Here is a 143,120-nt window from a genome sequence, read left to right on the forward strand (position 1 = left end):
TTCTTGAAGTGTGGGGCCCATCACTGGACACAGTACTCCAGGTAAGGCATCATCATTGCCAAACAGAGTGCAAGAATCACTTCCTTCCATTTGCAAGTGACACTCCCAGTATGCTGTTGGCTGTTTCTGCAACAAGAGCATACTGTTGGCTCATATTCAGCTTCTGGTCTACTGTAACCTCCAGGTCTTTCTCTGCAGTACTTCAGGGTACTGCAGCATAGCCAATCATTTTCTAATCTGTTGCTGTGGAATAACTGGTGTAAATCTCTTCCATCTTAAATTTCTGTCTGAGCTGCAAATCAGGGCATTTTTACATGTGCTCTGGTGCATGGCAGCACTGGGCCTTTAATTAGTGAGCCATGCTAATTAAAAGCACCCCTGTCACGTGTATCAGCATTCCCACACTGAAAAAATGGTGGCAGGGCACTTTGACTTAAAGCTCATCAAACGTGTTTTATTTCAGTGTGCCCTGCCACCATTTTTTCAGCATGGGGACACTGATGCATATGATGTAGAAGGCTGCTAGAGTGCATCAATTTCTGTCCTTGAGTTTCTGTGCTTGATTAATCGAGTCTGCTCCAATGTGCTGATTTCCATCACATTAGAGCAGGCTCCCCACATGTCTGTAGGAGTCCATAGTGAGCATATAAAGAAGTAAATCTTGAAAAGTAGCTGAGGACTCTACTTCCTGCTAGCTGGGAAATTTTAGCTTCTCACATAAGGCTGCCTTCTGTCCAATCGAAGCTATGGGTTTAGGCAAATGAAATTAAGTATCTGGACCTTTCTAAAATCAGTCTTGATAATGTGAGCATTGACCTAGACACAAAGTTGTTAACCACATGGCTGGGCACCTGGAACAGCTTGCCATGCAAAGGGGCAGCAGCAACTTCTGGTTGCTGCTGCCACTAGTACAATTGCAGGGCTGCAGCAGCTGGTGTTTCTTTTCTGTCCCCACTCCCACCTCCCACCTGAAGTTGTTTTCCACCTGAATTTGAAATATTTTTTAAAAGAGGGGCCTATTCAATTTGTACCCATTTCTAGATCCTGTACAGCCACCCCAAGCAGAGGTTTCATCGCTGACCTGCAGTGTGGAAAAGAGAACAGCTTGCCTTATACTGGAAGAAGAATTTCTCAGTGTACTTTCTGCAGGTTTTGCTGCGAGTGAGGTGAGAACACAGCTGTGAGGTTAAACTATCCTCAGTTGCCTATTTGTCATTCTAGAGCAAATGATAACAGTGGAGTTATCAATGTGAACAGGGAATAACTGAGAGCAACATGTGACTCATGGCATAGACATCAAAGGCCTACAAGATGTGTCCAAAGCAAATTTATCAGAAAGGAACTTATTATCTATTTGTTCCATGTAACTTGTGATAGGCCTGGCATGCGGCAAGTGAGCACCAGCAAGAGAAGAACTGAAGATTCCTTTAAAAAACTCTCTACTATTTTGGTAGGAGTTTGATAGTGGAATATTATTATTTTTATTCTTTGTTTTGTTAAGAACATAAGCATGTCAGAAGTGCCATATTGGGTCAGATCAATGGTCCATCTAGCCCAGTATTCTGTATCCAACAGTGAAAGAAATGAATGCTATAGTGGGAGAGCATTAAACCAGGTATCTCTAGAGGTGGTCTATCCCCTATTCAGTATCTTCCCTGGCATTCCCCTTTATTAGTTTAGAGATGCCATATGAACCATCTCCAACTGTTATGTTCAATTGCCATTAATAGATCTATCATCCACAAATTCATCCAGTTGCTTTTTGAACCTGGCTATGCTGTCTGCCTCCACCACCTCCTGTGTCAATCAGTTTCAGAAGTTAACTACATGTTGCTTGCTTTATTTTGTTTGTTTTAAACCTGTCACCTACTAATTTCAGCGGGTGTCCCTTATTTCTAGTATTCTGGGACTTGGTGAACAACACTTCTCTGTTCACTTGGTCCACATCCTTCATGATTTTATTAGACCTTTATCATAGCCCCCTCAGGTTTCTCCTTTTCAAACAGAAGAGTCCTAGCCTTTTTAGTCTCTTTGTATGGCACCACTATCTTCTGGGAAGGGGGGCAGTGAAGACAGATGCAGGGAGGGGATAGCTGCCAATGTCAGAGGGAGGGAAGAAGTAGAGGAGAGAAGAGGAGGTTATTTTATCTCTGGTAAACAGCCTCTGACATAAGGGGGGAGGGGGAAGGGAGAGAGATTATCTCAGGTAAGCAGCACCTGCTTAGGGACAGGGGAAGGAGAAAGAAAGAGTAAGCAGCACTTGGTGTAGGGTCAGGGAGAAGAGAGGGAGAGAGGAAGGAGGGCAGCGGAGGGGACCAACAGCATGGCACTGGGCAGAAAAAGAAGTACGCTAGGCTGAGCTGCTCACCGCTGATCTGTGCTGTGGGCCATATCCAGTCATTTCAAGGATCAGACCTGGTCTGCGGTCCATAGCTTAAGCACTACTGTAATAGAAGATGCATCCACATCTTCTAGCTTGTTTTGAAAATCTGGGTATTCATGATCTCACTGCCTATGAAGGTACCTCACTTCAGAGGCTCCCGTACGAGAGAAGAGGAGACCAGGAAAAGGGAAAGCAGCAAGAGGAGAAGGTGGGATGTGGCATTGAGGGAAGAAGGATGGATTGGATAGGGTAGAGCAGAAACCTTGGCAAGAGTAAAAGATGTCTTAAGCAGGGGAAGCTGTAGAGCAGTGGTTCTCAACCTTTTTGGACTAAAGGTACCCCTTGACAGACTCAAGCTACCCTTTTATAGACTCAGGGCACATCTTGGAAAATGCCAGGGCTTTGTTTTCTCTCATTTTTGACTACAGAAAAATGATAGTGCAATTCTTCTGTCCAGAAGTACTCAGAAAGATCACAGCAGGTCAGAATGTTTTTGACAGTATGGATTCCTATTTGAAAACTCTGGGTTTATCTTGTGAGTCCTATGTGCATGCCTAACAGGGCTAACATTGTGTGGCATCCCAGGGCACTCTTGAAAGGATCTCAAGGCATCCCAGAGTGCTGTGGCATGATGGTTGAGAATCACTGCTGTAGAGAGACAGGACATGTAGACCCATGGGGTACCCGAGGGGCAGGAGGAGACCAGTGTAGAAGAAAAGGAGGTTTGTGAATGTCTCAGGAAGGAGAGTATAATGAATCTACCTCCACTGGAGAAGACTTAAACCCAGGTCCCAGTTGGAAATAGTCAAGGAGTAGGCTGAGTCATCCTTCAGAGCTACGGAAAGAGGGCCCTGCTTGTACAAGACCTTATAAGCTCAAAGCAGATAACAGTATGTTACCCAGACAGCAGTCTGCCTTGCTCTGCCTTTAGCTTACTTGGATCTTTTTTGTGATTCTGCCTTTTAGCTTCTGATCTTAGCTTCTGACTTCAGCTCTCCACACCTGGCATTGGTTCCTGACCTGGCTTGCCCCTGGACTCCACTTGCCTTATGACTTGGTTCCTGACCTCAGCTTCTGGACCTTGTCCTTGCTACACACATGACCTACCCTGACTGCCCACATCCCAGTCACTTAAAAAGAAAGGAAGAACTTTGAGGAAGGAATTCAAGGTGAGTCACTGTCAGAAAGTGCAAGCCAGGGAGAAGGTGTTGGAACAAGCTGGCAAAGCAAAGAGCAACAAGCCTTATGTCTGGCTAGGGCACAGCGAGAAGTCCTATGGCTTTGGAGAATTAAGTGATCTGGCTGCCAACAATTATAACATGTAGTGCACATGTAATTGAGGACTAAATTGAGAAGAGCTTGTCCTGTAGTAATTGCTGTTCCATGGAGCAGTTGATTAGGTTTGTATTTTTGTCAAAAATTAATGATATTTTAATTCTTAATACTCATTTTTAAAGAAAACACTGAAGTGTTAAATTATTTCTACCTGCTGCTATGGCACTTCATAGTTGTTATGGTCAGAAGGGACCTCAGTAGATCACTGAGTCCGACCCCCTGCCCTGGGCAGTTAAGAGTGCTGGGTTCATATGACCCCAGCCAGGTGTTTGTCCAGTCTCCTCGTAGAGTTCCCCAAGGTATGAGAGAGCACCATCTCCCTTGGAAGCCCATTCCAGATTCTGGCAACCCTTACCATAAAGAAGTTCTTCCTGATGTGTAACCTAAATCTGGTCTCTGTCAGTTTGTGGCCATTGCTCCTGGTTATTCCAGTGGGATGCCCTGGTAAACAGAGCATCTCTTATTTCTTACTCCCCTCCTCTCCTTCCCCTGCGCCCCCCCCCCCCGATTTGAATTTGTAAACAGCCCCAAGATCCCCTCTCAGCCTTCTCTTGTGAAGGCTGAAGAGATCCAGGTCCCTCAGTCTCTCCTCATAGGGGCTTACCTGCAGGCCCCTAACCATGCGAGTGGCCCTCCTCTGGACCCTCTCAAGGTTATCCACAACCCTCTTAAAGTGCGGCACCCAGAACTGGATGCAGTCCTTCAACTGTGGCTTGACTAATGCCACATAGAGAGGAAATATCACCTCCCTGGACCTGTTCGTGATGCACCTGCTAATGCATGATAGAGTGTAGTTAGCTTTACTGATTTTTTTTGTCACATTGATGGCTCAGATTCATCTTGGAGTCAACTATTACTCCAAGATCGCTTTCTGCTGCTGTGCTGCTGAGAAGGTCATCCCCCAGCCTATAGATGTGTTGGTGATTCCTTCTCCCTAGATGCAGCACTTTGCACTTGCTTTGTTGAACTGTATCCTATTCTTTTGAAAATACCATAAAATTGTGCTTCTTTTAATCCCTTCCAAGTGAAAATTACTTCAACATTTTTCAGAAAAATACTTCTGATGCTCAGTTGAGCAGTTCCCATTTCAACCAGTAGAGACAGTGAGCATGACTCCATTACTACGCAGTCATTACTGTGCACTCATTTTAGTACTTGTATTAGCAAGTACTAAACAAATGCGCAGTAACCAGAATTACTACAGAGTAGTGCCAATTTGGATAACACCAGTGAACATTTTTTAGGTGATGCTACTGTGCAGTAGCCTAATACTGCACAGTAGCATGTTAGCACTGTCCTTGGTGTGATGCACTACTATGCAGTATTTTTTGGCTACTGCAGAGTCAGCATCTGGTGTACATGCACCCAGTGATACAAAAATGAAATAAATGGCTATGTGGATGCGTGGAAACCAGTAGACGTAATATACCTTGTCTTTAGCAAGGCTTTTGATACGGTCTCCCACAGGATTCTTGCAAGCAAGCTGAGGAAGTATGGGTTGGATGAATGGACTGTAAGGTGGATAGAAAGCTGGCTGGATTGTCAGCCTCAATGGGTAGTAATAAATGCCTCAGTGTCTAGTTGGTGGCCAGTATCAAATGGAGTGCCCCAGGGGTCAGTCCTGGAGCCAGTTTTGTTCAACGTCTTTATTAATGTTCTGGAAGGTGGGATGGATTGCATCCTCAGCAAGGTTGTAGATGATGCCAAGCTGGCTGGTATAGTAGATACATTGGCAGGTAGGACTAGGATGCAGAGTGACCTAGACAAATTGGAGGATTGGGCCAAAAGGAATCTCCTGAGGTTCAACAAGGATGAGTGCAAAGTCCTGCACTTAGGAGGGAACAATCCCATGCACCAGTACAGGCTGGGAGCTGTCTGGCTGGGCAGCAGCTCTGCAGAAAAGGATCTGGGGATTACAGTGGACAATAAGATGGATATGGGTCAGCAGCATGCCCTTCACCAAGACCATTCTGAGAAGGATTCTGCTGCTGCACTGGGAGAAAAAGAGAAAAGTAAAATGATCATTTACTGTAAATATTTCCCAGTGCCAGCAAACCAGGTATACCTGGCTGATCCAGTTTGCCTCTCATTGGCCTTTGGAGTTAAAGGAAAGATGCATTGAGGGTAAGCTTACCAATGAACTGAGGCTGGGCCTTTGTTTTTGCATCTTCATTTTTATACCCACCAGATTAATTGGTGTATAATAAATGTGCCGTTCTCTCAACCTGATTGTGGATGCAGCTAAGAAATGCCAGAATCCAGGTTTACACCTTGAACTTCATTTACTGAAGCAATTTGTTCCTGCAGGAAAGAAGCATCTCTCTTGCAAATTTGGCCTGTAACAGATATCTAGAATGTATTTGAGAGTGCGGTGTTAATATATTAACATATATTATCTGCTGTTAATATATTAACATCTGAAAGTGGGGAAATAACAACTAAAGTAAAAAAAAACTGCAGTGACAAAGACTGTTGAGATCTTCAGGGAGATCTAATCAAGTCCAGTGAATTGGCAACTGCTTGAATTTCATTTGCCAATGCTGATAATCGGCATTACTTTGCATTTAAAGGAAAACATTAAAGTACTTATATTGGCGCAGGTTTTAAACATAGGAAAAGGACCTGTGTTCTGTCATTGGCCACTAAGTTAAAATCTAAATTCAGTGTATTAACTTCAACAGACACTGTTCTTCCTTTTACACTACTGCCTTGATGCTGGTGGGGCATTTCATGGCAGCCAGGGGCTCTTTGATCTCACATACTGTCATGCACAGTAGCAAAGCCAACACATAATGTGGCCCACCCATCTCTTTCTGTCCCTTCCCTCTTTTGTTACTTTCAGCAACCTGAAAGGAAATCTTACCATTGAGGATCTTGGGGACATAAGATGAAAAGTCAAAATCTGAGCTCCTTGGCACTGGAATGCAACCGGCACTTCATCCTCATGTACTCAAGCTTCCATATTGGCACTCACTACCATAGTTTCCAAGTGCCTCTTTCCTTGAGGGTGAAGTACATCCTGCCCTGCCCCTGCTGAAGTGCCCAAACAAAGAAGAATGCTGGCTCCTTCTGTCTTCCTCCAAAACCATGTAACAGACACATTTCTATTTTTTTAACCAGTGAAAGCTGAGATTCTTTTGTAATAAGCCTCCTGGAGGTGTGGGTTATAAGCAGGATGCCAAATGTTGTGATTCTCTTAATAAAATAATATGAGATGAATACCACTGATTCCTGCTGCTGTCAGAATGATCTATAAGTGCTCGGCTTCTCTGCACATCAGAACTTGCTTACGTAAATGTTTAGCTTTCAGCCTCCAGAACTTGAGCACTTTCTAAACGTCTGTATATGGCACATATGTGACACAAGTTGGCAAATGCCATAGTTTGTTTCAGAGCTGATAAATCTCTGTAGAATTTGTTCCTCTCTGTTGTAATGGAAGCCCTTATTTCTTAGCTAATTTGTAAGTATGTTTTATTAAGCAGTGGCACAGCAGAAAAGCTTATGTCAGACAAAGAAAAGCAGTAGTCTTAAAGAAACAAGAAAGAGGTGGAGAAGGAGGCCCAGAGAGAGGGTGAGGGGAGGGGAGTGGGCTGGGATTGCATTGAAAATTGCATTAATTGAATTTCATCCTGTAGTGGTGATTCACTCACTCTGAGATGAAGAAAAATAGCTTGTAACAAACTGGACTGGCTCTCCCACGCTGCACGGTGAGCTTATCATACATAATATTTTACTTGGTTTAGTGCATTTTAAATTTGGGTTTTTATATCTAATAGGCAATCAAGTTTGTTGAAAAAACAGGGCCATGGTAGGGGGCCGTGCCAGCTGTCTGAGTTCTCTGGTTCCTTCAGGAGCAGAGCTGATGCGATTCCAGGATTGTCCTTCTCTACTTCGTATATACATACGTGGTAGGGTGCGTGTGAAGTGGGCTCTATTCGATTTGGATCTGGAGTCAGCCTGAATTAGGAACAGTAATTCAATTTGTTGATTCAGTTTACTGTCCCTGATTTGATTCAGCTGAATCCGAATCTGAAGATTCGATGCTGATTTGGAGAATCAGTAATTCGGACATAGCCGCAGCTTTAGAAGTTTTTTCTACATACCATGTAGTAGCAGACACAGCTTGTGAATGCTGTGATGCTGGGGCATGTGGGTTGCCCACAGGAATGCGGAGGTGGGGGGGGCCCTCCATGTGCTTGGCAGCGAACCTGGAAGTGTACCAGAAGTACTTCTGAGTCCACCAGGGAACACGCAAAGCCCACCTCCTCATGCTCCCCCGGCTTGGTGATGAGCCGCAAGGGGACCCCAGGTGCCCCCCACCCACCCAGGAGGCACCAGTCGCTGAGCTGGAGAGGTGCAGAGGGGCCCCCCAGCGCGCTCCCCAGCAGACCCAGAAATGGACTGGAACTGCTTCTGGCCCACTTCTGGGTCTGCTGCCAAGCATGCTGGGGGGGACCCCCTGTGCTTCTGTGGGACACTCCATGCACCCCAGCATTGCAGCCTTCACAAGCCACCTGCTACCTAGAGGTATGTAGAAAAAACATTTAAGCTGTGTCTCTGTCCAAATCTTTCTGAATCTCTCCAAATCAATTTAGAAGGTTCCGATTTGATTCGGAGAGATTAAAGGGTCCTCTGATTCAATTCGGATTCAGAGATTCAGCCACTGAATTGGGGCAGATCTCTACCGAACTGAATCAAGGACTGAAGCTTCACACTGCATCTCTCCGCTCATCCACCATTTCCCATCCCGACTTCTTCAAGAGCGTAGTAGTGATGTGGAGGCCAGGTGTGAGTGGCTGCATTTCCAATCTACTCTCTGCCCATCAGTACTGTGAGGGAGAGGAAATGTTATTTCTGGGAGGTGAGGGCAAAGAAAGTTGTTCCTAACACTACTTAGAAAAGATGGCTGGAGGAAAAGTGTGTGCGACTGCAAACTAATTAAGTCATAAATCATGTTGGCCACTTTGCTGTGGGGCTGTTCTCCTTTCCTGAAGCCTCAGTCTGAACAAAAGCTTCTTTACCAGAAAATTCACTCTGCTTTCATAAAAAAGCAGGAGACTAATAGTTAAATGGAGTATACAACACTGATCTCATGCAATGGAATTTTTACAGGAGATACACATTTTAAAAGTTAGTAACAAGGTCTGTATGAAATGATTTAGCAGTTTGTACTATGTATCTTTAGTTCTGGTTTTTGGTTGGACAGTAACCTATTCAAACAAGATAAGACAGGATATAAAAAAAATGCCATTGATACTCAAATGTGTTAGGGCAGAGCTCATGCTTTAGTGTATATGGTTGAGATGCCAAGCTGGTCCTGGGAGCTAAATGAACTGATGATGATGTTATAGCAGGAGTCACAGCACTAGTGGAGTGGAGTGTGTGCATGAAACAGAGACCGGGACAGTGTGGAATTTTGCTCTGGGAGGCTCATGCCATGATGCCCACTTTCATTCTGAAGGATTTTGTGACCAGGGCACTGTGTCAGCCACACTGTGCTTGCTGTCTGCCTCTGGCTCTGATTAGAGTCAATGTTACAAGATAAGAGTTGCTCCCTAGGCAATGAGCATTGGTATTTGGCAGAGATTCAAGGGAGACAGGATTGCCCAGCCTGGTGCTTGACCCATTTATTCCAGCACGGGTATAAAAATAAAGCAAGTTAGACTTTGAATGTGCCCAAGGCTCCACAGACTGAGGTCTGGTCAAGACCCAAGTCGTTTCTCAATAGGGTCACTCCCAAAGCAGAGTAAGAAACAACTGTTATATAGTAGCTCCTGCAAAACCAGGTATAAAGGCCTCTGCACCCTTTTATATGTAGTCATTCAGCCATGAATTTCTCATGGGTGTTATTGGTCCCTGGGGAGGTGAAGTAAACTTGTGGGCATGATACAAAATGAATTGAAATGAAACCTTAAGGATTTCATAGACATTAGGGCTGGGAAGGGACCTTGGGAGATCATTGAGTCCAGCCCCCTGCCCAAAGGGCAGGAAGTCAGCTGGGGTCATAGGAACCCAGCAAGATAAGCATCCAATTTACTCTTGAAGGTGTTTAATGTAGGTGTTTGAACCACCTCCGCTGGCAGACTGTTCCAGACCTTGGGGGCTCGGACAGTAAAGAAATTCTTCCTTATGTCCAGCCTGAAACGGTCTCGCAGGAGTTTGTGACCATTCGACCTCATCATCCCTTGGGGCGCTCTGGTGAACAGACGTTCCCCCAGATCCTGGTGGTCACCCCTGATAAACTTCTAGGTGGCCACCAGCTGACCCCTGAGCCTGTGCTTTTCCAGGCTAAAGAGTCCCATGTCTCTCAGCCTATCATCGTAAGATCTGTTCTCCTGACCTCTGATCATGCGCGTGGCTCTCCTCTGGACTCTCTCAAGCTTCTCCACATCCTTTTTGAATTGTGGAGCCCAAAACTGGACTCGGTACTCCAGCTGCGGCCTCACCAAGGCCAAGTACAAGGGGCGAATGACGTCCTGGGATTTGCTCGAGAAGCATCTATGGATGCAAGCCAGCGTTTTGGTCGCTTTATTAGCCGCAGCATCGCATTGCAGGCTCATGTTCATCTTGTGGTCAATGATGACCCCCAAGTCTCTTTCTTCTGTAGTGCTATCCAACGTAGCACTGCCGAGCCTATAAGGATGCTGCAGGTTTTTCCTCCCAAGGTGGAGAACCTTGCATTTTTCCGTGTTAAACACCATCAGGTTCTCATCTGCCCATTTGCTGAGCTTGTCCAGGTCAGCCTGGATCACCCGCCTATCTTCTGGCGTGGATGCTTTGCCCCAAAGTTTGGTGTCATCGGCGAACTTGGCCAGTCCACTCCTGACTCCAATGTCCACATCATTAATGAAGATGTTGAACGGGATGGATCCCAGGTCAGAGCCTTGAGGGACCCCACTGGTCACAGGGCACCATGATGAGTGACTGCCATCAATCACAACCCTCTGGGTTTGACCACAAAGCCAATTTCCCAGCCAGCGGATCGTGGTGGAGCCAAGGCCACAACTGGGCAGTTTGGCCAAGAGGTGATCATGGGATACCAGATCAAAAGCTTTTTTGAAGTCAAGATATATGACATCAATCTCTTCTCCCTTGTCCAGGTGATAGGTCACCTGGTCATAGAAGGAAATGAGATTGGTCAAACAAGACCTATCTGCAACAAACCCGTGCTGGCTATCCCTTAGGATGTTAGCCTGGGCCAGTCCATCAAGGATGGCCTCCTTAATAAACTTTTCTAAGATCTTCCCCAGGATAGAAGTCAGGCTAATGGGCCTGTAGTTAGCCGGATCCACTCTCCTCCCTTTCTTGAAGATCGGCACCACATTGGCCTTCTTCCAGTCTTCTGGCACTACACCAGAGCACCAGGAGTTTTCAAAGATCCACGCCAGGGGCTGGGCTATGACGCTCGCCAGCTCCTTGAGTACCCTGGGGTGCAGATTGTCAGGGCCGGCTGAGTTGAAGGTATCCAGCTTCTCAAGGTGTTCCTTCACGAAATCAGCATTTATGGAGGGTAGGGGACCCCATCACCCGGATCTCCCTGTCCCATAGCAGGCATGGGCGTCCCATGGGACTGATGAAAGACGGACGCAAAGTACCTATTTAATAGGTTGGCTTTTTCCTGGGTGTCAGTTGCCAGTTGCCCCATCTGGTTTAGCAGGGGTCCAATGTTGCCCTTGCTTTTCCTCTGGCTCCCCACATATCTGAAAAAGGGCTTTTTGTTGTCCTTGATGCTTGAAGCTAGTTGGAGTTCAGTGGCAGCCTTGGCTTTCCTGGTTTGCTCCCTGCAGGACCGGACCAGCACAGAATAATCCTCCTTGGAGGTGAATCCCGTCCTCCATCCTTTGTAGGCTTTCCTTTTTAGCCGCAGGAGGTCCGCTAGGTCCCTGGAGAGCCAGGAGGGCTGCTGTGCCTTCTTGCTGCCTTTCCTCCATGTTGGAATAGATTTAGCTTGTGCATTGAGGATCGCTTCCTTGAGAAGCAACCACTCTTCTTGAACTCCCATCTCCCTGGGGTCATGGTCCCTAAAGGCCTGACCGATAAGCCTCTTGAGCTTGTCAAAGTCGGCTTTTCTGAAGTCAAGGGCTTCTGTGTTGCTGACTGACTTGCCAGCTTTAGGGCGGATGGTGAAGGTGATCAGCTCATGGTCGCTGTCACTCAGCTTCCCATCGATCACTAGGTTGCCGATTAGGTCGTTCCCCGTAGCCAGTACCAGGTCGAGCAGCGCTTTGCCTCTCATTGGCCCATAGACTTCTTGAGTCAGGTAGAGGTCATCCACGCACGAGAGAAAGCTTTGCGACCGCTCGGATTTTGCTGAGTGATCTTCCCACGAGATGTCCGGGTAATTGAAGTCACCCATGACAACCAAGGTCCTGGAGCAAGCGGCCTCAGTCAGTTCCCGGGTGAACTCCTGGTCAAGCTCAGGACTTTGGGTGGGAGGTCTGTAGTAGATTCCCACCGTTGTGTCCCCTGTGCTGTATTCCCCACAAATTTTTACCCAGAGGGTCTCTAGCTGTCCATGCTGGTCACCAACATCAGCTTGCAGGGACATGTAGCTTTCCTTCACAGAGAGAGCTACACCCCCGCCCCTTTTGTCAACACAATCCCTCCTGTACAGGGTATAGCCCTCTATACCCGTGGTCCAGTCATGGGTGGAGTCCCACCAGGTCTCCGTTATCCCAATGACGTCATAATTCTTTGCACTGAGCAGGAGGACAAGCTCCTCCTGCTTGTTGCCCAGGCTCCTGGCATTAGTGTACAGGCAGGCAAGTGTGCCCTTGGGGGCTCTTGCCTTGCCCACAGATTGTGCCAGGGCTGGGGCAGGGGTGGGCTCCCTTAAGTGCCTTGGTCTGCTGGCTTTGCAAGGGTTGCTCAGCGGGCCAGCAGTGGCAGTAGTCCTCCCATCCCCCAGTGGGCTTAGTTTAAAGCCCGGTGGAGCAGGTCAGCCAGTCTGGCTGAGAAGAGCCTCCTCCCCAGGGGAGAGAGGTGGAGGCCATCTCTTCCCAGCAGGTCGCTGCCTCTCTCACCAAAGAGCGGGCTGTGGTCATGGAAGCCAAAGCCTTCCCGATGACACCAGCTCTGCAGTCTTTGGTTCACTGTGTGGATCCTCCTCTCCCTCTTCAGCCCATAGCCTGAGACTGGGAGGATCAACGAAAACACCACCTGAGCTCCCAGACTCCTAAGCCCCGCTCCCAAATCCCTGTAGCACCTCATGACCTGGCTGGGGGTGCTCCGAGCCGTGTCATTGGTGCCCACGTGAATAAGGAGCATGGGGTAGTGGTCTGTGGGCCGGAGGAGCCGCGGGATCCTCTCCGCAATGTCTTGGATGCGGGCCCCCCGGAAGCAGCAGACTTCCCGGGCTAAGGGTCGGGGTGGCAGATTGCCCCCTCAGTGCCCCGCAGGATGGAGTCTCCCATAACAAACACCTTTTGCTTTGACTTGGGGAGAGCGGGGCCAGTAGCTGCGGTCGAGCCTGGGTTGCCTGCGGGAGCTGGCAACTGAGCAGGCTCTGCTGGGGCTGCAAGAGGTGCGAACCTGTTGCTAAGCTCTGGCGAGAGAGGGGCCTTGGTGCGGCGGGCCTTAGGGCCCTTGACCACCTTGGTCCATGCCCCTGACTGGGCAGAGCGGGAGGTCCCAGAGTCCTCCTTAGTCATGGAGGGAGATGGTGCTCTACCCTGCGGCTCCCGGGGGAGAAGGGCCTGGCAGTAGGAGTCTATCTCCTGCTCGCAGTCCCTGATGGCACGCAGTCTCTGGACTGTGGCCTGGAGCTCCTCCAGCTGGCGCGCCAGAGACCCCAGTAGGGAGCAGACCCTGCAAGGGGAGGTGGCCATGCTCCCGGGCCCCAGAGCCTGAAAAAGGGACAGGCAGCCCCCGCAGCCAAGAGCCAGGGGCTCCGTCTGCGTGGAGCCCAGAACCATGGGCTCCGTCTGGGCGGCCGTCTCTGAGGTGCCCAGTGGGGGGGGCCGCAGAGCCCGAGGGGACCCTCGGGGTGCGGTGCGTGCCCATCCGTGTCATGCCTCTGGTAGGCTGGCTACGGCTGGGGCTGACTACTCTGCGGGGGTCGCAGGCAGGGTCTCGTGCCCTCCCGCGCCCTCTCCTGCGCGAACTCCGCGCTAACTCGAGCGCCTGTTTACGCAGCCTGTTTGCGCGGCTCCGGTCGCGGGGGTCCCTGGGGGGCTGGGCCAAGTAGGGGCCTGGGCAGGGGCTTGACCCAGCCCGGCTCCAGGCAGCCGCCTCCTCCCAGGGAGCAAGGAGTTAACCTCTTCCCTCCACGAGCCCGCTTACCTCCGGCTGTGCTGGGAGTCGGCAGGGGGCTCTGCGGCTGCTGAGGGGGTGTCTGGGGTGCTTCGGGGGAGCGGGGGCACAGCAGGCTTCACCCACGCATCTCTCACTGCTCCAGAGCCTAAGATTTGTGCTGATCTTTCACATCTGGAGCTCATCAGCACTGGACTGTGGCCTGTTTGCTGTTCAGTTTGATAGCACTGGAGGGGACAAAGGCTATAGGCAGTTGTTACCTCTGAAATGAATACAGCCTGTTCCCCTCACCCCACCCCACCGTTGTTACTGATGCTTGATTGAATGTGTCAGCATGCTGCATTTCCAGCAGCATGGACATCAATGGGAACACGGCTGAGGGAAGGGTCCTTACATAACAAATAGGTGATATTAAAAGCTGTTCATGGAGCTACTTTTAGGTGTCATATTTCAGAAATAATTCACTAACATGGAAAGCTCCAGAGATGGCCACACACAACTCTTTTTAAAAATCTAGATTAAATTTGTTTTATGATTTTTACCTATTGCTTAAGATGACTAATTTCCATTTGTGGAGTAGTAGCAACCCTGGATGACAAGTTATTTACTGCCTGTCAGGCTGTAAAACCAGTATGAAACACCCAGGGCTGGAAAATCATTTGTCCTAAACCTTCAGTGAAAATCCACAGAGCTGGATCTGTCTATAAGAATCAGGGAAGGGTCAGAACAATTTACTGCCCAAACAGGGCCTTTCACGTTATGGGACATTGTGGGTTCTGAATCACTGGAATCTACTCTGAAGTTTATTAATTAGTGTATTTATGGCAAAGACATGGCTCATATCCTGCTTGCTTTACCCTCATAAATAGCTTCCTGGGCTGTAATAAGATCACTTGTTTAAACAAACCAAGTAGAGGATTGGTAGACTAGACTGACTCCTGTACAAGTCCTGTACAAGTGCCTGCTGCAGCTTGGGAAAGCCAGCTCTTTTGTGAGGTCAGCATTGTAGAAAAACTTGCTGTCATTCTTGTTGACCCCTTTGGAGCTGCTTTTTTCCACTTCAGCCTGCAGGGATTTGTCCTTCTGAACCCACCTCATGGAAACAGCTGGGCATTAATATTAGTTTAAATGCTGTAGGGTCTCTGGTCTTTTCAAAGTTGAAGCACTTCATCTGAGATCTTATGAGTGGAGACGATATTGTGCACATGCACTTAAATGAGAAGTTCTGTTGGCCTTATTAATTTACTTTAGCAGTGGTTTCGAGAATGAGTTTTAAAAAGGCTGGACCAAGAGTAGGAATTTGGAGAAGGCTAAACCCTCGACTATTGCTCTAAGTTATGACCCATTTTTAGTCCCAGTGAAATTGCAATGGTTGTAGTAGACTCTTCTCCCTGGAGCATGTTCTACATTACATCTCTAGGCAGGTGCCACCTCTATTAGGAATGGTTCTGGTTTTATATGCAGAGCAAAACAAACACCTGTCCTCCCAATCCTTTTTCAGGGTGCTCCTTCCTAGCATTCCCTTCTGTAAATTCTATGTGCTTGATTCTCCATCATGTCTATAACTGAAAAAGAGCCCCTGCTGTACAGTACACCTTGGTCAGACCCTCAGTTGATAGAAATCATCATAGCTCCATTTAAAAACTAGTGGGACCATGATGATTTACACTGGTATCTGGTCCTCTATCTATATCTCTTCATTTATAAATACTTTTCTATTAATTTTGCTTTTTCCAAACTGATGCTTCTTCCCTTTGCTGTAAGATATGGCTTTATTATGCCCTCTTCTTGCCCACACCCTCTCCACCTGTCATTATTCTAAGAAAGCCAAGTCCCTGAATAGTGCATTCCCTTGGTATTCAGTGCTCACAAAGCAGGGAGGCCTCTCTCCTACTCCTGAATTGCTCCAGCTTGACCCCATGTGCTGAGCAACAAAAGCCTATGATCCTGGGTAACATCCTCCAAGCTTCTGGGACTAGTCTGCTTTGCATTGTTAGCTTGTGTTCAACTCTGAGTTGTGTGTCTAACACCCAACTGCCACCTACATACAAACCTCTCTAGCTCAGATAAAGTGGAAGTTTGAGGCTTAGGTCCCCAACATGTTGGGATAAAAGGGTGTGAGCATGCCAGTACTGCTTAAACCTGAGCTTGTAAATTGTCAATCTAGTCACTTTGTATAACTGCCATGTGGTCACTCTTGCTTAAAATAGCCAAACTAGAGTGTAGTAGCACATGGCACTAACTCAACCTTGTCTACCTGTTACTATGAAGACAAATCCTTGAAGACCACAACACAATTCAGTGGACGATAAATACCTGTCACCACTTTTTTCCATTCACTAGAAAGAGGCATTCAGGTGGCCTTCTGAAAGCAACGAAAGACTTGGAATCCTTCCAGTTTGCACTGCAGAGCTGAAAATACCAGTAGTCCTCTACCTCTTACTGTATCTTGGGTGCCTGGAATTTGTATACATAGTGCATTTATTTATAATAAAGTCTCACCATTAACTTGGATAGAAAATTATGTTTTGGGAGATGACTCATAACTTTTGAATAGCTGTGGTTCAATAGTACTGCATGTAGCCCTGGGGCCAGAAGTGAGAGTGGAGCATGGCTGAAAAGTGCCATTAGCAACTTAGGACACTTGTGCATGCCACACCATCTAATCCTCGTTAACTTAATGAACATTTAAACATTTTAAACTTGTTTTTTTTGGTGTATTGTGTTTGCGTTTTCACCACTAGGCTTTCAAATGAATTGAGCCCAGTGTGCAATTCCCCTAAATTCCAGCAGGGGGGAGGCAAATGCCAATCTGGCTCCCCCTGCTCCCACCAGCTCAGTAAAGCAAAATCCCTGACATTTGGTCAGGGCAGGAGGGGCAGCAGGGGCAGAGGCTGCAACAGGGCAGCAGGGTTGGGGCTGCCTTGAGAGCAGTGGGAAACTGGCCAGCTGGACAGCACAGGGGCTGGTGGCCATGTTTGCAGGGACTGAGTGGCCAGGAGATGCTGCCCAGGGGTAAGGAGGGGGAAAGGGGGCCATGGCCAGGTTGCCTGGCATGGCTCAGTGCAGCAGTCCCATCCCAGTGTGGGGGGTGCCACAAGCATCCCCTCCTCTTCCCTCCAGCCTGTGCTGGGGTTGGACACACTCTGCCACCACCTGCATGAGACAGAGCCACTGCGCTCTGGGCCAGTCAGGATGGGAACAGCTGGGGCCCCCTCAGCAGGTGAATCTCCGAATCAGCCAGGCCAGGCCCATCCCCTGCCCCTCTCCCAGCCTGGCAATGGCTGCCCCAGCTGCCGGCACTTGTAAAAAAACCAAACAAAAAAAAACCTGGCTTACCAGGTGCCCCCAGCCCTCCCATGGGTGCCCTGCCTGGGCCAGCTCTAGCTTTTTAAGAAGAAAAAAACCCCCCACCCCCTGGAATCACTGCTTTTGCCAGCAGGAGGCGATCCCTGTTGTCTCTCATTGCCCAACACCACGTGGGGAGCTCTACACAAGCCACTGCAGTGAGTCCCAGGGCTTTTCTTGGGGTTTTTTTTTCTTAAAGGGCTGGAGCTGGCCTGGCCAGGGCACCTGTGGGGGGGCCAGGGGAGCAGGGGGTGTTGGGGGGCCTGGCAGGGGTCCCCCCATTGATCCCTCCCCCAGCCCCCCTTCCCTGCCCCTAGTACTTACTAGCTTGGAGTCAGGTGCAGCTCCCTGCTGCAGCCACCAGGGACTGCCTGAATCATCAAAGCGCTCTGATACTTTTCCAAAGATTTGGAGAGCTTTGAATCTATTCAGACCTTTTAAAGTGGTCCCCTGATTCAATTCAGAGATTCGGCCAGCAAATCTGCCCGAATTGCCTCCAAATCGAATCACCATCTGAAGCTTCACACAACCCTGTGGGAGTGCAGGGCACTGGCAGGACCAGGGGGCTGTGGGTCAGGAGTGATGGGCACCATCATGGCCCAGTGGGGCAGAGCACTGTGGTTTGGGAGTGGGGGGCACTGGCAGGGCTGGGGTCAGTGGGTAAGGAGTTAGGAGCAGTAGCAGGGCCAAGGGTGGGGGCTATGGCTTGGCATTGAGGGGCAACAGCATGTCGCTGCCCTTCCCCCCATCACCCTCTCCCTGAATCACAGGAATACAGTCCCAGCATCCCCCGGCTCTCCGGGCTTGGTACAGTTTCTGTGGGGACCCCTGACAGATCCACGGATCACTGTCTTGTCTCGGGGACTCCAGCTGCATAGTGTCCTTCCTCCATCAAGCCAGGCAGGGGAGAGTTTCTTAGCACTTGTGTGTGTACTTCTTACAAATCTCTCAGGTGCAATACAGCTGCAGGTCCCCTGTCTGCCTGCCTTCTTTGTTGGGAAGAAGCAAAAATGCCTGCCTCTGGGTGGGATGGGGGGATGAAAACCCCTCAGCTTCTTTTGCTCCCTGGAGAACAAAAAGAGGGAGTTTGCCCCAGAAGGTGCTAATTGCCCTCTTTGAAATGTAAAAACTTTCCACAAAAAGGAAAACAACCCCATGGGCACTGTATTCAGTCAGGGGGAGGGGAAGAGTAGGGAGTGAAGGTGCTGCTTTCACCCTGGCCAGGGAAAGACTGGGGTGGGGAGGGGAGGGGGTGAGGATGTGGGTCTGGCTGTGACCTGAGACTGTGCAATCATGAGTGGCGGCAGCACAAGGGCCCGTTGAATGGGGGGAGAGGGGGGGACACAGAGTTGGCTGGTGTTGGTCTCTGTTGCCTGCCTGCCGCTTCTGCTCTCTGCCCCATGGGCCAGGGGTTGCCCTCCCTGCTTTTCTTAGCTTTTTCACTGCTCTCTGGCCACAAAAGTGAGTGGCTCCTGATTTCTTATGAGGAATCAGGAGTGGTTGGCTCACCCCTGATTGTGTCTGTAGAAAAGTAAAAGCTAAGTGGGGGTTCCTGTAAGAATCTGGAAATGCCCATGTTGGATCAGTTCAGACTCTCTCCCTTGAGGAGACAGAGTGGGGAGAGGTCATAGCATATTTTCAAGAGATGTAATTTTCACTGAAAATGTAGTTCTGCTTAATAAAATCCAACTGTCTATGGTCAGAAGTTTAATTACAGACATACCAAAAAAGAATCTTCCTAACAACATTTCTAGTTTGACAGATAGGGGTAAGAGCAAGAATATGTACAAATAGCACAAGAACTTTTGGGAGAAACTTGTTCCCAGAAGATTTCCATTCTGTGTTTCCTGACCATCCAAACTTTTGCTTGTGTGGACCAAACCCCTCTCCTGTCATTAGGGTATAACTAGTATCATATTACAATTCACTTAACTAGGAGCAATGTTACCTCAAAGTAGTACCACATTTTCATCTTCCTCTTTTCCAAGGTAGGTGCAACTGCAGAGACCTGGAAAAACATATCAGGCCGACTGGACCAGCTGAGCTCACCATCTTTTTTCCCCCTCACTCCCCTTAGGAAGATAAAAATCACATTTGTCTTGCAATGAACTAATACTATAGCAGAGCATTACAGACTCAAAACAACGTAACTTTTCTATGGAAGAGCTAAAACTTGTAACAGTTGTAAAATGTTTGGGCAGATTTGGATACCATATGTAGCATTCAATCCTTTTGCAAGGATGGATTCCATGTAGTCACAACTATTTGTTAGGCATGGTATACAACAGATTTCTTTGCTGCATTCAGCCACAAAGCAGGGCCACTGCTGTATGATTCAGTCAGCATTGACATTAAAGACTGAAGAATTATTTCTCCAAGACAGGAAGGGACTGTCTGGCCATCAAATCCAGTCTGTTCCTAAAGTAAGAAACAATATCAGATGTTTCCTATTATAAATGGATTAAACTGTACCCTAAAAGAACTTGCATTTTTTGCCCTTTCTACTGGAGTCTACTCCCCAAGAGGTTGCCTGAAATATATACTTGCTTTATAAATAACTGGAACACATCCTTTGGGGAGCTCAGAATGAGCAGAAGTTAAAAAGATTTTGTAGAAAAACTCAGATTCTGTATAAAAGACTGTGTTAGGATTACCAAATACCTGGCTCGTCACAACCTGTTCATGATAAGAGGAAATATTTTTTAATGAAATCTTCTAAGTATGGGCCTTGCAGATGTGGAAGGAACATAACATGAAGGTGTTTTCAGTTCGGACTTGGCTATAAGAACTCCCCTAGCAAACATGCAACATTAGGGAGCTCTCGCTATTTATTTTAATTTAGTTACATGCAGTGTTTTGGGGGCGGGTTTTTAGTGTGGGATGGAGTTATTTATGAGAGAGATAAGGAGAACAAATATATTATGCCAGTGTTTGGCATAATGCCAATCCACGGTCCCCTCAGCTCTGCTGCTGCCCCTCACTCCTGACCTATTGACCCCAGCCCTGCCAGTGCCCCTCACCCCAAACTGAAGTGTCCTGCCCCCTGGGCCATGATGGTGCCCCTCCCTCCTGACCCACAGCCCTGTGGTGCTGCCAGTGCCCTGCACTCCCAACCCATAGCCCCCTCATCCCGCCTGGTGCCCCTCACTCCTGACCCACAGCCCCCTGCTCCCCAGAGGGGCCCCAGCTGTCCCCGTCCTGATTGAGCCAGAGCATGGTGGCTTCATCTCATGCAGGCGGCGGTATGCGTCTGGCTCCAGTGCAGGCTGGAGGGAATAGGAGGGGAGGTTTGTGGCACCCCCGACCGTGGGATGGGGCTGCTGAATTGCACCAGTTTGAAGCGACGTTGGGTGGATACAGTGAACTACAAAAAGTTAAGGGCAAATCTTGTGGCATGTACATATGACCTTACTGGGCATCTAGCGGTTTTGAATCCCCCTGGGTTGATGGTTGTCAGCCAGTGGTCCATAGAGCTGCCTGAGTGCCAGAGGTGGGCCAGAAGGGTGGAGAGAAGAGGCTGGAGTTATAAGCCTCAGTGGCTGATTGTCACTGGTAGACTATGCATCTTCCCTTTATGTGTAAAATTCTGCCACTCTACCATATTGATTATAAACAATGAGCCTTTGCAGTATGCTTTAGTTTTGTTTCCTGATGGCTAAGGATGGAAGATCGAAGTAGCAAAATCAGCGACCTGCTTTTACGTGCCCTTGATGACATTTCTCAGGAAGACTTGAAAAGATTTAAAGACAAATTAGCACATTCCAATCTGAAGGGGAGAGGCAGCATTCCCCGAGGGCGGCTGGAGAACGCCGGCAGGATAGATACCAAGAACCTCCTGCTGGAATTCTGTGGCAGACACGCTGCAGCAGATGTGACCAGAGACATCTTTACTCAGATCAATCTCAGAGATGGTGCTGCCAAACTCATAGAAGAGAGAGAGAGAAGTAAGAAAATATTATTGTAAAATCATACGTTTCATCCCCCAACAATCTGCTCCAGGACAGTGTCAATAGGAATGAGAGGGGGAACAATAGGACGATGGCATAAAACCATTTTAAATCCCATCTAGGAGCCAGGGGGACTCTGGGCAAAGATGTTCACAGTGGATGCATTCTTTGACCTGATGCTTTCTCTTTTTACCACTCGCTTAGAAGAAAAGGAAAAGAGGTGGCTTGTAGGATTCCCCCCCCAGTGGGGGGAATCCTTAAAGGGGTGCAAAGCCAAAATAGCAGGGCACCTGCTCAAGAAGGGGTATACCTGGAGTGCATCCCCAGCTGGTAGACCCCTCGTCAGGGACCACTAGCAGTTTGCACAATTTACAAGAGGCTCTAGGCTGCTGTAACCTGTGCTGGAGCCGAGATGCGGAATCAATGACCTGTAATTAGGAGCTGATTGCAACAGAGAACCTGGCCCGGTTTCTTATCTTTCTTCAGCACTTAGCAGCTGAATGTCTAAAAGAGACCTTTTGAGGGTTTCAGGACAAACTTTACCTTCAAATCTGTATTTTTCAATTTGGACAACCCTAAAAAAATATAAATTGAGCCAACTAGCCAGCAAGCTTCGAAAACTGCAGACCTGAGTCCCAGGTTCTTTCTCTGAGTCCCACAAAAGTGTAAGACCTAGTATTTGGACCTGAGAAATCTCTCTCGTCATAACTAATGCATATAGTCCTTTGGAAAGTACCATTTAAATAAATATTTTTTTTCCAGTGAAGGTATTTCATCAGAGATTCTTAATGAGCTCTCTTTAGCAATTACTTCTTTAAACCCAAGATACGGTTACCAGTCAGCTACAGTTATATCCGTGGCTTTTTATGCAATATCAATTCACTGTAAATTCTTACAGCTGTCTAAATTTCCCTTTCAGTTTTGAACTCAAATCCAAGTACTTCAGAGGTGTTGGCAAAAGGTATGTAATACTTAGTACTGTGGTGTTTGGCTTATTCAGATGCTTCTCTGAAGCTTAAAAAGCAGAAACAGTTACGTTAACAAAAGTTTTGCAAAAGCCTTTCCAAATACCAGTATAAAACCCTAGGCTGTTGTAAAACACAGCTACCACCATAACATTATTTGCTGTGAAAGGCAGCATTGTTAAGAGGAATACTGTAACTGCACTTAAAGTGAAGGATGTTTTGATGGGCAGCAAATGGAATTAATTCCCAGGAGCTGTCCTTATGTTGCTCCTCATGGTATTGTTACTACAGTCCAATTCTGTTTCCTTTAAGACAAGACAAGATGAACAACATGAACTGCCTGAAATGATGAGAAAAATGAAGCAAAGAGAGACAATCCAGTCTCTGTCATCTGGTGCTCTTGTAGACTCACTGTTAGGCTAGGTACAAACATTTGGGGAGGTTAGGGGAAGGTTAGATTATGTCAAAAATGGCCACCTGATCTAATTTAGTTTGCCCAGGTTTAGACCTTATGCTTAGATTGACCTAACATCCTTTTGAGTCAGAACTGAACCAATGTGCTGCCCTGGTGCTGGAGGTCTCCCTTCTCTCAGTGGTACCATCTCATGAATGAGGATGGTAACTGGAGTTACTCAACTGTCATCAGCAAAGTTCCTATGACACTGTTGTCCAAACCCATGTGTTCAGACCAAGTTCTGGCATTTCAAGTTACACTTTCCACCTTAGTCGTTACATCAGTTTCAACTGAACATGGTATTCCCCTCCACTCCAGGTTGTAACGTGTTGTAAAGTGTTGTGATGCATGGCCAAATACTTTCTAGGTGATACCCAAGAGGTGGCTAGGGGAATCAAGTGATCTTTACCCACATAACTAATTTCAGTGTAACTACTTATTTGAGCAAGGGTGACAGTAGCAAACATACAGTAAAATGATTTCAGGATTCTTTCTAAAGAAAGGTGCAGGACATGTTTCAGGTGCTATTACTGTTGTTAAAAAGGTTTTATTGTAAAATATTAGGCTGCTTGCAAATGTGAAAAAAGGGCTTTACTGGAGAAAGCAGCACTTTACTTTGACCCAGCTCTGCAGCATCTGTACAGATTGGGCACTTCAGTCAGTACTGCAGCAAGGAGGGTGGTGAGCGGGGCAACTACCCCGGGCACTGAAGTGAAGTGGGTGCTGCCCAGCCAGGTCAGGGTGCAGGACAGAGCTGTGAGTGACTCATTTGGGAGGCATGGAGGTAGAGGAAGGGCAGGTCCCACTGCTGCGTGCACTCCCAGCAAGCATGGGATGGAGGTGTGTGCCCCCCCCAGACCTGTGCATGGAGCAAGGGCAGGCTGCCGCTGCAGGCTTTGCCCCGGGCACCAAACTTCGAAGCTTCGGCACTGACGTCAGCGGGACTTTTTGGCATTTCTAGCTAAAGCTGGTTCAAACAGACAAAAAAGCCTCACTAAAGTGCTTGGTCTTGATAGATGTTGGGCAAGCCAGGTCAAATTAAGGTGTTGCCTCTTCTGGGTACGCACTGGCCTCAGCGCAGGAGCATGCCAAGTTTAAAGTAAAGCACCACTTTTTTTCACATCAGCAAGAAGCCTTAGTCTTTCTGAGCTTCTAGTTCAAAATTCTGTCTGGTGCCAATGATTCAGAATCCTAGGAAAGTTAAAGAGGATTTTAATTAAATTGTAGAGCAATGAGACATCAACAATCACATTGGCAAAAATCTGATTCTAAAAACAAGATATGCAAAGTTGATTATTGCAAACAGTCATGAAAAGGAAAGAAAATGTGAAATGTCAAGTGGAACTCTGTACCCCTATCACACAGGCATTCTTTCCTAGCCATGGCTTCATTTATTATATAATGGAGTTGTTCAGCATTATAATTGACCCATTGCACCCTACAGAGGGCTATATTTCAGCTGTAGGTAAAGCAATTCCTAGTCTTTACACACAAATGAGTAATTTCAGGAAGAGATGCAGAACTAAGGTCACAGTTAAATCAGTAATATTATCCCTTTAAAATGAAGAGGATCATATATATTTAAGGTATTATTATTTTATAGTTTTATTTTAAAATGTTAATGAGAAAAATAGCCTTCATTCTGAACTTTTAATGGTGCAGCATTTCTAACGTTTCATGTCATTGTTTTAGATTACAGAGTGAGGTATAGACAACATATACAGAGACAGTACCAGATAATAAGAGATAGGAACACACATCTTGGTTAAAGTGTGCCTCTAAACAACAGATACACACAGCTGGTAATTGTAAATGAACATCATCATGAAAAGGAAAGAGAACATGAAATAATGGCCATGGGACGGAGATACACAGAAATCATGAGCGAACAAGCTGTTTCTTGAGTTACCATAGACACACTTTTTAAACTTGATAAAGATGGAAAAACACCAGAAATACTTATGCTGGTGGGAGCTGCAGGAATTGGAAAAACAATGACATCAAGAAAGAACATGTTGGATTGGGCAGCTGGAAAGCTTTATGAGGAACAGTTTGATTTTGCTTACTACATCAGTTGTAGAGAAATGAACCTTCTTACTCAGGAGACAAGTGTGGTTAACGTGATTTTGAAATGTTGTCCTAATAATAAGGCACCAACCGAGCACATTCTGTTACATCCAGAAAAGCTCCTCTTCATAATTGATGGTTTTGATGAACTGAGATTTTCCTTCGATCAGCCAGAAAGTGATCTCTGCTTTGACCCCTGGGAAAAGAAGCCATTAGAAGTCCTGCTGAGTAGTTTATTTAGAAGAACAGTTCTCCCTGAATGCTACTTGATAATCACCACCAGACCAACTGGCTTGGGGAAACTCAGGCAGTATTTGGCATGTTCATGTTGTGCAGAAATGCTGGGATTCTCTGATGGGGACAGAGAGGACTATTTCCACAATTCTTTAGGGATGAAAGGCAAGCTTCAAAAGCCTTCAACTTTGTCAGCGAAAATGAAATTCTCTTCACCATGTGCTTCATCCCTATCGTGAGTTAGATCATTTGCGCGGTTCTGAAACAACAGATGGAAAGGGGTGAAGATGCTGTACAAACTTCGAAGACAGTCACTGGAGTATATATGTTATATCTTTTCAGTTTAATAAAATCTCCTGGCAGAAATTCAGTGATACAGAGGCAAGCCCACCTGAGGAGACTTTGCTCCCTGGCTGCAGATGGCATCTGAGACTCTTTGGGGAAAAAGAAGTCAAGAAGTATGGCTTAGACCAAACAGACTCTCTCCCCCTCTTTCTCAATGAGAACATTTTTCAGAAGGACCTTGATTGTGCAAAGGCCTATAGCTTTATTCACTTAAGTTTCCAAGAGTTTTTTGCTGCTTTATCCTATATATTGGAGAAGGATGGGGAGGAGGGACATAATGAAAGATTCAGTGACTCCTAAAAGAGAAATGAAAACTTTGCTGGACTAGTATGGGAAATTCAGAAATTATTTAATGTTAACAATGAGATTCTTGTTTGGTTTGCTAAATGAAAACAAATTGAAAGACATAGAGGAAAAACTTGGCTGTCAAATATCATCTAAAATTAAGTCAAACTTAGTGATGAGGTTTACATCATCTTTTCCCACAACAAATGGATAAATCGAAACTCTTGAGGCATTTTACTGTTTGTATGAGATCCAGGAAGAGCAATTTGTGAAAAATGCACTGAAACATTTCACTAAATTAGAGATACGGAGGAAAAAACTTACATGGATCAAATAGTTGTTTCATTCTGTGTAAAAAATTGCCTGCATTTAGAGTCTCTTCTTCTACGTAGCTGTGAATTTGTATTTTGAAACCCTTTGGTGGGTGGAGGAGGAAGTGGAAGAAGAAGAAGAAAAAGAAGAATTGCAAATCCACCAAAGTGATTATGTCAGTAAGTATTATCTGAGCTCTGAAATCTGCAACTTTTCTTTTCTTTTTTCTTTGCTCAGAGTATAAAATTATGTACTTTTCTTCAGTAAAGATAGAGGCAAAAAAGGTCTTCACTTTTTATAGGTTCAGACAACACAAAATTCCCCTGTGAGTGCTAAAAAAAAAAAATCCACATCTGTGATGTCAAAGGCTGTCACCTACTTGTAAAGCTTTATGTAGCCAAGTTACATAAAGAAAGAAAGCCCCATGGGTGAGGACAGGTTATACCTAACAAAACAAAAATACTAAGGCTATCCTTGGCATTGGGTATGGGAGAAGAGGGTTTTTTTATGCTTAAATGTCATGTACTGATGAAAAGGAGGGTGAAACAAGTTACTTATTTTGTTTGTGTTATCTGGTATTGGTTTCACTTTGGGTTCAGTTTGACTGGATTTCCACAGCAGAGAGATTGAATTTTCTTGCCAGAAAGGGCCTTAACTAGAATGGTCTCGGCTAAGACATGACCATTTTCACCCAACCTACCAAGAACAACTTCTGTTATCTAAACAGTGTCTGTGGGAAAGAAAAGAGGTAGATCTGATTGGAATGAAGTACAAGGCTTCTGAAAGTGAGAGAGAGACAGCAAATGAAAGAGAAGGAACAAAAGGATGGATCTGGGTGTATGAGACTGAAAACAGGATAGTGTAGCAGTTGGCCAAGTTCAAGAGAGCTAAAAAAGACTGTTTGGAAGAAAAGCCAAAGATAGAATCTAAAGGTTTCCCTAAAGGACCTTGTTCAGCTGAAGCCCCACACTGCTGTTAGGGGAAATCCTGCTTCCCCTTATCTCAGAGAAAGGGATCTCTGTACTTCAGTTGAGGGTTTCCATCAACTTCTGTCAGTCAAAGACCAAACCCAGAACACAGTATTGTGTGTCTATTACCCAGGGCCAGTTGTGTGGAGGTAAAACAAATCAAGCCAGACTTGAGACTAAAGACCTTGCTCTGTCTTACCAGGTGTGGATACAGCTGGGGAATGATGCAGCATTGCCCCATCCTAGCTAGAGTAACAGTAGACTTCTCACCTTAATGTCTAGCTGAGGTGCACAGATTTCAGATCATCCCTTTTACTGCTACAATCTGAATAGCGGGGAAAACAGTTCCTAAATAATGTTAAGGTTTTAAAGTCTTGTTTGAGTAATGCATTAAATGCTTTTTCCCCTAAATTGAATCTGTTGTTGAAATGTGAAATACTCTACTACCTAAATATTGGTTGTTTTGATAATGCCAGGTGTGAAATATAGACCTGCATAGTGTCATGATGTGACCTCCATTTTATAGGTGACAACAGAATTGGAGTTTGCCATGTGCCTTGTCTTGGGCTATATTGAATTAGATGTTCACTGTGGGAAGTCAGCTTTCTGATAGAACTCTTTAAAAGTTTGAGATTGTGTTTAAGTTGGGTACCCAATGATACAGGAGACATTCACAAAGGGAAGGACCTAGGCAAAATAACACTGAATGTTCCTGTGCTTAAAAGTTAGGCTTTCAAGAGTCAAATTCACAATATCAAGTCTTTATCTTTGTGGGCAAATTAATGTCAACACTCTTGGTTAAAGGAGCATTGTAAAATTTACTGTCTTCAGAAATGATAAAGTTATTGACCAAGACTAAAGGAGATAAGCACTGAAGGCATTAACACTAGCGTTGGGCTTAGATGTGCACTTGAACACTCAAGGCACTGTGGTGCTACACGTTTTAACAGTGAATAGATTCTGTTTAGATCAACCTCTTATTTCATTTTATGTATCTTTTAGCACTAGATAGATTTTTGTTTCAGAGTACTTATACTGGATTGTAGTGTATATACGTGTGTACAAGTATATTGTACCAGATAGTATGGAAATGCTTGTAGAAGTAGAATGAAAATGTCTCTGGGGAATATAATCAAATATGTCTATGCTGTTTTTTCAGTGAACAGTGGAAGCATTCATCTATTTACCTGCTCTGTCAAGCACTGAAGGACCCAAACTATAAATTAAAGGAGCTCCAGTAAGAACTTTTTCCCCTTTAAAATCACTGAACTATAGCTTTTTTCCTAGAAATTGTACAGTTGTGTAGTTATATTTACTGTGGCTGGTTCTAACAGTTACATGAAATGGTCTTACCTCTTAGGGGCATTTGTAGGGGTCTACCTAAATTTTGGGGGGACTTACCAATTTTCACAGGTTGATTGTGGTGTAAAGTTCTAATTCTGTGGCTATTTCATGGTGGCCCCACCCCCGAGGGCTGATTGGTGGAGAGGCCTGGGGTTGTGGGGGGAGGAAAGAGGAATGAAGGACTGGCTGCCATTTTGATTGCTGGCTGCCTTTCTTGCAACCCCATCCCTCAGCACTGATTGACTGAGAGGGGGGCAGAGGGGGACAGATGCCATATTGTCTGCTTCCCTTTGTGCTACCCTGCCTGCTGGTGCCGCCTTTTCCTGACAGCAAGGACCCAAGGTTAAGTTGTTTTGTTGCTGTTGATTTTGAAGATTTTCTGGATTTCATGGACAATCCTAGATTTTGCTATTTCTGCAAAATCCACAAAACTGCAAATGAAGTGGGTCCCTAGGCTTGTATTAATTTTCAGTCAAGCTTGGGGGAGGGATGTAGGAGTACAGTTGCTATGTGAGGGATTGCAATATCCAAATTGCAAATTACAGAAACTGGGGTCAGTATCATTTTGTCCTTTTGCATACTTATCAGGGTCCTCTGTGCAAATCAGTGAGCAAGATGTGCAGCTGGTACCTGAGGTGCACCTAAATCTCTTGCCACCTATAATTCCTTACTGGTTAATGGTGGAGGTTTAAGGTTTAAAATGTCTAGGCAAGTCTCTCTGTTCTTGAGGGCATCAAGCATAAGTTGGAAGTGGCACCCAATGTTGTTTCTCATTGGCATTGGCTTGGACTTAGAACATAGTGCAAGGCAAGACTTCTCAATGCTGAATCCTCGGGCAGAGGGGCTGGCAGTGAAGTGGGGAGGGCTGCATATCAGAACAGCTGCCATGAACTCTGTGCATACTATGATAATTCTTCTTGGCAGGTTGTGGGGTTGCCATCTCACTGACACCTGTTGTGGGCATCTTGCTGCTGCTCTTAGAACCAGTCAGAGCCTGACAGAGCTGCGACTGCATGATAATGACCTGGGAGATACTGGAGAACAGCAGCTGTGTTCGGCACTGAATCACCCAAACTGCAAGTTACAGAAACTGTGGTAGGAAATAGTTGGCTTCCTCTGTGTAGTCACCCTAATCCTATCTGGAAAGCACTGGACAGGGTTATGTGCCTGGTACCCAATGTCTGCTTCCCCTACAACATGGAGAATCTAAGAGTCAGTTTCTTACAACATGTACGCAGCTTGGGGCCTTTGGAAAATGAGTAAAAGAGGTCCCAACCAAGAGTACTGGCTCCTCATTAATGAGTACTTGATGGGGCCAAGTTCAGGCTGGACAAGGTGCGGGGAAAGGGGAGAAGCAGTGTGGTCTAGTGGCTAGGATGCTGGTATGTCATTCAGGGGATTTAGTCCAGTGACCCTGGACTGGTCACTCATTTTCAAGGGGGCTTTTGATGCTGCATAACAGCATGCCACATTCCTGGAGGGGCAAGCTTAGTCACTGAGATAATGTGCCCAAATATACTGCTGTAAAAAGGGCCCTTTTCTGGGATTCATTGGGAATCCCTTTATGGTCCAAGCATTTTAAATCCCATCTCCAGCCTTTGTTAGTGTGTCTGGGCCTTATTACACTGAGGTGCCTAAATGTTGATTGGTGTTAGTGCTACCTTGGGTTTGGAGCAGTTGCACATTCAGGCCAACAGGGCCCTGAAAGGTAAGAATCCTCCCCACTCCCATTCTGGGCTTCCCCCTGCTTGCAGGGGCTCATCCCTAGTGCCAGACCACTGCTCTTCTCTGGCCCAAATCTAGCCCAGAGAGCAGCAGCAGTAGCAGTGGGAGCTAGGCAGGTTGGTCAACCCTTCCTTGTGTAACCCGGGTGGTACTCCAAGAGGTACCCCCTTTCCAACTGAAGGGATCAAAACAGGTGCACAGGCACTGTGGGAGGTGTATGGACTCTCCTCCCCCTGTAGAGCAGAGCCAGACCACCAATGGGGACTTAACCATATGCCTTTTAATGAGGTAACAATACTGGGAACTTAACAGGCATAAGTCAGAGGGTATAGTGGACACTACAGTGCCCCAAGGGGGCAGGATTCAACAAAGGTTCTAACACTTACAATCATGGACAAAAAAACAGGGTTAACAAGCTATAAAACACAAACAGCAGAACAAACAATATGGGTTGGTGAAATATAAAAAGGCACAAAATATCAAGGGAAATATAGGGCCTTAGTACCTGGAGGGGGAGAAAGACACAGTGGGCCCTTTCTACTGCAAGAAGATTTGCTTTTTGTTAGCCCACTCACCCCATGTCACCTCAGGTAGGGCTTGAACTCACATCTTCCACATGGTGGGCAGGAATGTTGCCACACAGCCACCACTGCTCTAGCTTGCCAGGGGTCTTGACCTTCCCAGAGCTACAACCTCACATCAAGCTGCCTGGCCTTTGATTGGAGGAGCTGGAAGCAGAGCTGGGAACCTCTCAGGTTGCTGCTCAGATCCTTGCTGGAGCTGGGGAGCCTCTCCTGCTGGCTGCAGCCTCTCCTCAGGGATCCTGGAGCCCAGTGGAGAGCCTCTCCTGCCAGCCACATGCCTGCATGCTAAGGGTCCCACTCCTTCAGTCTGCTGCTGCTGGCTCAGCTCTATGAAATTCCTTCCTTGCTGTCCCCCACTGGTCTCTCCTGAGCCAACCTGCACTGCCCCTTTTATCCCCCTCCAGGTGACCCAAGGGGCCAATCAGGGGACACAGGGGAGGGGAGGGGTGAGTCTCTGGGGCCTGATTGGTGCAGAAAGGGAATCCCAAGTCCTCCAATCATCTTTTACCCCTTTGAAACCCCTGGGCTAGGTCACTGCCAGTTAGCCAATCACACCTGCTTGCTCTCCCAAGGCAGACAGGGCAAGCAGCCACAAGTCAGCAGGGGAGAGAGGAAGGGCAGGAGGGCAGTGAGCAGAGACCTGGGGTGCTGGGGAGGGCTGGGGGGTATAGGTCCAACCTGGGCTAGTAAATGGGGGCAGGTAGGGTGTTTACACTAAGGTAGCTTAAAGTGGCTACATCTAAGTGTAACATGAGCTGGGTAACAGATTAGAGATAACCCTGCCATGGAGTGGCATAGCTTTGAGCCACCTAATGAATACTTAAAATTAGTTTCAGGCAGACAATTAGTTGATGTGCAGACAATACAGGGGTTAAGAGCTCCAGGAGCTCTTAAATCACAGCCCAAAATTACTGTGTAATAGGTCCTTTGAAACATGGAAGAGAGGAAATCCTCTCTCACACAGCCAGGAAATCTCTGCTGAGGGCAGAGCCCCTAGTTGTATTAAGCTTCCAGGCTCTGGAGATGGCATCCTGTCATCAGCATTGTATGTAGCTACGCATTCAACTGTAAGAAAAATCCCACAGTTTTTCGTACTGTTTGGAAGGGGTTAGATTGCCACATGCCTGGTCATGGTTGTAGGCACTGGGGAATACCAGGGGAATGAAGTTGTGCCGAATCATTAGTTTTTATTTGCTGATTCAAAGAAGAATAAGATTGCCAACAATGGAAGAGGCTTTATAGGTTTTCTTATCATGTATTGCTGTGATTGTCTAGCCTGTTCCACCCTCCCAACACTCTGCTTCCCTCTATTCAGCCCCTCTGACCATTACCATAAGAAACATGCAGAGTTTGATATGATGGAGTGCTTGGAAAGGAATCAACACAGGGATTATAGTCCATAGCCTCCTTTCTGAACAAACAAGCTCTTCCTAAACAGATTCCTTCATCAGTGAGGATCACAGCAGACAGGTAGGAAGCAAACAGTCATTTTTCTATCTTTCTGTGTCTTATCTCTACTAGGTTGGAGCATTGTAGTCTCACAGCTGGTTGCTGCAGGGAGCTCTTCTCTGTGATCAGAACCAGCCAGACCCTGACAGAGCTGGGGTTGGGGAGGAATGATTTTCATGATTCAGGAGTGCAGCTGCTGTGTGAGGGGCTGAAACATCCCAGCTGAAAATTGCAGAAAATACAGTAAGTAACAGCTGGTTCCCTTTAGTCTGTTCCTGTTAACTGTGGACTATTGTAATTGTTCTTTCAACTGGTATCACAGCAGTACTACAAATTAATCTGTACTACTTGAAATTTGTCTACTGTCTTCAGAAGGAGTGGGAGAGAATCCTACTGTTGTATATACTTGTCCAATTTTACAAAATAAAAGTGGGATCCCTCAGTGACCCTTCATACACTGTAAATGTCATCCACTTTCATACTAGTATGTGGGCTGTTATTTCCTCTCATTGTGAATGAGAGCATAGTTGCAGGAGTTTTTCACAGTTTGACTGGAATAACTTGCCTTTGCTCAAATTTTCTGCCACTATCACAAGGACTAATCCCTGGTAATGCCTAACATTTTGACATGGGAATAGGAAAAGGAAAAAAATGTTAAGGGGAAAAGCCAAAGAAAAAGGAAAAAAGAAGAAATCGAGCAGCAATAACTGTAAGGTGATCCATTGGCAGCAGAAACGGGGCACTAACCTGGCTCAGCCCCCACAAATGGAGGAAGCAGGTAGGGCCCTAGGGCAACCCAGCCACAAGCTGCTGCAGCAGGTGGGGAGGGACACACACACACACACATACCCTGTGCACCCAGGACCATAGCCGGCTGAGCAGGCAGGTTAGTTTCTTTCCGGTTTTTTTTACCTGGGCTTGTGGGGGGGGACACAGATCGAGACCCTCAGAGAGCAGGAATCAGTGGGGTAGGGTCAGGGGCTCCCTGCTGCACTGTGGGGATTGCCCATGACCTGGGCTTTGCCCCATAACCCATTCACGGGTCTAGGCTGGGTTGTGAGGCAATCAGAGCCTGGTGGCTGGTCCAGAGGTGCAGGCAGGTGGTTCCCCCCGCTGCGTGCACTGTGAGGGAGCTGGGGGAGGGGGGCCACAGTCCCCCCCCGCTGGCTTCCCCACACTGTGGACCTGGATGACCTGCCAGGCTCTGATTGCCCCATGACCTGGCCCAGCCAGGGCCTCATTCACGGTGAATCAGAGCCCAGTGGCAGCGCTGGGTAGCCAAGGGTGGGGGGCACACGGCCCCCTGATCTTTACATGGGGCATGGACAGGCTGCAGCTGCATGCTTCGCTCTGCCTGCTCCATGCCTTGCTGCTGCATTTGAAAGCAGTGTGGTGCCATGTGAGTCCCACTGCTAGGCAGGCCTTGCAGCTAGGCACATGGCACCGCACTGCGCCGCTTTCAGAGGCGGCAGGGAGCAGACAGAGCGCACCTTGCAGCTGCAGCCCACCTATGCCCTGTGCAAAGATCAGGGGGCCACGTGCCCTCTCCTTGGCTGCTCGGTGCTGCGCCTCTGTAGGAGCTGCCGGGCTGTGCTGGGCTCTTCCTGGGGACGACATGGAGCGGGCGTGCACTCAGCCCCTCCACCCCCAATTATTTTTTCACCTTTTGCCTATGAAGTGGACACTCTTTTTGGGCAGCCAAGTTTCTCTGTCCTCCTCAGCCTGCCCATCTCTTCAGGCTTCATTGTTGAAAAGACTAGCAGGCCCAGTTATCTTGGTACATCCAGTTTGCTGTTTGGCAACAATCCCAGGTGGCTGTGAATGATTGCAAAGCTCTTTGTTTGACCAAACTCCCAAAGTGTTAGGTGAAATGCTATTTCAGACCAGCATAGATAGTGAACTAAGAGGTCAGAGAAGTCTCTTAGAGCTACCCCTGGATTTTTTGGACCACTGAGTATCCCCATAGAGTGGGGCTGTCTGTATAAGTGCTGACCCCATGGGTAAGGGCTGCACAATCCCACTCTTCAGATGGAGGAAAGAATTTCTCTCCCCTTCAGTGCTTACTGAATGTAGAGGGAACAGAAAAGGTTCTGGGTTAGCCCAATTATTCTCCTCAGTTTTCTCACATGAAAAGCGCCTGCTGGAAGTGAGATTTGCCAGGCAGGGAGTGAAGGTGACAAAGATACTGAGGGCTTTGGCACCAGGGCAACATCACTATGGTGTGTTATGTGTTGTACTTCATCGGGACAGAGCTTTCAGGGGTGATACCTGTAGAGAAAGCTGACTTTTCCCTTTACTTCTCTTATTTTCCCAACAGGCTAAACATTTTTGATGTAAGTAAAGGTAAACAGCAAGAGATGGAGTCTGTGAAAGAGCTAAAACCTGACTTGGTCATAGAATAGACCTGAATTGGATCTTTTTCACCTGCATGCTTCAAGGCTGGGTGCTCACTTAGAAGATGACTTAGTAACAAGGGGTACAGAAGAGAGACAACTCCCGTCCTCTTTAAGGAGAATTCTGTCCACTCACAGGAACTCCAGCAACATATTTCAGCTCCTGTGGTAAAGAACTGGTTGCATATTATAGGGCCAACCCTCCTGCTTGGGGATCAGAGGAGTTGATTTGCCCCATGTTTGGTCTAAGTCTATGGACAGCCACCTCCAAAAGAGTCATTATGATGCAACTATTATATCTGCAGACTCCTGCAATGATACAAGTGAGCTAAATTGCAGCAAATTTATCCTGTGCATGAAACGGTGTGAAGACTGCAATGACTCTGCTACAGTTGTATTGTTAGTAGTTACAGGGCCCATCTACACATTCATTAATGCACCTTAGATATTGCGCATTTAGTGTAGTACTTCCTTAATAAAGTACTAAGTAAAAGTGCAGTAGTGAAAGCTCATGGTTATGTAGTGATGTTGGCTGTGCATTTGCCTAATAACACTATGCAGTAAGCTATTACCATGGTTTTTGCCATGACATGCTACTATGCAGTGTTATTAGGCTAATGCGCAGTAAACATCTCATGTAGATGCGCTCACACTGACCTATTATTTAATATCCAATATAACTGTTATATCTGCCTTTCCTTGGAGATATAGTAGCTCAGTGGGGCCAACTTTTTTGCCAGGCATATCATAAGGTAAGCCCTGCACACTCCCTGAGTGCCATCCCAATTTCCACTGTTTTCTGCTCCCTGTTCCTTGCTTCCTAATTCCTGCCCTCATGTTCCCTGCTCTCTCTCAGATCTGCTGCATGTCACATGCAGATAATCACAGTAATAGAGAATTCAGGCTGGAAGGGGCCTCCATAGTCCATTTAGTTCAACCCTCTGCCTGAGGCAGGGTCATCCCTATCCAAACCATCCCATGCAACCATAATCTAAACTCTACATAAGACTATCCTCAGCCCTGACACAACATAGACCTAACGCCGTAAGCTGCCACAGGTAAAGCAGGGGAACCACAGCAGCTAGTGTCCTGCTTCTGTAAAATGTTGTCTGTGGACTCATGGACCATCTCAAGCCAGCTGGCAGTGTCTGTTCTTTTAGCTGTTCAACTGGTGGCCCAAGAGGAATTATGTTGTGGACCCTGGGCTCCTATGTGACTGCTGTTCCCCCCCATCACTCCAGAGTCTCCAGCCCTCCCTCCTTCAGTGTTGCTTCCTTCCATCACCTCAGCGGGCAGGGCACTGCACAGGAAGTTGAGGGTGAATCCAGGACTTTATGTGGATCGGGGCAGCATCGTGCCTACACGATATAGTAGTAGGTAGGTGCCTGTACAGGCATGAAGTGCAGTGGGTGTGAGGGGAAGAGGGGTGGGGCATTGTGCAGCAGGGCTTGGGGGAGAGGGTTGGAAGAAGTATCCATATGGCATGCACCTTGGTGGCCCATGCCTTGCATGCAATCCTTGGGGCATGTGGCTCCCAGCGCATAAACACCTGCCATGTGTCTTTTACAATATGCTACATTGGTGATGCGTACGGGGTGCATGTGGGTGCACATGCACCCCCTGAAATTGGTGGTGCACCTCCCAAAAGAAGTGCTGCTGACACTGCCAACGGTGCCTGTGGTTAGTCACTGCTCACCACCCCCACCTTTCTTGCCACCACTGACACTGCTGGTGGCATTTGCAGTCGGTTGGTGATCACTGGTCAGCACTAGCCACCCCCCCAACACCTCAGTAGCCACCTGCGGGAGCTCCCCACTCACCACTGCCATGCCCCCGGTGCTGTCACCACTGCTTGTAGGTGCTTGCTGTGCCGCCCAGCCTCCCAGGGCACGTGTCATTCATGATATGCTATGTGGTTTCATACATGCATGGGGATTTTGTTTGGTTGGGGTTTTTTGTTTTGTTTTCCATAGTTGCTTAATTGGTGAAAACAGTTTGCCATTTCTAACAACTGCTTATCCCAGTTGTATATTTCTGTTTTGCTGGTGTTCAGTAAAAATCCTGGAACAAGAAACATTGTCTCATCACTTTGTGGCAGCACAGTAGTGGGTGTTACTACATAGAGCTACCTGCCTCACTGTGCCAGGTCCAAAAACCTTGCTTTGAGTCTCTCACAGGGTGCCTACAGCTGGCTGTCCCGCTTCCTGGGGAACACCCACAAGCTTGTGGTAATGCTGCCACCACCGGGGCACTGGTCTCCACTAGGGCTCCATGCAGCCTAGGGCGCACAGACTCTGTGAGCCTTGGGTATGCTTTGCCCACAGTAGTATTTGCTAAATGCCTGCCTGAACAGGAAGGTCTTAAAGTGTTTCCAAAACACATCTGGGCTTGGGCTCTGGCAGGCCTCAAGAGTGGTTAAAGCTGGAGCTTCTAAGGTTTATATTCAGCTTGATGGTGAGGCCTAGGGTCTAAGCACTGTGTGGGGATAGAGGAAGTACCATCTGGACAGTTCAAGAGCAGAAACTGACCTCTGGAAGGTTCATTCCTGGCCATAAGGTAAATAGTGCTGGTCTCTTATTCCTGATAAAATAGCAAGGACCCTGTGCCACAGGGTGGCATTTGTTGAGCTCTGAGAAACAGCTTTCCTGTACTTACACTCTGTAAGGGGTCCAGAGGATCTGTTGACAGGCCAAACCCTAGACGTTCCTGGAGTACCTTGTGTGTGTAGGCCTCTAGGCTGGGCAACACACTGAACCAGTTACATTCTAGGCTGTAGTCTGCATTCTGTTATTTAAATAAGCCACAGGTACCCGTTTTACCCTGGGCATAGCAGCAGGTCCTTGTGCTTATTTTCTGATTGGCTGTTCATTATATTTTATTTTATCGAATAGGTTATAGACCTTAGGTCCAGCATTATGTAACTAATGCTGATCATTTCCTTCCTCATGTCCTTTTGACAAGGTATTTAGCAGAATTCACAGATTCATTGGAACCTAACAGGCTGTGCCATTGAGTGCTTCTGCTATGGCCTTGACTTTGTAGCCTCTGGGTTGTCAACCATGCACCTCAGTGCTCACATCACTTGAGCCATCATGTTGAGCCCTAAGCTCATATCACTGATAAGCATGGGGACTTTGTGGGAGATTAGGCCCTGAGAAGAGATCTCAGACTGCAGTGGATCTCAGATTCTCAGCAGAAGGTGAAGCCCCCTCAATTACTCTGCTGCAGCCTGATGGTTTACTGATATCAGGCCATTGCTGTATTGGTCAAATAAAGGTTTTGTTAAGCCTGATCCTCAAAAACTCTTCTTTGTTTTCCTGTTCTTCTCATTCCCTTTCTGGGAGGGCAAAAAGGTTGCGGGGAGGGTCATAACAACCCCTGGCAAATTAGATCTGTAGATGCATGAGACACTTACTGTGGAATCCAGGGAGGCACTTTTACAGCTCACATCAGCATGAAACTCCACTCTTGCTGCTGTCCTGCTGACTTAGGACTGGATTGGAGGTGCACCCTGCTGCAGGTTCAGCACAAAAGGCACAGCAGAAGGAAGGAAACACTGTATAAAGACAGCTTTCATTAATCTCAAATGCTCAGATCGTTTGCTGGTTTTTAGATCACCAGGCATACCAGCAGGGTTTGGGACTTGAGACTCAGATACCCGGCCACTTAAGGTTTGGGGTTTGCACTCAGATACCAGGCCACTTCAAGGAAAATAAGATGAGGGCACTATCCTGGTCTCTCTAGTCCAAGATTCTGGGCACCTGGGTTTGTCCACCACTGTCAATATGAATCATTTCTGGTCTCTCTTCAGGGAGCTAGAACCTAGGGAAGACCTGGAGAAGACCAGGAAAAAGAGGGCCAGGAGGCAGTCCAGGACTTCTTCCAGGAGCTGAGCATGCATTTGCCAGCAATCTCAGCCTTGCAGTCCTCCTCGCTTCTACCACCTGAAGACACAGAAGCCTCTGGTCCTGCCCCTGTCTGTTTCCCAGGAGACCTGCAGCAACCACCATCTACCATACCCACTGCCCAGGAGCCTTAAAACACCAAAACATCTGCCCTGCCTGTCTCCTGGGAGCTTTCCTGCTGGAACCCCTTCCCAAGAGCTCTACAGGACTGCAACACCCAGCTGCCAGGTGCCCTGCCTGCATCCTGGGAACTCCTCCGGTCAGTGGGCACCATCCTGACAAGGGTTGAGGCACACCATGACTCTGTACCACCTGCCACATGACCCTCTGTCAAGTTTGGCAGGGTTTGAGATCTTTCTTTCCTGCCTCCCAAAAAGCTTCCTATGCCTGAGGCACTTCTGCTCCTCTGACTGCCACCAAATCCTGCAGAGTGGCACTGCCTGTCCCACCAGTCTCCCCAGGGTTTTGTACCTATGTGACCTCCACCATGCCAGCAGGGATGGACCCCTGTAACTTCACATCCCTATCAACCCTGGCATCCCTGGGGTGATGGCTTGGTGCTGCAGGAAGGGAGTGAAGAAGCAGAAGAGACAGTGAGTGTGGATGAGAGGGAACAGAGCCCACAAGAGTAACAGGCAGGCACCAAGCACTGAGTGACATCTCCCCACCTTGGTACACCAGTTTGGCAGATCATGCTCCAATAGGAAGAGAGAAAGTGTGCAATCAGGAAGCAGTGCAGATCAAATGCTAGAAGACAAAATTGAGCATGATGTGAGCTGCCCCAGGCAGATGGGGCTTGGCCCCACGCATAATGTTGCAGGGGCAGCCATGGGCCAGATGGGGGGCAGGAGCAGAACGTACCTGTACCACACTGTTTGGGCAAGCTCTGCTGCACATGCCTCTAATGCCCGCCTCTCCCCTCTTCTCCCTTGCACCTCCCTTCATCCCCAGCTGGCTCCTGGACCTAGTGTGCAGGCAGCCTTCCCCATACACAACTGCACACTAACCCTGCCACAGCCGCAGGGCTGAGGTGAGCCAGGAGCTGGCCCTGGCCCTACCCGAGCAGGTGGCAGCAGTGGGGGAGCCGGCTCCATGCTGCTTCTGCTGCAGCTGCTTGCTGTTGGGGACAGGGAGCTGCAGACTTGGGTCCCTGGCCCCATAGCCCTGGGAGCTGGCGACCCCCTCCAGCAGGGCTGTGGGTGTGGGGGGGAAGAGGTACGAGTAAGGCTGGGGGGCTGTTGTGGGGGCAGTGAGGGGCACCAGCAATACTGGGGGGGCTTTGGGGGCAGTGAGAGGCAGCAGCAGGGCTGGGGAAGGCATGGGGGTTGTGGTGTGAGGGACACCAGCAGGGTTGTAGGGTGCTGCAGGGGGCTTTTAATTTTAATAACAGATTTTGGGGGTTTTGTCAGAGAATTTGTGATTTTTTATCAGGGAAAACCAGGATCCCTGCTCATCACCCTCCTTTGATACCTCTGGCTCTGCAATGTCCTTTGGGAGGACACCCTGTATAGCTTCCCAGAGGTGCTTGCTCTCTTCATTTCTGGACCACCATCAAAATATTGCCTGCATCATTCTTCACTCCAGTTCCTTCATGTCCTCATATTTCAGGGTTTTTTGGGGTTTTTTTGAGTACATCTGCGTGTGGAGCAGAAGTTTTCTCTGAGCCATTCACCATAGTTCAGGAGGACAAGGTACGCTAGCTTCAGAGACAGTAAGATGGGGCTATTGGCTGCTGTCACCCTGTGATGTGTAGACAAGGAAGACCAGGGTCACTGGAGAGTCTGGGAGGACCAGGTGCTCTCAGTGGCCTGTGCCTTGCTCAGTCTCTTTAAGTCCCATTTGCTGCTGTGTGGGTTTTTTATGAATCAGCAATTTTGGCTGGCGAGAGCAGGATGAGTGCAAAACCACCCTGCTAAGACTCTTTTTGATTTCACTGGGCTTTGAATCAAGCCCGCTATACCCCTTCCTGTCCTCACTGAGATCAATGGTAATTTTACTGTTGACTCCAGTAGCAGCAATTTTAGGGACAAACTGGTGAAATTCCCTACTCAAATATCATACCCTCTTCAACCAGGATGGTACAGAAACAGCTGTCCAGCCAGAGGTTCTTGGAGTAGAGAATCAGGCCCAGGATGCTTTAAGTCACATTTCACGCAGTTTTATTCTCTGCATCCCCTTAGGTATCTGCAGGAAAAATCTTCCCCTGGCACAATGATCCTAGTTCTGACCATGACTAACTGCCATGAGGCAGCAGAAATACATGGATGTAACTGAGGACAGGGATCAGCCCTTGTGTTGTAGCAGTCTGTTGGCTTCATCCAAACTGCATAAGGCAAGACTTGTCCTGGAGAATAATCCAGAGTGAGCAGGATAAAGCACGGCATGTTCTGCTCCCATCTCTACATAGTAACACTGAAAAATACACTTTGTGGCCCTCAAGTGAAACTGCACTCAGTGTACAAGAAGAAAGCTGTGAATCCTCAGAGCAGAACCATTCCTCTATCAGCAGTAATGGGTGCATCTACACAAGATACTGTACTGCACATCAATGTAATGTGCAGTAAACTGTCACTATCTACACATGTGCAGCAATTACTGTACAGCATATTAGTCTAATGCACCATTTTCTAGTACCTGTAGAAACAGCACCCCCACCTTGTGTTCCCATCCCTTCCCCCACAACTTGGGGCCAGCCTGATCACCCCCCTGGCTGAGATGGAGTTGCCTACTGAGCCAGGACAGCTCCTCCTGCCTTCTGGAGTTTGGGGATAAGCCCCATGCCTCCTCCCAGCCCAGAGCTGGTGCACAGGGGAGCCTGGAGCTCCTCCTGGCTGTTGCAGGGGAGCAGAACAGGGCAGAGGCAGGCCTGAATTCAGCTGCTCCTGTTGGGTTCAGTTTGCTCCCCACGCAGGCACACATGTAAATGTGCACTCAGAAGGGCTTTGATAAGCCTGAATTTTCTGGCAGGCATATCCAATATCTTTACTCCCTACCTTATGATTTCTCTGCCAGCAGGGGTTTGTCAGGTGAGAGACGGGGCAGAGAAGGGCTAATCCAGTCTATGTACCCTTTTTGCAGCTGCACAACCTGCTCACCCAAGGGGCTTAGGTCAAGACTTGTGAATTTGCTTTTTTCAGATGGGACTGGACTGTGCAGCCCTTACTCTGTAGGTGAACAGTTACCCATACAGATAGTCCCACTGATCTTTTTGAAGTTTTTCAGTGATCAGAGGGGACCAGGGTGGCATAATCCAGCTGGAGGAATCCCTGCTCAATACTACACCACCTCACCTCTTGCTGCTGCATGTGCTCCTTACGCCATCTCCCCTCAGGACTTTCAGGTAACCAGTCCCTGATAAGGCGGCGTTCCTGGCAGCTGCGGGAATGGAAACAAGGCTCTATGCCAGCTGTGGGACAAACACCACCATTACACTCCTTGCATTTATTTCCTCACCCTATTCAGGAGAATGGGGCTTTGAATCAGACCCACAACACCCATTCCTGTCCTCACTGAGGTCAATAGTATCTAACCTTAACAAGGAGAAGCCACTGCTTGAATTCAGAGCCTCAGGTGGTCCTGGCTGACCTGCTGTACATCTCTGTTGCCCCTTAGTTGCTGAACCATGGAAACATTTATGAATCTGCTACAGCTTTGAACAAGCAAGCATGTGCCCTAAACTCATGCAGTCATGGTTCTAGATAAAAAGGACCCTGGCTCAAGTCTCCCTTGCTCTTCCTGATTTGGACCAGAAACATGGACCAGGGGTCCCAGCTGAAAGCCCTGGACTGGTGCCTGTTTTGGGCGGCAGGACTTGCTGGTTCTAATACTGGCCATTCTAAATATTCTAAAATTCTACCACGCACCTGAGAACCCCTTCCTGACAAAAGTTTTTCTGAAACCCAGCAAGCAGTTTTGACTTCAACAAACAAGCCTTTTCTAAAAAAAACATTTCACCAAAACATGACTGTTGAGCTAGTGACAGGTCCCAACCCAATGTCCACTGACCAACCTGGAAGTATTGTGTGACATCAGCCCTAGCCAGTTTAGATCAGCACAGATGGAATAAACTTTGGGGAGGTTGTTTGTTCCCGAGTTGTTATGATTAGTTTAAAAGGTGTAACTTTTAAAATCTGGATCATTCTTGGAAGGTACACACTGGATGCTAAAGGATATTGTTCAGTAGAACTTGAAACAAAGACTTCGGGGGTGTAAGTAGGATACTGTATAAAACTAGACACTTTTCAAGCACATTTTGCTGTCCTTACGTTGTACCAAACTCACTTCCATTCGTCCATCCTTGCTTCTATTTCCCCCCTATCCTGTTGTCGATACACCCATTATTTACTTAGTTCGGTGACCTTTAACTTGCCTTCCCAGGACCATACAACTCTATTTTTATCTGCATCCTGCACTGGGGATCTGCAATATATACAATATATCTCCAAACCCATAGTGAAGATGAATATGCAAAGTTTAGTGAAATAATATACCATCTACTTCTCCTTCACTCATGTCATACATTTCAACCCTACCTCAAACAGTGGTAAAAGTCCATATCTACCAATTCTAAAATAGTGATAAGGGAAAAACAAAACAAAACAAAAAAACCTGGAGCAGATATTTCTGATCCTTGTTTCTTTGGAACATGACAGGATAGCAGGCACTTGGACAGTTGCCTACAAAAGTGCTCATTCAAATGTATCTTCTCCAGCGTCTTGGTTCTCAAATACAGGGCTACCTTTTTGGGGCTGCAGTTTCCTGTAACACAGGATCTTAAGGAAGCAATGGAGACCAAGCCTTCAACACAGACATTCCAAACTAAATGGGCTCCATCAAGAGTTTTCAAAGTAAGAGCCTAAGATATGAGTTTCAAAGCCTATTGAGATATGTCACCGAAACCTGTGATTTTCAAAACGGCCAAAACCCAGCAGCTGAGGTTGAGAGGGAGCATCAGGATGGGTGCTCAGGACTTCTGATATCCAGGCCACATATAGGTAAGTTGACCTTCACCCTCCTCACCTTGAACATCTTGTTCTGAGTTAACATGTCTTATGTGATTCCTTTCATGCTCTGGGAACAGCTGCCAGGTGTTACCTTTTGTGGCGGGCCAGTAGGGGGCGCTCCTGCATTGAGCCACCCACCTCACTGCACCCGACCACCTTCCAGGCTCCGAGTGCCTCTCTAGGGGTGCCTCGAGTCTGGCTGACCCCTTCCTGGAGCGCACCTGCTAGCCTGGCGGTAACGTGTGCTGCCAGCACCCCGAGAAGGGACTCTCTCGGCCCTGTGTCCTCAGGGAAACACAGGCATTATAGTCCATTGGGTACTCAACCCAGTACAAGCACTTGGGGCACTTCCCCAAGTCAGGGGTCATAAAGGAAAGGCCCTCTTAGCCTGCAGACCTAAGGGGCCTCTTAGGCGTAATTTAGACCCCCCCTCAATAAGTCTCCTACACTGGTCACAAAGGAGTACTTTATTGATTACAGGGGTAGGGTGAAAATAGGATACAAGATAGAGCAATATCATAGAAATCCCATAGAGCAAAACAGAACCCCCTAGAACTCCCCTGCATTGATCTCCTCGACAGCTGGCAGGCTTCGTGGCCACAGCAGGGGCTACCACCCCTGCAGTTTTGACCCCCCTGTGGTGTAACACATAGATGTGACATAAGTTTGGCTTTCAAGACTTTGGGATACCATTCCCCCCAAACCCCTGCATTGATCTTCTTTAAACTTGGCAGGCTTCATGTTCTCAGCAGAGGCTACCATCCCTGCAAGGTTCATCCCAATCAGACAAAAAACAACAAAGTTATAGATATTTCACTGATTCCCCATTATACCCTATGGCCGGATCTCTGAAGCGGCTCCGAAGCTTTGGCTGCATCAAGGCAGAAACCCGGTCCAGAGCTCCAGATTGGATCGCGGCCATCCAAAGCAGCCGAATCCAAAGCTGGACTGGATCGCTGCCGACTTGCACAGCCCTATCAGGTATGTGTATAAATGCTCACAAATTGTACACGTAATGTGCAGTAACTACGGCACATAAACGAATATGTAGATGTACCCACTACGATTCCTATCTCTGTAGTGTGAGGCACGGCCCTCTTCTCTGCATCTCTTGAGTTTATTTCAACAGTCCTTGCAGTAGTTGGGCCCTGGAACCACCTGTTCCCTAGCATCACATGTGGCAGCTGGTGGCGCTTTTGTTGTTTTTGAGCAATATGCCTGGCAGTTATGTGACAGGGTTAGAATCATAGCATCAAGTTACAGCACGGGTGGGCAATTATTTTGGGCAGAGGGCCGCTTACTGAGTTTTGGCCAGGTGTCAAGGGCTGCATGGATAGACCCATGCCTTGACAGGTGCCCCGCCCCCTGGTCACCATCTTGTGACTAGAAGTCCCAGCCCCTAAACCCTGACCTTTGCCACCAGAAGACCCTCCCCTTGCCCCCAGAAATATGCCTTTCAGCAGGGGGTTTTGCCATCTCAGAAAAATACCAAATTATATTCTAAAAAGTGATCATCTACAATTGTCATTAATTTTATTTAAAAAAATACTTTTGTCCTGATTTACATGTGTTTGTGTAATGTATGCAGAGGTGACTGCACAATAACTTAAAATGAAGTCTTATTCTTGTATATTGTGGTGGGTGGGTATAGGTTTGTGGCGGCTGTTGGTGTGTGGGTATGGGGTGCAGGTGGGTATGAGGAAGTGTTTGGGGTTTGTGTATGGCAGTGCAAAGGGAGGCATAGGTGCATGTGTATGGAGGGGTATGCATGTGGGGCTCACCTCCTTTGATCACCCCTGACCTTTGCTACCCCCTTCCTGGAACACACCCGCTAGCCTGGGGTACAACTGCCACCACCCAGGGATGGGCTTGTTTCTGGCTCTGCACCCCCTGGGAAACACAGGTCTAGTAGCCCTCGAGGGTACTTGATTCACTTCAAGAACTTGGGATGCTTCCCTCAGTTGGAAGCACAAATAGTGGTCTCCCTTAGTCAGCCAAACCAAGGGGACCCCAAGGCATAATCTAGACCTGCTCCAAATAAGTCTCCCACACTAGATACAAAGGAGAACTTTATTGGTTACAAGGGGTAGGGCTGGAATAGGGTACAGGGTAGAGCAATATCATGGAAATCCCATAGAGCAAAACAGTCTGGCTGAGGTAGCCTTTTGATCACGCATCTGAGTTACTGCCAGCTATATATCTAACCAGATCTCGAATAGCTTACTCACAGGCATCATCCTGAGGCTGTTGGAGATTTCCTCTGGAGGCAGGCCGTTCCTAGCTCATGAGTTATGGGGGAGAGAGCCAGTTTCAGATGATAAAGCTCCTCTCTGAGTCCCCCGCATGGCTGCCATTTGTTTTGATACCTTTATTCCCTATGTGGTTTTATGCTAGCTAGGAATCCCAGAGAGAGGACTTCTCAGTTGCCACAAGCCCCATCTCATGGTACTAGCACACTCTAGCCATGTGCCTTCCTTCTACCTTATTCTTAGGTAGGCTACAGTACTGCCAACCCCCAATATTCAAGATTTGGGGATCAGCCCTGAATCGTTGTCTTCATTTCAATGATTACATTGTTTCTATGTATTATAAGATACATGCTGACATTACACTTAGATTAGTTTAAACCCTTAGGAGTACAGATGTTTTCAATGCATACATGAGGCTAAAAATGGTGCAAGCAACCCAGATACAGGTTGCATCTGAGGTGCCCTAATTTGAGGTCAGTTCAGGGTAGATCTGTCTACTGAATGTGTGTCCTGTTGCAGAAGTGCTTCCTGTTTCAGAACATCTGTTATCTGATTCCTTGCACTGTCATCTGAAATGTTGAAAAGCATTAAATACATTCAATATGAGAATGTTCAAAGTAACAAACAAAACAGCTTATTTAACCTAAAATTGTTTTCAAACCTATCAGGCCCTGCTTCCCCATCCATGTGCAGCTTATGTGTCACCTTAATGTAGGTGACTGCTAAACTGCCCCAGGGTTGATGGGATGCATGTCCAGAGTGGCTGGGCAGGAGGTATGCTGGGGCTTGTACAGAATGCTGTATACCTGGCATACTGCTGATGTCAGACCAATGAACTGTAAAGTGCCTTCTGGGGCCTCCATTTCTCTGCTAGTTCAGATTCCACCCAGAAGCTCTTTCTTCATCTCCTGGGAGGCAGATGCTACACCATTATTAACACTCATTTGTCCTCATGAAACTGTAAACATTGTTGTTCTCTTGGGGTAACTTGTTACCCCACAATTCAATATTGTTGTTTTCATGGGGTAACTTGCATCTCACTCAAACCTCTGTTTTTCTGCTGTGTTTAAGGATATTTTAATAGCTTTCTCCCAGGTCTGCAGGTGTGATGCATCCATGCAAGCATGCCACTGTAATGTAAGAGTGTTCCTGTGTATTGCTGATGTGCTTGTGCATTGGACACATGGGACTCATCTTGGGGATTGGAAATGCCAGGCAGCCAGCTCTGCCCACAACATTATTTGTAATGTTCTTGTTTACCAGACTCCCAACCTTAATTTCACAGTGTCCTTGTGTATAACACACTTCAGCATGCCATTTCCCAACACTCCTGTGAGTATGGAAGGGCTTTTATTCCCCGTTTACAGGTGGGGAAGTGACACGCGTAGAAGCGGGGAAATTGGCCGAAGGGATCACACGGCATGTGCATGACACAGCAGTGACTTGAACCCTTGGACAATCTGGCCACCCCATGACCTGGACCTCTGCTCTGTATCTCCCACTGGGTAGTCAGGGCCCTTCATGGCCTCTTTTGTTATTTGTTTAGAAACTCCCAGAATATCTAAAGATGGAAAAACAAGCCCCCTTGTAGCTGGCTGATCTGTGACTTTCCCTACATTGCATTGGCTCTAATGGCTATGAGACTGGAACCATGAAAAAATGGGGAACGGTCCTGGGGGATCCCATGGTTATGAACAAGGGGAGCAAGAAATGAAAATTACAAAGCTCAAGACAGCTTCTGGATTCATAGTCTTTATTTGATTCCAGAAAAAACTGACAAAAGCCTACAGTAACCATATGAAAGGTTGGGGATGGATTTGGAGCAGAACAGCTGGGAGCTATGGAATCCTGTGGTGCTGCAAACACCCTCATAGATAGAGAGACAACTGTGAGTGAGCTGTGGTGGCAGTACAGAAATTCCCCCCTAGTCTGGGGATGGGATCTTGAGTCTCTCTGCTGCCCTAACAGGGACAGAAGAAGCACAGTTCCCAGACCCCTCCATCTTGTGGTCCCCTCCTTCCCCTGTATGCGGATCCCATGTCTCCTTCCTGCTCCTTTCAACAAAACAACTGTCCTTTTCTGTGTTCAGATCACATAAGACGTAAAACCAGCTGCTCCTGTAGAAAGAGTCGTCTCAAAAGCCTACCCCCAACCCCCATCGCACATGCTGGAATATGCTTCTGAAGGGCCTGGTAGTGAGAGGGTCCTCTCTTCAATGTGCAGCCCCTACTGCTCTCCAAGGAAGTGGCAGGTCAGGTGGGCCAAGGCATGTTGAAGCACGGGCTCCTGCTTACTAGTTCGACTCTATGACCAGATTGGCCTTTATCTCTTTCACAGCACCCAGCTCTCTCCTCGTTTCTTCTTTAAAATTGTAACAGCTCAGCCTTTGCAGGAACATAAGAAACAAGTGTTACTTGTACCAGTAGATCACCACTGAGACCCTGACTCCCTTAAGTATGTAGCATGAACTAAACTCATGTAGCTGATGTTAACATAGAGTGTAATAATAGTGAAATATAACCATGTTAGTCTTGTCCTGTAAGCAACTTGAAAGCTCCATTTTGTATCCTTCTGCTTGACATAAGTGAATAAACTCTGCATAGCCTTTATGTATGAGTGTGTGTAAAAGGGTGAATGGTGAAAGAATGGCACAGAGACAGAAAAAGATTTAACTGTTTATGTAAGCAGCAAGTCACCAAATGTAAGTTACCAGTCAGTAAACTAATTAATGAACGGCTGAAGAATCCCTTTGAAGCTCGAGGGCACAAAGGAGATAACAGAAGAAGAAACTCTGCCAGATGGGTGACAAGAATACTCCAAGGCTAAGATAAGCTGAAAACAAAAGAAGGACAACTGCAAAAACAGAAGCTAGGTATGGAAAAACCCCAAAAGCACTGAAACAAAGGATGCCAGTCCCTATAAGAACACTTTGAAAATGCCAAGTTGGGTGAGTCTCTTTCTCTACTGCTGTTTCATCAGGGCACAGATGCACCTGTTCACCCCACTCCAGCTGTTATCTTTAAATCTGCTATCTTCAAATCATCATCATCTACTTAATAAGCCCGGGTTGGCCACCCTGGGCTGATATTGAGCAACTATTGCTGGTAACTATATCTGGTGTATGTGTGGATGAAATGGTCGTTGTGTGTATGTGTATGCCTATGTGTAATGATGTGTATGATGATTTGTGTGTGTTTGTATGAATGATGTGCCTGAACCTCTATGTCTAACTCATGTAATCAATAAACATGGCACCTTGCCTTATCCCCATTGATAAAGTCTTGCCCGTGATTTAAGCAATTGGCAATTTGTGTAACAAGTACCATGGTGTTTTCTATTGTGGGCCAGGGACCCTGTGTACTGGGTGCTGTACAGGGAGAGGACAACAGTACAGTATCTGCACCTATCCTCTTTCCCCCATACCAGCTGCTGCCAGGGTCCCAGACATATCTATCACCTTCACCCCTTCCCTGCCAGTCTCACTGCCAACAGGAGTTTGTAACTTGCATAGGAGGGGATAAGGGCTGGTCTAAGCTATGGCTTTTCTGCTCCCTCCTCAACCCACCCACCCAGGGAGCTCTCGCCACGTCTTATTAGTATCCTGTCTTCACAAACAGAGCCACACTGTGCAGCCCTCACTCATGAAGGTGAGCACTTACACAAACACCCCACTGATTTCCATGGAGCTACTCAGTGCTTAGAGAGGGCTGGGATGGCACCATCCAGCAGGACCTAAACTCTCACTGCTGCACATATTTTTGCAGGTCAGTGGGGAATTTCTGTATTGGCACAGCAGCTTACTACCAGCTGCCTGTGTATCTATGAGGTTTCTTTGCAGTGTCACAGGATTCTAGAGCTGCCCGGCTGTTCTGCTCAATGTCCATCTCCAACCTTTGTCCTTAAAGCCCTGGGGGCAGGTGGGGCACAAGGGATTCTGGGGTGTAGGCACACCCCAACAGGCACTGCAGACCACAATAATGCAAGCTCACACTCATGGAGCTCTTGGGTGCCAGAAGTGGGTCCAGGTTGGCAGCAGCTTAAAGAACTGGTCTTGAAAATGAACTGACTGCAGACTGAGTGGAAAGTTCCTTACTACAATATTCATCCTCTCAATGAGAAAAATGCTACCTACTAGCAAGGTAGTGCAAGAGAAAAGAGTGAAAATCTTTCCGCTTCACTGCCTATAGGACTGTTTCTAATAAAAGGAAATGCATCATGACATTAGAGTTGCTGACTGATGCAATTAGTGCATTAAAATCAAATAATAACTATATATAAGCTATTACAGTGTAACTGTTATGTCTACATGCTCCAGCAGGGTTACACACATAGCAAAAACATTGCAATTTTACAACATTTCCTCTAGGGGTGTGTGAAACGGGCTATATTTGATTCGGATTTGTCCTTAATCAGGGACAGTGATTCAATTCATTGAGTCAGATCACTGTCCCAAATTTGATTTGGCTGAATCTGAAGATTTGGTGATGATTCAGAGAATCAGCAATTTGGCCATGGACACAGCTTTAAATGTTTTTTCTACTTACCTCAAGGTACTAGGCATGGCTTGTGAATGCTGCAATACTGGGGCACATGGAGTGTTCCACGGAGCACGGGGGTGGATGTCCACATGCTCGGCAGCAAACCTGGAAGTGGACCAGAAGTACCCCCCGGCTCAGTGATAAAGAGGCACCAGTTGCTGAGCTGGGAAGGCGCAGGGGGGCGGAGGATCATGCTCCCCGGCGGACCCAGAAGTAGACTGGAAGTGCTTCTGGTCCACTTCTGGGTCTGCTGTCAAGCGCACTGGGGAACCCCTGTGCAGTGCTCCATTTGCCCCGCCATCACAGTGTTCATGAGCTGCCTGCTACATTGAGGTATGTAGAAAAAACATTTAAACCGTGTCTATGTCCAAAATGCCGAATCTCTTTGAACCAATTCAGAGGGTTCTTATTCAATTTGGAGAGATTAAAGGGTCTCCTGATTCAATTTGGGGATTCGGCGACTGAATCATGCCAAATTGAATCAGTGACTGAAGCTTCGCACAGCCCTAATTTCCTCTGAAGTGATATAGGTCGCTTGCATTGCTCCAGGAGTGTGAAGATACCAGTTGCAATGTAGCAGGTGATGCACATTCCCTAGTGGCACCTCCTCTGCCTTTACAGTGATTAAACATCATGCTTCCCCCAGAGCCTATGTTAAAGAGACAGTAAAGGGACACAGTTTTCACTCACCGCAACCTCTGCAATTTGCAGTTAGGATGTTTCAGCCCTTCACACAACAGCTGCACTCCTGAATGTCCCAGCTGGTTGTCCCACAGGTTCAGCTCTGTCAGGGTCTGGCTGGTGCTGAGAACAGAGGAGAGCTCCCTGCAGCAACCAGCTGTGAGGTCACAACCACTTAGTCTGTAGACACATACACAGAGGAAGTGATGCTTATGTCATTCAATTAGTCTACATCGGTCATGTCCAAAAGAGACACTATTTTCTGGGCTTTCTGGACCACTGCTCTTAAACAAACCTTGGAAGAAGTAACAGCACACTAGACATTTTTAAAAGCATTTTTAACAAGTAAAATGTGATGCCCAGAGTAATTACAGACCAAACAGTCCCCTATTAAACCTGGGGAAAATACTGGATCCTTTTTTGCACCTCTATTGGCTGGAATGAGCCAAAGACTGATAGAGAGAGGGGAATTAGGGCAGGCTCCCAAAGCTCCCTGTCTCCTCCCCAGGCCAGAGCAGGGGGCTCCCCTTTGTGGCAGAGCTTCTAGGATATATTTTAATGGGATTCCATAGAGGACTCCCAGATACAGGCAAAGTATGTTAAATGGGAGAGAAGGAGACCACCATGGGGTTCCCTGGAGTCCAGTGTTTTCCTTAGGCAAGGCTGGCCTCAGAGCTCTTCACAAAGAAAAGTCACTGCTGAGCCACCCTTCTTTCCTGCTTTGTGCTCCCCCTTTTCTGGTTATGGCTGTGAAGAATAAGCTGGGTGTATGTTGTGAGCAATCGGCATGGGGGCTTGACAGACACATCACCCTCAGCTTCTCCATTTCACTTCAGGGAGCAGGCATCTAGTAGTGGCCACACACCCCTGATGAATACTTTATACAGAAGCCTCTGGAAAATCCACCGAGGAAGGAAACCTTACTGACCCCAGTTTCTGCAGCTTGCAGTTTGGATGTTTCAGGCCCTCACACAGCTGCTGCACTCCAGCGTCTCCCAGATGTTCATTACCACCCAGCTCCAGCTCTGCCAGGCTTTGGTTGCCCCTGAAAACAGCTGCCAGATCCCCACAGCAAGATACTGTGAGTTGGCCCCACCACAACCTGCAAAAGAAAGGTGGGGATTAGCAACCACATGATTAACAAATACCCTGAGGGAAAGCCCAGATGCCCTGCCCATCTGCCTCTCCCATTTATGTTGGGAACAGCCAGAAGGCCTGCCATAGGCGCTGTGCCAACTCCTATCCATTGGCCAGTGAGAAACCACTCCTTAGACTGATTTCCTGCTTATGCCCAAATGTACTTTGAAATTTGTTCCTAACCAGTCCTCACTGAGAATGGGCCATGCCTGTTCCTCAACCTTCTGCCCCAGCCAGTGAGGAATAAGGGGTGAGCCAAGACTTCCCCCCAAGCGTCATTCATGGCCCTTTTGTGGACCCACCACAATTTGGCATAGGCAGAAGGCCTGTCCATAGTTAAATCCTGCCCAGTCTAGTTACTGATTGGTTGAGGAAGAGAAGGCTCCATTTCTATAAAGGCGAGTGCAGCTCTAGATGTAGGTGGGACACTGGGGAGAAGAGCCACACATGGACGAGATTCTATGGTTGTAGGAAAAAACCCAACTCTCAGACCCTCCCTTGCACTTTAGGGAGCACGTGTCAGGCGCTGGCAATACACAGCACTAAGCACGCCACACAGAAGACCCAGATTAATGCCCAAAGGCGGCCAAACGGCACTTGCCGCAGTCTGTGTAACTTGCAGTTCGGATGTTTCAGCCCCTCGCAGAGCCACCGCACTCCAGAGTCCCCCACGTCATTGTGACCCAGCTCCAGCTCTATCAGGCTCTGCTTGGTGCTGAGCAGAGCAGAGAGATCCTTGCAGCAAGCCCCTGTGAGACGGCACCTCCACAAGCTGCAGGGGAGTGAAAGGCAGACAGGAACCATCGTGGGTGAGCAGGGCTTGTCACAGCTGCCCTGACAATGAGTCCCACCCACCAGCTCTTCTCTGCAACCCGGGATGATTCATAATGGGCCACAAATCCTGTGGTAGACCCTCTCCCCAGTATCATCCTGTGGCCAATGAAACACCAAACTTTCTCTAGTGGGAATTCCTTCAGACACAGAGAGATCTTCCTAGCTTATAAAGAGGGCTGCTCTTGCCTTTCCCTCTATTAGAAAACATAATGTTACAGTGCTAATTATGACGGAGAAAGTATGGCATGGAAGATGGCAGACCCTCAGAAAAGAGCAGCGATGTTGGGACGAGCAGGAAGGATGAAGCTGGAAAAGCCATGGGGCTGCTTGGGGGCTCAGCTCAAGCTAGCATTTCTGGTTTCCAAACAGAGCCGGTTGGTGCATGTAGTGAGCTCTCGATACTGGAACTGGAGAAACGCTCAGCTCTCAGTGCCTCCAGTTTGTTGCAGTATACAGACATCAAGCACTAGATACACAACCTGTCAAGAGTTTAATGAAGAGGATCATGGGGAATCTACAGATGAAGCCAAATGCTCCCTACCCCAATCTTTCTACTTTGGAATAGTTTGCTCCTTCGCACAGCACCCGCACTCCAGAGTCTCCCAGGGCATTGTCACCCAGCTGCAGCTCTCTCAGGCTATCATTTTTTCTGAGAACATCAGCAAGATCTTCACAGCAAGCAACTGTGAGTTTGCAGCTCCACAAGCTATAGAAGAGAAAAGACAGAGAAGAGTAACCATGATATGAATGGTGCTTGTTCTGACAGCAATCCTCACCCAACAGCCCCTCTTAGTGCACAATCTGCCTTGAGAATGAGCTGGGGTTTCAGCTAGACCCTGTGCTGACATTCACTCTTGAGTCAATGTAATATCATGGTAGAGGGAGACTTCCTGGTTGTTCTTCATCCAGAACCATCAACAGAGACTTGACCATGCATCTAAATTCCTGATGCTATTTTCTAAGAAATAATGGGTAGAATAGGGACTTTGTCCCTAAGAACTGGCATTAGTCCTTTCCGCTAACAAACCACAATTCAGACCAGAAAGGAAGCTGCACATCTACACAGCTGTTGTCAGTCAAGTCCGCTGGGTACTTATTACATCATGAGAACAGTATGAGCCAATCAGAGCAAGCCTATGGAGGCTGTATGGGGAACCACCAGCTGAAACAGCTGGATGAGGTTTCATATTGTGCGCTGGGAGATCCTGCTCTCTCATTCCCCTGTAAGTAGGGCTTGTCGGGCCTGGGGAGTATGGTCTATAGATCCCAACACAAAGGGATTTTTTGAACAGGAAAGAAGTTTCTTACTTTAGCTTCTCTAATTTGCAGCTTGCAGCCTTCAGTGCTTGACAGAGCAGGTAAATAGGGGACTGCTTCTGTTGTTCCCTGAAAATAAAATAATATACAAGTTTTTTTTCTTTTTTTTCCCCACATAACATTTTAAATTCTGTTTCTTTGACATTAAACCAGTATCTTGGGTGGGATGACCATGAATTACATATCAAGCTGTGCTGTAATATAAAATAATTGTAAATCCTCCATTACAGGAATGTGTCCAGTACTGAAAGAGGCACTTTAACTCTGTAGAGTAATACAACATGTTCTACTAAGTGTGATTCTTTCAGTGTTCAAGCTCTGATACTCTGATGCCGTGAGCCTTTAAACTCTGTTCTATGCACTCTACACAGTGTGTCATCCATGCTTTAAACCTTTTGTATTAATTAATCATTGTTTTATCATTGCTGGAGATACAGTAGAAATCATTCTGTTTCATTATCTTGCTTTCATTCATCACCACAGACAAAGCACAAACACATGAGTATTTTCTTAAAGTTTGATGTCTGACCATCAGCCAGTATTGCTGTTCAACCTTGTGAAACGATGTCTGTGTGTTGGGGTTATTAGGAATCTGAGAGCACAGTTATCCCAGAGTGGTGGATCCAGAAATGCAGCAGGCAATCTGTTTATGAGGCCCATGTGGAAGGGAGTGAAGCTTCCCTTAGAAATGCTGCCATGAGTCAGTTTGGGGAAAGCAGTTGCTATGAGGTATTAGTAGTGGGTTGTTTCTGTCTCTGGGGAAAGAGACCTATGTGCAAGATGCAGAAAAAAGGCCTGGAAAAATATATGGAGTCCTCTAGCTCTCTAGGACCCTGAAAAAATGTCCCAGCCCTTTGAAAACTGCCCTGGCCATTTCTATGAAACCATCATGTTCACTGTCCAGTGTAAGGCAGACAAATCTGATAGGAGGATTGACATCTTGGACTTCAAACATGCAAATTTCAACAAACTTAGATCACTAGTGGGGGGGGGTGCTATGAGACCAGGGACCAAAGGAAGTCCATTCCCATGCAAAGAAAATGTAACAGAAGGGCTGGGAAGCCCTCTTGGCTAAACAGGGAAATCATAGTCCTCTTAAGAAAGGAGAAAGAAGCTTCTACACAATGGAAGCTTGGGGCGGGGCCAAAGGAGGATGTGGCAGTGCACTTTAAGGGCTGAGTCAGTGTCACAGGGCACTAAGGTGTCCTGCTCCTTTAAGGACTGAAACTGCTAGGGAGAGAGCCCTAGAAGTCAGTCAGGAACCCGCCATTTCAAGTCACCATGGCAGCAGGAATGAGGGCATTAGCCTGCACCTGCAGCGGTCAGCTGACCGGAAGAGGCAGGGCCTGGAGCATATATAGACCCCAGAGCTGGGGCCAGAGAGTCAGGTCTCTGCCAGCAGCTAAGGGGGAAGGAGCCCTCCTAGAGGAAGCTAAGTGAAGAGGCTGCATGGCCCATCACCTGCTTCTGGTAAGGTTAAGAGACTTCAGGAGCTCCTCAGACCCTGGCCTACAAGGCATGTTGTTCTGGGGAAGGGTGATTCATTTAAAGGAACAGAGCACACCCGGAGCTGCTTGCATTATGTTGTAGCCCCGGGGCTTGTATTTTGATTTCTGTTTGGAAACCGGTGGATTGGGCTGAGGCTATTGGCAAAGTAGGAGACCTCACTGAGGACTCACTATAGTGTGGGGACCCCAGTGCCAATGTGGGCGCAGTATCTGGGGTGCACAGACCCCAGCACCAGTATGGGTGCAGACAGAAAGAGACAGGGCTGTGGAGAGGCCAGTGATGAGCAAGAGGCCAAGTGAAATTAAGACCTCGGAGGGATGCTGTGTGAATACCATTTGCGAGTTTTGGGGTGTGGTAAAGGGATGGTTTGGAACCATGCATTTACCCATAAGGCTGAGGGTGTCCTGAGACATCCGTTTTTGAGCTGGATCCAAAAGGGGGTCTGAGAACCCACAAGGTTCAGTGGCGTCCATCAGGACTGTGCCCAAACAAACTTGAGGGCAGCCTCCTTATTTATTATAGTTACACCAAGACATGGTGGGTGAGAAAGAGGGTGGCCACATTGGGCCAAATTGGCACGGTCAAGGGGACGCTAGGGGTCCCATGGCCATCCCTGGGGACTCCTTCCCATGACAGTTAGGCAGCCAGCAGGTGCTTGATTGCAGCAGCCATTTAAGAATACTGGCTGCCTATATAAATAGAGCAGTTTGCTGCTGCAAGCTGGGCAGAAACATTGCCTGGCTGAGCTGCATGGGACATCTAGCAGGTAGGAGCTAGAGGTAGGACCTCAAACTGCACCCTCCTGGGGAAATGTGGCCTGGTGGGGCTCCTAGTGGTGTGGGACCCCCAGGATATACCAGGCCAGTTACCTCCCTGGTGATAGGTGAGGAGGGGTGCCTTCACCCCAGCCCCCTTCTTTGGGTGGCTTTGGAGGCAGTTGTGGGAGTAGTGGGGCCAGGCATGGCAAGCAGAATGCCACCTGATCCCAGCAGGGATGTGAGATCCCAGTGACCTCAGGTGGGGTAGCATGGGGAACATTGTTGTGTGGCCCCACACAGAGTAGGGCTGAATGGGAGTAGACTTAAAGGGCTGTGTGGGAGGGGGATTGAGTAGGGCCAAACTGGGAGTAAGCCTGAAGGGCTGTGCAAGGGCCAGCCCCATAAGTAAGTTGATCATGAAGATTATAAGGCCCCAGGGTGGGGCGTGGTGTAGAGGCCATAGAGGGGGTGTAGTAGGATTCCCAGGTGGGGAAGAAGCCAAGACATGGTTGTGGTTGCTTGAGACTATAGTCTGGGCCAGAGCCCAAGTAGGGGACTCAACCAGAGAGTTAGGGGTGAGTCCTGACCCCAGTAAGTCCTCTGCTCCAAGGAAGCTTAGTGTGGGATGAAAGTAATACCTGGTGTGGGATGAAAGTAAGACATTTGAGCACAATGACCTGCTGTTCCAGGGAGGGAGGGAGAGTCCCTATGAGGCTTGGGAGTACCAGTCGTGATGCAGGGTATAATTACACCATATGGATGCTATCTGCGAGTCATGGGCTGTGGTGTAGGGCAGGTCGGAGCCACAGATAGTGCCCGCTGCCATCAGGGCATGTAATGGGCAGTCTCCTGTATTTACCATCCATTTATGGGAACATGAAAGTCATGGCAGGTGACCCAGCCCCTAGCTTGCCCCTTGTCACAGAGGACTATTCCACAATGGCCTGCATCTGCAGGGAACAGATAAAAAAGGCTGAAGTGGTGACCGAACTTAGATTAGCAATGGGAATCAAGGAGAACAAGAAGTCCCTCTTTAGGTACATAGGTAACAGGAGGGGAAAAAATGGGAGTGTTGGGCCATTGCTCAACAACTCAGGAAAGCTGGGACACCCAAGAGAAAGATGAACTCCTGAATGACTACTTCACCTCAGTCTTTCACTGGACCAAGGGGAAAACAATGCCAGGTAGAGTACAGGATAAGTACGGTAGAAATAATTACCTTCCTACTATTGCCATAGAATTGGTATATGACCAATTAAAAAAATGAGACACATAGAAATCAGCGGGAGCAGATGATCTTCATCCGAGAGTGCTGAAGGAACTGGCCAAAGTCATTGCAGAATCCCTGGAGAAACACTTCCACAACTTGTGGGGTTCTGGAGAAGTCCCTGAGGACTGGAAGAAGACCAATGTTGTGCTCATCCACAAGAAGGGCAGGAGGGAGGACCCAGGTAACTATAGGTCAATCAGCCTAACTTCTATCCTAGGGAAAATCCTAGAAAAGTTCATAAGGAGTCTATCTGCGATAAGCTTGCAGAAGGTAAGATTCTGAATGACAGCCAGCATGGCTTCATCACAGGCAGGTTTTGCCTTACCAGCCTCATCTCCTTCTATGACCAGGTAACTCACCACCTGGACATGAGAGAGCAGGTTGACATTGTATAACTTGACTTCCAAAAGGTTTTTGATCTAGTATCCCTCGAACTCCTTGCAAGAAAATAGGAGGATTGTGGGCTTAACTCCGAGACAGTCAGGTGGGTGAGAAACTGGCTGTAGGATAGGACCCAGCAAGTTGTAGTGAATGGATCTATGTCATCCTGGTGAGAAGTGGGCAGCGATGTCCCACATGGGTCAGTGCTTGGTCAGTACTTTTCAACATCTTTATTAGCGATTTGGATGTGGGGGTGAAGAGCTCACTGGCCAAGTTTACAGATGACACCAAGTTATGGGGAAGCGTGGTCATGCTTGGAGATGAGCTACAGATACAGGTGGAAATAGACAGGCAAGGAAGTTGAATGGATCAGAATCTGATGAAGTTCAACGTCAAGAAATGTCAAGTGCTGCACCTCAAGATGAGCATCCCTCAACATGCCTACAGACTTAGCAGCACCAAACTGACTAGCACCACGAATGAAAGGGACCTGTGGGTAATAGAACACAGTATGAATATGAGCCAGCAGTGTGATGTTGTAGCCAGTAGGCCAAATAGTACTCTGGCTTGTATCAATCAATGTATCTCCAGCAAAACCAAGGAGGTGATTCTTCCTCTCTACTCAGCACTGGTGAAACCACAGCTGGAGTACTGTGTCCAGTTCTGGGCACCACACTTTAACAAGGACATGGACCAGCTTTAGAGAGTCCAAAGAAGAGCCACCCATATGATCAGAGTCTTACACGGCAAGCCATACGAGGAAAGGCTGAGGGATCTGGGACTCTTCAGCCTGAGAAAAAGAAGGATGAGAGGGGACCTAGTAGCAGCTGACCACTGCATATGGGTGTATATCAATCACTCAGTGAGTGACTGCACACTAGGGCACCCAAGGGGAAAACTAGAAGTAATGGCCACAAACTCCTGGAAGACCAATTCAGGCTCAACGTTAGGAGAAACTTCTTCACAGTCATGGTGTCCAGACGGTGGAATAAGCTCCCTCCAGATATGGTGCGATCACCTACCCTGGAAATCTTCAAGAGGAGACTAGACAGTCACCTTGCTGGGGTCACCTGTCCCTCAGTTAACTTTCCTGCTTGGTGCAGGTGGCTGGACCCAATGATTTCCCAAGGTCCCTTCTGGCCTTACAATCTATGAATCTATTCCAGGAAACAAATGGAGGATGTGAAGAGGAAGCCAGGAGGGATGAGATGCACCAGGCTAGGGCAGGTGGAAATTTCTTAAGTTTAGGCTGTTTGGAGTTTCTGTAAATGCTCCAGAGCAGTACCAGAGAAGCCCTGGGTCCTTGTCCCTTGGAAAGAAGGGTGGGATTGAAGAGGTGTCTAGAAGTGCAGGAAGCTGTGGAACATGTGACCCACAGTGTTGAAGGCTTTATTTGAAGCTCTATGGATATGGGCCCCCTAGAAGATTGGGGGAAGGAGATTGAATGTAACCTGGCTGGAGGGGGAAAATAACTATTTGATGCGGAAGGGTAGCTGTTGTTAGCGGGGTGCTAGAGACCTAGCCATCAGGAGTTGTATTGGGTGTTCAGTTGGACTCTGCCATGGAGAGAGGAATGTGGACAACACGATCCTTCCTGAAACAAGGGAAGAGCATGGACAGATGGAGCAGAAATATATCAAACACACCATTAGCAGAGAGGTGTACTCTTTCCTGCAGGTATGCTGTAAGACCAGTATAGCTGCTGGAGTTCCTTCTCCATTGTTGTGGGGCAACCAAGCAGCTCCAAGCTGATCCAGGCTGTCCTCCTAGAGAGCCAAACAAAATGGGGAGAAGTTTCTCTATCTCTGGAAGTGACTACCCACACCAGAGGAGCAGCAACACAGTCTGCTGCAAAGAAAAGGGCCAAGAACCATTGCTGTAAGGGACGGAAATGCCACAAGAAGCCTGAAGCCCGTCTGACAGAGTACGGTACCTGTGGGCAGGTGGGAGAGGAACAACAGACTAGAAGGACCCACCTGGGCCATGGAATCCTGTCCCTTGTAAATGAAGCAGCCATATAATAGACATCGAGTCTGTGAGAAGAAGTGCTCTGGCTTGTTGTGCACCCACAAGCTGCTCAGCCTTCCACATGCCCTAATAAACTAGGATCCCCAGTCCTTGTTGCCCTTTTTTCCCCTGTAACCTGTCTCAGAAGAGAACACAAGAGACCATGTAGACCATGACCAATGCTTGGAGTCCCTGCAGTATCATAGACTATACTGGTAAAATATGGCCAGGGGAAGGTGTTACTGATTCTTGGTATCAAACACAGTTGAACCAATTTAATTTAACAAAAATACAATCACAACTTAGCTCCCTTCCCTTTTTTCTCTTTCACATGTGCTACAAAGAAGGGTTTTTGTTTTTTGTTTTGTTTTGTTTTTTTTAATCCTCCATTTCTGCCAGCAGGAATAAACTTAGTATTACTTGTATAACCCATCCCCACCACTGGCCTTTCTTTTCCCTTCTAAGGCTGGACCATAGAGATTTACAAGAAGGCTTTGGCCTTCCAGCTAAGGCACTGGGGGCATTTATAGACTTGCTCTGGGAGGTAGGGGGCAGGGGAGGTGCTTTAATTAGAGTGGCTTGAGGAACCCCTCTAATTAAAGTACCCATAGCGTCACATGTATCCGCATCCCTGCACTGAAAAATGGCAGTGTGGACACTTTAATTAAAGTTTGTCAGATGAGCATTAGTTAAAGCACCCCCGCCACTTTTTCAGCATGAGGATGCTGATGCACAGGATACTGGAATCTGCTGCAGCGTGGTAATTACCACACTCCAGCAGATTCAATTAATTGAGTCTGCTCCAATGCACTGTAATTACAGCATGTTGGAGCAGCCTCACTGCACATGTATAGGCACTGAAGCTTGGGCCCTTTGAATTGAGAGGGGGAAAAATGGGGGTGATACTTTTTTCTATCTTTTTGGAGGAGCAATGTAACTTTATATGGGAGGAAGGAGGGCAATGGCTGTTTTCTTTTGATTTCCTTACCTCATGATAAAGGTCTTTGCAAAGTCTTTGACAGCCCAAAGTAGTCCCATGCCTTCCTTGTAAAGCTATGGACACAGACCACTCTTTTCTCCTGGAGCAATTTGACATAGAAGGAGGGGGAAAACATGTCTGTATCTCACATAGTAGGGGCACAGTGAGCTCTTTCATTGCCTGAGGCATAGGTGGGTGGTGTGGGAGAATTACAAGTGGAGAATGAGGGGGGGACGTGGGCAAGAGAGGAGGGTAAGTTAGGTCTTACCTGCCCGGTTCTCCTCACTCCAGCAGCAGCTGCTACTATTGCAGCTGCAGCTGTAGTAGCATGGGCTTGGGTGTTGCCCCTGGGGGACAGGCAGCACCATAGACTTATTTGGTGCCACTCCTTGTGCCTTATTAGCACCTCCCTTCCCCACAGGCACAGGACTGTGCCTTCCATGACAAAGCCTCCCAGGGGGTGTGCCCGAGGTGTGCCACCCCACTTCCTCCCAGATACGCTACTGGGTGTGGGTTGTGCCTGTCTGGCTCCTACAGCTAGGTGATGCAGGGCTGCCCCTACCATGGAAAAGACTCCTAGGCAAAGGGGGCCATAATGGCATCCTCTTTAAGTCACTGCCAGGGACTGGCACTTTGCCCACCCACCTCTAGGCAGGGTATTGCACATGGGACTAAACTAGATAATGCACTCTCAGGGGAAAGAAGGACAAACAGTTGTGATAGGAAAAAGGAAAAACACATTTGTTTCCCCTAGTGTGATTCAAAAAAAGCCTCAACTGATCTATCAGTAGCCTGCAGGAAGAGTAATTTTTTCTGTGCTTGGTAACCATCAGTGGGGGTAGGAGGGAGGTCTGTGTGAAAATGTTTTATCTGTTCAAAAATACCTACAGATTTTTTAGTTCAGATAATACTTACTGACATAACTGCTTTGATGGCCATTGGAGCTTTTCTTCCTCGTGGTCTTCAAATCTCAGTCCACAGTAACATAAAAGAAGTGATTTAATTTGGGGGCAAGATTTTACACAGAAAGAAAGAACAAGTAGATCCAATTGAGTCAGCTGTTTTCCTCGTATATCTAATTGACCGAAATTCACCAGTGCATTTTTCACAAGTTGCTCTTCTTGGCTCTCATACAAACAGTACAATGCCTCAAGATGTTCAATTTGGTTATTTGCTAATGGGTAAGATGAGCTAATCCAAGTTCCTATGTCTGTCTTCAGGTTTGGTAACATTTTACAGCCAAGTTTTTCCTCCGTGTCTTTCCTTCTGTTCTCATTTAAGAGACCAAACAAAAATCGTACAGTTAGCATCAAATAATGCCGAGACTTTCCATAGTATGCTAGAAGAGTATTCACCTCTCTTCTGGGAGTCACTGAATCCTTCCTTGTATCCTCATCCTCTTCCAGAACATAGGACAAAGCTGCAAAAAACTCCTGGAAACTTAAATGAATGAAGCTGTAGGCACTCACACAACCAATGTCTCTTTGAAAAATGTTTTCATTCAGAAAGAGAGGGAGAAAGTCTGCCTGATCTAACCCATACCTCTTGATATCTTTTTCGTCAAAGAGTATCTTCTGCTCCCAGATCCCATCTGCAGCCAGGGAGCAAAGTCTTCTCATGTAAGCTTGTATCTGCAGCCTTGAATTGCTACTAGAAGAGTCCACTAAGCTGAAGAGAAAAAGCATGTATACACCAGTGACCGTCTTTGAAATCTGTAAAAGGTCTTCCCCCCTTTCCATCTGTTGTTTCAGAACCGTGCAGATGATCCAACACACAATAGGGACAAAGCACATAGTGAAGAGAACTTCATTTTCTCTCACAAAGTTAAAGGCTTCTGAGGCTTGTTTTTCATTTCCAAAGAATCTGTAAAAATACTCCTCCCTGTCCTCTCCAGAAAATCCCAGAATTTCTGTATAAAGAGCACACTGCACACTCTGTCTCAGCTTCTCCAGAGCAACTGGTCTGGTAGTGATTATCAAGTAACTTCCAGGGAGAACTGTTCTCCTAAATAAACTGTTCAGTATGATTTCAGTTGGCTGCTTCTCCCAAGGATCAGAGCACAGATCACTTTCAGGCTGATCCAAGGAAAATCTCAGTTCATCAAACCCATCAATTATGAAAAGGAGTTTTTCTGGATTTACTAAAATATGCTCAATTGGTGCATTTTTATTAGGACAACTTTTCAAAATCATGTCAGCTAAACTTCCATGCTTAGGAATGAAATTCATTTCCCTACAATTTATGTAGAAAACATAATGAAATTTCTTCTTGTAGAGTTTTCCAGCTGCCCAGTCTAGCACGATCTTTTTTACTGTCATTGTTTTTCCAATTCCTGCAGCCCCAAGCAGCACAACTGTCTGCGGTGTTTGTCCACTGTTATCTTTCTTAAAAAGTCTGTCTATTGTCACAGCAGAATGAGCATGTTTGTTCATGATTTTTGAATGCGTTTGTCCCATGACCATGATTTCATGTTCTCTTTCCTTATCAGGACGATACTGAGTAACAATCATCAGCTTTGTGTATCTGTTGTTTAGTGTTACCATCTCACCAAGACGAGCATTCCTGTCTCTCATTACCTGGTACTGTTTCAGGATTTGTTCTCTGTATTTCACCCTGTAATCTAAACCAGTAACATGAAGTGTTAGCAGTATTAATAATAGATATAGATTAACGACACTTATTTTTTTTCTTTCAGTAAAATGGCAAATTACATTTTAAGGTGCTACCCTGCCACTGCTGAAAACCATGTTTTCAACTATGGACCTGGGTTCTTTAGCCCTTATTGTTCTTTACTCGCATCTATAAATGCTGTAAGAATAAATTATTTTATGAGAAGGGATCCGGGTTTTCCGTTTCCCACAGAAAAAATGGAGAAAACCACAGATTTTTCCCCCTTTACCAGAGGAAAATGCAGATTTCTCATTTTACCAGAGAAACCCATGGATTTTGCAGTTTTGCAAAGACCTCTCTGCAGGCTGGCAGAGTTCCAGCTTGCAAGGGGCTGGGGAGAGCAGGAGGAGAGCAGTCAGGCGGGGCACCACGTGCATATATATATGCACATGGCTGCCAGGCAGCCTGGAAAGCAGCTGGAGTGGGGGGAGATTGAGGACCTCACAGTGAGGAAGGGAGGGAGTTGGGCAGAGCTGGGGCTGGGGCTTCTGCCCAGCCAGGAGATGCATGGGGCTTGCGGCCTGGGACCACAATGTGCATCCATTGGGCCCTGGCAGGGAACGGGATGGGGCTGTGGGTGGGTCACCAAGGGTGTGGAGGGGTGGAATGGGCTGGCTCCCCAACACTATACACACTCCCATAGAGGCAGGGGCGACCCATGAGGGGCATGAGCAGGGCCAGGAGGCTGTTGGAGTTGGGGTGAGGGTCACCAGCAGGGCTGGGGGAGGCTGTGGAAGGGAGTGAGGGGCCTTTCATTTTAATCATGGATTTTGGGGCTCTTATCAGAGAATTTGTGATTTTAATTTTTTTTTTTTAATCAGAAAACGTGTGATTTTGTACTTGGGGAAAACCAGGATCGCTGTTTATGAGTGATGCACCACCACTTTATGTCAACTACTGAGTAAAAGAATCTTGTACAATGTAATTAACTGAAATGTTGTATGATATTTGCTGCTTTTTCTCGCTTGCATAGTGGTTTCTTTACAATAAACAGCTTTCTGCTTCTTTTTATGCTCTCAGAGTCACTAAAATGTCTGACAGTACATCTCTCTCTTGTAATTTTTTAGAATCCCTAGAATCTGACTCAGTGGTATAAGACATGAAACACTGTGAACTGGGGATTCAGAAACATGACAAATCTTTTACAGTAATTCCAATTTAAGTATGCCTGATGTTGCCCTATTTCTCACAAAAAGATCCTAAAATCACTTAATCCTCCAAGCCTTTCCTAATTTAAAGAAAGACACTTAAACTTGGTCAAAAACTGAGAGATCCCCTCACCCTCCACAGAAAAGAATAATTTGAAATAAACCTGGCAACTGTTTAACCATGAACAACAATGCTATCCAACAGGTTAAGGCACAAAGTTTATGAGAATAGTATGTACAATTGAAACATGTGACAATTTAGATATGAAGAGTAACTCTACCAAGTGCCAAATGTGTGTCCTCTGGTCAAGTGCTAAAGTGTGTCAAAGGACCCTTCCTGCTAGTGTTTACTGGAAGCCCATAGTCACAGATCTGTTGCTCTTGTCCATCCTCTGAATTCAAAGATGACAGTGACATCACTGGTTGGTTTGGTTTCTGTGAGCACATGAGTGGCTGATCAGGCCTATTTGTGCTTTGAACTGTCTGTGGCGCCCTGAGCAAGAGATGCTGCTTTGGATTGCTTGATCAAGAGTGGACGTGCTGTAGTTGTAAGATTTACACTGTGCTTCTGCTCTGCCTCACAGTTCTCCTCCTCTCCTAGACTGTAGCTGCAGTGTGGATGACGCTTCACAAGGTTGAACAATCATGAGCGAGATCTTCCCAAGACTTTGGGTCAATGTTGAAATGTTTCAAGGATGACTTAAGAGAGTCCTTGAAATGTTTCTTCTGGCTTCCCTGAGAGCACTTTCCCTCCTTTAACTCACTGTAGAAGATTTTCTGTCAGTCCCTCCTCTGACATCCTGGTGACATCAACTGAGTATGGGTGCTTGGAATGCTTGCCCACATGAGAACCTCGGTGTCTGAGTCCTTGTCTTGCAGTCTTATCCTCATCAGTTTTCTCAGACAGCCCATGTGAAAGTGGTTCAGCTTCGTAGCATGGAATCTGTCCATTGTCCACGTTTTGCATACATACATCAGGACTGGCAACACAATTGCTTCGTAGACCTGCAGTTTTCTTTGACTGATGCCTCTTCCCTCTTACACATTTGCATGTAGTCTGCTGTAGGCCACACTTGCTTTGGCAATTCTGGCATTGGTTTCATCATTGATGTAAACTGCACATGACTGCACTGCCGAGATAAGTGAACTTGTCCACTGCCTGGAGGGTTTGGCTGTTCTCTGTGATGGTAGGCTCTATGTAAGGCTTTCCTGGTACAGGCTGGTGTATCATGTGGTGGGCCAGTACCACACATCACTTATGTCTTCTTAGTGTTGACTGTGAGACCAGAGTTGTCACAAGCTGAAGAGAAATGGTCCATACTCCACTGCATCAGATTTGGCATTCAGAGAACTGTCACCAGCAAACAGAAGACCATGAACAATCACTTCCTGTAACTTTGTTTTTGCCTGTAGTCTCCTTAAGTTTAAAAGCTTGGCATCAGTCTAGTATCTGATGTCAACCCCAGTGTCACAGTCACAAAAAGCATCTATAAGTCTGGCAGAGAACATCATACTGCATCATACAGAGAAAAGCGTTGGGGCCAACACACAGCCCTGCTTGACTCCACTGGTGACTGGGAATGGTTCAGATGACTCACTGTCATTCACAATGCAAATGAGCATACCACCATGGAATCGCCATTGAGATTAATTTCTCTGGGCACCTGAATGTTGCCATGATCTTCCAAAGGCCCTCCCAGCTGACTATATAAAATACTTTTTTCAGGTCAATCAAAGTGATGTACAGGTTGGATTTCTGTTCCTGGCATTTCTCCTGAAGTTGGTAAGCTGCAAACACCATGTTTATGGTCCCATGTCCTTTCCTAAAACCACATTGACTCTCAGGCAGGAGCCCTTGTTCAATATGTTACAGAATTCTGGTGAGGATTTTGCTGGCTATTAACAGAAAGAAGATGCCCTGATGGTTGTTGCAGGATTGTCTATTGCCTTTATGCTTGTATAAGTGGACAATGGATGCATGGATGTATTGCTGGGGTATAGTTTCTTGAGTCCACATTGACTGAAGGAGTTCAGTCAGTTTCAGAGCCACGTGTGAACCTCCAATCTTGTAGACCTCTGTTGGTCTAGCACCTTCTCCAGGGGCTTTGCAATTTGACAGCAGGTTAATTGCTTTCACAGTCTCAGTCAGCATCAGAGGATCAACAAGAAATATATTAATGTCTACCGGGGGCAGTTGATCAATTGCCTCCTCACTAATAGATGATTTTTGCCTGAGGATGTTGTTGAAGTGTTCTGCCCATCTTTGCAGTATCTTTCCCTTGCCAATGAGCAGTGTGGTGCCACCATCATGCAGTATTGGAGGTGTTCCCGATGACCCATAGATCGCCCTTAGAACATCATAGAAGTTCTTCATATCGTTCCTGTCTGTGTAGGACTGAATCTCATCTGCCTTGTTGGTCAGCCATGAGTTTTGGATATGTCTGAGTTTGTGTTGGACAGTCCTCTTGATGTAAGAAGGCAGCCTTCAACAACATGTTGAAGTGCTGTCTTCTAAACAGGCCTTATGGAGCCAATGTTTTTCATTTAGTAGTCTCCGCATGTCAATATCATTGTAGAAGAGTAGGGAGAATGAGAGGACGAAAATCTATGCTTGCTCCCTTCCCTTTAATATCTGGAAGTCAAGCAACCCCAACAGTAAAGGGGCCGGACACAGGAGCATTGGAAACAGGGCAATTGCAGGAGCAGCAGGAGAGGCAATAGCAGTGCTATGGCCAGTGCAGACAACTACTGGACAGATCATTGTTTCATGTTTCTCCATGTCTATTTGTATCTCCCCAAAATGATATAAACAAAAGAAGTAACTGAGACGTTCTCTATTGAGGGCTTGAAAGATGCTGCTAAAAGCGATCATCTCTAGCAGAGCCTCAGTGAACCTCTCTGACCTCCCTAATAATCCTGACATCATTGATAACTGGGAGAGCCTTAAGAAAGGCATCCACGAGCCATGCAAAGAATCTCTAGGCTTCAACGAACATTGGACTAGTTTGATGAGACTGATAGGGAAATTCAAGCTCTCATTGACAGAAAAAGAGTCTGAATAGCATCCTCCCCAAACAAAAATAAGACATGTATCATAACATTAAAGACCAGGCCAAGAGGAAAATTTAAGAGTAAAAGAACAAGTGGACAAAGCAAAAGAGATTCAGAAGTTTGACAATTGCCACAACATGCATAGTTTCTTCAGCAAAACCTAAAATATCTATGGGCCAAGCACACAAGAAGCTGTACCTCAGAGGTGCAAGTATGGAACAACATAATTTAAAGACAGCTTCACCATCAATATACAGTGAAAGAAGCACTTTCAAGAGCTCCTGAACTGATGTTCTAATGTTGAAGACAATACCATCAAAGGTATTCCACAACACTCCATTAAGGGTTACCTTGCAGATCCACCAACTTATCAAGAGGCCCTGAAAGTCATTAAACAGATGAAAAACAACAAATCCTGTGGTACTGATGAAACGGATTCCCAGTGATTTGAGAAATGCCTGAATCCTTACCATATTCTACAAAGGAGATAGATTGGATTGCAGCAATTGTCATAGTATTGTATCTCTGTCCATGGCTGGGAAGATCCTTGCCTGCATTCTCCTCAATAGATTCACTTTCCTTACTAAGGACAGTCCACCTGAGTCCCAATGTGATTTTAGATCACGAAAGGTACAGTTAATATGATCTTTGCTGGTAGACAGTGGAAGGAAAATGCTGCAAGCAACATCTTCACATGGCCTTCATTGATCTGACTAAGGCCTTTGAGTCAATCAGCAGTAAAGCCCATTGAAAAAGTCCTGAAGATATTTGGATGCCTGCCTAAATTTGTTCTCATTATTAGACTTCTTCACAATGACAGGACAGAAACTGTTCTAAGTGCACCCCTTCCCTATTAGAACCAGAATCAAGTGAGGGTGTGTGATTGCACTTGCACTCTTTTCCAGCTACTCCCCATCTTATTGCTGATATACTTACATCTGGAATCTGTATCCACTATTGCATAGAAGGGAATCTCTGTAATATCAGCCAGTTACATCTTAAATCCAAATAACCAACACCTCCATTACTAATCTTAAATATACTGATGGTTGGGTCATCTGTACCCACTTAGTTGAAGAGCTCCAGGACATTCTTATCATAGAATCATAGAAGTAGGGCTGGAAGGGACCTTGTAGATCTTCAAGTCTGACTCCCTGCCTGGGCAGGAGAAAAACTGGGCTCAGATGACTCCAGCCAGGTAGGCATAAAGCCTCTTCTTAAACACCCCCAGGGTAGGAGCCAGCACCACTTCCCTTGGAAGTTGGTTCCAGCTCCTAGCCGCTTTAACTGTGAAGTAATTCTTATGGATGTCTAATCTAAACCTACTCCCCAACAACTTGTGGCCGTTATTCCTTGTTATGCCAGGGGGTGCTAGGGGAAACAGTGTCTCCCCCAAACCCTTCTGGTCCCCCCTAGCGAGTTTACAGACGGTCACCAGGTCCCCCCTCAGCCTTCTCTTGTGAAAGCTGAACAGGCTAAGGTCCCACAGTCTCTCATTGTAGGGTCTGCCCTGTAGTCCCCGGATCATGCGTGTGGCCCTCCTCTGGACCCTCTCAATGTTGTCCACATCCCTCCTGAAGTGCGGTGCACAGAACTGGACACAATACTTCAGCTGTGGCCTGACCAGCATTGCATAGAGGGGGAGGATCACCTCCTTGGCCCTACTTGAGATGTACTTGTGGATGCACGACAAGATCCGGTTAGCCCTGCCAACCGTGACCTCGCATTGTCGGCCCATGTTCATCTTGGAGTCAATAATGACTCCAAGATCCCTTTCTGCCTCCGTGCTCTCAAAAAGGGAGTTTCCCATCTTATAAGTGTGCTGCTGGTTACTACTGCCTAAGTGTAGCACCCTGCACTTGTCAGTACTGAAACGCATCCTGTTTTTGTTAGCCCACCCCTGTAACCTATCCAGGTCTTGCTGCAGTCTTTCCCTCCCTACTAGCGTGCTCACCTCACTCCAAATTTTGGTATCATCAGCGAATTTAAACAGGGTGCTTTTCACCCCATCGTCCAAATCGCTGATAAAGAAATTGAACAGCTCAGGCCCAAGGACCTAGCCCTGGAGGACTCCACTGCCCACTTTCCCCCAGGTCGAATATGACCCGTCCACCACCACCCTCTGAGTACAACCCTTCAGCCAATCCGCAATCCATCTGACTGTGTAGGCATTGATGCCACAGTCGCCTAGTTTTTTAATGAGGATGGGGTGGGAGATGGTGTCAAAGGCCTTGCTGAAGTCTAGAAAGACTACGTCCATGGTGACACCTGTATCCAATGTTTTTGTGACCTGATCATAAAAGGCAATCAAGTTGGTCTGATAGGACCTGCCCCTAATAAAACTGTGCTGGTTGCCCTTAAGCATCATCCCTGAAGCCGGCCCATCACAGATGTGCTCCTTGATGATCTTCTCAAAGAGGTTCCCTAGGATTGGGGTAAGACTGACGGGCCTATAGTTGCCTGGGTTCTCCCTCCTCCCTTTTTTAAAGATGGGGACCACGTTGGCTATCTTCCAATCATCTGGCACCTGACCCGAGCACCACGAGCGCTCGTAAAGCCATGCCAAGGGCCCTGCAATAACCCCAGCTAGCTCCCTCAACACCCTGGGGTGGAGAGCATCTGGACCCTCTGACTTGAACACGTCCAGCCCCTCCAGAAGCTCTCTAACTTGGTCCTCCCCAACCTGAGGTCTGGAGGTGTTCCCCTCGAGTCTGTTCTGCACCATGGTAGGGAAGTCCCAGTCCCTGGACAAGAAAACGGAGGTGAAGAATTGGTTAAAGAGGTCTGCTTTCTCCTCTGGCGCAACCACCAGATTGCCCAGAGAATCTTGCAGGGGCCCCACATTTCCCAATGCTTTCTTCATCCTCCCTATATATTTGAAAAAGGACTTTTTATTATCTTTGATCTTGGATGCTAGTCCTAGCTCTATGTCTGCCTTAGCTTTCCTGACAGCCCCCCTACAGGCCTGAGCAGAGGAGGTATACTCCTTTTTGGAGATAGCACCCCCCTTCCACCAGGTGTACGCTTTCAGGCACTCTTGCCCTGCTTGCTTCTGTCGCGCCCAAAGGACCGGTGTACCCTTGACCTGCGAGCCTTGGTCGGCACGACCAGCTTGGCACGGGTGGGATTGGTAGTCGGACAGGTGGGTGATAACGGCGAGTAGGAGTCAGGTGACTTAAAGCGTATTGGTTACACAGAAAGTTTATTTTACTTACTCTACTGATGGTTGCAGCGTAGGCAGAAGAGTTGATTACTTAGTTACAGCATGCAGATGTTCTGTCACCCAGTGATTACAGTCGGTTGCAGACTTGCTGAATACAGGTTTCAAGCAGTTCACACAAATTTACGGTGGTCCATAGACCCCAAGAGCTCTCGACGAGAGAGACGAACAAGCCAGCAGAGATGAATACGCCCAAAACAGGGTCAGGGGTGAGGAGATGTTTGTAACTGGCCAAATTACAAACTGTGTCTCCTGGGGATGCTTGGAGATCTCCGCTTTGGGTGGAAATTCCTTCAAAGTTATAGTTGACAGGGTGGCCAATTACTACACGCCAGGTATGAATAATTAATGGGCTGGCAATTGTGTTTTCTTTGTCTGCTCAGGTTTCATGCTGGCACAGGCATTTCTTTTGGTTGGGTGGTACTGAGCCTGTTTGGTCACAGGAGGGTGAGCACAGCACATTATTTTAATTTTACAATTTCATTAAAGTCAGCCAATTTGGAGTTTAATTTTTATCTCGTTACCATAGGTACGGTATCTTCTTTGACATATTCAAGGTTAGTTTCTCTTGTGTAGGGAGCTCGAGTGATTTGGATGAGGCACAGACAAGGGTGTGAGCACGTAGCTGAAGGATAATGGGGCAAGACTTTAACTACTAGGCCTGCTGTACTGTCGCGGCCTTTGATCGTTTGCCATCGGCATCTGAGATCAAGGACTTTGCTCCTTGACAGCTTCTTGTTGGGATGGTCACCCCTTGGGCCCTGAGTATCATCTCCTTAAGGAATGACCACTCATCTTGGGCACTGAGTTCCCCTGCTCTTGAGAACACCAGCGCCTCTCCCGCTAATCTCCTCAACTCGTTGAAGTTGGCCCTCTTGATGATGAATTCGAGCAAGCGAAGATCACTATCACCCAGGTGGTCAAAAACCTGAAGGCCCCTTACCAGGTCGTCGCCTGTGCCCAGGACCAGGTCCTACAGGGCATTTCCTCTGGTGGGACTGTGCGCCTCCTGAATTAAGTGGAGGTCCTGTATCTCGGCCAGGAACCTCCTGGAACGGTCCGACCTGGCTGACTGTTCCTCCCAGCAGATGTCCAGGTAATTTAAATCACCCATGACAACTACATCCCTTGCCTTAAGTGCCTCTGCAAGCTGGCCCAAAAATTCCCAGCCCAGCTCCTCCCCTTGGCTGGGGGGTCTGTAGTAGACCCCCACCGTTAGATCCCTCTCCCCATGACCCCCTTGTATCTTGACCCAGAGCAATCTTGATTGCTTTGTGAACATATGCTTAGACTCACCATCAACTTCACACAAACTAAGATACTTTACCAACCCACCTCCAACCAACCAGATGCTCCCTTCTAGAGAGCATGGAGGCAGAAAGGGATCTTGGAGCCATTATTGACTCCAAGATGAACATGGGCCGACAATGCGAGGTCACAGTTGGCAGGGCTAACCGGACCTTGTCGTGCATCCACAGGTGCATCTCAAGTAGAGCCAGGGAGGTGATCCTCCCACTCTATGCAACACTGGTCAGGCCACAGCTGGAGTACTGTGTCCAGTTCTGTGCCCCCCATTTCAGGAGGGATGTGAACAACATTGAAAGGGTCCAGAGGAGGGCCACCCGCATGATCTGGGGACAACAGGGCAGACCCTACATTGAAAGACTGCGGGACCTTAGCCTGTTCAGCTTTCACAAGAGAAGGCTGAGGGGGGACCTGGTGACTGTCTATAAACTCACTAGGGGGGACCAGAAGGGTTTGGTGAGAGACACTGTTTCCCCTAGCGCCCCCTGGCATGACAAGGAACAATGGACACAAATTATTGGAGAGTAGGTTTAGATTAGACATCCACAAGAACTACTTCACAGTTCGGGTAGCTAGGAGCTGGAACCAACTTTCTAGGGAAGTGGTGCTGGCTCCTACCCTGGGGGTCTTTAAGACGAGGCTTGATGCCTACCTGGCTGGACTCATTTGAGTCCAGTTTTCTTTTTTTGCTCCTGCCCAGGCGGGGGGGTTGGACTTGAAGATCTACAAGGTCCCTTCCAACCCTACTTCTGTGATTCTATGATTCTATGCTCCTCCTCATATTATAATTAGAGGGCCATCCTTGGAGAATATTGTATATTTTTCCTACCTGGGTAGCTACTAGGCCTGTGCGAATAGGAAACTATTTGATTCGGGTTTGGATTCAGCTAATTTGGATGCCAGTGATTCAATTCAGAGCTCTGAATTGGTTTCCTGCTTCGATTTGGCCGAATCAGCTCCGAAGGTTTGGAGCCAATTCAGAGATTCGGCCATAGGGTATAATGGGGAATCAATTAAATATCTATAACCTTGTTGTTTTATGTCAGATTTAGATGAAACTTGCAGGATTGGTAGCATTTACTGAGAGCATGAAACCCACTAAGTTTCAAGGAGATAGGTACAGGGGTTTGGGGGAAAGTGCTCCCCAAATTCTTAAAAGCAAAACTCATGCCATGTGTATGTGTTATACTACAGTGGGGTGAAAACTCCAGGAGTGGTAGCCTCCGATGAGTCCACAAAGTATGCCAAATTTCAAGGAGATAAGTACAGGGGTTTGTGGGGAACTGCACCTCAAGCTGCAGACAAGCAAAACTCATGACATGACTGTGTGTTAAGGCGCAGCAAGGTGAAAGCTGCAGGCCTGCTAGCCCCTGCTGTGGCCACAAAGCCTGCCAGCTGTCGAGGAGATCAGTTCAGGGGTTCTGGGTTCTGGGGCCCTGCACCTCTAGCTGCTGATGGGCAAAACTCGTGTCATGAGTGCTTGTGCAACTGTGTCTGTCTTGGGGCATGGGGAGAGGGGGTGAAATACTGCAGACCTGGCTGCTAGACCCTGCTGCAACCATGAAGTCTGCCAGCTGTAGAAGAGATCAGTGCAGGGGGATTCTGGGGCACTGCACCCCTAGCTACTGACAGACAAAACTCATGACATAGAAGCTTGTGACACAGCCCATGACTGTCTTTGTCTTGGGGCAGTTGATTGTCTGTATTGATTCTTTCCTCTCCTTAGTCTATGGTTTTGTAGGTGTTAGTCCTTGCTCATTAACTTGTTATGTAGTAGCTACTAGTAGCTAGGCACTGTGTATTGAGCTGATCCCTGAGTGAATCATGATTGTTTGGTAACACAGTAACTTTAGCAGCCAGGCCTGCAGTAGTTTCCATTTGTCATTATAAATTGGTCAACAAACTGGATTGTTTTAAGATTGAACTATGAAGTACAGCTTTAAGGTCTTTAATTAAATTACAGGTCAGTATAACAACAAACTGAAAATTTCTAGAAATGGGAAAAGGAAAATAATTGAAATTGCTGGATTTTTTTTCTGACTGATTTTATGAAATGAATCTGCTTTTGAATGCTTCAGGGGCAGAGCAAAGGTCATTTAAACATAATATCATGACATGGATTTGGAAGGTGTCACTGGGGTCTGCCACAGCTCTACTGGACTTCTGTCACCCTGAGCCTGCAGGCAAGTGGACAGACAGAGTCAGAGGCTGGGATCCAAAGTACATCATCACTACCCCTTTCATTAGCCACATCCATACCACTGCTATGTGAACCTGAGGTTCTTGCTGTGGCCCCCTTCTTTATGTATCAGTTCACATTCCCACTATGTTTCTCTTTTCATTGTGGTTAGAGCCTGCCTTTGCTGGACAAGAAAACTCCACCTTTCCTAATACTTCTGTGCCTATGACCAGAAAAGCAGCTAACAGCAATTCCTTATACAGCTGCATATAGGTAAACAATGTCTGGTTTCTGTGAAACTGATAAAGCTGCAAGAAGAAGTGAGTGCCACAGACAGCATTGGCATTTTCTCTCTTTGCAGTTTTCTCTGCTTTGTAGGTCTGTCTTGCATTTTAAAGAACCCCCCCCCCCAAAAAAAATCCCAACAACCCAAAAAACAATAAACAGCAGCAGCATTTAGCACAAAGGCTTTTCCTGGGGATTGGTACTTCTGTAGCCCTTCTTTTACTTTAAGTATTCAGATATATGCCATTAAAAAGTTTCAGTACTATGTTTAGTAGTAAATAATATTACAGAAATATTTGTGGTATTTTTTATGCTGAATAAATGTACTAATGATATTATCTTGATAGGTATTTGCACAGATTCTGTTAGCTTTACTGTTTGTGCTTGCTTCTGATCTATAGTTCCAAGAGAGCATCCAGTTAAGTATTCAGGACACCACTGTACTTGTGTAACTCCCCAGTGTAAGTGACATACCTTTTTCTGGGATGACTTTCACTCCTGCTTTTTGTTTCAGGTCCATATCTGAAAAATAAATTACATCTGAACAACAGTGTAAACCTGTATGGTGTATTTATATTGTGTATAAGATACCTATAGGGAATGAGGAATGCATTTACATCTCATATTTAAGAGGTACTAATCACTGAAAACTAGAGCTCACCATGACATTTTGACAAGTTTTTTGTTGGTGGACCATGCTCACCTGTTGAAACTGAAACTTTCCTTGGGAATGTTTAAATCAGGTATGACAGGAAAAATGTCTTGCATTCAGGATAAAGTTTGTAGTTAAATGTAGAGAGGGAAATACATACCATGATACCTAAGGATCCAGTGTTCAGGGCATTTACTTGGATGTAAATGCCCTGAACACTGGAGCCCTCTCCCGTTAGAAAGGGCTTAGTTTTGTTCCAAGACAAAATGGGTTTTGTAATGTGCAAAAGTCACTTTGTGCTTTTATAGAGGGTATTGCTGTCTGCAGTCATCTGATGAAGTTCAATTTGCTGGATAGGTTAAAGGAAGTCCTTTACAGGTGGCCTCTCTCTGTGTCTATTCATGACTTAAGTGCACTTCATATAATGAGCCAACTCCAACATCAAGGAAACACAGAGAAACACCTGGCAAAGCTCAGAACCACAGAATTCAGCCAGATGGAAACTTTGTTCCTGGGATAATTTATAGGCAAGATGAACCCAATGGGGGTGGGAGAAGAAGCCTTCCAAAAGGCCTCCTTTTATTTTATTATACTATTATAAATGCTAATTGCCCAATCAACTAGATGCAATTTTAAATTAATATATGCTCATATAAGCAACCGAAAATAGGTGGGATAAATTGGCTATACCTATTGCAAAACATCCCTTAATAACTATTTCCATGGAATAATTTACTCAAACCTCAAAAATATACGCAGACCTACAGCTTCTCCTCCTTTCTGGAGGTTGATATGCTCTGGCCTTGTGGGTTGTCAGTGGTGAATTCCCTCACTTCTAGTGAGAGCCCTACTGCTAGCTTTGGATATCTAGAGTAGGTGTAACTCCTCTCATCTCCACTGTCATCACAGAGCATAGGTGAGAGAATAGAAATGTACGTAACAGATTGAACACCTGGACTCTAACCCTGCTCCACTGAATAGTGTTGTCTCTCCCCACCCCCCACCTCCGGCAGCACTAGATTTTATGGTTGGACATGGTAAAAAGCAGCCCAGGACACCTGAACTGCAACTCTGCAAGTTTGCTGGCTCCTTGACATGTAAAAAAATCAAAACATAGACCTGGAGATAAAGTTCATACTTGCACCCCCAAAGGGGTCTCACAGGGCTTCTCATTGGTTGTAATATGTTGGGCAGCATTCTCTGTTGTGATCAGCAGTCTTCCCTGTCTCAACTATGGCATGGTTTGGAGTGTCTTGAGGTCCATGCTGCCTTGCACTAGCTGCCATTGGGCCTCTAGCTGTAGTTATGTTACAGGTACTTCTCCCCCTCCCCACATCTCTTTGGCCATAATGGACCTTCCACACTGCTATGTCATCTCTACGCTGACAAAGTGTAGAGACTTTGGTGGATATCACACCATGGGGATAACCTCCTATCTGAGGCTACAGGTCTTTTCTACTCCTTTTGTCCCAGCTGAGAAGCAACAGGAGAGTGCAGCAAGTCAGCGAATCTGGTCCAGTGTGGCCACTTCTGTCTGGATTCACCATGAGCTTCTATTAGGATTTACAGTTTCTCATTTGCCTCATCAGCCTAATTTTTTCTTCTGCTTCTAGTACAGTTGCCATGGAGAAAACACGTTGTGAAAAACTTGCAGGTGTTACAGCAATGTTAAGAATCTCACCTTTCTCTTTTTCTTCTCTGAGTTTGGCAGCAGCATCCCTGAGATTGATCTGAGTGAAAACTTCTATGGTTACATCTGTGGCAGTGGCTCCACCATAGAATTGTATCAGCAGGTTCTTAGTGTCTATTCTGTCAGCATTTTCCAGCCGACATCTGGAAATGTTACCTCTCCCCTTGAAGTCAGAATGCAGTAAACTGTCTTTAAACCTTTTGAAATCTTCCTGAGAGATATTATCGAGGGCACGTAAGAGAAGGTCACTGATTCTACTGCTTTGGTTTCCCATTGATATGCATCCAATAACCAGACTGAAACAAAATACAACATCTAATATTAGTAATTATGGTGGTATGAAAACAACATGAACTGTGTATATAAAAAAAAATGCTTAACCGTGAGAGTAGGAACTCAGCTCTCCTAACTCATGGGCAGTTATTCTAATCATGTTGTAAGAGATCTGAACATCTTGATACACCACTAGGGAAATCTTAAAGTGTCTGATCACAACTTAATTGTTCTGCACAAATAGGGCCCTATTCTGTGCTTTTTTCTAAGGTTGATTTTAGTGGGAGCAAGTGGAGGACTAAGGGATACACAAGTTTAGACATACACAAAAAGCACAGAAAATCTCTACAAAGATTGTCTTACATTTGTGAACAATTTAAGTGGTCCAGAAGTAAAATGTGATAAATCCATGAGTATGCCTACAGTTTTCCTAATCAAGAATGATCCCCATGCACTTAATCTTCTAGCTCATGACTTATGTTTAAAATTCTCCCCTGCTCCCTTTCTTTCACAGAATGATGGTTTGAGAGCAGGGGAGGAACCAGGAGGCTGCACTGGTGCACTTGCACCTTCTTTGATTCCTGCTTCACCCAAAGTTTCAAACCAACTGCCTGGCCCTGGCAGCAGCATTCCTGGTCAGGCAGTGCAGAGAGAGTCAACTGACTTCATGGCTCGTCCGAATCTATCTGACCCCTTCTCGGCTCTTCATTCCACAGGTGTTAATGACCCTCTCTTATTTGTAAGGGTCTAGATGTTGCACCAACCAGGCTGTCCTTTCTTCTGCCACTCTTCCGCTGGCTGGCTCACTCCCGGTAATGAAGGTTCTATTTCATAGCCCTGCAGGTTGTTTTTAACTCGTTCCAATAAAGTTATCATCTTTTTGCTTCGATCTTACACTGAATAACACAGCCCCAGAACTGTAACTTATTAATAAAGCTTCTGGTTCATTTTTAACTGGAGAAAAATATGTGTTGTTTTACATGTGGCCGTGCACCTCACCACCTGTACCCTGCTTTTCAAAATTCTAGATCCAGCCATGCTTGAGTGTGTGGAGGCAGGAAGGGTGAAGATATGTAACGTGTTTTAGAGCATCAGGCTGAAAAACCTAGAAAAAACAACAATAGGAAGAAAATGATCTCTGAAAAGAAGAGTTATAGACCAAGTGACAACCCATTTCTGGGTATCAGATGGTGTCACTCATTCGGTTTCGATGGAGCTGTGCTGATTTATACCAACTGAAGGTTTGCCTGAGAGCTGTTATGCCACAAAAGTGCTTTCCAATTATACAGAGGTCAGAGGAATCAGGAGAACAATAATCTCAGTTAGGAAACAGGTGGTCTCAGGGGAAACGCATCCTGACTTTCAACTGAGGAAAGATGGACATTTGTTTTCCTCTTCCAATAATACTGCCACTAATCTCAGATTGGATTGGGTCTGCCTGGTGGTGGAAGCTTCTACACACCATGTGCCAGAGAGAAGAATCCACTCTATCTAATGATGTTCCATTAGGAGCAGAAATAGGTTATCACCAAAAAATAATAGTTTAGTTAACTTTCCTTTGAATGTCCTCACTGTAAATGGCTTATTGTTGAATTATTTCCTGAAATCATTGCTCAGCTAAGTAAGGCCAGATTCAAGGGACAACTTGGGTGTCTAAAGTAGGGTTTAGACAGAGCTAGGTGCCTAAATCCAATATTTCATTTAAAAAATCCCCAGTCAGTGACAACCTAAACCTAAAGACATTTAAACAGGTTAGATATTTCTCTTTATTGACCTGAAAGTTCTGTAGTTAGAGATGGGACATTTACAGACATTTTGATGGTATCAGAAGCAATTGAAGGGTGGGGAGGGGGCAACTCGGAACCAGAAAAATACCAAATTATATTCTAAAAAGGAAACATCTACAGCATTCATTAATTTGATTTCAAAAAATATTTTTGTCCAGATTTACATGTGTTTGTATAGTGTACATACAGGTGATTGCACAATATGAAGTCTTAAATGAAGACTTACTCTTGTATGTTGTGGAGGGTGGGTATTGGTTTGTGGGGGGTGTGGGTGTGTGGGGAGCTTTGTATGGGGGGAGGTGACTGGGCTGTGTGAGGGGATGTGGGGCCCTGCATGTATGGCAGTGCAAGGGATGTGTGGGTGCATGTGTATTGTGGAGCGTGCATGTAGGACTCACCCTATGAACACACACACCCACACACTCTGCCTCTGCCTACACACACACACATACACTTTGAACCTGCCCACACCTCCCCCGCACTCTGCCTTTGCCCACACATACACATACACCCACACTCTTCTCCTGCCCCCCCACCCGACACACTGCCCTTGCCCACACCCCCCACACACTTTGCCTCTGTCCACACAGACACCCCTGCCACACTCTGCCTTTGCCCACATACTTATACACAAACACTCCACACTCTACCCCTACCTCCCCACCCGCCTGGCACTCTGCCCCTGCGCACACACATACACTTACACACTGCCCCTGCATGCATGCATGCACACACACACACACACACACACACACACACACTCCCTTCCCCTGCACCCCCCCACACTCTGCCCTTGCATGTGTGCACGTGTTCACACACACACATGCACACGCACGCACACACCCCTCTTCTACCAGCGTGGCTCTGTGCTCTCTGGTCTGGCAATGATACAGCTAGGAGCCACATGGTGCCTCAGCAGGGTGGGGGTAGGAAGCAGGGAATGGCTAGGGCTGGGCAGGGCTGAGCTGCTCAATAATGCTGAGGGCTCCCCCTGTGTCCTGCTGCCCATGGCTCCTGTCAGTTTTGACAGGCATCCAGAAGGAAGTAAACATTAAACCCTAAGGCTCCCTCTGCCTCCACATCCATGTCTGTGTCCGCATCTGCCTCCATCTCCATCTCTGTCTCCCTGCCTAAGGAGGCAGAGCTCTCCCAGCCAATTGCTGCTGGCCCTTTCGGGGTACATTCACACTTGATCAAAAGGGTTATGGACAGAAAGACAGACCGACTAACCCCCCTTTTATATTAGAATTTATATATTATACACTAGACAACTACTAAATACAAAACAGAAATATACCTGGGAGCAGGGTCTAGAACCCAGGCCATTCACACCCACCAGGTAAGTGCCTCTAACCATTATATGAAAATATTCAGGCTCTCTCTTGGTTTCTTCTGACCCCATGAGTCTTGAATTGTTGGCTCCCCAGTGTCCCATCTTCAGCTAAAAGTATCCTCTTATTTTATTCTGTGGCCTGATAGTTAGGGCACTCTTTCAGAGTATGAGGTGTGGGTTCAAACCTCCTTAGGCTGAGGTAGACTCAGAAGAGCCATCAACTTAGTGCTCTCAGATCTCTAGGCTATACACAGAAGACACAGGCGACTGGTAGGGGGTGCATGGGGGTGCATGTGCTCCCCCGATGGAGCCAGTGCCCCCCTGACAGCCGACACTGATGCTGTCAGTAGGGCTGGTGCCCCCCCTGACAGGGCTGTCACCATTGGCATCTTCTGCAGGTGCCCCCCCCTCAGATTCAGGTGGCATCAGTCACTCATGATAGAAGGTGAGCAACGCTGGATTTTCAAAGGCATCAGCCCAACTCATAGAAGAACTACTAGGCCCTGAAATCCAAGGGGATATAGGCACTTCACATGACTCACATATAAGCTCCAGAGGGTGGTGGGAGCTCAGACATCCTGCAGCTTGTCTTCCCTATTGTCTACCCCTCAGAAACTCACTACTTAGCATCCAGGGATTTTTTAATTGTTCATCTGAAGCATCTGCTTCTCCCCATGCGCTGTATACAGAGCCTAGGTGCCTACTTCTAGGCTTTGATTCCTCTCCCATTACTCTCACATTTGTGGAGGCACATGGAGACTAGAAATGGCAGAACTTCCCTCATCTTTATAGCATAGATTGCCTAGCTACTGACTTCATAAGAACTAAGTCCTGGGATCACTCCTCCTCCCCTCCAGGATACAGTGAAGAATTCAACAGTACAGTCTTTCCCCCCCATGCCACTCCCTTTCTCTTCCAACTGAAGACATAACTCTCTTTAAAATGATAGAATCCCTAATCTGGCATGTTGTAAACCAAAAAAATATTGTATATTCTGAACTCACCAGATAACACTGAAGAAAGGTGTTTCAGTGTAAGTTATGATTAATCTTTCTTCATCTCCAAGAGACTGAGTGATCACCATAAACTAATGACAGTCAAGAAGGTTCATTTCCTCACTCTCTCAAGTTAGGAGGGTTTCTCAACAGCTTTCCTTTAAAAAAATAGTTACTGTTTTCCCCATTGTGAAATTTAAAATTGTGCAGCAGTAAAGCTTAAAAACAAAAGAGAGACCTAAACACAGGAAAGGAGAACGTGAACGACAGTAAGATGAATAAGTTTACAAAGGTCATCAAATTGTGTAATGAGCTATAAAAATGTCCTGGTATAATTTGGTAGCATCTTCAAATATTAAGGCCAAGATATTCAAATATGACTGCCAGAGGTTAGGTTCCTGATAAAAATAACCTGTTTGTCCGAGGTGCTTAAGTACTTGCCAAACACCTTACAGTCGGGTGAAACAGTGTTAGGGTGCAACCTAGAAAGTTAAAACCAAACATAACACACAGGTTTGAACTTTTGGCCTAAATATTTATTTACTGTATGCAATTTCGGCATATTTTTTCAGCCATCTTAAGGCGATGTCATCACCAGTGTGAAGAACTTGAAGGCCACCAGGTAGCATAGTAAATGGACATGAGTCAACAACGTGGGACATGGCTTGAACTTGTCCACAAGGGCATTTGTTGGCCTTGTCCTTCATTACAAAGTCCCCACTGGTAAAGATTTTAGGCACAGTGACCCTGTTCAGTTTGAAAATGGTTGAGAAGTGCCCAATAATAGCATGGGCAGTTAAATCCTGGTTGACTGCCTGCAGGGTCAGAGATGATGTGATGATTGATTGGTGCTTGTGCTGACCATTCTTCATGCCACTGAGTAAGTAAAGAAAAGGCTGGGAGATTGTTAGCAAGCCATCAAGTAAATAAAGAAAAGTCAAAGGGGTTTGAAAGAGTGGACCATATTGGATGTCTTGAGGGACATGAACTATTGATGGGTGGAATAAGCCCCAGTGCACTGGCAGTGTAGGATTATCATGGAGTCTGGCTAGCAAGTTTACTTCAGCATTTGTACGGTGGATATGATGGGGAGCGATGTTACTGCGGACTGGTAACCATGGGAGTGGAACAGGACGCAACGTGTTTGCCACAAAATGCATTGTAGCATGCAGCTGGGTGTCCACTAGTTTGCTGTGTGATGAATGACTTCATACAGGGGCACAGTATTCTGCAGCTCAGTAACACAGTGTCAGGGCAGGTGCATGTAGCATGGAGGCCTTGGCACCCCAAGTGGAGCCTGCAAGTTTGGCAAGTAAGTTATTTCTTGTTTGATTTTTAAAGCAGTTTTCTGGAGATGTGATTTGTAAGTTAAAATCCAGTCAAGGTTGACTTCAAGATAAATTGGGTAGGTTTCAAACTTGAGATGCTGATGCTTTAAGGTGATAGTGAGTTCATGATTAGCGCTGGCATTATATAGATGGAAAAACCTTGAAACAGTCTTTGAGATATTTGGTTTGAGGTGCCATTTTAAACAGTACTGTGACATCAGTCTCATGTCTCTATCAGGTGTGAGCTCCACATTTGAAAAGCCATGAGTTTAGGTGGCAAAGGCACTGTCATCAGCATCCACACATTTTTATGAGCCAGTCACAGGCAGGTCATTAATGTACAGGTTGAAAAGGAGAGGTGCCAGTACTGATCCCTGAGGGAGGCCATTGTTTTTGATGTCTCCAAGAGTTAGTTTAGTTGGCCAGGTGGACTCTAAATTGCCAACCACATAGTAATAGTTTGACTAGATGAGTGGCCCAGTGTGGTAGCATTCCTGATATTTTCGCCAGAAGACTGGTATGCCAGGTGGTGTCATGCGCTGCTGTTAAATCAAGGAAGACAACACCAATCTTCTGGTTTTTCTGAATGCCATTTTCAGTGAAGGTGGTTAAGGCTAGAACTTGATTGCAAGATCTCTGGCCATGGTGGAATCCAGTTTCATCTGGGCTTAGAGCAAAATCAATTACTGGATAAATACATTGCAGAAATATTCTGTCAAGAGTCTTGTAACAGACAGACACTCAGGAGGGAGCTTGGTCAGTAGCTGATTGTGGCTCTTTGCCAGGCTTGGGTAGGCCAATGATTTTTGCTTGGCACCATGCTGATGGAATTTGTTCTTCATGAATATTATGGTTGAAGAACGGTAGAGGCCAATTACGAGCCCAAGGACTGAGATGTTTCAGAAACTGGGTACATGGTGTCATAGCCAATTATATGATTTTAATTTGCATAGCCAGAATCCCATTCTGTTGGTAAAAAGGTTTGTGGAGGATCCTGGTTCAGAACATTTTGATGGAAATAATGCTATTCTTCACATTGACTGGAATGATAGAAATAAAGTCATGAAGTTGAGTTCTCCCAGTGGTTAGAACGTGCAGCATCAAGTGATTCAAGCAGGTGATCTGTGATATCTGGATTGCCAGATTTTTCATACTCATCTACTAGAGCAGCACACTGTTCATCCAAGCAAGGAGTGTATGGGGGAAAAATTATCTGGGAACAGAGAATTGTGCTGTTTTATAGAGGGCATCAGAGAAACACTTATAGGCTTCATCAACTGGGATATTTTGCCGTAGGATGGTAACAATGGACCATATAACAGTCTCTATGAATAGGGACCAATTGGCTTTCCTGAAGTTCCATCTGGGTTTTCTTATACATTTAATAACTGGGAGTTGTAGACCAATGTGGATGAGTGACAGAGGGTGTTGGCTGTGTGGAAAGTCATCCATAACAATGCAAGATACCAGTTGTGGGTGGCTGTTGACTGGTGTAGCCCAGCATGTCAGAGAAGTAATCTTGGTCCCATCTTGCTGAATAGCAGGTACCACACTGTTTAGAGTTGTGGACTCTCCATCCTTGGAGGTTTTTAAGACCCGACTAGACAAAGCTTTGTCTGGGATGATCTTGTTGGGGATGGTCCTGCTCTGAGCAGGGGGTTGGATTAGATGACCTCCTGAGGTCCCTTCCAGCCCTAATTTTCTCTTATTCTATGATTCTGTGATCAGGGCAAGGTCATTACTGGATGCCCAATTTTGTAACAGGTCACCATCTTAATTTAAATGTGAATTACTTAGTCTGTGTTGCGGCTACTAAGGTCACCAATATATATGACTAGGTGAGGGAGAGATGGAAGAGGGCAGTTCCTCCAGGATTCACTTGATGATTTATAGACATTTGTGATACTGAAGCTTTGAACCTTTATGACATCACAGTTAAACAGTGATAAGCTATGGATTGGTTCATAAATGTTGTTACAGATGTAGGTGGCTCTCCTGTATTTTGCACGAAGGGTATAGCATATCAGATCAAAACCACTGATAGTAAAGTGACCAGATTCATCAATTTGGCATAAATACATTTGGCCTAAATGTATAAAGATATCATAAAAATAACAAATATAATATTATATAATAAAATAAAATACCAGAACGTGCAAACACTTAATAAAAAAACCTGCTGATCTCTACAAAATCTGTTCCTCCAGATTGCTATTATGTTTTTTTTGCCCACCCTGGATATTTATGAGGATGGCTTTTTTGTAAACTTTAATTTTCACTTCCCTATCATTTCTTATTACTGGTAGATAGAGCAAGAATTAGTACTTTGTTTTCAAAAAACAGGAAGGAAGTGGAGTAATGAGTAGAATGCAAACTCAGGAGGGTAGGTATGGAAGAGAGGCAGGAAATGGGCAGTGATTACTTTAACAAAGTAAACCTCCTTCCTTTGTAGTCTGGGAGAATTTTCCTAGCTTCTGAAAGCTGTTCAGTCATTCTGAGAGGAAGAAAATGCGATCATAGCACCAGCCAAACCATCCCTCTTCAGTGCTGCAAGGAGAGTTCAGTATGCATGGCACTCTATGTAAAGCATTTAAGCTGCAGGGGAGAGATTGTCCCTAAAGGCCATTGCCAGTGTTGGACTCATTGTTATCACTATTGATGGATGATTGTCTGCCAAGTGTATTCAGCAGACTAGGACAAAAACTTTGCAAAGCATACATTTGGATACTCAAGCATGAGGAAAATATTGTCACTCATCTTTCAGTTCAGAAGAGTGCTGGTATCCACAGACTTTGAACATAGTTTTAGGCAATAGGAGATATTTTCAGTTAAAAAAGGGGTGGGGATTGTACAGAAACATTAGATTCCATTTGCTAAATAAGAAAGAACCAGAACACCAGCAATGGAAATGACTTTTCATTTCCACACAATGTGCCTTGCTGAGATTCCCCAGTACATTACCAAGACCCTCACAGGAAATGAACACATTTTTCCTTTTCCCAATGTACCATGTTTACTCAAATACCAGACAGCTTTGAATATAAGATGGCCCCCCAGTAATTAGATTTCATGTATGGAAAATTTATAAATTTGTTATAATTTTCCAGGTATAGAATCTTATTATTGGAGGTTTGCCTTGAAGTTGTCCACCTCCCACTACTATAGCAGGGAAAATAAATGCGTGTGTGTGTGTGGGGGGGGGGTGTGTCAGATAGCCCCACTTGCCCTCTGCCTCCCTCTAGCTTCTTTCTCCTACAACTTCTTCCCACCTCTTTACTGATAGACACATATCTCCTCAAGCAAATGAAAGTGAGGAACAAATTTGAAAACACTGATTTAGAAATAAATGTATCTGTAGTAATTTCCATATAGTAGCCATAGACTGAATTCATTCAGAATTGATATGTTACCTTTTCAAAATTTCTGCAAGTTTCAGCAGAGGCACTTCATAAACATACTTTTGAGCAGCATTTTGGCACCTATTACATATTTAAATATATATACCAATTATATATATATATAAATTTCATATCTCAAGCCAAATTAGCCAGATCAGTTCCAAATTCTATCAGCTGAGCAGAACTCAATCATTCAAGTCTATGTGGCATTACCGCTGACAAGTATCCTCCTTCCAAGACTCTTCAGTCTGGGGCTTCAGATGCTCCCAAATCCACGGCAGGCATCCAACACACAGGCCCCAAGCCTGGAGGTCTTGGAGTTTGGATGCCCTCGTGTCTTGCTTGCCCTTAGCCCAAAGGCTAAAGGAGCAAGCTGAGGAGAAATCCCTTATTTCCATAAAATACGCATATATCCAGGATCCTCTCATTGGGAAGCTATAGTAAACTCTTGTAAGGTGTCCTTTCTTCAGTGAATTGGACAGGTCTCTACTCTCTACTACACAATGCCATTCAAGATGATCTTGGTCTGGGAAACAGAGCTGTGCAGTGATGACACTTGATCTGAGTCCACAAGAGACCAAGAAGGACAAACTATGCACGATATTAATCCAAAGCCAAAAGATTCATCATTTACCATATAGTTCATTGGGCTGGGCCTCAGCAGAGTAAATGGTATTTTATAGGGCTGTGTGAAGCTTTGGGTGCTGATTCAATTCAGAGGAGATTTAGCCTGATTCAGTGGTGAATCTCTGAATCCGAACTGAATCAGGGGACCACTTAAAAGGTCTGAATTGATTCGAAGCTCTCTGAATCGATTTGGAAAAGATTCAGAGCTTCAGCAATTCAGGCAGTCCCCGTTGGCTGCAGCAGGGAGCTGGACCCAGACTCCATGCTGGTAAGTATGGGGCAGGGGAGAGGAGGCTGGAGGAGGGGGGAGGGGACAATGGGGGGGACCCCTGCCAGGCCCTGCCCCCCCCATGGCTGGCCCACCTGGTCCAACTCCCGGTTGTTTTAAAAAAGTCCCCACTCACCAGCTACTGCCAGGCAGGGGGGAAGGGGAGGGTGATTCCCATTGTCCTCTGCTGCCCTACACTGTGTGGGGGGCTCTTCTATGCACCCCCTGACCCCCCCGCTCTCTCAAGTCCCCCCATGGCTGCCCTGCCCAGCCCAGCTCCCAGCCCTTTAACCCCCCACCCCCCAGACTCACTGGCTGCTGCAGCAGCCACGGGGCTTCTGGGGGCTCATGGTGCAGCTGGTGAGGGGGCGCTTTGTTTTTTTTTAAAGGGCCGGGAGCTGGGGCTGCCATGGGGCAGCCATAGGGAGGCTAGGAGAGCAGGTAGGAGTCAGGGGGCTTGTGGCAGAGCCCCCCACACAGTGCAGGGGCAGCAGCCAGTGAGTGCAGGCTTTTTTTCCCCAAAGAGCCAGGAGCTGGGGCCGGGCAGGGCTGAGAGAGCGGGCGGTGGATGGGGCCTGTGTGATTCAAAGGTTTGGCTGATTCAGCAGCAGCTGAATCTCCAAATCAGATTCAGCCAAATCGATTCGGAATAGTGATTTGAATCACCGAATTGAATCGCTGTCCCCCGAATTAGTCAACTCCAAATCCGAAGTGAATTCAAGCCACTTTGCACAGGCCTAGTATTTTAAACCTTGATGATCCCGCAGTTTGGTATTTGTGTATCCTCCAGATACCTCCCCCCACAAAGGACCTGCATGCTAATTAGCCCCCACTCATGATTAGAACCCAGTGTTCTTTGTCATGAGTCCTTGGATCCGCCACAAAATTGTCTGCATGTGGTGTGGGCAGCCTGTTCTGGCTTAACCTCATGGAGTGTGGGGCCACACTAATCATATGCAACAGGCTGAGAGGGGGGCCAACAGAGGGATTATGGGTGAACTGTTTGGGGCCCAATTTAGTGATGTTTGCCAGATGTTTGAGGCTGGTAAAGAAACAGGAATTACTGGAAATGGGAAAGAAAGATGCAGCTTAGTTGTGGGAGTGAAGAGGAAGTCAAAATATATTCAAAGTATTCTTTACTTCACCAATCCTGTAAAAGAGTCAGTGCTGAGGGGGACTGCCTGCAGTGTGCAGTACCTTGTATTTTATTCAGGACAAAAGGACAGGCGCAGGGTCATGTCAGACAGGTGCCTGTTCCTGTGAGCCAAATATACGAGCCAGTTCTGCAAGTTGGCGATGGGCGTGGAATCCAAAACTGCCTGCCTCGTGAGATATTTTGCAGGGCACATCCTGAGACACTGGGGGGTGAGGGGGAGCTGGTGTTTACCCTGATCAACCATGGATCATGGATCATCAGGTCAACATGTTTCTACGAGATCCTGAAACAGTTCTGAAGTTTGTATGGCCTGCAGAGTGCAGGCCACACAATCACAAGCAATCATAAGAAGATCCAGGAGATGGTGAGGCTGAGGAACATCATGGCACCTGTGGACCAGTTCCCAGGCAATGCTTGCCAGGCCATGTGAGAACACATCTGCCACAGGAACTTGCACAAGGATCACAGGGACCTGAACTGGTTGATAGCCCACCAAGCCCTATCAGTGAGGGCTCAGAGGCATAGAGGCAGCAGCCGGGGACACCTAGCTGCCCAAGGGCTACCTGCCACAGAGCCACTGAGGCAATCAACCACCTCCTCTGACTCTGCGTTTATGCCACGGAGGTATGGAATATAAAGGGTAAAGCAGTCATTTGGGAACCCGCATGTTGCAAAAGGCTGCTTCCTTTTCATTATAATATTTGGACAAAGTGCTGTTCCCAGGTCTCCCTGACTTTACATCCTTTGTAAAAAAGACCTCACATTTTTAAAGCAGTTCCCTAGTATTCTCAACTGCAAGTGCTGAGAAATCACCAATCAAATGTGCAAAACTTATTTTTTTTTATAAAGAATTTGTCATTCTTTAAAATTTGCCCTATAATTTCCAAGCCTTTAGGCTTCATTTAGTTCTTGTCTTTTCTTCTCATCCTTGAGGGCTGGAATTTATAAAACTGGCGTGGGAGATGGGGGGCAGGATGAATAAATGCAAACCAAGTTTTTCCTGGAATTGCAGGACTCTAGGAGCTGAGCCTATACTCCAAATATTGTAAGAATCATGATGGAATTGTGGGAGTTGACACCACTGTTTCCCACTGACATCAAAGTGATTCATAGGTGCTCAATACCTCTGAAAATCAGGACCCATCTACCTCAGCATCCAGGGGCATGTGTAGATGAAATGAGGGGCATGTGGGCACGACACTTTAAAGTGGGTTAAATGCTTATGCACCGCTTTAATGGTGTTGGTGTTTGTACGTGACGGCAGTTTATTGCACGCTAGTTCCCGCTGCTGTAGTACGTTTGGCAGCGTAATGCACCTTAAATGACTTTGGGGTGCAGCAAACTAAAACACCGCTGAGGAGTTTTAGTTTGCTGCCCTACAGCCGCGGAGCGAAGCACTGGGCTCCATGCAGCTTAGGGGCTCTGTAGGCTGCCAGTGAAGGCAGCCTGGCAGCAGCCCAGGAAACCAGGCTCCACCAAAGGAAAAAAAAAAAAAAGCAGTGAGCCCGATTTTCATTTTTTTCCCCTGGAGCCTGCCTGCCTGAGCTGAACAGGGACCCAATCCTTCCCTCCACGGCTGCAGTGCCCCCCAGGACTGCCTGAGCCGGGTACCTCTCATATAAGAGAACAGAGCAGGAGAGGTACAGGTCTTTAGTATGTCTTGCTATTCCTGTGGGACAGGAGCAAGTGTGATCCTGGGATAGTTTTCTTCTCTAGTGTCTATTGACACTCAGGAATATCTACACTGTAAAGGACAGGAATGCTCTGTCACTTCCTCTGTTCTCCAGCTGTTGCAGCAGATCTGCCTGTGAGTGAGGGTGGGAGCAGGGAGGGATGGAAGAAGGAAACAGGAGCATGGATGCAGCATGCAACATAAAGTAAATGAAGGATGCTGGTCTGAGAGTATGTAGCAGGCTGTGTACTATATAGGGAACTGGCCAAATAAAGAGATTTCTCTGTTTGCTGGCAGTTTTGAAAACTGAAGTTTTGGGCTCAATGAGCGGATTTATTTGACCCCTTGTGTGTTTTCATTTTGAGCATATTTAGTGTTTTCCAACATTTTAAATTCAAGTGAAAGGAATCAGATAACAGACATTCAGGAAACAGGAAGCAACTATAATAAATAGAATGTAGTCAAAATTTGAAACGACATGAAGATAATCATTCAGGGTTAATTTTTAAGAATCAGGTCTTGGTTAATAGCTATAGCCTGTCCTGGAATAAGACATAAAGAAGGGATATGGTCAGTCCAGATGGTGGGGTCTGTGGCACTTGCAAAATCCACAGCTGGCACAGAACTACACAGAAATGAAGGCAACAGGAACCAGCAAAGACTGCTGGGTGCATTACCTAAAGCTTGCTCAGTCTACATGTTGAGCTAACATTTTTGTGCTCAGACTGTGGTTATACTCTTGAGCTGAGAAGTCTGCTGTTTATAAATATAACCCACAAAACAGGGAATTTGAAGATATTTCAAGTTAAGGTTGATGAACGGTAAAGCTTCTCAGCTTTTCCTAGAGTTACATTTTCTCTTTTGTTTCTTGTCACTATCTTAGAGTTGGGAGAAAAACCTGTGATGGAAAAGTTTTGTTTTTAGTTCAATATGCAAATAGGGTGTGTTTTTATTTTCAAAGTTTCTGGTGCCAAGTAGAAGACAAGGAAAAGAGAGTAAGTTTTGCTGTTTCCTTTGTCATGGTAGCCATCCAGCTATAGTTTACGAATTTACGATTTAAGATGCAGCGGATTAGTACTGTTGTCTTGTCTAGGAAAGATAAAATAGGGAACACTGAACTAGAAAGGTAACACATATAGGGCATGTGTGGTGCATATATTCACACTAGATGATACAGGGCAGGGTGGGATATACCTCATGTTTCATCAAATATATTTGTTATGGAATAATACAGTCCAGGCCATGGACAGAAGAAACAGCTGCAACATTTTAAGAACCAGAGGTAGGGAGAAGGTCAAAACATTGCACTGTGCAGCAGACTCAGGTGATACTGTTTCATGTGTGCAGGATGTGAAACCAGCCCACAGTAATTAACTCCCTCCTTCAGGCAAGAGGGCACTAGTGCAATTTAAATTTACTTACTGTTAGTAAGTTGTGGACAAATGAAACAGTTACACTGGATCAACTGGACTTCACGCCTAAATTGGAAGGCTTCCCCCAATCAAAAAGCCCCACTAAAACAAAATATAGCTTTCAAAAATGTTATTGTACATCTATTCATGCCCTCCATTAACATTTAGCATGCCTTGGGTCTTCATTTCCAAAGGTCTCAGTATTTGGGCTGTGTTCAAAATGTAATTTTCTTTCTACTCTTAAGAATTGCTACATATTTGCAACCTTCTATCCACTTTAAAAAAAGTCTTTTACTGGAAAACAAGCGCTTGAGTGAAAAACATAGAAAATGCAGAACCTGGCTATAAAAAGTGAAATGCTCTCTTGTGTTGTCAGGATGCAGTGAGCAGTGTTACAACATATGACCCTAAAAGGAAGTTTTAAGCCATCTGCCTAAAAAAGCTGTTTTCAGTGCCTCAATTCAAATTCACAGTGTATGATATTGTTATTGAATTTTTTGTTCAGCTTTAACATAGAAAGCCAGAGTCATCTGTGCAACAGAAGAAGGACTTGTATGCAGAGAAGTCTCTGATCTTCCGCTGTAAGAGAGGAGGTATGTCTTCAAGATCACATTTTTCTTTGATTCATGATATATGGGACCTCAAAGGGAGAATGTTTGCCATTTGCAGTGATCTCTGAATGGAGGTGAAGAACAAGCTATGATTGTTCCACTGAATATTTCTGGTTTTGTTCCCTAGTAAATTCTTTTTACTTATCTGATTGAATTTGGTATCAAAGTGTATAAAACCCAAGAGAGCCTGTGGACTTTCACAGGGTCAGAGTACACTCACAGGTGCACAGGTGCAATTTACTATAGTCCAGTTGGTGTTATTTTGAGATCCTCGGTGTAAATCCCACATGGTGTGTGTTACCTGAATATGTTTTTGCATTTAAATGCATTGCTGACCACTTTTTTTCCTGCTGAAAATGGCACTATTGGCTTCTGTGTCTCTGATTTAGTATTTCTAGTTCATACATCATAACATTTCCTGTTCATGGTTTGGTTATAATAAATGTGACTAGGATGTGAAAAAAAAATTGACGGATTGAGCTGTGATCTAGTACTTAGGGAAATATTCATAAAAGCATTAGAAATACATATTTTCAGAATCTTACTATGACTTCTTGCATTAAAGAGTAAAGTAAGTATTTCTTTGTGGCTTCCAAGTACGGCAAGACTTTGCTAGAAAAAGCTAGTGTAATATGAAGAACAGCAAATCGCAAATAAGCTGTGGCTTAGAACCTGGCTGTCACCCTGTACCTATAGGTTTTAGTAGGTCTTTCAGGCCTGATTCCTCACTGTAGTGCACTGGGAGTTACATCAGCAAGGCACTGGTGACGAGAGGGCTGATTCAGGCTTCTATTTTTGGCAGTACCTTTCCTGAGACATTTTTCAACACTCTAAAAATCCTTTTAATTTGAGTAAATAACGGGTTTGGACAATAAATGCATGAAAACATTGACCCCAATCCCTTAAGTGACATCTGCCAATAACTGTCCTAAAAGGCCCAGGCACTGCTACTCCCAGTCCATAGTCCATTTCTCTACACAAGTTGCTGAGAGATGTCACACCCTACTTCAGTCTCCATCTTGCAAGTGCTCATCAGATAACTAAACTGAGTTGGAATAGTTTCTCTTATTACTTTTATTGGTATCAAGGGGGCTTGCTATGGTCTGTCCTTAGCGGGAAAAGACTTAAGTTGGAACTGAGCATCTACTGAATACATTTGCAGATGACATCAAGCTGGGTGCGGGAGCAGACATTAAGGGCACGTCCACACATGCAAACATGTGCACTTGCAGCACCTCAAATAGAGGTGGTGCAAATTTGACCCGGGGCTTGTTGCCTCAGCACATGTGGTCAGACATGCATTTTGTTGTGGAGCAAATTGTGCCATTTGGGGCAAAATAACCCTGCTTGGCTCCTCCCAGATCTGCAGCCAGGGGAAGCTGAAGTCCGGGGACAGCACCTGTGCTGTCCCCAGGAGTATAAAAAGCTGCCCTGTCCTGACCCCAGCAATACAAAAGCCTGCCCTGGCCATCAGTTCAGAGTTACTTGACCTCAGGAGCTTCTGGGGCCCAGGCAAGTGTCAGCTAGACTGATGAAGCAGCATCCCAAATTCACTTTTTAAAATACCCCCAAATCCGCATTCTTCCACAATTAGAACAAAAGAGAGAGAGAAAGGGGGATTGATCAGATGGGCAATATTTTATTGTTATATTTACAATGTTAAAGAAATTTGGAAGCCTATCAGTGTCCCTAGCGTCATAATAAAATAAATCCTAAATATCTATATGTTTTAATGTTTGCTTTGGGTTTCCTTGTCACATGGTGGGTGTGTGATGGGAAGATGTGGGGTTTGCAGAAAGGGGTGGGAGGATGTGGGTGGGTGTGGAGCGATGTGGGGGATGTGAGTCACTGTGTGGGTAGTGGGGGATGGTGTGGCATGACGGCGCTGGTGGCAATGAGAGCATGGTGGCAGTGGTAAGTGGGGAGCTCCCGCAGATGCTGCCGGCATTGTCGGCAGCGGAGGGAAGGGTGATGAGTGGTGAGCACCCACAGACACCACCGGCAGTGACAGCGGTGGCCAGTGGCGATTGCTGACTATCCGCAAACACCATTGGCAGCAGGGGGTGGTTGTAGCAAGCAGCAACCGCCTACAGGCACCACTGACAGTATCGGCAGCACCTTTTTTGAGGGGCTGCACCGCCATGCTCAGGGAATGTATGTGCACCCACTATGTATTGCCAATGGTCCCCCACCACCCACAGGGTAGAGCCCCCCCCAGCACATGGACTACCCTGCCTGCAGGGTCCCAGCCCCCCCAGGGGCTACAACTCCCTCCCCCCACCGCTGGTCTCCACCCCCCTGCTCATTCCCCTGCTCTTCTTCAGCCTCTGGAGGCTGGAGATGAGCAGAACAAGCAGGAGGCTGGAGCGAATAGGAGAATGAACAGGAGGCTCATTCCCCCCACCCTGTTGGTTCCCCCAGCTCCCCATTTGTTCCCCTGCTCTGCATTCATTCCCCCCATCCACCGTTCATTCCCCCTGCCCCCGATTTAGTCCCCTGCTCCCCACTCATTCTCCCTGGCCCCTGTTCATTCCTCCCACCTTCCATTCAGTCCCCTTGCTCCCTGATTGCTCTCCCAGGCCCCCCACACTCACCAGCAGTAGCAGGGAATGAGCAGGAGGCTGGAGAGAGCAGGGGAAGCCTCCAGCTTATCTCCAGGGGGTTGTCTCCAGCCTCCTGCTGGTCTTCAGCCCCCTGCTCCTTTCCCTGCTTCTCTCCATCCTTGGAAGGGAGCAGGAGGATGGAGACAGCCCCTGGAGACATTCCCCTGCTGTTTCTAGCCCCCTGCTTGTTCCCCTGCTTGTCTCCAGCCTCGGGAATCTGGAGGCAAGCAGGGGAAGGAGCAGGGGGCTGGAGACAGCAGGGGAGTGTCTCCAGGGCTGTCTCCAGCCTCCTGCTCATTCTCTAGTACTAGAGGTGAGTGTGGGGGGCTGGGAGAGCCAACATGGAGCTGGGAGAAGGAATGGGGTCGGGGGGGGGGGACTTGGGGATGGTCCCCTCCCCCTCCTCCAGCCCCCCATCCCCCTGCTTACCTGGTAAAAGCCAGGTCCAGGTCCCCACAGCTTGCACCGCTGCCTGACCCCCATGGGCAGGCAGTGTGCTTCAGGACTGGAGAAAGGGACTATCGTAGAGACGCTCTGGCACTGTGCCAGAGTATCTCTGGAGGACTAAGCCTCCAGTTGCCTCAGGTCATGGTCTGGGACCATGCCCTGACCTAGTTTTTTCCCCTGGGTTTTTGTTTGACCCCTGGATATCCAGGGGTCTAATTTTCTCCCCACACCACAAGTTTGCAGCATGGGGAACATTTTTTCTTTCCTGAATGTGCCTCTTGCCCTGTCTCAAAGGGGTTTGAAATGGGCTAAGAGGCACATGCGCACTCGTCTGGACACACCCTAAGGGGACAGAGAACACCCTTTTGGAATAAATAAGATGAAGATCAAAAAGGATATGTGCAAAGTACTACACTTAGGAAGAAACAATCAAATGCAGATATACAAAATGGCTAATGGCTGCCTCATCTGCAGAAATGAAGAATATGACTTGGGGCTTCAGCAGATTGCATGTTGAATATGTCAACACTGCAATATCAACAGGAATATCTTATGCAAGCCAAGGGAAGTGATTCTTCCCCTTTAATCTGTACTAGGGTGGCCTCATATGACATACTGCATCCAGTTTAGGGCACTTCTAGAAAGATGTTGAAAAATTGGAGTGTCCTGAGGAAAGCAATGAAAATGATTAGAGGCTAGAAAATGTAATATGGGAGGACAAGTTAAAAGAACTGAGGTTAGTTAATTTTGAAAGAGAAGACTGCCCAGGGGATTTGATGATAATATTCAAATACAAAATGGGTTGTATTGTAATGAAGAAAATGGTAATCAAACTATTTTCAGTGTCCACGAGGAACAGAACAAGTAATGATGGGCTTCAGTTGCAACAAAGTTAATTGCAATTTAGATTCCCTTTTAGGAAGAATTAGAGAGCCTATGGAAACTATATCATTTGGTATTTTTAAGGGCAGGTTAGACAAACTTTTGTCTGGGATGGTTCAGATACTGGCTTGAACAGGGGGCTGGACTAAATTACACCCAGTATTTAAAAAAAAAATTATGTCAGGAGGCTTGTTCCTCTACTGGCATGAAGCTGCAGGAAAAGTGCACTTCTGCACCTACCGCCTCAATAGTCTTAAAATTTGCTATGGTGAGCCCTTGGCCTCAATGAATGGGTCTGGTTTCTCACTGTAGGTACATAAGGTCCTTTTGCAGGGTGGCCCAGTAATATCTGCAGGAGGTTCTTGGACAGTTTGGGGCCACAGATTTCAAAGATTAGGTTGAAGGTAGATGCCCAGAATTGGCCAGCGTTGAGCACTCCTGTCATTGTTGTGAATGGAATCTTTCCCATATGCTATCTGAAGCAAACTTCAGAACTGTCTTAATGATTTGTTTAAGAGACAGTTGGTCATCCACATAAACCTTACTGGCATTTATTTGAAATTAAAGAAGAATCTAGACACCCCCATCTCTGGAAAACTAATCTTTTAAAGCAGGGATGGGCAAAATATGGCCCACAGGCTGGATTCGGCCCACCAGGCTATTTTATCTGGCTTGTGGGGCCCCTAAAATAATTATAAAATTAATATTTATCTACTCCTGGCTGCATGAATGACACGTGCCCCCAGAGGCTGGAGGGGCACGGCATGGTGGTGGCAACAGCAGGGGTGTGGTGGTGGCGAGCGGGGAGCTCCTGCAGGTGGCTGCACTGGTATCAGAAGTGGCGGGGTAGAGGGGGTGGTGAGCACCTACCAGCAGCTGGTAACCACCTGCAAATATTGCTGATGGCAGCAGCAGTGGCTAGTGGCAACTGCCTACGGACACTGTTGGCAGTGTTGGTGATGAGGGGGTGGTGAGCGGCGACTGCCTGCAGGCACTGCTGGCACTGTCAACAGCAGCCAATAGCAAGGGGTGCACTGCCAATCTCAGGGGCACCCCCTATGCATTGCTAGTGCTTGGCTGCCTGTCAAAGATGACAGAAGCCAGCCGCAGTAGGACCCAGGGGAAGCCAGCAGCAGGACTCAGCAGCCCAGCAGCAAGGTCCACCGGGCCCTGCCCCACCCCAACCCCCATCCTGCACTCTTGCTCCCCCACCAAAAGCCTCTGCCTGGAACCCTGGGGCTGTTCCTGTCTCTTTCTGCTGGAGAAAGAAATTCAGATAACAATGAGTGGAAAGGAGGCAGGGGAGGACCACGGTCAATTGCTCCAGGCCTCGGCACAGGGGCCAGTGCCCATGCTTGCGGGGGCGAAGCAGCCAGGAGATACTGGAGGAGGGGGGAAGTGGGCTGTTGCCAGGCCTCCTGACATGGCACAACTGCCCTGGCCCAGGGTAGAGGGTGTCACAAGCCTCCCCTTCTTTTCCCTCCAGCCCATGCTGGGGCTGGACTCACTCCAAGCCACTGCGCTCTGGCTGGGTCAGGATGGGGGCAGCTGGGGTTCCTCTGGCAGGTCTGAGGAGAGCAGGTCAGGAGTGAGGGGCACCAGCAGGGCTGGGGGGGGCGGGGTCTGTGGCTTGGGAGTGAGGGGTAACAGAATGGGCAGGGGCAGGGCACTGCCATATCACTGCCCCCCGCCACAGTCATATTCCCCCTGCCTCGCCCCATGAAAATATAGTAACCCTATTTATATGCCCCAATCCCTGTGCCCTTCCAGTCATGTGACCCTGTTCACTGCCCCCCTGGTTCAGGTGCTGTTTATTCAGCCATTAGCAGCCTGTTCTTTTTCAGTCCCTGGCTTGAGTCACACGGGCAGCTCTCACCAGCTGCCACTTTGCCCTCAGGCTGTCTGTAACCTGCCTCTGGCTACGCTTCCCCCTTTCTAGTAACAGCGGCAGGGGCTTCCTGTTTCAGTTGCCAAATCCAAATCTGAAAGAATGGGTTGCAGCTTTCTCACCAGATAGAGCTGGTGAAACTTGCTTCAAGAGACTGCCACAACCTGAAGATCCAAGTGCAGCAAAGGATCCAAGGCCACAAATGAGTGACCAAGGGAGGCTGAACCCTAACATTGGTGGGTGCCTTTATCTCTCCTAAGTTATGAGGTCTGCCAGCTACTGTCACTCCTCACTTGTCTGGATTCATCTACAGCTGGTTCACTCTTATCCAATCCCCAGTTACAGTTAGGGACCAGGTAAGAACGAAGACTGAAGGGACCAACTCAGATGAGAAGAAGAAATAGCTGAGTGACATGAGCATATTGAGGGCACCTTGTTCCAAATATCTGCAGTCTCACTCAGAGACTTCCTATACTCATTGAACAGGAGGGGCAACAAGATGGACTAGAACCTGGGGGACCTCAAAGAAAACATCCTGAGAAGAGGATCTTAACCCTGTGGAAACTCCCTGTTAGGAAAGAATGGAGTGAGTTAGGTGCTGTCCTGTGAATACTCACCAGGTCACATAAACCGATGATCAGCACCTCACAGTAAACTGTATTAAAGGCCTATGAAATATCTGATGAGATCAGCAGGAGTCATTTTCCCTGTCAATCTCCACAAGCACAGTGGAGATCACCCAAGTCACGACACCCATTCACAGATTCACAGAAGTTTAGGGCTGGAAGGGATCTCATGTGATCTTTGGATCCAGCCCCCTGCTCTGGGCAGGAAAGACTGCTGGGGTCAAATAACCCCAGCAAGGTGTGCGTCCAGTCTCCTTTTGATGAGCTCCAGGGTTGGTGCTTGCACCACCCGTGCTGGGAGTCTTTTCCAGAGTCTGGTTATACAAATTGTGAAGAAGTTTTGCCTTACACCCAGTCTGATACCTTTATGACCATTGATCCTGGTTTTCCCCTGGGGCACTTTGGTGAATAGTTGTTTGCCTAGCTCCTGATGCTCACCCCTGATATATTTGTAAGCTGCCACCAAATCCCCCCAAAACCTTCTCTTTTCTAGGCTGAACAGTCCCATACCTGGAGACAGGGCAAAAACAGGCTGGGGAGTCTGGGTCAAGAGACATTTTCTTGAGTAAAGGCCAGACAATTGCATTATTAAGAAGGTCTGTGATTCTTACGACAGCCCTGAAAATACAAAACAGTTAGACTATGGTCACACACATTTAACTGATATTTTACTAGAGGTGTTCAGGTATCTTAAAATACAGTTAATGCACTTGTCTGGGTGTTCAGGTCTCTTAAGATACACTTAATGCACTTGTCTGTGAGTTGGGTGGATATGAGTAATTTACTCACACACTGTGGTAGGCTTTTTTCTACTAGCTGGGGAAAGAGGTTTTTATGTAGAATCTATTACTAATTAGGGTCTTTATTAATTCTATTTAGGACCTGATGCTTAGTAATGGGAAACCAGAGCAGCAGAGTAAGTGACTTGCTCTTCTGTGCCCTTGAAGACCTCTCTGAGAAAGACTTCAAAGAATTTAAAGACAAATTGTTATATTCCAAATTTAAGGTGAAAGGTAATATTTCTCGAAGTCAGCTGGAGAATGCTGATAAGATAGACACTAAGAACCTCCTGATGAGATTTTATGGTGAAGACACTGCAGTCACTGTGGCCATAGAAGCTTTAATTAAGATCAATCGCAGAGATACTGCTGCCAAACTCAGAAAAGAGAGCGAGAAAGGTAAGACACCTAAAATGATTGTAACACCAGGAACGTGCCCCATCTGCACATGTGCATCCGCAACTGTCTGATAGCTCGAATGAAAAACTCTAAACTGTATCAGGATGCCAGATTCCCTGAACTATTGCACTCAGTTTTTCTCTGCAACTGCCATAAAGGGAACAGGGACAACCTGTTAGACTCCAGCTGAAGCTATTCCCAGCCTGGAGGAATTTCCAGTGGTAGTGAGCCAGTGTCATAGTCCACAGGGCATATGATAAGTAGAGAGAGGGAGAAAGGAGTACCTGGACTATGTCCCTACCTGGTGGACTGTCCATAGGGACCACTGGCAGGAAGCAAAGGAAAAAAGGGACCCCTACTGCTCTTACCTGTGCCAGGGTAGATTCAATAGAGAATCTAGGGTCTGTAAACAGAAAGTAATTGCAACAGATTATATTGCCTGTTATATTACCGCCAGACAGCAGAAAACCTCTATGCTGCCTTTCTGGGACACCAGACCCAAGATTTTCTTTGCGGCTCTATTGTTATCGAAAGAACAAAATCAATGAAGCACACAACCATATAGCCAACCACCTTGAGGGGCCCTGGGCTGCTTTTCATCATCCCATGAGAATGCAAGACCAAGTGATAGTGGAAAGTCACTCTTTATCAGAGTAGTATTAGACTCGTTGTACTCTGTGACGGAGCTGGATGCAACCCTGTTACATTCATTCCTGTTCCTTTCACCTCTTCCCTACAATGGACATCAGCTGGTTTGCTCCTGCCGTGGGCTCTAGGATGGAGCCCCAGGCCATGGAGGTCTCAGGAGATGATCTTAGATTCACTTCCTTCTCAAAGACTGCCAAGTTCTTGAGTTTAGCCACCTGCAAGCCATGGTGCAGGGGGCATTTATTTAGTTCAGACTATCAGCTCATTCAGGCAGGGACAGACTTTGTCATGTGAGTGCATAGGACCAAGGGCAGTTCAGTCTAGTCATAGATTGGAGGCCACAGACCAGTGATTCTCAACCATGGTGCCAGGGCACCCTGGGGTGCCATCAGATCTTCTGAAGGGTACTGTGAGGTGTGAGGAGATAAGTTAAGTGTTAGGAGGTAAGCAGCTAAACTAAGCAGACAAGAGGAGGCTCAGGCTTGTCCTTGCCTGGATGATCCCCCACTGCCAGTCCCCTCTCCAAGGAAGAAAGCAATATCATCTATACATTAGTTTTTTTAATTGGGTACCACTCAATTCACAATAGTTTTGGAAGGATGTCTCAAGTCCAAGAAGTTTGAAAACCACTGGCATACACCCTACTAAAATACCAGCAATAACAGGTGATGGCAGTCACATTTGGTTCTTGGCTCTGGGGGGAGGGTATTTCATTCCCCCAGTTTAGGTATTAACAGATGTTTGTCAATAAAAGTAGCTGGTTAAAACCTTCTCAATGACCTAGAGTGCAATATATTTAAATAAGAAAGAATGTGTATATAATATGTGTTGCCCAATTAAGTATAGCATGGGGTAAGGTAGGCAGATTGTCAGAGGTGTGACCAGGATGGGGCTAGTTAGGACTCAGTACTAAAGGCCAGGGCCTCTGGTCTGGGGCCCAGGGGTCCAAGAGCCAGAAGTCCTAGGCACTAGGTAAGGATTCAAGCAGGGACCAAAGTAGGGAGCCAGGTAGGTGGTAGGAACCAGATTTGGGAACCACAGTCCTGACTCAGAAATTCGGAGTAAGGAATCAAGAGCCAGACAGGAAAGCTAGAAGCAAAGAGCCAGACGCATTGGGGCTAGACAGAGGGGAGATTTGTCTTGTTGAGAAGACCCCAGAGCGCTGCAAGGGCTGCTGCTTGTATGTGAGCAACCACACCCATGCACTAAACATTGTCACTAACTGGGGACACTCAGTTCTGAATCTGGCAGGACAAAGGTTTCAGCCTGGGTCTCCAAAATATCAGGTGCATGCCTTGAACAATGGGGTATGGTTTCCTTTAGAGCATCCCTGTTACTCTGGTTTTAATTAAAACCCTTGTCCTGGGTCTGAGAACTCATTCCTGCCATAACTGGTATATCCATCCCAGCTGAAAATTTCAGCTTCAACAAATCAACATTCTCCAACAAAAAAACATGTTGAAAATTCCCCATCTGCTCTGTTCTTCAGTGATTGTTTCTTTTAAACTTGAGATACAGTTGCAGGAGGCAATCCTCAAGTGGCTTTTCAAACAACATAAATGCACTATGAATTCTAACAATGTTGTTTCAATGTGAATTTCCTTTCAGATCTTGGCCTGAATAAAATATCATTGGACCTGACAGAAAATGGTATGTGATACTCACATAGGAAATTACTTAGGTCATAGAATCATAGAAAAGTAGGGCTAGAGGTCATCTAGTCCAATCCCTACCTGTGGCAGGATCATCTCTATCCAAACCATCCTATACAAGCCCTTGTTTAACCTATTCCTGAACTATACAGTTAACCCTGTTGCACCACTACAAGGAATATCTCCAAAACACACCAAAAGCACCCTAACCTGCCACAGGTAAAGCAGGGCGACGAGGGCTATCAGTGTTCTGCTTGTGTAAGGGATGTTAAAATGCACTTGAGATGTAAAGATTAAAGATGTAATGATGCAAACTGGAATAACACTCAAGGTGAAGGGCCTTTCTTGGAGTGTGAGGGGCAACGATTGGCACCAATCTCTTGGAAACATGCTTGTCCTGCTTTTGGTGGTGCTATTATTCCATGTCCTTTACAACAAGGCAAACTCAAAAGAAGCAGAGGGTCTAGACTATAAAAGAAAGGAAATGCAGCTGTTATATCTGGTGCTGATTGTTTCTTCCAGCCTTACCTCTAGAGAGTCACAGTTGTTAAACACTTCACTCTTCTTCACATCATCTAGTACATTAGCTTTCCCTCACCATTCAACAACAGGCCTAATTTTTCCTTGATTTTCCTCCTACCTTAGAAGTATAACTTAAAAGAAAAAGGAGAGAGAAAGAAATGAACAGACATTTGGTGAAACTGATTCTCACTAAAGAGATAAGGAAAGCTGATTGTTGCCAAAAAATTTAAAAAAAATAATCACAAAAATGAGTGAACATTAAATGTCATATGGTTTTCTTCCCTACTTCTGTTCTATTAGATAGCAATGTTGTGTGGTTACAACTAGATGATCTGTTGAATCCAAGAGATGCCAGCATTTTGGTGATGGGTGAAGCCATTCGAATTGGCTATGCTCACATGAGTAATTTCAATAAGGGCAACAGAACTGGACATATTGATAAACAGGGAACTTGGTTTTCTCTGATTTAAAAAAATCCCTAAAGATCAGTTAAAAAAAAGTAACCCCAAATCCACATTTTCCTGTGATTTAAATGAAACACCACTAATATCTATCTAGCTATCTATCTAGCTATCTATAGATAGTGATGTTTCATTTTAATCATGGAAAAATGTGGATTTGGGGTTACTTTCTTTTAACTGAAAATTGGGGAATTTTTTAAATCAGGGAAAACCAGGATCTGTGTTGATAAATAACTTGGGATTCTTTATAATGAGAGGGATAAGAGAAATGTCACTTTATAGTTTTTCTTGAAGAGCTTACAGATATTTTCAGATTTTTCAGATTGTTATGCTTCATTGTTTCTAATACTTTGTGTTACTGGCTTAGATTACAGAGTGAAGTATAGAGGATATATATTCAAAGAGTACCAATACATAATAGACAGGAATGCTCGTCTTGGTGAGACTGTGACTCTGAACAGCAGGTACACAAAACTGATTATGGTTAATGAACATCGTCATGAAAAGGAAAGAGAGCATGAAATCATGGCCATTGGACAGAGACATGCAGAAATCATGAAGAAACAAGCAATTTCTTCAATTACAATAGACAGTCTTTTTAACCCCAATAAAAATGGGCAAGTTCCACAGACTGTTGTGCTGGTGGGAGCTGCAGGAATTGGAAAGACCGTGACAGCAAGAAAGATCATGCTGGACTGGGCAGCTGGAAAGCTCTACCAGGAAAATTTTGATTATGTTTCCTACATAAATTGTAGGGAATTGAACCTTCTTACCAAGGACAAAAGTGTGGCAGATATGATTTTGAAAAACTATCCAGCTAACAGTGCACCAACTGAACACATTTTCATGCACCCAGAAAAGCTCCTCTTCATAATTGATGGTTTTGATGAACTGAGATTTAGTTTGGATCAGCCTGAATGTGATCTGTGCTCAGATCCCTGGGAGAAGAAAGCAGTGGAAATCATACTGGGCAGTTTACTTAGAAGAACAGTTCTCTGTGAATGCTACTTGATAATCACTACCAGACCAATTGCTCTGGAAAAGCTCAGACAGCATGTGAAATGTACTTATTATGCAGAAATCCTGGGATATTCTGAAGAGGACAGGGAGGAGTATTTCTACAAGTTCTTTGGAAATGACAGGCAAGCCTTGCATGCCTTCAACTTTATCAGTGAAAATGAAATTCTCTTCACCATGTGCTTTGTCCCCATCATGTGTTGGATCATCTGCACAGTACTGAAACAACAAATGGAAAGGGGTGAAGATCTTGTACAGACCTCAAAGACAGTCACTGGAGTGTATATGCTTTTCCTCTTCTGCTTAAAAGACTCTTCTAGCAGTAATTTAAAGCTGCAGATGCAAACCCAGATGAGAAGACTTTGTTCTCTGGCTGTGGATGGGATCTGGGAGCAGAAGATACTCTTTGAGGAAAAAGATATCAAGAAGTATGGCTTAGACCAGGCAGACTTTCTCCCCCTCTTTCTGAATGAGAACATTTTTCAAAGAGACGTTGGCAGCGTGAGTGCTTACAGCTTCATTCATTTAAGTTTCCAGGAGTTTTTTGCAGCTTTGTCCTATGTTCTGGAAGAGGATGAGGATACAAGGAAGGATTCAGTGACTCCCAGAAGAGAGGTGAATACTCTTCTAGCATACTATGGAAAGTCTCGGCATTATTTGATGCTAACTGTACGATTTTTGTTTGGTCTCTTAAATGAGAACAGAAGGAAAGACATGGAGGAAAAACTTGGCTGTAAAATGTTACCAAACCTGAAGACAGACATAGGAACTTGGATTAGCTCATTTTATCCATCAGCAAATAACCACATTGAAGATCTTGAGGCATTGTACTGTTTGTATGAGAGCCAAGAAGAGCAACTTGTGAAAAATGCACTGGTGAATTTCACTAAATTAGGGTTACGGGGTCAGCTACTGACCCCAATGGATCAACTGGTTCTTTCTTTCTGTGTAAAATCTTGCCCCCAGATGAAGTCACTTCTTATATGTCACTGTGGATTTAGATTTGAAAGCCATGAGGAAAAAGAATGCCAAGGGCCATCAAAGCAGTTGTGCCAGTGAGTATTATCTAAACCCAGAACTCTATGGATTTTCTACAAAAGATTAAACACTTTTGCTCTCCATTGATTAATAATGCATGGCTGGTTTACCTAGCACAATACAAATTGACTTTTCCTCCAGGTGAATGATAGACCTGTTGAGGTGTCTTTGGGTTAGACAGGGCACATCTACACAAGATGTTTACTGCACAGTAGACTAATTTACTGCTCAGTAAAGCGTCACTGTCTGCATGTACACAGCTATTAGGCTGGTACAGACTAACTTACTCTGGCATAAGATAGTCCTGTCAAGCACAGGTGCTATTTGAAGGCATAGTAAGTTAGTGCAATTAAATGAACATGCAGATGATGATGCCTGGATTAGTTTACTGTGGTGCAAATTGAGCCAGAGTATATTTAGTCACATTAATTGCATGTGTAGACATGGCCGGGAGGGGGGCAGGTGGAGTGTGGCAGAATGTGATTTTCCTTTTTTCTGTTCACAATTATTTGTTCTTCTGTCCTATATCCTAACACTTAAAGCCATAGTGGGATCTGATCTCTGATACCAACAATCACACCTCCTACTATGACGTGTGTGGCAGGATGTGTAATTTTGGTGACTGTATCCCTGGAAATGCTAAAACAATTACAGACAAACACAGGAGGTTATAAGCATCTGTAGAGTGTATAGATTTTTGTTTCAATATTCAGGGGAAGAGAGGTTGAAACATCACATATGTTCCACTTAGTAGGAATTCTTGTATTGACTAGCTACAGTTAAAATAACTCTGCTTTAGTACCAGACATGTTTTTATGGTTTGATATTTCAGCATAGCCTGATCTGTAATATATGGTTACATCATCCAAGATAGTATTTTTTGTTTGGGAAATAGAATTAAAAGCTGTCTGTGGAGAAAGAAAAAAAAATTGTATTTTTGCTTTCTAGGGAACAAGGGACTCAGTCCCCTATTTACCTGCTCTGTCAAGCACTGAAGGAGCCAAACTGCAAATTAGAGAAGCTAAAGTAAGAAACTTTTCCCCTTTTAACAAAGTTCCTTTGTTTTAGGGATGGTGGGCTGCATTTTCCAGGCCTGACAGTCATTCAGAGGTGGGAGCTGATGGGCTGAAAGAGGCAGAGCCAGGAGATGGGAAGCACAAGAACAAGTGCCAGAAGCCTGGAAGGGAAGGATCACCTAGCTTTCTGGGAAGATGGCTCCTGCTACTGCCTTCCTGTAGCCACTGGTTTGCTCTACTTGGGTCTCACTACTTTGTGATGTACTCAGTGGGAAAGTCTACATGTGACACTACGCTGCCGCAGCAATGCACTGTGACAATGTAGCTTGTCCCTTAGGCAACATAGCACTGGTGGGCACAAGCCATGACACAGACACTACATCACCATCATGACAAACACCTTGTTATAGCATGTTGCTACGGTGATGTAGCTGCTAAAAATAACCATGCACCACCAAGATGGCACAGTAATGACTTTTACTGTACCATCATTTAGTACTTCCAAAAGCAAGTACTAAATGACAGTGCAGTAATAACTATGCCATGGGAGATATGCGTAGATGTGCCCAGTGTACAGCCAACTTGACTAGTTGACAGTTGTCTATTCATTTGGAATTGTGGTTAGCCGGTGAAAAGGACTCTTCCACTCTTTATACCTTAGATAATAGTAGCAGGGACTTAGGGATCAAAATACCTGGCCCAGTCTCTGCTCATGGTAATGGGAGAAGCACAAACATTGGGACTTAAGCAGGAAATCTGACCTCAAACTGACTTTTCACTGGCACAGGGATGAAGCTCAGAACAGGTTTTAGCTGAGACTCCTGGCTCTTTCTCAAGATTGACCAGTCACAAAAAGGGGCTATTAGGTGAGGACTGCTGTGAGAACAAGCCCCGTTCACACCATGATTACAGTTCTTGGTGTTTCTCTCTTCCACAGGTTGTGGAGTTGCAATCTTACACGTTCTTGCTTTGAGGATCTCACTGCGGTTCTCAGAAAAAATGACAGCCTGAGAGAGCTGGACTTAGGTGACAATGCTCCGGGAGATTATGGAGTGCAGGTGCTTTGTGAAGGAGCAAAACAATCAAAATTGGAAAGACTGGGGTAGGGAGTATTCGGTTTCACTGTGGATTTCCAAACCCCTTTATGTTAAGTGCTTGACACAGTTATGTAGCTGGTCCTTGAAGTCTGTTTACTGCAGCAAACTGGAGGCACAGAGTTGAGTGATTCTCCAGTTCGCGTGTCAAGGTCTCACTATATGCATCAGACTGCCCTACTTGGAAGTGGAAATTTTGTGTTCAGCTGAGACCACCAGCAGGCCCAGATTATTCACAACTTCATCTTTCCCCTTTGCCCCATTGATCTTCCCTAAAGATCTGTGTCCTTCCTTACCGTGGTCAGCAATCCAATAAACACTCCTCTCCTGCTTTATAATTTAAGGAAAATGCTCTGTGTATGAAGGAATTCCCACCCCAGTGCTGGTTTCTAACTAGACACAGGAAATGATTGGGGAGAGGGTCTAGGATGGAAACTGTGGCCCATTCTGAGTGCTCAGAGAAGAGCTGGTGGGTGGGACTGACTGTCAGTGTAACTGTGACAAGCTCCATTCACACCATGATTGTTCCTGTCTACCTTTCACTCCCCCACAGCCTGTGGAGTTGCAGTCTCACAGGGGCTTGCTGTGGAGATCTCTCTGCTCTGCTCAGCACCAAGCAGAGCCTGATCGAGCTGGAGCTGGGTCACAATGACGTGGGGGACTCTGGAGTGCGCAGGCTCTGCGAGGGGCTGAAACATCCGAACTGCAAGTTACAGATACTGCGGCAAGTAACGTTTGGCTTCCTCTAAGTGTTAATCTGTCGTCTTCTAAGTGAAGTATTTAGTGCTGTGTGTTTCCAGTGGCTGATATGCACTCTCTAAAGTCAAAAGGAGATTTCATAGATTTCATAGACATTAGGGCTAGAAGGGACCTTGGAAGATCATTGAGTCCAGCCCCCTGCCCAAAGGGCAGGAAGTCAGCTGGGGTCATAGGATCCCAGCAAGATAAGCATCCAATTTACTTTTGAAGGTGTTCAATGTAGGTGCTTGAACCACCTCCAATGGCAGACTGTTCCAGACCTTGGGGGCTCGGACAGTAAAGAAATTCTTCCTTATGTCCAGCTTGAAACGGTCTTGCAGTAGTTTATAACTGTTTGACCTCGTCATCCCTTGGGGCGCTCTGGTGAACAAACGCTCCCCCAGATACTGGTGGTCACCCGGATAAACTTATAGGTGGCCACCAGATCACCCCTGAGCCTACGCTTTTCCAGGCTAAAAAGCCCCATAGCTCTCAGCCTGTCGTCGTAAGGTCTGTTTTCCTGACCTCTGATCATGCACATGGCTCGTCTCTGGACTCTCTCAAGCTTCTCCACATCCTTTTTGAATTGTGGAGCCCAAAACTGGATGCAGTACTCCAGCTGCAGCCTCACCAAGGCTGAGTACAAGGGGTGAATGACGTCCTGGGATTTGCTTGAGAAGCATCTATGGATGCAAGCCAGCATTTTGGTCACTTTACTAGCCACAGCATCACACTGCAGGCTCATGTTCATCTTGTGGTCAGTCATGACCCCCAAGTCTCTTTCTTCCATAGTGCTAGCCAGCGTAGCACTGCTGAGCCTATAAGGATGCTGCAGGTTTTTCTTCCCAAGGTGGAGAACCTTGCATTTTTCGGTGTTAGACACCATAAGGTTCTTGTCTGCCCATTTGCTGAGCCTGTCCAGGTCAGCCTGGATCACCCTCCTGTCCTCAGGTGCGGATGCTTTGCCCCAAATTTTGGTGTCATTGGCAAACTTGGCCAGTCTGCTTCTGGCTCCAATGATGTCCACATCATTAATGAAGATGTTGAACAATATGGGTCCAAGGACAGAGCCCTGGGGGACCCCACTGGTCACAGGGCACCATGACGAATGACTTCTGTCAATTACCACCCAACCAGGGAGCCAGTTCTCCAGCCAGTGGATCGTAGTGGACCCAAGATCGAAGCCTTTTTTGAAGTCAAGATATATGACATTAATCTCTCTCCCTTGTCCAGGTGATAGGTCACCTGGTTGTAGAAGGAAATGAGATTGGTCAAGCAAGACCTACCTGCAACAAACCAGTGCTAGCTATTCCTCAGGATGTTGGCATCGGCCAGTCCATTAAGGATGGCCTCTTTAATAAACTTTTCTAAGACCTTCCCTGGGATAGAAGTCAGGCTGATGGGCCTATAGTTTGCTGGATCCACTTTCCTTCCTTTCTTGAAGATCGGCACCACATTGGCCTTCTTCCAGTCTTCGGGCACTACACCAGAGCACCAGGAGTTTTCAAAGTTCCATGCCAGGGGCTGGCCTATGAAGCTCGCCAGCTTCTTGAGTACCCTGGGGTGCAGATTGTCAGGGCTGGGTGACTTGAAGGTATCCAGCTTCTCAAGGTGTTCCTTCACGCGGTTGGCACTGATGGAGGGCAGGGGATCTCCCTCACCTGAACTGCCCTGTCCCGTGGTGGGCTTGGGCATCCCATGGGACTGATGAAAGACTGATGCAAAGTACTCATTTATTAGTTTGGTGTTTTCCTGGGCATCGGTTGTCAACTGTCCTATCTGGTTCAGCAGGGGTCCAATGTTGCCCTTGCTTTTCCTTTGGCTCCCCACATAACTGAAAAAGGACTTTTTATTGTCCTTGGTGCTCGAAGCTAGTTGAAGTTCAGTTGCAGCCTTGGCTTTCCTGGTTTGCTCCCTGCAGGACTGGACCAGTGCAGAATATTCCTCCTTGGAAGTGAATCCCATCCCTTGTAGACCTTTCTTTTTAGCCTCAGGTCTGCTAGGTCCCTGGAGAGCCAGGGGGGCTGCTGTGCCCTCTTGCTGCCTTTCCTCTGAGATGGAATAGACTTAGCTTGTGCATTGAGGATCATTCCCTTGAGGAGCTACCATTCCTCTTGAACTCCCCTCTCCCTGGGGTCATGGTCCCTTAGGGCCTGACTGACAAGCCTCCTGAGCTTGTCAAAGTCGACTTTCCTGAAGTCAAGGACTTCCGTGTTGCTGACTGACTTGCTAGCTTTAGGGCAGATGGTGAAGGTGATCAGCTTGTGGTCGCTGTCACCCAGCTTCCCATCAATCACTAGGTCACCAGTTAGGTCATCCCCAGTAGCCAGTACCAGGTCGAGCAGCGCTTTACCTCTCATTGGCCTGTAGACTTCATGAGTCCAGTAGATGTCATCCACGCATGATAGGAAGCTTTGCGACCACTCGGATTTTGCTGAGTGATCCTCCCACGAGATGTCCGGGTAATTGAAGTCACCCATGACAACCATGGTCCTGGAGCATGCAGCCTCAGCCAGTTCCCAGGTGAACTCCTGGTCAAGCTCAGGACTTTGAGTGGGAGGTCTGTAGTAGACTCCCACTGTTGTGTCCCTGTGACGTGTTCCCCACGGATTTTAACCCAGAGGGTCTCCAGTTGTCCACCCTGGTCGCCAACATCCACTTGCAGGGATGTGTAGCTTTCCTTAACATAGAAAGCTACACCTCCGCCCCTTTTATCTACTTGAGCCCTCCTGTACAAGGATATAGCTATCTATATCCGTGGTCCAGTTGTTGCAAAAATTTGCTATGGTTCATTTCTCGGGAGGCAAAAAAAACCTCTCAGTCACGGACACGCTCCATTAGCAATACAAAAGGTATATATTTGCAAATAGGGTCAGAGAGAGAGACAAAAGATCAAACCCTCTGCCCGCGGGGAACATTCCTCAGCAGGCTTTTATCCCCTCTCTCCTGAGCACGTGTACAGAAGCAGGAACTCTTACAACTCATTTCCGGTTCATACAAACATATATGAAACGACGTCACGTCATACGTCGCATGTGTATTATAATTAACTACTTAAGTATGCGGGGCGGATAGGCTTATATGTATTAGTGAATTGCGCTTGCCCAGAAAGCACTTCAGTTTACAAAAGTTCAAACCTCTCCTGCCTTCAAGGACAGAACCAAAAAAAATGGCAATTTACTCTTATCTGCATGAGAACGCGAAGGAGTATAAGCTTTACTGTAACAAAGAGCTAGTAAATTTGCAAAACAAAGAGGGAGTGATACCTTAATACAAAGAGCCCTTAGTGTCCTCCCCTCCAACCCCCTCCTTCTTACACCGGGGAGACAAGGAGAGCTGGCAGCCGTGCTGTTCTGACAACACTATTGATGAGAGCTAGCAGCTGCGTTGTTTTAACAACACTATTGATAATGCATTTTCAATAATATTTCTAACAATATCCCCCCTCAAGATGCTTTCTGCTCTTTACTTCATTTGGGCATATCAAGATAATTACGAGGAATTTTTCTGAGGACCATGACTTTTGCTAGCAGTCTGTGCTTTCAAAGGGACTGCTGTGACCTGCATTCCTTCTACTGTGGTGGTTATCAATCTAGTGAGACAAGGAATAAGGCAAGGGATAAAAATCAAACCAGTCAGAGCACACAGAAAGCACAAATCCTACTTTTTTCCACCAGGGTCCTCCAAATAATTGAAACCACCAGTCCTTATTCCATGTGGTTTCCCACGTTTGTATTGGTACATGGGCTATTTTCCTAATCTCTTTGGCAATCTCTAAGACCACTTGCCCGTTATCATCTATTTGGAGACAACAATTAGAAAGGTTGAATTTTCCACAGACTCCGCCATCCTCTGCGAGTAAATAGTCTAAAGCCATTCGATTTTGGTATATGGCTTCCCTCATCTGAGAACTCTGTCAGGCCAGCAACTCAAGAGCAGTGGCGGTCTGGTTAGTAATTACTTCCAAGACGGCCTGCAACCGGATGATTCTATTTAGCATATATATTGGTGTCCGGTATCCCCAACTCCCATCATTAGCCCATGTAGCTGGTCCATAATACTCAATGATCCTTTGAGGAGGCCACTCATCCTCCTTCCACTTTTGGGAGCCACCCTGTGTCAAACTTACATCAATACTTCTCTTGGCCCTTTTCCAATCATCATACAAAGAGACTCCCAGCTTATTTCCAACCTCAGATGGTAACAAAAAGAAAGATGGTACAATTACTCCAATATAGCAGGTTCCTGTCCACCCTCATGGTAGTACCGTATAGGCACGCTTTCCACAAATCCAATAATGTCCTTTTAGGGCCCTGTTTTCCCCTCCCAAGGCTAGGGGGTCACGGCTGTGGAAAAGAAGGGGATAGTGTGATAGTTACTCAGTTTAAACTGACATTTCCATACGCCATCTTTATCCCTATACTCGCACTTGGTTATTTCATTTGTGTCATTTAAGGCACTCCAATATGTATTAAACCTTGCCACCGTGCCATTCGGGTGTGCCCATTGCCACTTATAGATGTAGGTAAATCGTTCGCCTCGGGCCTTTTCATATGCCTGACATCTGGTAGGGTCAGGATCGAAAGGTAATATTCTTGTCCTTTTGAGATTTTGCATCTGTGTGGAGATTGGGAGCCTAACAGCAGCAGAATTCCATTGATCAGCATACTTGCTGCATATTCGGGCCCATTTCAATGTCCATGTACACTGACTATGTCCCAAACTCCTCCCTGTACCATTACTGCTAATACAATACTCTCCTAATGCCACCTGGGAAAGATCCCAGCTGCGGTTCTCATCCCATTCTTGACCAGTACTCTTAACATCCGCTTTGTCACTGACCAACCATTTTGGGGCCAAAGGAAAAGCCCTCCAAGGCCACTGTTCTCCGGCCTCTCGGAGCCCCCCACAGGCCCAGCAGCTGGTAAGATTAAAAGTACCTGCAATTCTTTCCATCATGTCAACATACAATTTTGTCCCTGGGGGAGCAATTTGGGAAAGCGGGGGCATAGGCCAGTGGCTAAGGCTACACAATCCTGCTTCTTTCATTATGCAGATAACAACAAGGCACATTAAAATTCCCACCATATTTTCCCTTTTACTTTCTTGACTAATTTTCTGAGCTCTGATTAAGCCATCTCAGGCGCACTTGGAGATCACCAGTAGGTTCACAGCTCCACTTGCTGGCTTCTTGTTCCGAAGACGACTCAGCTTCCGGAGTGAGTTTGTCTTGGGAGTTGATGTCCTCTGACGCTTGTGGATGTCGTTTCACACGGGTATGGTGTATCCAACGGTCATGGCCAGCAATCTTTACAGCGGTGTGGGTTGTTAGAAGTACCTGGAAAGGGCCACTCCACCTCTCAGTCAAAGGTTCCTTTTTCCACCGCTGCACCAAGACCCAGTCTCCCGGGGAGAAGTCATGTACCGGTATGTCTAAAGGCAGGCGCTGAAAGGAGGCTGCATACCTGCGAAGAGAAGACAAGACAGACTGCAAAGCAATAACGTACATATGAAGTTCACTATTACCTAATTCAAAAGTTACATTTTCTCGCATCCCAGGAGGTAAGACTCGAGGGGGCTTGCCAAACATAATTTCATATGGGGTCAATTTAAGGCCCCGTTGGGGAGTGTTTCGAATGCTAGTAAGAGCGAGCGGCAGTGCTTGAGGCCACTTAAGGCGTGTTTCAATACAGATTTTGGTGAGCAGAGTCTTTAAAGTCCTATTCATGCGTTCCACTTGTCCTGAACTCTGTGGTCTCCATGGTGTGTGTAGTTTCCAAGTATCCTTGAGAGTTTGCGCGACTTCTTGAACCACCTTTCCCACGAAATGTTGTCCTTGATCCGACTCAATGGACTCAGGCAGGGAATACCGTGGAATGATCTCCTGCAACAAATACTTCACTACTGTAGCTGCAGTGGCAGTCCTGGTGGGCCAGGCCTCGACCCAACCAGAGAGCTGGTCTACCATGACAAGTAAAAACCTGTGATGTCCGGACCGTGGGAGCTCGGCAAAATCAATCTGCCATGCCTGTCCAGGGTACGCTGCCCAGGGTCTACCTCCCATTGGCATGGGGGGTTTCCTTCGAGGGTTTACTTTCTGGCATGTGATGCACTTGATAGCAATGTGCTGAGCTTCTACATATAGCCCTGGGGCTACTGCTTGGCGGATCACTAGATCACCCATGGCCAAGCCTCCCATATGGGTTCTTGCATGGAGCTGTTGCAGCACCTCCCGAAGCAATGGCCTGGGTATCATGACTTTCCCTCCTGGTACTATCCACCACCCCTGGGAGTTCTTTTCTGTACAAGCTTTCTGTGCAAATTTATCTTCTTCAGGGGAATACTGCGGGACTAAATCCTGGACGTCTGGCCATATGGCATGGGACATGGCCTGCTTGGATACCCCTTCCACTTCTCCCCCAATAAATGCAGCTTCCTTTGCTGCTGCATCAGCCTTTGCATTTCCAAGCTTATGCTTTTCCTCAGCAGCCTTCCCATGGGCCCGCACATGAATGACTGCTACCTCTTTAGGCTGGTGGAGTGCCTCTAGTAGCTTGATAATCTGGGGGCCATTAGCAATCTTATTCCCAGAGGCCGTAATGAAACCCCTTTCTTTCCACAATAGTCTGTGCGCATGGACTGTAGAAAAAGCATAGCGAGAATCAGTGTATATATTAACCCGCTGGCCTGTCCCCAGCTGTAATGCTCGGGTGAGCGCAGTGAGTTCCGCGGCCTGTGCCGACCATGAGCTCGGCAATGACTCCCTCCATACTACCTTATCCAAGGTTACCACTGCACATCCTGTTCGTCTTTTTCCATCGATGACAGAGCTGGAGCTGTCTACGAAGTATTCAACATCTGGGTCCTCAATTGGGTCCTCAGCAAGATCAGGTCGCACCTGCATAGTTTGATTCAGGACCTCAAGGCAGTCATGCGTCGGTTTCCCTGGCTCCGGCAGCAAGGTTGCAGGGTTTAAGGCTGTAGTATGTTTGAAAGTAAGTCCTGGATTAGAGAGCAAAAATATCTCATACCGTGATTGTCTGGAGGGGTTAAGAAATTTCCCTCCCTCAGTCCCTAGGATCTGGGGAACTCCATGAGGAGTGAGTATTTCCATATCCGCACCCATGACTATCTTCTGGGCTTCTTCCACAACCACTGCTGTGGCTGCCACAGCCCGAAGACAGGCTGGCCACCCGAGTGCAACTGGATCTAGAACCTTTGAGTAATATCCCACGGGTTTCCAGGTCGGGCCCGATGGCTGTGTCAGCACCCCTGATGCAACCCCTCGATTCTCATGAACATACAGTCGATATGGCTTTTTACTGTTTGGGATGGCCAGGGCAGGGGGCTGGGTTAATGCTGCCTTCAGCAGATCAAAGGCATGCTGCATTTCTTTATTCCATTTCCATTTAGTGAGACTCTCCTTAGTCAGGGATTCATACAGCGGTCTAGCCTTCCCACCATAATCTGGTATCCATAGTCGACAGAACCCAGTTAGCCCTAGGAATGCCCGCAGCTCCTTGGGTGACTTAGGTGGGGTTAGACCTTGGATTGCCTGTATGCGATCTGCACTCAGGGCTCTGACTCCTTTTGAGAGCTTATATCCCAAAAATGTGACTTCAGGCTGACATATCTGGGCTTTCTCTCTAGAGACTTTATATCCTTTTTCCCCCAGAGTGTTTAGGAGTGACCTGGTGGCTTCCTCGCAGAGCTGCAAGTTTGGGCTTGCAACTAGCAGGTCATCCACATACTGGAGGAGAGTCACTGCGGGGTGTGATCCCTTCCACTCCTCCAAATCCTTCTGAAGGGCAAGTCCGAAAATATGGGGGGCTGCTACGAATCCTTGTGGGAGAACTGTCCACATGAGTTGGGCTTTATGGAAGGTGTCTGGATCCTCCCATTCAAAAGCAAACAATTTTTGACTCTCTCGGTGAAGGGGAATAGAAAAGAAAGCATCTTTCAAATCTAGCACTGAAAATATTTCAGCTTCCCCCGGTACTTGTGTCAAAATCGTGTGAGGGTTCGGGACTACAGGATGGTCTGAAAGGACCTTCTTATTTACTGCCTGTAGGTCTTGGACCAGTCTGTATGAGACCCCATCTGCCTTCGGCACTCCAAGGATGGGGGTGTTATAGGGTGAGGACCCTTCCACTAGCCATCCGCACTTCTTGTATTTCTCTATTAACGGCTTGAGTCCAGCTCTGGCCGCTCGGCTGAGTGGGTACTGCTTTACCCGAACGGGCCCCTCCCCATCCTTGAGTACAATCCTTACCGGGGAGACGGACTTAGCTCACGCAGGGGTTCCATCAGCCCATACCGAGGGGTCTACTCCAGTCATGTGATCTTCTGGACTTACTGCAGGGCGTTGGTCCTCCAGGAGAGCCATCTGATAGTTCGAGCTCTGCTTGACAGGTAGCTGGACCACCATCTGATCGTCTCTGAAAAAGATCTCAGCTTACAATTTTGTGAGTAAGTCCCGCCCAAGGAGTGCAACTGGGCAACTTGGAGAATACACAAAGGAGTGCTCGAGCAAATGGTCCCCCACTTTGGTGAGGAGTGGTTTACAAACAGGGAGTCGGGATTGCGTTCCCTAAATCCCTTCTACAAGTACATGCTGTTCACTAGTTCCTGCACAGGGGGGGTTTTCTGGAATCATTGAAAATTTAGCCCCAGTATCCACCAAGGCTTCAAAGTTTTTGCCACCAACCCCAATGGTTACCATGGGATCTTCTCGGGCTCCAACCCGAAGGGTAGTGGTCTTAGATCCCTGTCTCCTTCATTCTGTGTCCTCACCCTTGTCTTCTGCCCGCATGAGGTGACCTCTCGGTTCCCTCTCTCTCTTCTCCTTCAACTTCGGGCATTCCCTCTTCCAGTGTCCCTTTCTCTTTGCAATAAGCACAAACGTCTGCTCCCACTCTTTCTCCTTTCCCCTTCTGTATCCCAGCCTTTCCAGGGTTACCTCCAGTTATAGCAGCTGCTAGTGCTGCCATCTGTCGCTGAGCCTTTTTATCCTCCTTGCGCTCCTGCACTTGCTCACGATTCCCATACACCTTATATGCAATTTCCACCAGCTCTGAAATCGGTTTCCCAGCACCTCCCTCAGTTTTCTGTAACTTCTTACGGATATCAGCAGCAGATTGACCAATAAACATAAGATTTACCATGCGTTGATTATCTGGGGCTTCTGGATCCAGATCCGAAAACCTGCGAAACGCCTCATACAGCCTCCCAAGGAAAGCTGAGGGATCCTCCTCTCTTCCCTGTCTCACTTCATACAACTTAGACAGATTAGTAACCCGAGGCACTGCCTTTCCCATTGCTTCCACTATAATTCCCAGATACCGTGCACTCAGCTCTCTGCCCTCTGCAGTATGATTATCCCACCTCGGCTCTTCTACAGGGCAGGTATCACGCAGAGTATGACCAGCAGCCCCCTCTGACTCAACTCTAGCTGCCGCAATACGCTCCGCTATACCCAACACTAATCTCCTCTCCTCCGGGGTTAGGAGGGTCTGGAGCATCATCTGGACATCAGCCCAAGTGAGTCGATGAGTCTGCCCAATAGATCGAAACAAGTCCCTCATCTTTTCAGGGTCTTCACGAAAAGAGGGGCTCTGATTCTTCCAGTTAAATAAATCTGAAGTGCTAAATGGGGTGTAGACAAAAGTTGCATTGCCTCCTTCCCCAATAACCTCTCGCATCGGGCAATTCAGCACCGGCTGTGACTCTACAGGCTTGAGCAAATAATAACCCTTATTCCCTGATTCAGATGAGGCACTTGGCTGAGGCTCACACTCTAACTCATTAGGTATGCTTTGGTACGTCGGTGGTGGTCTCTCTAAGGGAGGGGGCGGTGGTGCAGAGGGACTGGATCCCGAGGAGACATCTGACTCATCTTCGCTACCAGACAGGGCAACCGGAGTGCGGGTCCGGTACTCAACCAATTCAGAATTTCCCCCCTCATTAGACTCAGGAAGTACAGGCGGCCCCCCTCGAGTCTTAACAACCATCACATGAGACTTTGCTAAGTAATTCTTAATCCAAGGTGGCTGATTTTGAACCACCCACAACCAACAATCAATATAAGGAAACTGATTCCAATACCCATTTTGCATAACAATTTCATGGATAGCTATCACTTCTTTTAGCACAAAGGATCCTTTCGGGGTCCAGTGGACCCCAAATGTTGGCCACTTGAGTTGACAAAACTTAATTAAATCACCTTTTTTCATTTTTACTCCGTAATCGGCCGGCTTTGCAAATTTATTAAAATGACGTAATAAGCACCTTAGAGGGGTATCCACGTTGTTTTCTGCACGGGAGCGACCCATACCCATTTTGCCCACAAGAGTGCGCCCAAGGCACACCAAATACCAAAAAGTCTCTATAACAGAAGTTTTACTATGAGAGCTGAGCCGAAAAAATATTCCCCAGCAAACATGCACACTCCCTGCTCTGGACTCAGAACCAAATTGGGCAAAATGGAATTCGTATACTCACTCAGATACCCCAGAGATCTCGATCCAAATACCGAGGTGTGTCTAGCCTCTCCAGAAACTGAGAATTTTGCACGGGATCCTTTTAACGTCCCGAATATCCCGACCTGCGCCTCAAATTCCAGGGGCGAGCCCCAAAAGTTGGCTCGGTGCGCACGCCCCCTGGTACCAGAGGCGCCCCGCCGCTGGATTTCGGGGTTGTCCACGAGAAGGTCCCATCTGGGGTGCCAGAATTGTTGCAAAAATTTGCTATGGTTCGTTTCTCGGGAGGCAAAAAAAACCTCTCAGTCACAGACACACTCCATTAGCAATACAAAAGGTATATATTTGCAAATAGGGTCAGAGAGAGAGACAAAAGATCAAACCCTCTGCCCGCGGGGAACATTCCTCAGCAGGCTTTTATCCCCTCTCTCCTGAGCACGTGTACAGAAGCAGGAACTCTTACAACTCATTTCCGGTTCATACAAACATATATGAAACGACGTCACGTCATACATCGCATGTGTATTATAATTAACTACTTAAGTATGCGGGGCGGATAGGCTTATATGTATTAGTGAATTGTGCTTGCCCAGAAAGCACTTCAGTTTACAAAAGTTCAAACCTCTCCTGCCTTCAAGGACAGAACCAAAAAAAATGGCAATTTACTCTTATCTGCATGAGAACGCTAAGGAGTATAAGCTTTACTGTAACAAAGAGCTAGTAAATTTGCAAAACAAAGAGGGAGTGATACCTTAATACAAAGAGCCCTTAGTGTCCTCCCCTCCAACCCCCTCCTTCTTACACCGGGGAGACAAGGAGAGCTGGCAGCCATGCTGTTCTGACAACACTATTGATGAGAGCTAGCAGCTGCGTTGTTTTAACAACACTATTGATAATGCATTTTTGATAATATTTCTAACACAGTCATGGGTGGAGTCCCACCAGGTCTCCATTATCCCTATAACGTCATAATTATTTGCATTAAGCAGGAGGACGAGCTCCTCCTGCTTATGCCCAAGCTCCTGGGGATGCATGATGTCTAGTGTAGATGTGGCCACCGTCTATGGCAAGGCTTCTGGCTATTCTTGATACAGTAGGTACAGGGAAATAGGCTGGGACAGGGCTGGCTGTCACACTGTTTGTGCTGAGTCCTGTTCATGATGTGATTGCTCTTCTTCACATTTTTCTCTTCTGAAGGTTGTGGTGGTGCAAATTCACAGGCACTTGCTGTGGGGATCTGGCAGCTGTTCTCAGGAGCAACCAAAGCCTGGCAGAGCTGGAGCTGGGTGGTAATGAACATCTGGGAGATGCTGGAGTGCAGCAGCTGTGTGAAGGCCTGAAACACCCAAACTGCAAGTTGCAGAAACTGGGGTCAGTAAGGTTTCCTTCCTCGGTGGATTTACCAGAGGCCTGTGTATAAAGTATTCATCAGGGGTGTGTGGCCACTGCTAGATGCCTGCTCCCTGAAGTGAAATGGAGAAGCTGAGGGTGATGTGTCTGTCAAGCCCCCATGCCAATGGCTCACAACATACACCCAGCTTATTCTTCACAGCCATAACCAGAAAAGGGGGAGCACAAAGCAGGAAAGAAGGGTGGCTCAGCAGTGACTTTTCTTTGTGAAGAGCTCTGAGGCCAGCCTTGCCTAAGGAAAACACTGGTCTCCAGGGAACCTCATGGTGGTTTCCTTTTCTCCCATTTAACATACTTTGCCTGTATCTGGGAGTCCTCTATGGAATCCCACATACATAAAAACATATTTTAGGGTGGGGCGGGCAGTTATTTTGGCTGGTGATCCACTTAACAAGTTTTGGTGAGCTGTCAAGAGCTGCATGGGTAGCCCCACCCGTTGACAGTTTCCCCACACCCTAGTTACCACCTTGGGACCGGAAGTCCTTGACCCCTGACCTTTGGCACCAGAAGTGCCTCCCCTTGTCCTCCAGAAATACTTGTTTTGGGAGGGGAGGGTTGACATCTTGGAACCAGAAACACCCCCCAAATCATACACTAAAAGTCAAACACATACTATAACGTATTTTAATTTTATTGCAAAAAAATATTTTTGTCATGATTTTGTATTTGCATAGTGTTTACAGAGATGATTGCATAATAACTTCAAAATAAAATCTTAATCTTGTAAATTGTGTGTGGGGGTGTGGTTGGGAGTGTGGGGGGTGTGTGTGGTGGGATATAGGTGTGTGTGTATGGTAGGGTGTGGGGGGTATATGTAGGGGGAAATAGGATATGTTGGGGGGGTGTATATGTGGGGGGGGGAGTTGTGGGAGCAGGGTGTGGGTGTGTTACTTTTTTGGGGCATGAGAGGTCCTGGCAGGGTGTGGGGACCCCTCACACCTATGGCGCACAGCCCATGCTGGTGACAGCAGGAGCACCAGCAGGTGGCGTGTGCTCATGCCTGGTGCAGGCGCTGCCGCTCAGTGGCACGTGGCTCTGGGCAGCACTGCATGCAGGGGTGAGGAGCCCAGCCTGGCCAGTCACCTGTATCACAGGGGCTCTGTGCAGTGCATGTGCAGCTCTCAGCACTTGCATGGCAGCGGGGCAAGCCCCATGTGCTACAGCCAGTTGCCTTTGCCACTCCCTAACCCCACCACAGTCCTTCACATCCACACCCTGCCCATCTGAGCTCCGTGCTCCCGCTGCTCTCTGGGTGTGGGCTCCATGCTACCACCAGCCCCATGCTGTCTGCCCACACCTAGCTGCAACTCCCCCTCCCCCACCACTTTCCTACCTGGTGCCCGGAGCAAGTGGGACCCCAGGGAAGCCTAGCAGGTCCCCTGGCAGCTGCAGCAGTGGCAGCAGCCTGGTCTGGAAGCTGCATGATGGTGGGGTGGGAGTGAGGTGTAATAGGATATGTTGCGGGGGGGTGGAGTGTATATATGCGGGCCCTGCGCTCCCAACTTTGTGGGTGGATGGGCTGGGCAGGGTACAAGTAATTGGCAGGCACCCATGGGCCAAGTGAAAGTGCTTGGTGGGTTGGATCCGGCCCACAGGCCATATTTTGCCTGTCCCTGTTCTAGAGGCTCTGTCACAAGTGCAGCCCCGGGTCTGTTCCATGGTTCAGCGAGGAGGCAGGGAGTTCTGGGAGCCCCACAGTCCTCTTCTGTGTATCAGCCTTTGGCCCCTTCCAGCCAGCAGGGGTTCAAAAAAGGATCTATTACTTTCCCCAGGTTTAACAGGAGGTCCCTGGTACCCTGGGCATCACATTTTACTTCTTAAAAGGGATTTTTTACATCAGTGGTTCACTTCTAGTGTCCTGTAACTTCTTCCAAGCTTTGTTCAAGAGAAATGTTCAGGAAAGCCCAGAATGCAGTGTCCCTTTCAAACACAACTGACACACATGATTTAAGCAATAATTCTCATCATTTCCTCTGTCTGCGTCTCTGCAGGCTGAATGATTGTGATCTCACAGCTGGTTGCTGCAGCGAGCTGTCCATTGTTCTCACCACCAGCCAGACCCTGACACAGCTGGACCTGCGGGACAACCAGCTGGGACATTCAGGAGTGAAGCTGCTCTGTGAGGGGTTAAAACATCCGAATTGCAAACTCCAGAGATTGTGGTGAGTTAAAACTGGGTCCATTCACCGTCCTTTTACCATAGGCTCTGGAGAAACATGACCTTTAAGAGGGAAAAGGGAGCTGCCACTTGGGAGGGTGCATCCGCTGCTAAGATGAAACTGTTACATCTTGATGTTCCTGTACCAATACAAGTGAGCTATGAAACTATGAAAGACAGAGTTAAGGCTCTGCCTCCCATACAATCACTGCTTGGCCAACTCCCACAGGCTAGCCAGGACTCCACCTGAGCTCCAAGACTGTTGTGTCCTGAGATGCCAGTTCCTTGCTTTGACTTAAGTATCTTCTTCCTTAGGAAGGGTCAGGAGAAAGCATTGTGCCAACTTCCAGGGATTAGAAAAGCAAGACACAAGAGCCATGTTTTAGACTTCTCTCAGGCTCTGGAGTCAAAAGACAGGCAAGTCAGAGATTCTTTGATACCTCCATACTAGCTATGAACAAATTGCTTATGGTACCAGTTAGATGCATGGATCACATTCCCTCTTGCACCAGTTCTTCAGGCCCCAGCACTCCTTTTACCTGGACCTTGCTACTGGACACCGTATTTATCACCACGGTTGTGCAAAGAGAAACTGTGACACCAGCCCCATCTCCCCCATTTGCAGGTAGAAAGGGGCAGGGTTGATACAGGATACCAGAAAAGATACTACACCCCTGGGAGGTGTGCTCTGGTTTAGCTCTTTTTTAGTACTTCCAGGGGGTGTCCTTCAGGAACAGAAGGTCCTGGATCAGGGAGTCATATTTTGCTATTGCTTTTCCCATGTTGGGAAATTAGGAAGGGCTACAAGATGTTCTCTGAGTAAGCAATCATATATATAACATGGAATAGATGCCCTCAGGATATGTTTACACAGTCATACAGATTCTCTCAGGGTAGCTAGTCTGTACTTGCTTATGTATAGGAGTGAACACAGTAAAGAGCAAGATTGAGAACATGCTTCTGGGATCATTTCACTATTTAATTAAAGGAACCCTGCTTCAGTTGAATAATCTACTATTATTCCTGTAATTAATTCTGGGACAATAATTACAACAAAATTGAGGAAAAGAAAGTGTAAAAGGACACAAAAAGCGTGCTAGTTTAAGCATCTGTACAAATCCACAGTCAAGTGCTTTAAACCAGAACTAAGAAGTGAATGTAAAAAAACGTACAGAATCTAAGCCTGATGGGGAGAAAGAAACTGTCAAAAAGTCATAAAAAATGAGGAAGAAAAAGGAAGAAAACCAGGTTAGGGAAGATGAGAGTCAGAACAGAGGAAACAGCAGCAAGTTCTGTGGAGTAGTAAATGTGGTTTTAACATGTTCTTTTTTCACATAGTCCTAGATAGTCCCTTCACAGGCCTCAATTTTGGGACAGTGTAACAGGAGGGCTAACACACCTGTTACTTTAAGCAGCAGATAGAGCCCTGGCAGCTAAATAGAGGATGGCTGCAAGGGACTAGACTGTGAGGAAGCTCTGTTACCAAGGCAGGGAGCTTCCCATTAAGGAAAGGGGAGCACCTGCAGAGGGTTAAGGAAACACTGCCCTGAGTAAGCAGGCTGCTGCAGGCACACAATAGACTCGCACCACTCTGGGCAACAAGGAAGCAGCTGCAACTGTAATTGTAAGCTTCTTGGCCTCTTGTGAGCTAAGATCAGGGGTCATCACTGCACTGGTTTGTTACCTGAACTGAGATGGATTTAAATGGCATTATGTATTGGAGGGTGCACCCCTGTCCAAGGCATTGCAGACAGGATACCCTGTGAGTCTTGTAATTAGCTTCTCACTGGCCAGCGTCAAGTACAGGAGTGGGCAATTATTTTGGGTGGAAGGCTGCTTACTGAGTTTTGGCAAGCCATCAAGGGCCACATGACTGGCAGCCAGGAGCAGATAAATATTAATTTTCTAAATTTTTTACGGGCCCCGTGGGCCAGATAGAATGGCCTGGCAGGCTGCATCCAACCCACAGGCTGCATTTTGCCCACCCCTGTTCTAGTGGAAGGATCTTAGCCACATGCCTACTTTAGGGAAATGGGGGACTCCTCCCTAGCTTGCTCCTGTAGCCTTTGGTTAAGGGCACATGAGACTGGGGGGCATCTGAACACCAAGCCTCTGGGCTTGGGCCTGCACATAGGATGCCCACCAATGAATCTGGGGGTATCTGAAGCTCCTGGCTGAAAAGTCTGGGATGGAGGATACTTGCCAGTTTTAGTACCTCCTACATACGATGTCTGAACAATTGAGTGTTGCTCAATCAAGAGGATTTAGAACTTATTTGGCGAATTTGACCTGGAATATGAAAAATCCTCGCCCCCCGCAAAAAAACCCCAAAAAACCAAACAAACCCTAAGCTCTCAGGATGACTGGATGGCATGACCTAATACGTCAGCCCTTCAGGTGACAGAGGCAGGGACAGGGCTCAGTCTCAGAGCTAGAGAGGGGGTGGCAGTACTGCTGCGCAGTCAGCCAGGGAAGGAGCTCTGCCTTGAAAAGACTGTACAGGAGTGACTGCCTCTGAGGACTACATACTACCCAGGGAAAGAGATGGGCCTTGAAGGAACCCTACCAGAATGACAGGATGTGCCTATTTGCTACTTTAGGGGTTCATGGGTGAAAGGCCCACCACATGAAACTGTAAGTCCCTCTCAGGAAAGGAAGCTACTGGCAAAGTGGCAACTGATTGCTTGGAGCAAGTAATAAAGCAGGGATAGGGATGATGGTTGCTGGTTAAAACTAGTGTGCGATCAGAGCACACTGAACAGTGTCAGAATGACTGGATGGCACCTACATATCCCAAGGACTGTGAGCTACCAGGAAAGAGCTCCTCACCTACAAGGCCCCAGCTGAGAGACTCCCTGAAAGTGACCTGTAAGGAAGGTTACAAATAGGGACCAAAAGACAGGCTAGGGTAGGTTGGTTACCTAGCTGGCAGGCCTAGAACATGGGGAGTAGCCAGGGCACTGATGTTTTCGTTACTGTTAGAACTGGTGACTTGGATTTGGGACTGTTAGGGGTTGGCAGAGGTCCCAGTAGTACCTGAAGGCATGAGGAGAGGCTTTGAGCCCTGCCAGGTGTTGGGACTCAAGACACAGAGCAGACCTAGCCAGAGGGCTGGAACTTGGTGAAAGGGGCTAAAGCCTAGCAAGGGCAAACGCTGGACAGGGCCAGGGACCTAGCAGCCCAGGAGGGGCAGAGACCAGGGTCAGGGGCCCAGAGTAAGAGATAGAGGGGCCAAATGCCCAGAGATATTAATGACTAAGGGCTGAGGCTGAGAGACTTTGACCCAAATCAGTGGGCCAAGGATGGACTGTCCATGCTAACTGCGAGTAAGCAAGAAAAAACAGTTCTCCTGGTCTGACTACATAAACAAATGCAGGAACAAGTGCACTGTCAGGGTCTCTTCTTAAGCCAGGACTGACTGAGACCTGCCCACCTGCATTTCAGAAGACACTTCTGGCCAACCCTATAGCAGCACACTAGCTTCTGGAAGCTCAGCCCCATCAGGGAATGGGTTTCTGGCAGCCTTTTTTGGAGGTGGCTTGAGAAGCATTTTTGGCCAGGGATTCTTCCAGCTGGATTGTGTCAATCTGGTCTCCTCTGAATAATGAGTATCCCCATGGAGGTCAAGGTGAGCATCTGTAGAAGTGCTTACCCTCATGAGTAAGAGCAGCATAGTCCAGCTCTGTCTATGCAGAATGAAAATTAACAAGACCTCACCAGAACTCTGGAAAACATCTATAGACTGGACCAGACTTTCTCCTCCTTCTCCAAGTGAAAAGTCCCTGTTGGCAGTGAGATCAGCATGTATATAGCAATGACGACAGAGATGCCTTGGACTGTGGCAGCAGCTGGTAGAGAGTTCATTAGGGCAGTGTATCTTACTGTTCTTTTTTTGTAGAGCACCAAGCACATAAGGGCCTTAGTCTGTGACTGGGATCCAGAGTTGCTACCTGAAGGCGAATAATACAGCAGAATGAAACACCATGGTGCTTCAGGAGGTCAGGGTCTCAGGGGTGGTCTACAGGTACCAGTAACATTCCCTTTTTGTTTCTTATGTTCCTCCAAAGGTTGAGCCGTCACATGGTTAAGAAAGAAACAAAGCGAGAGCTGGGTGCTGTGAAAGAGATTAAGGCCGGTCTGGTTATAGAGTCAAACTGGTGAGCAGGAACCCCTGTTCCAACGTACCTGGGCCCAATTGCCCTGCCTGCATGGCCTTGGATCAAGCACACCTGGGTAGGCCAAGCACCTGAACTACCACACCTGCTCCTGACCCCTAGTGAAGGCAACGGCCTCAGTTTTCTGCAGTCAGATTGGTGGCCAGAAGTGCCACACAACCCTGATAAGCACACCTGTAGCTCCAGACTCTAGGCACGCCTTGGCACAGCCTCAGACTATTCTGGCAAGCTTCGTGTTCACAGCTCTCCGGTTGTCCTGGCTCCTGATTGGCTTTGGCTTCCTCTGACCCAGATCTTGGATCTCCCCTGGACCTCAGCACCGGCCCTGCTTTCTTTGGTTTTCCCAGCATCCTGACTCAGCTTGGATTTCTTGAACCTGACCTCAGATCTTCCTTGGAAATCAGCACCAGTTCTCTGACCCCGGGTTCCTGACTTTGGCTTATGTCCTGGACTGAATCTCTTGGTTCTCCCCTTTCAGCCCCAGTAACTTCTGCCCCAGCTTTGCTAACCCCCAGGTCACCCCTAGCAGTCTATTGCAAGCCCAACCACTCACACCCTGGTTGAACCCTCACACTGCCACTACCCAGAGGAGCAGGAGGGTCTGGCAAAGGGAATTACTACCATGTGTGGCGGGGGCTGGGAGGCCACGTCTACTGAAGGAGCATGAAATAATCTTGAGGAGCGGCTGGTTTGGCGACATATTTGATTTGATGTTAGAAGGGGATGGTTGGTTAGTTGGAGGGAGGGAGGGAGTCAGGATATAGAAGACATGGGACCAAGAGATGAGAGGGGTCTGGGAACTGCCCTCTTGCAGTCCTTGTGGGAACAGCGGAGAAATGTGAGGGCCCACCTCTGGACCAGTGTGGAGTTTCTGTTCTGGCACCACAAGTCATTTGCTCTTCTTTGTGTATCTGCAAGGGTGTCTGCTATGATAGGGTTCCACAGCTGCCCACTTCACTTGCTCCTTGCACATCCCTACTGTTGGCTTGTGTCAGGTTTGATGGAATCCAATAAAGATCACAAAATCCCAGGCTGCCTTATGCGTTGTAGCTATCGTTTTTTGCTCCAGGTTGTGGGAGCCCCTAGGATTGTTCTCACCATTCCTGTCTCACATCCATTAGAGCCAACACTACACAGGCAAACTCGCAGATTGGCTGGCTAAGAGAGCATTTGTTCTTTCCTCCCCTAGATTGTCCAGGGTCTTTCAGGCAAACAATAGAGGAAACCATATAGGACCCTTACTGCCTAGTGCAGGGGGAGGAAAGCAGAGGTCTAAAACAGAGGGAGATAAGATGGTCCAGGGATTACAGAACCAGATGGAGGGATTGGGAGCCCTGGGTCCAAGTCAATGCTCTAGCACACCTGTCCCATGTTATCCCTTGGGTACATTACCCAGCTTCTTTATGTGTCACCTCCCCTCCTGTAAAATGAAGATACAAGCTCTTCCCTGGCCAGGAGTTCTGGTGGAATTGGCATTCGTGAGCAGGTCACTCACCCGGCTTTCCTTATTAAAGCCAGTCAGCACTGCATCCAGGGATACCAGTCAGTTTAATGTTACATGGGCCAACCCTGTCCTCACAGGAAAAACAAAAGCAACAGACCAAACAAGCATGGAAACGAATATATAAAGAAACCCAAAACTTGCAGTCTTTCTTCAGCCCTTGGGAGGAGTGACAACTGGGTCTCAAGCTGAACATCTGCTTACAGTGTATTAAAGATTGTCAGGCAGAAGAGCTCTGTGACAATGGGGGTTGGGCATCTGATAAACAAGAACTTTACAAATACTGTTAGGTATCAGACTGCCTGGGCATTTCCAAAACCTCCATCACGAGTCCCCTGTCCCCAGACAACAGTTGCTACTCCAGCAATGCTCAATGTACAACCAAGTCAACAGCAGAGAGATATCTAGGAGGATTGATGGGGCCAATAGGAGGAGGGTGGGGCTTGCTAAAGACCAAAAAGTGTTAGGGGGAAATATATTTTTCCAAAACATGTTACTTTTTGTTGAGCCAATAAACTATGGACTAGAAACTCATTGGCAAAAGAAGTCCAAACCTGAATCAGACTTGACCCTGGAGCCTCTGCTGACTGAGCAGTTTTCAGACGAAACTGATTATGAGTACACTTTGAAAACATCAGATGTAAAATGCAGGAGGTGCTCATCCATGGTGGAGCTTCTGCCTCCCTGGGAATTAAAAAGGGCTTTTGGGCAAATTCTAAGCTAGTTGGGAAATGGTGGCCAATGAAGGCCCCTCCAGGCTCACCAGTTTGATGTCCGTAGCATGCAAAGTGTTAGACCACTGTATGCAGGCCCCCAGCCCACCTCCCACCCACCCTCCCCTTCTGGGGCAGTTCAGCAGTTGCCTTTGTCAAGGTGACACCCAAGCTGCACAGGGACAGGGGAGCAGGGCCTGAGGCCTGGCCCTTCAGAGGCAGAGCTCATGGGTACTCGGGAGCCAGGAGAAGGGAGGAGAGGGGGAAACAGGGCACACGTGCATCCCACACACACATGTGCCCCCTTACCTGGCCTGAGGCAGGTCCAATACTCTTTCTGCCATGGCAGGGGGGCAGACTTGATGATCTGCTCAGGTCCCTTCTGACCCTACCAACTATGAAACTATGGAAGAAGGGGGCTTCCATGTGTTCAGGGGAAACCCCCTCCTTCTTGAGAGGCATCCCAGCCCCATGGCTTCCACCCTCAACCCCCATCTCCCTTTTTTTGGGCCACAGCCAGCTCCCCATGATCTGGTTTCTTCTCTTGCCTCCCATGGGGCAGACAAGCACCCCTCCCTGTGTCCCTGAGTAAGGGTATGGTTGTTTTAGGGAATGCTCCATTGTGCCCCCAGCTACTTCTAGGTCAGCCTTTCTCTGCCCATCTTCTGCACCACATCCCTGCTCCCCACAGGCCTACTGCTGCCAGCAGTGTCTCTGTGCCCATCCTCACTGGAGAGCCTAGATTCTGCTAGTAAAGCCCCCAGCATCCTCTTCCTCTTAGGAGTGTCTGCTGTCAGAAAGCACCCAGCCTCTCCCTGGCACCTCTCACCCCTCAATCTGCCCTGGGTCCCTGTGGTGTCAAACCCACCCTGCCCTCTTGGGCCGCTGCTGGTCAACTCCTTCAGGGAACTACAACCGCTTCGTGCAGCACGGACACCTTCTGTGTCCCCACCTCAGCCACGCCACCTGCCTGCTGGGTCTTTGTCTCTTGCATCTGAAATCCCAGCTCCCCTCACATGTCCTCAAATACTCACTCCCTTCTTCCCAGTTCTCCTAAAAGATCCCAGTGCTGGGGACAGGGTGGAGTCACAGTGTCCCTGAGTAAGGATATGGTTGTCCTGGGCTTGCCCCAGGAACACAGCCATCACCTCTCCTTCCACGAGGTACCTGACACACCCCCTATCTGGGTCCTCCACCTTCCAGCCCCACTGAGTAATGTAAAGGTCCAGGACATGATCCTACACTGTGCTCAGTGCAGGGACCACCATTGTGCCTGGTCCTTACACAGCTTTCTGGGGTAACCATATGCATCTGTGATCCTGGTGGAGAAATGGCGAAGCCTCAGAGCACTGGCTTTTGAGTCTGGCAATGAAAACATTGACCTATGCCATTTAAAACAAAAAATTACTTGCACCTTTTCTACTGTGCAAAGAGGGCATGAATGGGAGACTGGTCACAGGCACTACAAGCTTCATGTGGTTTTGCCTAAATGTTAGATTGTTATTTTTTAAAGTTCTCTATAGGATTTAGAAGCTAAGTGTCAGGTCCCATCTATATTAAAGAAGATCGCAGTACATCCCTCCCTTTGTTTAAACCAGCATCAGTCCCCAGAGAAGAGGCTTTCACATACAAAATCAGATGCAGCCTAACCCTTGTGGAGAGGGAGGGAGGAATTGTGGGAAACAGGAGGGAAGGGGAGAAGTGAGTTTCTGGGGCTACTCTGAGAAGAGAGGGAAATCCTGGTGGAGAAATGAAGGAAGACAATGAGGGATTGTTTAGCACAGTAGGACTGTAAGAGAAAGTTCTGCACAATGAACAAATGAAAAAACCAATGCATCACGGCATGAACAAGAAATAGCAACTCTGCTGCTAACACCCCAAGCACAGAAGCATCCCTTAAATTCAATTACTACTCTAGAGCATTAGAGAGTAGGCCACATTGTAACCACCTTCAAAAACAACACTGTTGGAAGGAAGTTGTAGAGAGATATACTATATGCATTTATAATGCCCTGAAGGAGTTAGGGTAAAAGTTTGATAGAATTTTGAAGTATGTCTCCATGAAAGCATTCTCCATAACAGCTTTAAAGAACTGGCACAGTCAGTACACAAGGGGATATGTAGAAGACCACTGACACAGCTGCTGCCTACACTGGTGATTCTCAACCAGGACATTCATTTCTTTCATTCATTCATTCATTCATATTCATTTCTGCATATCTCACAAGACGGAGATCCTATTTGAGGAGGGTGGGGATTCCTGACTCTTACCTTGTGTTGGACAAAAAGAATAAGTATCTAGTGTCAAGCTCCAGGACAGGAAACCCAGGGTCAAGGTCTCTGACCAACATAATCCTCTTTTGGGACCCTGAGACTATTTTTTTCCTTCTCTCCAGTTCTTGAGTTTCCCAAAGATGCCAGGAAGCTCAGGCAGCGTTCAGAGCACATCATCCACAGTGACAGCTTGAGCCTGTCAGTTTTTGTACTACACGCTGCTGATGCTCTTAAATTACTCACCCATCACTCTGCTGAGTCTGCCTAGCTTTCAGAACCAAGGTCAGATGGTTCCCCAAGGCTCGACCTTCCTCCACCTGGTAGTCTGGGTGCTGGATGGATAACTTCTCTGAACAAAGAAGATTCACTTGAGGTATCGGATATTCTCTTCCAAAGCTGAAAACCTCCAGCCATGCTAACTTTTATAGAGAAGTGGTGCATTTTGTGTTTGGAGAACTCTGAAACTGCTGTCATGGTACACTTCCATTCCAGTCATCTCAGACTACCTACTGTCTTAGATGACATGTAAGGTCTCTTCCTTGACCCCATAAAAGACACCTAGTAGCCACTTCTTGCAGTCACCTAAGTCTTTGGGGTCATTCTATATTTACTTCCCTTCCAGTCTCAAGAGACCTTTTGAGCTTCTATTTTTGCACCAGTGGGGGAGGCTCCCTCAGTTTCCTTTTAGCCAATTTAATAGGACACCCCTTGAAAACCAAGGCAACCTGCTCCCTGTACCAACTTCCTGTGATCAGGAGGTTTTTGCTGGCCATTCCCCCAGGCAGGAGAATCAGTGAAATACCAGTCAATGTAACAGGGCTCCTGTGAACCATAGTCCATAAGGATCCAAACTATACTGGTTCCATGGTTTCTATACATTTGTTAATGCAATCATCCATGTCTTTGCATAATTCTTCTCCAAGCAGGGCCAGCCAGCACCACAGCAATGACCGCCTAAATGGATGACTCATCCCTAGCTGGAGCACTGACTCAGGGACAGAGCCAATAGCAGCACCATAGAGAAAGAGCAGTTTACAACACCCAAAATTCTCGACTATCCATGTGGGCTAAAAGAGGTAACAGAGGCTAGAAAATGTGTTTGCTATGTTCTGGTTTTAATGAAATGGTATGAAATTACACAAACCTCTAAGTTATACTAAAAATAGTGAATGGCCTGTTGGAACACAATTAAAATTCCCCTCTGGTACCAAGGATAATCTCCTTCTCTCCTAGGTCCTGGTCACTCTCTCCCTGCCAACGACCTCTTCCATGGTCTGACCAGTTGAATGTAGGCCTTGTTGGAGAGGCTTGGAAGGGTTAAATCAGGAAGTTTCCTGAAGAGATGGTGGGGAGACGGAGTGTGGGCTGCTGCATGACTGGGCAGCTGCTGGAACTAACTCCATGACAAGATCAGGTTTCCTCTCTTTCACAGCATCCATCTCTAGCTGCATTTCTTTACTTCCACTTACCCTTTGCAACCTGTGGGAAAACAAAGTGGAGTTAATTCATGCTGTAGACAGGGATACCCAAGTCTCTCAGAGCCAGAGTGAGCAGTACATGTTTCTCAAGGTAGATCAGCCTTTTTGCACATCATTTATTTATTGATAAACACAGTTTCGAGTAGCAGAAACAAGTAATAAAATGTGATTAATTTTACTGAATAATTTTGGACAAAACAAATAAAAATATGGTGAGCATCTAAATGAACTTTCTGGATGTTTCTAAAAGACCACGTTTAATCAAATCCAAGACAAGGATATTTCTCCCTAATCAGTATTCCAGTAAAAAAAAAAGGGACTGGTCCAGGGCTGGGTTGCTGGTATTGCGGTATTGTAGGATATCTACATCCTGCACCACCAGGATCAAGGGCTCAGAATAAAGAAAAGGCATTATTACATTATTTTCTTCAGTTTGCATTCAGGATGTTTCAGTCCCTCACACAGCAGGCGTAGTCCTGAATCTTCCACCTGTGTCTCACACAGCTCCAGCTCTGTCAGATTTGGGTTTGTGCTGAGAACAGAGGAGAGGTTCCCAAAATCTGCTACTTTGAGACCACAATGCCCCAAGCTACAGGAGGGGAAGAGAAAGAGAGAGAAACATAAATAATTCGTTAGAGCCATTTTATGCATTTCCTTTCATTGTTGCCTGAGCTAAGAAGCAAGAATTGCATTTTATTTCTATTCAAATAATAATAAAGAGAGACCAACACAAGGTTCCAGCCCCCTAAGACATAATTAGTGCTCCAGCTACCCCAGGATCATTAAAACAATTCTTCACACAAGACCTCAGCCATCCTCAAGGAGCATCCTCACATCCTTTCATCCTCCTGAACAGCATCCCTCAGTCCTCTTTCCAAGCCATCATCAAACAGTTCTCTATACAGCACATCAGGAAGTCTCCAGATCTAGACTTACCGACACCAAGGAAGAGCAGGCAAGGTCCACAGTTCTGGAGCCTTCCTATAACACATCCAACTGGAGATATGCTTTCTTATATAATGAAGATGCAGCTTAAGCATCCCCACTAACCACAGCTGTCACACTATGCCCTCGGGTCACTCCATCTCAGACCATTAAGAGCTTTACAGGTCATAACCAGCAGCTGTAACTCCAGTCAGAGATACTGCCTATCTCCAAGCATGTACTCCTAGTGCAGGGATGGGCAATTATTTTGGCTAGAGGGCTGCTTAATACATTTTGGTAAGCTGTGTAGGTCACAAGGGTAGCGCCACCCATTGACAGGTGCCCCACCCCCCGGTCACCATCTTAGGATCAGAAATCTGACCCTTAACTCCTGACCTTTACTATCAGAAGTCTCTCCCCCTGCCCCTGGAAGAACTCCTTTTGGGATGGTTGGGGTTGCCACCCTGGAATCGGAAAAAACCCCAAATCGTATACTAAAAATCAAACATCTACTATACCATATTTTAATTTTATTTAAAAAATATTTTTGCTCTGATGTATATGTGTTTGCATAGTATATATAGAGATAATTGCATAATAGATTTTTAAAGTTTTTACTCGTGTGGGGTGCATTTGGGGGAGTGTGTGTGTGTGTGTATGGTGGAGTGTGGGACATCTGTGTGGTGTATGGGGGGTTTGTGAGGGGTGTGGTTGTGTGTAGGGGGGTGTAGGATATGTTGGGGGATGTAAATGTGTGTATATGTGGGGTGGTTGGTGAGGGTATGGGCAGGATGTGGGGGCGGTTGCAGGGTTGGAGGGAGGGTAGAGAGGTATGGGGACCCCCACACACCTCCACATGGTGCACAGTCTTGGAAGCTGGTGGCAGCAGCAACTGGCAGTGGTGGGCTTTTAGATGCTTGTCACCTGCACAGATGCCACCACCCAGCAGCATGCATCTCCAGTCACAGTGAGGAGCTGTACAGGATGGCAAAGAGCAGAGCCAGGCTAATCCACCTCTATTGCGCAAGGCTCATGTGCAGCTCCTGAGACTTGCATGGAACTTCAGGGAAGCCCTGTGCTATGGATCCAGTGGCCTGGCCCCTCTCCCTGGTGCCATGTGCAGCTCCTAGGACTCAGCCGGGAAGCAGGGAGCAGGGCTCCCCACTACTTCTGGGAGTTGGAGTTCCAGGAGCTGCATGTGGTGGCAGGGACCATGGCCAGGCCATTGACTCCATCATGTGGGGCTTCCCCCCCAGTGCCGTGTGAGTCCCAGAGCCTGCACGTGAGCAACAAAGAGTTCCCCACATTACAGGCGGGCAGGTCTAGCTCAAGTCCTTGCTGCCATGTGCAATTCCCAGAAGTGTCTGTAGCCATGAGACGCTGGGCAAAGGCTCCTGTGTGGGCCTTGAGCACCCTGAGGGCCCTCTGCCAGCGGCTGGGGCTAGTTTTGTTCAAAATTTGCATCAATAGCCTGGAAGATGGCATAGAGTACACCCTCAGCAAGTTTGCAGATGACACCAAGGTGGAGGGAGTAGTAGATATGCTGAAGGGTAGGGCTAGGATTCAGAGTGACCAAGACAAATTGGAGGATTGGTCCAAAAGAAATCTCATGAGGTTCAACAAGGACAAGTACAAAGTCCTGCACTTAGGATGGAACAATCCCATGCACTGGTACAGGCTGGGGGCTGACTGACTGGGCAGCAGCTCTGCAGAAAAGGACCTGAGGATCCCGATGGACAGTAAGCTGAATATGAGCCAACAGTGTGCTTTTGTTTCAGAGAAAGCTAATGGCATACTGGGCTGCATTGGTAGAAGAGTTGCCAGCAGGTCAAGGGAAGCAATTATTGCCATTCAGCACTGGTGAGGCCACATCGGGAGTACTGTGACCAGTTTTGCCTCCCCCACTACAGGAAGAACTTGGACAAATTGGAGAGAGTTCAGGGAAGGGCAACAAAAATGGTTTGGGGGCTGGAGGACATAACTTATGAGGAGAGGCTAAGAGACTTATTTAGTCTGCAGAAGAGGAGACTGAGAGGGAATTAAGAGCAGCCTTCAACTACCTGAAGGGGGTTCAAAAGAGGATGGAGCTAGACTGTTCTCAGTGTTGGCAGATGACAGAACAAGGAGCAATGGTCTCGAATTGCAGCTGGGGAAGTTTAGGTTAGATATTAGGAAGAATTTTCTCACTAGGAGGGTAGTAAAACACTGGAATAGATCACCCAGAGAGGTGGCGGAAGCTCCATCTTTGGGAGTTTTTAAGACTTGGCAAGAAAAAGCTTTGATTGGGATGATCTTTGAGCAGGAAGTTGGTGTGGAGGACTTCTATCACAGCCTCCTTCCTGTTTCCCTTTTGCCATTTTTTTCTTGTCTTTCCATTAAACATGGTCCCTTCACCTGTCTGTCCCTCTGGTGGTTAAGCAGCTCACTGAAGGAAGTGAGAGGCCTCTTTCCCAACATGACTGGCCTCACACACCTGGGTGGGACCTTAAACTCTCCATTGTTCTAAGCAATGACCTCATGGCTGGAAGGAAAGGCAAATGCTACTGTCCCTCTGCCCGGTAACCAGTGATGCATTTCAAATTAGTTGGCTGGCAGCCAACCTCTGCTGGCTTTCATTGGATCAGGTAAATTAGGTCAGAAAGTCTATATAAGCCAAGACTGCCCAGGAGAAGGGGTGGCAGCCATGATGAAGACACTGAGAGCAACTGAACTCCTGTAGCTCGCTCCCTCTCTCACGCTTGAAACACATGGACTCACTACGAACTGCTTGCCTCCAGAGGAAAGCTCTATCAGCCTCTGGATGATACTTGTGAGTAAGCTACTCGAAATCTAACTAGATCTATAGCTTGAAGTAACACAGATACGTGATCAAAGGCTACCCGGCCACCTTTTTTGCTCTAAGGTATTTCTCTGATATTGCTCTATGCTGTACTCTACTCCAGACCTACTCCTTGTAATCAGTAAAGTTCGCCTCTGTACCTAGCACAGGAAACTTATTGGGAGAGGGTCTAGATTATGCCTTGATGTCCCCTTGGTACGGCTCACTAAAGAAGACCACTATTTGTGCTTCAGACAAAGGGAAGTACCCCAAGTTCTTGGAGAGGGTCAAGTACCCTCTAGGACTACTAGGCCTGTGTTTCCTAGGGGGCACAGCACCAAGCACAGTCCAGACCCTGGGTGGTGGCAGTGTTACCGCCAGGCTTGCAGGTGTGCTCCAGAAAGGGGGCTGGCTGGATGTGAGGTGCCCCCAGGGAGGCACTTGGAGCCTGGAAGGTAGAGGGGCTCAGTGAAGTGGGTGGCTCAGCACAGAAGCACCCCCCTACTGGGCCACCACAATTGGACTAGATAAACTGCTGAGGTCCTTTCCAACCCTAATTTTCTATGATTCTGTGTGTTCCATGAGGGGCATGTGAGGGCATCCCCAAACTCCCCACCCTCCCTCAAACCCTATCTACCCAAGCTTCTCTTTCCAACTGCCTTGCTGGGTGTATGCCCCAAGCCACATGCTCCGTGCTCCCCCCAGCCCCAGCCCCAGCCCCAGCCCCAGCCCCATGCTATTAGCTCCATCCTGCTAGCAGCAATTCAGAGCTATGCACATCGTGGAAGGTATTAAGCCTTAACATGTGACTGCTCACAGCTCATTTTAACTTTAACACCAAATAACATTTCTTAGAGTTAGCATAGAAAAACCACATCATGTAACAACACCCTTACTGAGTAAAATGACCTGTAACCTACTTTTGAACAGGCTGCCTGTAGTCCATGACAAGCAGCTGAGCAATCCAATTTGTTATCTGCCCAAATGAAACAAATCTGCACAGTGGTAGGTCTCTTCCTACAACTTAGGATGATTTTGGTATTTCTCATAGGGACATTCAGTGTAGTACTGCAATCCTAGTAGAAACAGCTCAAATCCCAACAGTTCAAGGTCAACAGCATACTCGGAAGGACACTAGGTCTTACAAACCTGAGTTTCTGCATTTTGCAGTTGGGGTGTTTCAGTCCTTCACACAGCAGATGCACTGCTCCATCTTCCAGTTTGTTCTTCTCCAGGACAAACTCTGTCAGGGTCTGGCTGGTGCTAAGAGCAGAGGAGAGATACTCGCAGCCAACAGCTTTCAGACCACAGTGGTACAATCTGTAAGAGGCAGAGAGAAAAAAAAAGAATCATGAATAATCAGTTAATCCCATTCTCTGCCTTTCCCTTCACTGATTTCTCTGTGCTTTGATAACACGATTCTAAACAAAGAGACAATAATTATATTTTATTTGTGTTCAAATACTAAGAGAGCTGCACAAATATCCAGGCCCCCAGGATCACTAAAAAATGTCTTCACACGAGACTTCAGACACACTCCAGGAGCTCCTTCACACCCTTCAGTCACAGGCATGATGTGGGGTGGAGGGTGGTGTTCATGGGTAATAACACTAGTGTGGGAAGTTCAAGAGCTAGGAGATGAGATGGTGGGGTGGATGGAGCATCTCACAGGAGCACAGGGGATGCAGGGAACCGGCACTGGACTCAGAAGTAGACCAGAAGTACATCTGGTCCACTTTCAGGTCTGCTGTGGAGCACGCAGAGGACTCCCTCCCACCCTCCAGCTGAGCGACTTGTGCCTCCAAGGACTGGAGGGGCAACTGGGGTCTCCCCATGGCCAACTGCTGAGCCAGGAGGGTTGTGGGGGGCCCCCTGCGCACTCAGCAGTGGACCTGGAAGTGGACCAGAAGTACTTTCAATCCACTTCTGGGTCCACTGCTGAGCATGTGGGGGAGCCCCCATGCTCCTGTGGGATGCTCCATCTGCCCCAACATTGCAGCGTTCATGAGCTGTGCCTGGTACCTCAAAGTATGTAGAAAAAACATATAAAGCTGTGTCTATAGCTGAACCGATGGTTCTCTGAATCAGAATCAAATCTTCAGATTCAGCCAAATCGAATCGGGACAGTGATCCGAATCAGTGAATCCAGTCACTGTCCCCTGAATCAGGCTTAATCCAAATCAAATACTGCCTGCTTCATACACCCCTAGTTCCTATGTTCCTTTGAGACAGGAGTTGCGTGATGTGAAGGAAAAGATGGAACAGTGTCCTTTGGCTCCAGTAGTGACACAGCAGATTATAAAGATGGAACAAGCTCCAACGGTGTGGGGAGCAGGAGCTGGTGATGCACTGGATCAGCAGCAGTGCAAGGCAAAACAGACTGTCACTGTTACTGCCCTATTAGCACCAGAACAAAACTGCACAGTGTAACAATTAGTAGGTAAAATAACCTGTAGACCTACTTTTGAATGTGATGCACGCAGTGCATGATGAACAACTGTGAGTACATCTACACGTACCCCTGACTGTGTATTTGGCACTGCGCAGTCCCAGGAGCACACGGATTTTTTAGACACTATGTCGCCATAGAGATAAGGTGATGTAGAGTCTCATGGAGACGCCCTGTGTGATCCAATTTCTTAACTGCCCAAATGAGACAAAAATGCTCAGTGGTAGGGCTCTTCCCACAACTTAGTGTGGTGGGCTTGCCGGGCTTTGCCCAGCTCTTCGGCTTAGGAATGCAATTGGTGGGGCAAAACCCACCAATCAGAGATAGGCATGGGAGGCGCTAGGAGGAAAGCCCACTCCCCCTTTACTCCAAAGTGGGGGGACGAGGAGGTGGATTTGATTGGAAACTGCAGTTGCAGTCCCCCTTAATTAGTTCTGGGGCCAAGACAAGCTAGGAGAGCTGCCCAGTGGGTATATCGGGTGGTCCAGAAGAGCCCAAAAGATTCTGCCACTGGACGGAAGTGGTAAGTGGTGCAGGCATTGCTGCATAGAGGGTCTGTGAGGGACTGGGAACCTGGGAGCTGCAGTGAGGCAGCTTGGGTCTCCGACCCTGGCACAAGGCTGGGTTGTGGTGCAGGTGTCGCTGCACAGGGGGTCCACGAGGGACTTCGATCCTGGTAGCTGCAGCGAGGTGGCTCAGCTCTTCAACTGTAGTGTGAGGCCGGGCACGGGAGTCAGTGCTAGTGTGGGGTGAGTCATTGCAGGGCATAAGTCCCCAGAGAAGTAGGGGCCGGGTGATCTGGGACCCATTCCCTGCTGTGGGTCTGCAAGGGCCCAGGGAACAGAGTGATTCCTGAGCGTGGGGAGCAGCATTCAGAGCAACACGGCCCTGGGTATGGACAAAGCAGCTCAGGCCTGCAACTCTCCCTAAGAAGGACTGAGCCACTGGGATGCGTGAGTGAGTCATGCCACTCCCTTGAGGCCTGGACTGAGCCCTCCCTTGGGGAAACATTAGCTTAAGAACACTGCCCCACCCAGCTCCTTGGGACTCCCATCGGGGAGTGACACTTGGGAAAGGTAGCCTCAATAAAGAGGCAGGAGGAAGAGATCCTCTAGAGGAGGGAAACCACTAGAGAACTTTTGCATCTCATATTTTGGACTGTTTATTGATTGTTTGATACATGCTGTGCATTTTTGAAGTGTTTATTAACTGTTAACTGTATGCCTTGTATTTTAGAGTGCCATTTATTGTTGTACTTACCTGTTCATATGGTTTGGGACCATTATGCTTACCTGTTTGTATTTGGGTGTGTATATAGTTATAGTCATATATGTATTTATAACCTGTAAATATTCACTTTAGTTCACTACTTTCTTATATATATATATCCCTATATTAAATTAGTACCTGGTTAAGACATTGCTTTCTGTCCCTCCTCTATCAAGACACAATAGGTGGGAGGGAACTGCGAGTGACTGCAGTTTCCATCCCCAGCACATGTGCCCTGCTGGCTTTCCCCTTCTATTGGTGAAGAGGGACACACATTTTGGGGACACCTGGATTACATTAGGAAGATTATTAGTATTTCTCATAGTGGCATTCAAACTAGTGCTGTAACCAGTGTAGAAACAGCTCAACAGTCCAAGGTTAACAGGCACACATGAAAGGACCCCAGCTCTTACATACCTGAGTTTCTGCAGTTTGCAGTTGGGGTCTTTCAGTCCCTCACACAGCAGACGCACTCCTTCATCCTCCAGGTTGTTCCCCCCCAGGTCCAGCTCTGTCAGGGTCTGGCTGGTGCTGAGAGCAGAAGAGAGAGACTTCCAGCCATCAGCTTTCAGACCACAACTTCCAAGTCTGCAGGAGGCAGGGAGATAGAAAAAGGATCAACAATCAGATAATCCCATTCTCTGCCTTTCCCTTCACTGATTTGTCTGTGCTTTGATAACATGATTCTAAACAAAGAGACAATTATTGTATTTGATCTTTTTTTAATATTAAGAGACTTATGCAAGACTCCAGGCCCCCAGGAGCACTAAAACAAATCTTCACATAAGACCTCAGACACCCTTATATCCTTCATATCCCTTCCATTACAGGCACGATGCAGACATGGGGGGCTGGGGTTCAGGGGTAAGGGCACTAGTGCAGGAGCTCCAAGAACCAGGAATCCAGACACTAGGGGTAGTAAGGGATGCAGTCAGGGGTTAGAGACTTGGGAGACACGGCAATTGTTCTAGCAGAGGCTGGGCACTGGGAACTAAGCAAGGGAGCAGGCCACAAGAAATCAGGAACCAGTCTTAGAAATGGGGAACCAGTCTAGGAAACTCAAAGTAAGAACTCTAGAGCACTGGGGCTAGCCAGAGCACTACAAGGGAGAAAGTCATAAAGTTATAGAGGAGTAGGCCTGGAAGGGACCTCCAGAGGTCATCTAGTTCAACCTCATACCTGAGACAGTATCATTCCTCTCCAAACCATCCTATATAACCATAATCTAAACTCCACACAAGACTACCCTTAACCCTGACACAGGATAGACCTAATAACCTGACCTGCCACAGGTAAAGCAGGGGAACCACGGCATCCAATATCATCCTGTTATAAAATGTTGTCAATAGATGCTCAAGGTTCTTAGTAGGGAGCCATGCCCTCTACAATGGAGGAAGGCAAATTTCACCCCCAGCCCATACCAACCTAACCATTGGGTAAAGTTCCTTCCCTATCCCAAATATGGCGATCGGTCTGACCCTGAGCAAGGGGCAAGAACCTCTGGCCAGGAACCTGGGGGTTACCATGGACAATAAGTCACTGTATATGAGTATGAGATATGAGTCAACAGTTTGCCCCTGTTGCCAAGAAGGCTAACAGAATACTGGGTTGCCTTCATAGGAGCATTGCCAGCAGATCAAGGGAAATGATTATTCCCCTGTATTCAGCACTGGTGAGGCCACATCTGGACTACTGTGTCCAGCTTTGGGCCCCCCACTACAGAAAGGATGTAGACAAATTCGAGAGAGTGCAGCAGAGGGCAGCAAAAATGGTTAGGGGTGTGGGGCACATGACTTATGAGGAGAGGCTGAGGGAAGTGGGCTTATTTAGTCTGGAGGAGAGAAGACTGAGGGGGGATTTAATAACAGTCTCCAACTACTTGAAGGGTGGTTCCAAAGAGGATGGAGCCAGACTGTTCTCAGTGATAGCAGATGACAGAACAAGGAGCAATGGTCTCAAGCTGCAGGAAGGGAAATTTAGCTTAGATATTAGGAAATAACTTTCTCACTAGAAAGGTAATAAAACACTGGAACAGGTTACCCAGAGAGGTTGTGGGATCTCCATCCTTAGAGATTTTTAAGGCCTGGCTTGACAAAGCCCTGCCTGGAATGATCTAGTTGGGTATGGTCCTACCCTGAGCAGGGGTTGGACTAGATGACCTCCTGAGTTTTCTTCCAACCCTGATTTTCTATTATTCAATTTTTTGTCTTCTCCAATCTTTGAGTTACTTCCATTGCTTCGTCAGCAGCCACTATCATCTCCTCTTTCTTAAATCAAAAAGGAACAAGTGCCCCCCAACCCCACCCAGATGCCCTGCTACCTCTAGGTACACCTGTCCATACAAATTCCTCTTCTCTCTATGGACACTGGATTCCCCTTCTTGCTGGCTGCTTAGTTTTCTAAATACTCTGCCTAGGTCTGCTGCTCTCCATAGATGACCATGGCATACAACTATCTGTCAGTAGTGACCAAAGGCAGGAAGTAGTGACCAAAAGCAGCAAGCATGGGCAGATCCAGGATTTCCTAAAGGGTACTGAAATGCACTGCCCTTCAAACTAGGGACAGATGGGGGTGAGGCATGATGTCAGCCCTTGGGTTATCAGGGGACACTATGAAGCAGGACAGGCAGAAGGGAGGTCCAGAGCCACTCCTTTGGTAATCCAGCTGGGGGGTATGAGGAGCAGCTGCATGGGGAATTGCCAGAGACAGCAGTAGTGGAATGCAGTGTCCTTCTTGCAGCACCCTCCACTGCTGTCCCCACTACAAAGGAGCAGGCACTGGAAAGAGGAACTTGTATGCCAGTGCCACTGTCTCCAGCCAATCCTGGCTTCACACTTAGGTGCAGCTTGTGATGGGTCTATGGTGCATGCAGATCTGGGGCTCCCCCTCAGCCCAGATCAGTTGGGAACAGCAACAGAGAGTGGGGGATGCATTTTTACTGCCACACCACTTTGAATCTGTCCCTAGCTGTAGAGCCTCAGTCCTGCTCACAGCACACAGACCATTCTCTGTATTTGTAATGAAGAGCAGGGATCCTGCCTGCCCGCACATACCCCTACAGGCTTTCTAAGTACCCCTGGGGGTACATACCCCCAGCTGACAACCCCTGTTCTAAAGCTGGAGAGATGAACCTAGCTCCTGCATGAAGCCAAAGAAACTTCTGCAGGAACCTGACTGGGGCCTGAGGGACGGGAAGGTGTTGAGGAAAGTCCCACGTGGAGTGCCCACCCACCCACCTGCTGGCATGCAGACCCAGAGTGGCATGCTATTGGCCCAAGGGGGCTCTGCACCTCCATGCATGGCTTCACTGAAGGTCCGATAGCATGCCGCTCAGAGTCCGTGTGCCACCGGCCCATGGGCACTTCATGTCTTCCCCCAACACCTCCCCAGTCTCTCAGTCCCCAGCCAACTTCCTGCAGTCAGCTTCCCCCCCAGGCCTGCCCCACAACCCCCAAGCCCCACTTACCTCACAGGCTCCAGGAAGGAAAGTGATCCTGAGGCAAGCCTGGGGTGAGTGAAGAGCCTCAGGGTCCACCCTTCCTCTTCTCCCTTCCCCTCTGGGTAGGGTTGGGGGTTTCCTGCCCTTTTTGCAATCAGCTCTTGCAGGCTGGAACTCTGCCAGACTGCAGAGCTCTTTGCAAAAGCA

The 143,120-nt window shown here is 47.0% G+C and overlaps 4 protein-coding genes across 4 annotated transcripts in view; 2 read left to right on the top strand and 2 right to left on the bottom strand.

Annotated features, from left to right (window-relative positions):
• Positions 1 to 5,387: 5,387 nt before the first annotated feature.
• LOC149871326 (ribonuclease inhibitor-like) lies at positions 5,388 to 37,671 on the top strand. Its single transcript, XM_090034609.1, has 7 exons — positions 5,388 to 5,454; positions 7,389 to 7,425; positions 22,184 to 22,225; positions 28,054 to 28,131; positions 29,163 to 29,333; positions 32,069 to 32,239; positions 34,314 to 37,671. The coding sequence occupies exons 1-6, from the start codon at positions 5,388 to 5,390 to the stop codon at positions 32,220 to 32,222; spliced, it is 549 nt and encodes a 182-aa protein (XP_089890735.1). The 3' UTR covers positions 32,223 to 32,239; positions 34,314 to 37,671.
• Positions 37,672 to 39,610: 1,939 nt separating this feature from the next.
• LOC149871327 (NACHT, LRR and PYD domains-containing protein 3-like) lies at positions 39,611 to 77,431 on the bottom strand. The gene is made up of 10 exons (XM_090032315.1): positions 77,149 to 77,431; positions 76,786 to 76,803; positions 75,510 to 75,533; positions 61,873 to 63,577; positions 54,045 to 54,122; positions 53,278 to 53,442; positions 52,504 to 52,674; positions 51,694 to 51,867; positions 50,775 to 50,945; positions 39,611 to 47,930 (listed from the first exon to the last, which is right to left on the bottom strand). Exons 1-10 carry the CDS (start codon positions 77,429 to 77,431, stop codon positions 47,840 to 47,842), a joined length of 2,880 nt encoding a protein of 959 aa, XP_089888441.1. The 3' UTR covers positions 39,611 to 47,839.
• A 14,464-nt stretch (positions 77,432 to 91,895) lies between these two features.
• On the top strand, positions 91,896 to 127,073 carry LOC149871328 (NACHT, LRR and PYD domains-containing protein 3-like). The gene is made up of 10 exons (XM_090032324.1): positions 91,896 to 91,999; positions 99,343 to 99,641; positions 101,898 to 101,939; positions 103,292 to 104,996; positions 105,928 to 106,005; positions 106,933 to 107,097; positions 107,643 to 107,813; positions 119,503 to 119,676; positions 121,707 to 121,877; positions 125,941 to 127,073. The coding sequence occupies exons 2-10, from the start codon at positions 99,359 to 99,361 to the stop codon at positions 126,032 to 126,034; spliced, it is 2,883 nt and encodes a 960-aa protein (XP_089888450.1). The 5' UTR covers positions 91,896 to 91,999; positions 99,343 to 99,358; the 3' UTR covers positions 126,035 to 127,073.
• Positions 127,074 to 131,734: 4,661 nt separating this feature from the next.
• Positions 131,735 to 143,120, bottom strand: part of LOC149871329 (NACHT, LRR and PYD domains-containing protein 3-like) — a 37,963-nt gene continuing 26,577 nt past the window's right edge. Inside the window, exons 7-10 of the mRNA XM_090034610.1 lie at positions 139,892 to 140,062; positions 136,906 to 137,076; positions 132,433 to 132,603; positions 131,735 to 132,015 (exon numbers count right to left, since the gene is read on the bottom strand). Of these exons, the coding sequence (XP_089890736.1) occupies positions 131,859 to 132,015; positions 132,433 to 132,603; positions 136,906 to 137,076; positions 139,892 to 140,062 (670 nt within the window). The 3' untranslated portion in view covers positions 131,735 to 131,858. The remainder of the gene's footprint in view (positions 132,016 to 132,432; positions 132,604 to 136,905; positions 137,077 to 139,891; positions 140,063 to 143,120) is intronic.

The sequence above is a fragment of the Crocodylus siamensis genome, chromosome 2 (genome assembly GCF_052110815.1).
Source record: "Crocodylus siamensis isolate JL-2025a chromosome 2, ASM5211081v1, whole genome shotgun sequence".
In the NCBI taxonomy this organism is placed as follows: domain Eukaryota; kingdom Metazoa; phylum Chordata; order Crocodylia; family Crocodylidae; genus Crocodylus; species Crocodylus siamensis.

Coding starts and splice junctions, on each gene's coding strand:
- LOC149871326 (XM_090034609.1), top strand. CDS start 5,388: ATGGATTGCATCCTCAGCAAGGTTGTAGATGATGCCAAGCTGGCTGGT. Junction 22,226..28,053: donor TTCAGAGGTGTTGGCAAAAG/GTATGTAATACT, acceptor CTGTTTTTTCAG/TGAACAGTGGAAGCATTCAT. Junction 28,132..29,162: donor TATAAATTAAAGGAGCTCCA/GTAAGAACTTTT, acceptor TCTTCTTGGCAG/GTTGTGGGGTTGCCATCTCA.
- LOC149871328 (XM_090032324.1), top strand. CDS start 99,359: ATGGGAAACCAGAGCAGCAGAGTAAGTGACTTGCTCTTCTGTGCCCTT. Junction 104,997..105,927: donor CCATCAAAGCAGTTGTGCCA/GTGAGTATTATC, acceptor TTTGCTTTCTAG/GGAACAAGGGACTCAGTCCC. Junction 121,878..125,940: donor TGCAAACTCCAGAGATTGTG/GTGAGTTAAAAC, acceptor GTTCCTCCAAAG/GTTGAGCCGTCACATGGTTA.
- LOC149871327 (XM_090032315.1), bottom strand. CDS start 77,431: ATGGGAAACCAAAGCAGTAGAATCAGTGACCTTCTCTTACGTGCCCTC. Junction 54,123..61,872: donor CCATCAAAGCAGTTATGTCA/GTAAGTATTATC, acceptor TTTTATTTTCAG/GGAACAACAGAAGCAGTCCC. Junction 50,946..51,693: donor TGCAAGCTGCAGAAACTGGG/GTCAGTAAGGTT, acceptor ATGTGTCTACAG/ACTAAGTGGTTGTGACCTCA.